The 103,267-nt window shown below is 44.1% G+C and overlaps 5 protein-coding genes across 6 annotated transcripts; 2 read left to right on the forward strand and 3 right to left on the reverse strand.

Annotated features, from left to right (window-relative positions):
* Window positions 1-32,584: 32,584 nt before the first annotated feature.
* On the reverse strand, window positions 32,585-60,241 carry zzef1 (zinc finger, ZZ-type with EF hand domain 1). Its single transcript, XM_070843207.1, has 54 exons — window positions 59,818-60,241; window positions 58,960-59,104; window positions 58,634-58,828; window positions 58,336-58,519; window positions 58,019-58,218; window positions 57,165-57,375; window positions 56,930-57,046; window positions 55,697-55,875; window positions 55,353-55,451; window positions 55,154-55,245; window positions 54,919-55,064; window positions 54,633-54,738; window positions 54,157-54,375; window positions 53,521-53,612; window positions 53,191-53,393; window positions 52,901-53,034; window positions 52,753-52,823; window positions 52,546-52,660; window positions 52,244-52,409; window positions 51,912-52,033; window positions 51,701-51,823; window positions 50,916-51,085; window positions 50,740-50,821; window positions 50,439-50,640; window positions 50,171-50,304; window positions 49,824-50,064; window positions 49,623-49,702; window positions 49,440-49,530; window positions 48,854-49,343; window positions 48,604-48,768; window positions 48,374-48,493; window positions 48,078-48,239; window positions 47,808-47,940; window positions 47,521-47,659; window positions 47,245-47,410; window positions 46,878-47,140; window positions 46,372-46,544; window positions 45,874-46,069; window positions 45,592-45,761; window positions 44,706-44,986; window positions 44,101-44,275; window positions 43,887-44,019; window positions 43,568-43,794; window positions 43,143-43,451; window positions 42,962-43,062; window positions 42,706-42,841; window positions 42,199-42,558; window positions 41,927-42,070; window positions 41,460-41,628; window positions 41,223-41,321; window positions 40,902-41,067; window positions 39,667-39,817; window positions 37,445-37,516; window positions 32,585-35,040 (listed from the first exon to the last, which is right to left on the reverse strand). The coding sequence occupies exons 1-54, from the start codon at window positions 60,220-60,222 to the stop codon at window positions 34,960-34,962; spliced, it is 9,105 nt and encodes a 3,034-aa protein (XP_070699308.1). The 5' UTR covers window positions 60,223-60,241; the 3' UTR covers window positions 32,585-34,959.
* Window positions 60,242-60,434: 193 nt separating this feature from the next.
* Window positions 60,435-62,273, forward strand: cyb5d2 (cytochrome b5 domain containing 2). The gene is made up of 4 exons (XM_070843206.1): window positions 60,435-60,780; window positions 60,985-61,125; window positions 61,629-61,815; window positions 61,921-62,273. The coding sequence occupies exons 1-4, from the start codon at window positions 60,522-60,524 to the stop codon at window positions 62,093-62,095; spliced, it is 762 nt and encodes a 253-aa protein (XP_070699307.1). The 5' UTR covers window positions 60,435-60,521; the 3' UTR covers window positions 62,096-62,273.
* ankfy1 (ankyrin repeat and FYVE domain containing 1) lies at window positions 62,248-75,320 on the reverse strand. Its single transcript, XM_070843198.1, has 25 exons — window positions 75,284-75,320; window positions 73,222-73,429; window positions 72,968-73,086; window positions 72,410-72,545; window positions 72,124-72,247; window positions 71,401-71,550; window positions 71,108-71,273; window positions 70,680-70,884; window positions 70,517-70,585; window positions 70,081-70,283; window positions 69,889-69,986; window positions 69,280-69,481; window positions 69,019-69,117; window positions 68,747-68,900; window positions 68,103-68,271; window positions 66,962-67,080; window positions 66,589-66,745; window positions 66,273-66,473; window positions 65,988-66,164; window positions 65,729-65,876; window positions 65,301-65,391; window positions 64,544-64,668; window positions 64,290-64,436; window positions 64,083-64,173; window positions 62,248-63,975 (listed from the first exon to the last, which is right to left on the reverse strand). Exons 1-25 carry the CDS (start codon window positions 75,291-75,293, stop codon window positions 63,843-63,845), a joined length of 3,501 nt encoding a protein of 1,166 aa, XP_070699299.1. The 5' UTR covers window positions 75,294-75,320; the 3' UTR covers window positions 62,248-63,842.
* Window positions 75,321-76,562: 1,242 nt separating this feature from the next.
* Window positions 76,563-83,079, reverse strand: ube2g1a (ubiquitin-conjugating enzyme E2G 1a (UBC7 homolog, yeast)). Its single transcript, XM_070843308.1, has 6 exons — window positions 82,885-83,079; window positions 80,618-80,720; window positions 80,372-80,469; window positions 78,879-79,057; window positions 78,574-78,693; window positions 76,563-77,834 (listed from the first exon to the last, which is right to left on the reverse strand). Exons 1-5 carry the CDS (start codon window positions 82,928-82,930, stop codon window positions 78,607-78,609), a joined length of 513 nt encoding a protein of 170 aa, XP_070699409.1. The 5' UTR covers window positions 82,931-83,079; the 3' UTR covers window positions 76,563-77,834; window positions 78,574-78,606.
* A 2,956-nt stretch (window positions 83,080-86,035) lies between these two features.
* On the forward strand, window positions 86,036-93,903 carry spns3 (SPNS lysolipid transporter 3, sphingosine-1-phosphate (putative)). Of its 2 annotated transcripts, none has more exons than XM_070843894.1 (13): window positions 86,036-86,191; window positions 86,984-87,230; window positions 87,317-87,382; window positions 87,615-87,751; window positions 89,131-89,282; window positions 89,629-89,695; window positions 89,792-89,934; window positions 90,345-90,497; window positions 90,587-90,776; window positions 91,456-91,521; window positions 91,613-91,711; window positions 92,553-92,724; window positions 93,357-93,903. In XM_070843894.1, exons 2-13 carry the CDS (start codon window positions 87,005-87,007, stop codon window positions 93,422-93,424), a joined length of 1,539 nt encoding a protein of 512 aa, XP_070699995.1. In that variant the 5' UTR covers window positions 86,036-86,191; window positions 86,984-87,004; the 3' UTR covers window positions 93,425-93,903. The 2 variants fall into 2 exon arrangements, with proteins under 2 accessions (XP_070699995.1, XP_070699994.1); XM_070843893.1 differs by having other exon boundaries at window positions 86,037-86,187.
* Window positions 93,904-103,267: the final 9,364 nt, after the last annotated feature.

Genomic DNA, 103,267 nt, shown 5'->3' on the forward strand with positions numbered 1-103,267 from the left:
TGTTCTCTCAAGGAGACTTGGCATGAACATCCTTCTGCCCCAGTATTGAGAAACAGCCTCTGAGTCCTCAGGACCAAGGTTACCACTGCTTCAAAGGGTGTTTGTTGACTCAGGTTCTGAAGCCAGGAGGCCCAATTAGAGGACGGTTTGCTTTAAGTGAAAATGGAATAAAACATGACTGTGCACCCAAAATTATAAATACATCAAGGCTAAAATAACTGTTAACTATGGCAATTACAGGTGTATTTGCAGTTCCTGAAGTGTAAACACTTATTGATAAGGAACATGCAATGGTTCTGAACCTTGATTCATATAAAAGTGACCATCATAACAATATCAAAATACTCCGTTACAATTCTAAAAGTTTACTTGTAGTGAGTACAACAGCAAAATGTACTTAACACATCAACATTAAATGCACTTATTGTGCAGAAAAATGGCCCCCGGTGACTGATAAATCTTTACATCACCTCACTTGATCATTCATGTTAATATATCAATGCAAAGGTATCTGCTTCAGGTGGAACTACTTTTAACTACTTCATATGAAGTAAAGTGGTTTGATCCATGGGGGGGTTCATCCATATCTCACATGATAAATCTGAGGGGTGATGAGATGATTAAAGGAAACAAGAAAAAGTTGTGGCACATCAGTTTATGGCCATTCTTTGCATTTTGTGAAACACTGGATAAATTGACTTCTGTATGCATCAGTTATTTAAGAGAAGAGACATTTAGAGGCCAAATGTCTCTGTAGACATCACAAACACGACGAAGGGCCCCAACTAAATTTTAAGTGGCTCTGAGTTGTGTCTTTAGGAAGTTATAAGTACCTCAGAATTGTGTGTAAGTCTAGTGCTGGAGTAAATGAATTACTTTCCACCACTGGAAACATGTTATTTTAAAAAGGGAAAAGTGTTCCGTCATACATGCAGGGCTGCAGGCACTCAAGTGGATGGTTAGAAAGAGCACATTTTGGCAAGCATGCCGACACATCGGTGTATTTTAGTAACCCACTTGCCCATGTTTATTAAAGGCCTTTTTTATTTTTTACCATCTGCTTGAGTGCCTGGAATGTGCTCCTTTTCAAAACAACTTCTTTTCCTCTCCAGGAGCACCGTGAGCTCTCCTGAGATCATTCTTTTTCTTAAGAGATGTGTGGAATTAGATTTTTGATTTAAACAGAGTCATCACAGAGAGACAACTTTCAAAATGACTCCAGCAGCAACATAATGCCCAAGGCAATTAGTTCCTGCTGCATCCACGAGACCAACATTAGAAATACGTACATGAAATTACAGCGGCAACACAACATCGACTCTCAGTGTACACAAAAGCATTTCTTTTTCCCACATCATTTACTAAGACACCACTAAGACTTGAACATCCTGGAAAACTGTCACTTCCTGCTAAACACAGTGATGGTGATCTCATGTGGCAAGTACAGTAGGTGTAACCTGAACTTGCACACATGTATGAACAATCCCGCCCTCCTGTGCCCATCAGCCAATCAAACCGCTTTTCTCCCTCTATTTAACACCCTATTGGTTTGAACCTTTGAACGATACCTCGTTTTGTTTTGTCCTGCCTGGCTGCTCGTGGGACGCCTACTTCACTTTGTGGTTACATGATGGCTCCCAAAGTCTAGCATGCCTCAGTCTATTAGAAACCTGCACTGTTTATTAAAGGAAAAAACACTGTTTAAACGCTTTAAAGCAAATGAATGTGGAGCCCCTTGTAGAGTTGGCCTTTAGGGGGGGAAATCAACAGTTTATTTTTGTAGTGGTACAAGTTTAATGAATTTACTCATTCATCATTGACTTGGGAAGAATCAGTCAACTAAATGCAAGTAGGGAAACCAGTGCTCCAGATTTCCCTTCCAGTACTTTATCCTGAGTGTAAGGTTACTGCAGCACAATCTCCCCACAGTATGCAGACACTGAAATGGGTCTACTGTTGGAGATCACAGGCGCTGGACTGGGACCTCGTTGGGCACAAAGTATAAAAGGAACAAGGTGCTCCAATTCTGTCCCCGCTCACAGCTGGCCTCTTCTCTCACTGCAAAAAAAAAAGAAGTATTTATATCCGGAGCTTACGTAACTTCCAGAACTGCCGTCTGGAGGATGGTAGCTGGCTGCATGAAGTTCTTGGATGCTAAGTGCCTACAAGTGCCCCCTCACTTGCTTTGGAGGTTCTGTCTTTGCCTCAGCATCAAAAAAACACACCTCACTACAGCGATCCACAGATCCCCAGCAGACACCGGGGCTACAACCATAGGCTCCACTCATTCTGCCCACTCACACACTCAGTCAGTGAGATTTTCCTTAGTCATCATCAGTATCGACTTATGGTTTGAATGTGTGCATGTGTGTGTATCCAAAGCCTTTAAAGCCTTTGCGTCAGTCCACAAGGTGACATACGTTTCCAGAGAACCCCTTCAATGCCAAAGCTCTCATGAAGAGGAAATCCCCTCCCCGGACCCCCTCTACGGCTCACTCTCTCTCTCCATTTGGTGGCACACACTGGGGGACTGTGCTAGTCTCAGCGCCAGTCACACAACATTTTCCACACAGCACCGTCAGCCCTCCAATAGCATTTGCCTTCCCCTTTTGCTCGCAGCATTCATTTGCATGAGGGAAATGAGCCGTGGCCTCCCAAGCATTAAAAAAAAAAGATATTTCCCTCCACTTGGCACGTGATGCATCACAAACCCGCTGTACCTGCATCTGCACAGCACTCTGTGTGCACCACGCCTGAATTCAGGCTTTAACATTGGATATGAAAACAAGATTGTTTTGAATCTAACAGAACAGCCACCCTTGATGTTTTTCCTTAGAGCTTGGTGCATTCAAAACCTCTCTGCTGTCTGGGGACAAACAGCTGCTGCTGCTATTGACTTTGAATCAAGGAGATGAGTCAAAAAAACCGTCTGGAGCAGCTGTACCTGACAAGCAGCCCAAGTGGCAAGTCAACCCCGCCCTGCCGCCTCTCCATTAATAAACCTCTCCCCTCTTTTGCCCCTTTCTCCTTCCCCTCTTCCCTGTTCGAGAGCTCTGCACATCTGTAAGAAAGTCATCATTTCACAGTCTGGCGCAGCAGGATGCCACGCAGCCTGTCATCTGCAGGAAGAGAAGGGAAATGCTTTATGTCAGACGGGAACTGCCTAATACCAACTCTGTATTTCAAGTACAGTCCCTGAATGATGTTTGATACATCCAGGAATGGGTACATTTTAAGTAGCCAAAAGAATTAGCAATATATCTGAATAATTTTCCCATTCAAGATGGAAGGAAAGATGGATAAGATTAATCTTTTTTCATTCTGAGTACTACGTGCCCTTGCAGGAGGTTGGACAGCCTTGCCAGTGCAGTGGAGACTGGAACAGCAAGGCTGAGGAGTGATGGAAGTAATGATTTTTCTTACCTGGTTAGAACCACAGTTTGTTTCATAGCAAACTCCACTAATTTTACACATCCATTGTGAATAAATCCACCACCCAGGTTGCATTTTAAAAGTGAGCCAGTTAAATGTTTGACGAGTGGTTGCCACTGTGGCTACAAGGGCAATAAGGAGATGATAGTAAATGCTAATTATAATTCTAAACATGAGGTGCTCGGCCATGTTTTACTTCAGGGAGGGGGACTATGCAGTCTGAGCTCCAGGCAAGCGCTGAACGTTTCAGTGATATTATCTTTTCAAATAAATGATTTTGCTGCCAGGTGTGCCAGGTTAGGTGATTTCAGGCTCCGCCCAGCCAGGGACCTGCAAAAGAAAAGCAAGAGAGAGAGAGAGAGAGAGACGACCAAGGCTCTGGGGCCGTAACCATCCTTTACACTGACTGTACTTAACAATTGTGATTCAAAGTGTGTGTTAACACCTGTGATTTTAATAGAACTACTAAGTGAACCTTTGATTAGCCTGTCTGTCAGTCTTGCTCCCTCCATCGTTGCTTGAATAAACCATTTGAATTAATCAGACCTATTCTACTAGTCGTGATCCATGTTGATGTTTGTGTGATGTGATTAAACCTCACAACCTCTGACAGCCCACTTTCTACACTTGTCACTATTCATTTTCCATTCTCCCCAAAGCCAACACTTTCATTCTGAATAGGCCAACACAGCCAACACACACACACACACACACACACACACACACACACACACACACACACACACACACACACACACACACACACACACACACACACACACACACACACACACACACACACACACATTGTCATCGTCGCTACATCCAAGCACACTGTTTGCTACTCAATCATTTTTGGCAGGATGAGTCACCGAGCACTGCCGGGGCTCTCTCTGCCAATCAGTCCATCTGTAATGGAATCAAACGCTGCGTATGAAGCAGTTACCAGAGTCACTGATGATATGTGTTTAATAGGCAGCCCAGTGCAGACCTGTGTCCTCCCCCCCGCCTCCCATCACACACACACACACACAGACAGATGAGATCCTGGAAGGAAAGGACAAGATGGAGACTATGCTCATGACTGATCATCAGTATCAATAGAACAGATCACTTGTTAGTCCCTAAGTCATTAATAAACATATTCAGGTTATCATCTTCTCACTGGAGCGTTGTGCTCATTCTCTTTTTCTTTTATGTCACTGCACATTGAATATTTCTCAGTTTTGATTGTTGGTCAGACAAAATAAAGACTTACTGAAAGTGACTAGAATCTAGATTTGGTGACTTGACAATATGGTTAACAATACTTTTAAAAATACGACTACATCAGTTGGCTGCAGGCTTCTGAATCAACCTAACTGCACCATGAACCAGCTCATAACTGGCTCTAAAGTGACTCGGCCTTTGCTGCTAAATATGGCCACTCCAATCTGTATGAGATATGTTATATTACACATCAATATATACACATAATATAGTAAGCTACTAGTTTGACACTCAAGTCTTAATATTCTTTCATATTTCATACAGAAAGTCTGTTTTGTCTGCGTCTATTTGAAAAATGAACACAATGACATGTTATTCTGAAACAAGTTTTCCATTTTTTCGGTACAAATAGATTCAGATTGCATCAAATTGAATTGTACTGTTCTGTATTAAAGTACTGTGTTGTCCCTGAATCGTATCATAGCCCGTGACATAAGGGAGAGATGCACACCCCTTGTACACAAACACAGGTGAATAGTTCCTACGAAACAAACAAGGAATGAGTCAGAAGTTACCTGGTAATGAATGAATTGTTAATAAATAGTTGGGACATACTATTTTAATAAATCAATAGACACTAATTAGTTGTAAATATCTGTGAATCGAGTCATATGAGTCATACCTACTGCTGGTCTAACGGCTCTGCTAACTTTTGACAGGCTACGATAGAAAAATTCCACCAAAAACATGAGCACATTCCTCTTTTTTGCCCAATAAAACATGCTTTGCTTTTGTAGTAATAGTAAATATGTTTGAATGCTTTAGCAGCATTTTAGTTATTAGTTCTAAAGCAGTGGGACATGCATCACTATTCCTGCATCTGTGCCTCAGAGCTCAGCCCACAATCAAATCAGTGGTCTCTAAATCAGCCAGCGCCAAGTTAAATCACTGCCCTGAAAGACTTGTATGGTTAGGTACATGCATCTGAATAAAGAGAGAGAAGGAGAACAGGGTTACATATTAGAGCTCCACACCTCTTTGCCAGTGCAGTTCTAGTGGTCCTGCTAACTGACTGCTTTGTCTTTGGTTTTTCTTCTCTGAAATCTACATTTTCTCCAGACACCCCAGAGATGTTTTTCTTAAAATCCTCTCACCTCAGTCGAAGCCCTGACTGAGTGCTGAGACACTGCAGGAATGATTACCTGGGATCCAACAGTTCAGTCAATAACCATGACCCTGAGCAGCGCTTGCTCTTAGTTAGAAGCCAAAAACCCCAAGAATCTAATTTTCCTATGTCGCCAAGACGTACAGCTTAGAACTGATCCCTGTAATGATAAATGGGGAAATGAGTTTGTGAATAAAAAGTACACTGACATTGAAATTACAGTGTAATCTGAAACAGGCAGACATACTGTATCACTGCAAACTCTCTTAGTCACCTTTTCAGTCATTGTGTGGGTTCACAAATACAGAAGGCTGAACTGTCCTCGGGCAAAGGAAAGACGAGGCTGAATAATAAATGTCAGCGCTGCTCCCCTGTCCAAGTGATGGATGGAATTTTGCATCAGGGATTTGTTCTTCTAGCTTCTTGGAGGCTCCAGCCTGCTAATGCTATTAATAGCAGCGATGATCAACCTCTGAAGGCTCCTTCTATCTCCTCCTGTGCTCCTCCGCGCCGGTTTGACAGGTCATCTACACCAATTAACTCCAGCATAAAGTGTTGTCAACAAGTGCAGAGGTTTCACAACTTTGGGCTTTGACATGACATTACATCTGCCGGTATGGATATCCAGGCAGCGCAGCAACAAACATGTGGGTCTGTGGAGATTGAGAGCATGGAGATTTCCACCACTGATTTTGGTTAAATAAAGACAGAGATTGTACAACAAATTAAAGAGGTGGCGGTGTGAAGAATGACCCCCCCCTTCATGCAATAATAATTTCTTTCTCCAAAGTCACTTCTAGTCTCCAGTCGTCCCCTGCCTCCTCTAATCACTTCTCCTCACTGATCATCACCAAGGACAGACTGGGCCATTAAAGAGGATCAAGTGCTGGGTCGTGCACCCCCCCAAGGGCTTTTATGTAAATTACCAACGAACACGCTACTCCATATCACAACAGACAGAGCACAACAACAACGGAGGCTGTCACTTCCTGTCAGACAGCTCCAATTACCAATTGGTGACCTGGGAAATAGATGGCGTGGTGGAGAGAGGAGGCAGACAGGGAGCACTGGGAGCTGCTGACAGTGTTTTCACCTCAGATCCTTCGAAGGTGGGTAAACAGAGGCCAGTTCTGTCCCCACATGTGACACCCTGCACCTGGCTTACCTTTGAGTGAAAAACAAGACCATTTCTTAAACAATGGCTGAAAACTGAACCAAAACAGTAAAGTTGGGGGCAGAAAACCAAAATAATTCTCATTACACAAGTCACATTACACGTAGAAATAACTGGGTGTTGTGTGACGGGTGTTGCAGGTGTCCCTTTTTTATGATCAAAATATAATTTATAGGCACTTTAATTACAGAAAAAGTATTCATTTTACTGTCAACGGCTGAGTTTCCATTAGCCCCAGAAAGTGCATTCACATAACCTGGTGAATGAATAAACGTCTACAAAATCATCATACAAGTGCTAAAGCTGACAGCAGTGCAAGATCCAAGTAGCACACTTCACTCCTGTAAGCCTGAACCCAGGGCCTTTTAACACGTCTCCTGACACTTGCTGTTCAAGCTTCCTAACAAGGAAGATCTGGCATCCCAGGGGAGATTTTACTGAGTGTGTGTGTGTGTGTGTGTGTGTGTGTGTGTGTCTGAATGAGGACGGCTGTGTCCAGTGGCGACACTCCCTCTTCCCTCTCTTCCCTCCCTGCAAGCGTCTTTAATGAGGGACAGATGGCTGCTCTCTGACAGCCTTCCCTTCATCAGTCTACAGTGTAACTATGCAAAGCAGAGCAGTGGCGGCTTAATGATGAAAGCTCTGGGTGCAAAGTGCACGGCCTCCATATAGAGACCTCCCTCCCCAGTAAAAGTACAGGGGTGTTGTGTAGCTTGTACTCAGAGATGCGTCTGGTTTTTGGGACTCATGCAGCACGACAAACACTGTCAGATGGAACAGATGGGCGAGGATTGTAATTCTTCAGTTTGAATATCAACACTTCCCCTTTTAGAATAAATGTGCGGCCTTATTCAAACGAGCTGACGGAGACACACTTCCTCTCTTTGAGTCCTGCCTCCCTGTCAACAGAGTGGGACTGAAAGAGCAGTGCCAGCGTGGGACAGGTTTCACTCCAGTCGAACACCAGCAACACCAGATGTCAGGGTCGTTCCCCAGGGTCTGATTACATTCACTGTGACACTGTAAGAACAACTTTCTCCTGTCAGTGTACTCCACTGACCTCCATGGAACAACAGACACAGAGGGTATGCTGTGCACCCATAGAGGAGGGAAAGTGAGCACCTGATTGTTTCAGAAGCTAATGATGGTCACTACTAACCTGTGTTTACACTGAACAGTTATCAGTTTGTTAAGGAGTGTATTGTGAGAGGACTGTGTATGGTTCAAAACTAAGAAGAACAAATAAATGATGTGCTACCTATAAGGGATCATGGGATCATGTACACAACACTGACATCACCCATGTCGACAAGGCGACCGTGTTAGCAACATGCAACGAACTCAGAGCAACATTAGAACTCACTTGATGTCATATTTCTGGCCTCCTCATGAATGGAAATATAATATTCACTCCCCTTTTAGCTCTGCTTTTGGTCTCCACCAACTCCTGGGGGACTTTGTACAGCTGAGGGGAACTGCAGAGTCAGGTGATACCATCACTACAAGCTTCACCTGTCACATTACACCGTGTTCAGGAGCAGAACAAATAAGGGAGGTCCACATGGTAACAATTTAGGCAAACAAGTCATTTACTAAGGAAGAGTCAACATAAGCAACACAAGTGAGGAGTTAGCAGTCAGTAGAGGACTGTTAGTCAGTAGAGGACTGTTAGTCAGTGGAGGACTGTCAGTCAGTAGAGGACTGTTAGTCAGTGGAGGACTGTCAGTCAGTAGAGGACTGTTAGTCAGTAGAGGACTGTTAGTCAGTCAGTAGAGGACTGTTAGTCAGTAGAGGACTGTTAGTCAGTCAGTAGAGGACTGTTAGTCAGTAGAGGACTGTTAGTCAGTCAGTAGAGGACTGTTAGTCAGTAGAGGACTGTGTCAGTAGAGGACTGTTAGTCAGTAGAGGACTGTGTCAGTAGAGGTCTGTTAGTCAGTAGAGGACTGTTAGTCAGTCAGTAGAGGACTGTTAGTCAGTAGAGGACTGTTAGTCAGTCAGTAGAGGACTGTTAGTCAGTAGAGGACTGTTAGTCAGTCAGTAGAGGACTGTTAGTCAGTAGAGGACTGTTAGTCAGTAGAGGACTGTTAGTCAGTCAGTAGAGGACTGTTAGTCAGTGGAGGACTGTTAGTCAGTCAGTAGAGGACTGTTAGTCAGTCAGTAGAGGACTGTTAGTCAGTCAGTAGAGGACTGTTAGTCAGTAGAGGACTGTTAGTCAGTCAGTAGAGGACTGTTAGTCAGTAGAGGACTGTCAGTCAGTCAGTAGAGGACTGTTAGTCAGTCAGTAGAGGACTGTTAGTCAGTCAGTAGAGGACTGTTAGTCAGTAGAGGACTGTTAGTCAGTAGAGGACTGTTAGTCAGTCAGTAGAGGACTGTTAGTCAGTGGAGGACTGTTAGTCAGTCAGTAGAGGACTGTTAGTCAGTAGAGGACTGTTAGTCAGTGGAGGACTGTCAGTCAGTAGAGGACTGTTAGTCAGTAGAGGACTGTTAGTCAGTCAGTAGAGGACTGTTAGTCAGTGGAGGACTGTTAGTCAGTCAGTAGAGGACTGTTAGTCAGTGGAGGACTGTCAGTCAGTAGAGGACTGTTAGTCAGTAGAGGACTGTTAGTCAGTCAGTAGAGGACTGTTAGTCAGTAGAGGACTGTTAGTCAGTAGAGGACTGTTAGTCAGTAGAGGACTGTGTCAGTAGAGGTCTGTTAGTCAGTCAGTAGAGGACTGTTAGTCAGTAGAGGACTGTTAGTCAGTCAGTAGAGGACTGTTAGTCAGTAGAGGACTGTTAGTCAGTAGAGGACTGTTAGTCAGTAGAGGACTGTGTCAGTAGAGGTCTGTTAGTCAGTAGAGGACTGTTAGTCAGTCAGTAGAGGACTGTTAGTCAGTAGAGGACTGTTAGTCAGTCAGTAGAGGACTGTTAGTCAGTAGAGGACTGTTAGTCAGTCAGTAGAGGACTGTTAGTCAGTAGAGGACTGTTAGTCAGTAGAGGACTGTTAGTCAGTCAGTAGAGGACTGTTAGTCAGTAGAGGACTGTTAGTCAGTCAGTAGAGGACTGTTAGTCAGTAGAGGACTGTTAGTCAGTAGAGGACTGTTAGTCAGTCAGTAGAGGACTGTTAGTCAGTGGAGGACTGTTAGTCAGTCAGTAGAGGACTGTTAGTCAGTCAGTAGAGGACTGTTAGTCAGTAGAGGACTGTTAGTCAGTCAGTAGAGGACTGTTAGTCAGTAGAGGACTGTCAGTCAGTCAGTAGAGGACTGTTAGTCAGTCAGTAGAGGACTGTTAGTCAGTCAGTAGAGGACTGTTAGTCAGTAGAGGACTGTTAGTCAGTAGAGGACTGTTAGTCAGTCAGTAGAGGACTGTTAGTCAGTGGAGGACTGTTAGTCAGTCAGTAGAGGACTGTTAGTCAGTAGAGGACTGTTAGTCAGTGGAGGACTGTCAGTCAGTAGAGGACTGTTAGTCAGTAGAGGACTGTTAGTCAGTCAGTAGAGGACTGTTAGTCAGTAGAGGACTGTTAGTCAGTAGAGGACTGTTAGTCAGTAGAGGACTGTGTCAGTAGAGGTCTGTTAGTCAGTCAGTAGAGGACTGTTAGTCAGTAGAGGACTGTTAGTCAGTGGAGGACTGTCAGTCAGTAGAGGACTGTTAGTCAGTAGAGGACTGTTAGTCAGTCAGTAGAGGACTGTTAGTCAGTAGAGGACTGTTAGTCAGTAGAGGACTGTTAGTCAGTCAGTAGAGGACTGTTAGTCAGTGGAGGACTGTTAGTCAGTCAGTAGAGGACTGTTAGTCAGTAGAGGACTGTTAGTCAGTGGAGGACTGTCAGTCAGTAGAGGACTGTTAGTCAGTAGAGGACTGTTAGTCAGTCAGTAGAGGACTGTTAGTCAGTAGAGGACTGTTAGTCAGTAGAGGACTGTGTCAGTAGAGGTCTGTTAGTCAGTCAGTAGAGGACTGTTAGTCAGTAGAGGACTGTTAGTCAGTGGAGGACTGTCAGTCAGTAGAGGACTGTTAGTCAGTAGAGGACTGTTAGTCAGTCAGTAGAGGACTGTTAGTCAGTAGAGGACTGTTAGTCAGTAGAGGACTGTGTCAGTAGAGGTCTGTTAGTCAGTAGAGGACTGTTAGTCAGTCAGTAGAGGACTGTTAGTCAGTAGAGGACTGTTAGTCAGTAGAGGACTGTGTCAGTAGAGGTCTGTTAGTCAGTCAGTAGAGGACTGTTAGTCAGTAGAGGACTGTTAGTCAGTGGAGGACTGTCAGTCAGTAGAGGACTGTTAGTCAGTAGAGGACTGTTAGTCAGTCAGTAGAGGACTGTTAGTCAGTAGAGGACTGTTAGTCAGTAGAGGACTGTTAGTCAGTAGAGGACTGTGTCAGTAGAGGTCTGTTAGTCAGTAGAGGACTGTTAGTCAGTCAGTAGAGGACTGTTAGTCAGTAGAGGACTGTTAGTCAGTAGAGGACTGTTAGTCAGTAGAGGTCTGTTAGTCAGTAGAGGACTGTTAGTCAGTCAGTAGAGGACTGTGTCAGTAGAGGACTGTTAGTCAGTAGAGGACTGTTAGTCAGTCAGTAGAGGACTGTTAGTCAGTAGAGGACTGTTAGTCAGTAGAGGACTGTTAGTCAGTCAGTAGAGGACTGTTAGTCAGTAGAGGACTGTTAGTCAGTAGAGGACTGTTAGTCAGTCAGTAGAGGACTGTTAGTCAGTAGAGGACTGTTAGTCAGTAGAGGACTGTTAGTCAGTCAGTAGAGGACTGTTAGTCAGTCAGTAGAGGACTGTTAGTCAGTAGAGGACTGTCAGTCAGTCAGTAGAGGACTGTTAGTCAGTCAGTAGAGGACTGTTAGTCAGTCAGTAGAGGACTGTTAGTCAGTGGAGGACTGTTAGTCAGTCAGTAGAGGACTGTTAGTCAGTAGAGGACTGTTAGTCAGTAGAGGACTGTTAGTCAGTCAGTAGAGGACTGTTAGTCAGTCAGTAGAGGACTGTTAGTCAGTAGAGGACTGTCAGTCAGTCAGTAGAGGACTGTTAGTCAGTCAGTAGAGGACTGTTAGTCAGTCAGTAGAGGACTGTTAGTCAGTAGAGGACTGTCAGTCAGTCAGTAGAGGACTGTTAGTCAGTAGAGGACTGTTAGTCAGTCAGTAGAGGACTGTTAGTCAGTAGAGGACTGTTAGTCAGTCAGTAGAGGACTGTTAGTCAGTGGAGGACTGTTAGTCAGTCAGTAGAGGACTGTTAGTCAGTAGAGGACTGTTAGTCAGTAGAGGACTGTTAGTCAGTCAGTAGAGGACTGTTAGTCAGTAGAGGACTGTTAGTCAGTAGAGGACTGTTAGTCAGTCAGTAGAGGACTGTTAGTCAGTAGAGGACTGTTAGTCAGTAGAGGACTGTTAGTCAGTCAGTAGAGGACTGTTAGTCAGTAGAGGACTGTTAGTCAGTCAGTAGAGGACTGTTAGTCAGTAGAGGACTGTTAGTCAGTAGAGGACTGTTAGTCAGTAGAGGACTGTTAGTCAGTCAGTAGAGGACTGTTAGTCAGTAGAGGACTGTTAGTCAGTAGAGGACTGTTAGTCAGTAGAGGACTGTTAGTCAGTCAGTAGAGGACTGTTAGTCAGTAGAGGACTGTTAGTCAGTCAGTAGAGGACTGTTAGTCAGTAGAGGTCTGTTAGTCAGTAGAGGACTGTTAGTCAGTAGAGGTCTGTTAGTCAGTCAGTAGAGGACTGTTAGTCAGTAGAGGACTGTTAGTCAGTAGAGGACTGTTAGTCAGTCAGTAGAGGACTGTTAGTCAGTAGAGGACTGTTAGTCAGTAGAGGTCTGTTAGTCAGTAGAGGACTGTTAGTCAGTAGAGGACTGTTAGTCAGTAGAGGTCTGTTAGTCAGTAGAGGTCTGTTAGTCAGTAGAGGACTGTTAGTCAGTCAGTAGAGGACTGTTAGTCAGTAGAGGACTGTTAGTCAGTAGAGGACTGTTAGTCAGTCAGTAGAGGACTGTTAGTCAGTAGAGGACTGTTAGTCAGTAGAGGACTGTTAGTCAGTCAGTAGAGGACTGTTAGTCAGTAGAGGACTGTTAGTCAGTAGAGGACTGTTAGTCAGTCAGTAGAGGACTGTTAGTCAGTGGAGGACTGTTAGTCAGTCAGTAGAGGACTGTTAGTCAGTCAGTAGAGGACTGTTAGTCAGTCAGTAGAGGACTGTTAGTCAGTAGAGGACTGTTAGTCAGTCAGTAGAGGACTGTTAGTCAGTAGAGGACTGTCAGTCAGTCAGTAGAGGACTGTTAGTCAGTCAGTAGAGGACTGTTAGTCAGTCAGTAGAGGACTGTTAGTCAGTAGAGGACTGTTAGTCAGTAGAGGACTGTTAGTCAGTCAGTAGAGGACTGTTAGTCAGTGGAGGACTGTTAGTCAGTCAGTAGAGGACTGTTAGTCAGTAGAGGACTGTTAGTCAGTGGAGGACTGTCAGTCAGTAGAGGACTGTTAGTCAGTAGAGGACTGTTAGTCAGTCAGTAGAGGACTGTTAGTCAGTGGAGGACTGTTAGTCAGTCAGTAGAGGACTGTTAGTCAGTGGAGGACTGTCAGTCAGTAGAGGACTGTTAGTCAGTAGAGGACTGTTAGTCAGTCAGTAGAGGACTGTTAGTCAGTAGAGGACTGTTAGTCAGTAGAGGACTGTTAGTCAGTAGAGGACTGTGTCAGTAGAGGTCTGTTAGTCAGTCAGTAGAGGACTGTTAGTCAGTAGAGGACTGTTAGTCAGTAGAGGACTGTTAGTCAGTCAGTAGAGGACTGTTAGTCAGTAGAGGACTGTTAGTCAGTAGAGGACTGTTAGTCAGTAGAGGACTGTGTCAGTAGAGGTCTGTTAGTCAGTAGAGGACTGTTAGTCAGTCAGTAGAGGACTGTTAGTCAGTAGAGGACTGTTAGTCAGTCAGTAGAGGACTGTTAGTCAGTAGAGGACTGTTAGTCAGTCAGTAGAGGACTGTTAGTCAGTAGAGGACTGTTAGTCAGTAGAGGACTGTTAGTCAGTCAGTAGAGGACTGTTAGTCAGTAGAGGACTGTTAGTCAGTCAGTAGAGGACTGTTAGTCAGTAGAGGACTGTTAGTCAGTAGAGGACTGTTAGTCAGTCAGTAGAGGACTGTTAGTCAGTGGAGGACTGTTAGTCAGTCAGTAGAGGACTGTTAGTCAGTCAGTAGAGGACTGTTAGTCAGTAGAGGACTGTTAGTCAGTCAGTAGAGGACTGTTAGTCAGTAGAGGACTGTCAGTCAGTCAGTAGAGGACTGTTAGTCAGTCAGTAGAGGACTGTTAGTCAGTCAGTAGAGGACTGTTAGTCAGTAGAGGACTGTTAGTCAGTCAGTAGAGGACTGTTAGTCAGTGGAGGACTGTTAGTCAGTCAGTAGAGGACTGTTAGTCAGTAGAGGACTGTTAGTCAGTGGAGGACTGTCAGTCAGTAGAGGACTGTTAGTCAGTAGAGGACTGTTAGTCAGTCAGTAGAGGACTGTTAGTCAGTAGAGGACTGTTAGTCAGTAGAGGACTGTGTCAGTAGAGGTCTGTTAGTCAGTCAGTAGAGGACTGTTAGTCAGTAGAGGACTGTTAGTCAGTGGAGGACTGTCAGTCAGTAGAGGACTGTTAGTCAGTAGAGGACTGTTAGTCAGTCAGTAGAGGACTGTTAGTCAGTAGAGGACTGTTAGTCAGTAGAGGACTGTTAGTCAGTCAGTAGAGGACTGTTAGTCAGTGGAGGACTGTTAGTCAGTCAGTAGAGGACTGTTAGTCAGTAGAGGACTGTTAGTCAGTGGAGGACTGTCAGTCAGTAGAGGACTGTTAGTCAGTAGAGGACTGTTAGTCAGTCAGTAGAGGACTGTTAGTCAGTAGAGGACTGTTAGTCAGTAGAGGACTGTGTCAGTAGAGGTCTGTTAGTCAGTAGAGGACTGTTAGTCAGTCAGTAGAGGACTGTTAGTCAGTAGAGGACTGTTAGTCAGTAGAGGACTGTGTCAGTAGAGGTCTGTTAGTCAGTCAGTAGAGGACTGTTAGTCAGTAGAGGACTGTTAGTCAGTGGAGGACTGTCAGTCAGTAGAGGACTGTTAGTCAGTAGAGGACTGTTAGTCAGTCAGTAGAGGACTGTTAGTCAGTAGAGGACTGTTAGTCAGTAGAGGACTGTTAGTCAGTAGAGGACTGTGTCAGTAGAGGTCTGTTAGTCAGTAGAGGACTGTTAGTCAGTCAGTAGAGGACTGTTAGTCAGTAGAGGACTGTTAGTCAGTAGAGGACTGTTAGTCAGTAGAGGTCTGTTAGTCAGTAGAGGACTGTTAGTCAGTCAGTAGAGGACTGTGTCAGTAGAGGACTGTTAGTCAGTAGAGGACTGTTAGTCAGTCAGTAGAGGACTGTTAGTCAGTAGAGGACTGTTAGTCAGTAGAGGACTGTTAGTCAGTCAGTAGAGGACTGTTAGTCAGTAGAGGACTGTTAGTCAGTAGAGGACTGTGTCAGTAGAGGACTGTTAGTCAGTAGAGGACTGTTAGTCAGTCAGTAGAGGACTGTTAGTCAGTAGAGGACTGTTAGTCAGTAGAGGACTGTTAGTCAGTCAGTAGAGGACTGTTAGTCAGTAGAGGACTGTTAGTCAGTAGAGGACTGTTAGTCAGTCAGTAGAGGACTGTTAGTCAGTGGAGGACTGTTAGTCAGTCAGTAGAGGACTGTTAGTCAGTAGAGGACTGTTAGTCAGTCAGTAGAGGACTGTTAGTCAGTCAGTAGAGGACTGTTAGTCAGTAGAGGACTGTCAGTCAGTCAGTAGAGGACTGTTAGTCAGTCAGTAGAGGACTGTTAGTCAGTCAGTAGAGGACTGTTAGTCAGTAGAGGACTGTCAGTCAGTCAGTAGAGGACTGTTAGTCAGTAGAGGACTGTTAGTCAGTCAGTAGAGGACTGTTAGTCAGTAGAGGACTGTTAGTCAGTCAGTAGAGGACTGTTAGTCAGTGGAGGACTGTTAGTCAGTCAGTAGAGGACTGTTAGTCAGTAGAGGACTGTTAGTCAGTAGAGGACTGTTAGTCAGTCAGTAGAGGACTGTTAGTCAGTAGAGGACTGTTAGTCAGTAGAGGACTGTTAGTCAGTCAGTAGAGGACTGTTAGTCAGTAGAGGACTGTTAGTCAGTAGAGGACTGTTAGTCAGTCAGTAGAGGACTGTTAGTCAGTAGAGGACTGTTAGTCAGTCAGTAGAGGACTGTTAGTCAGTAGAGGACTGTTAGTCAGTAGAGGACTGTTAGTCAGTCAGTAGAGGACTGTTAGTCAGTAGAGGACTGTTAGTCAGTAGAGGACTGTTAGTCAGTAGAGGACTGTTAGTCAGTCAGTAGAGGACTGTTAGTCAGTAGAGGACTGTTAGTCAGTAGAGGACTGTTAGTCAGTCAGTAGAGGACTGTTAGTCAGTAGAGGACTGTTAGTCAGTCAGTAGAGGACTGTTAGTCAGTAGAGGTCTGTTAGTCAGTAGAGGACTGTTAGTCAGTAGAGGTCTGTTAGTCAGTCAGTAGAGGACTGTTAGTCAGTAGAGGACTGTTAGTCAGTAGAGGACTGTTAGTCAGTCAGTAGAGGACTGTTAGTCAGTAGAGGACTGTTAGTCAGTAGAGGTCTGTTAGTCAGTAGAGGACTGTTAGTCAGTAGAGGACTGTTAGTCAGTAGAGGTCTGTTAGTCAGTAGAGGTCTGTTAGTCAGTAGAGGACTGTTAGTCAGTCAGTAGAGGACTGTTAGTCAGTAGAGGACTGTTAGTCAGTAGAGGACTGTTAGTCAGTCAGTAGAGGACTGTTAGTCAGTAGAGGACTGTTAGTCAGTCAGTAGAGGACTGTTAGTCAGTAGAGGACTGTTAGTCAGTAGAGGACTGTTAGTCAGTCAGTAGAGGACTGTTAGTCAGTAGAGGACTGTTAGTCAGTAGAGGACTGTTAGTCAGTAGAGGACTGTGTCAGTAGAGGACTGTGTCAGTAGAGGACTGTGTCAGTAGAGGACTGTGTCAGTAGAGGACTGTTAGTCAGTAGAGGACTGTTAGTCAGTCAGTAGAGGACTGTTAGTCAGTCAGTAGAGGACTGTTAGTCAGTCAGTAGAGGACTGTGTCAGTAGAGGACTGTTGGCAGTCAGTAGAGGACTGTTAGTCAGTCAGTAGAGGACTGTTAGTCAGTAGAGGACTGTTAGTCAGTCAGTAGAGGACTGTGTCAGTAGAGGACTGTTGGCAGTCAGTAGAGGACTGTTAGTCAGTAGAGGACTGTTAGTCAGTCAGTAGAGGACTGTGTCAGTAGAGGACTGTGGCTGCTAACTCAGACTACCTGCAGCATGAACGGAGGTTAAGTTAAACATAATCAAACCAATTAGAGCCAGGTTAGTCATGTGAAAGGCAGCAGCCTTCCAGCAGGGACAGAGAGCCACGTTGGAAGCACCCAGCTTATACAGACCCTCAGCTGGTGTGGCCATTCCCTCAGTGAGGTGGGAGGGTTCGGACGATCAGGGGGGACCGACAGAGGGAAGACACAGGCCCCAGACTGTCACACTAGACATATAATCCATTTTTACTTGAAAAACATGGATTAAGAGCACTTTAGATACAGTCAAAGACTCATTCTACTGGAAATGGCTGAGTTAACAAACACAACAGCTATAGCACCACAGGTTGACTATAAGGTGAATGGAAAATAATACAAACTTGACATAGAGCAAACAATTGGGAATGCTCTCCGAGCCGACATCCGAGGCTACTGACTGAAAAATAAAGACGCTGTACAGCAGACGTACTTTCAGGGGCTGCAGTTGTGAGTGTTGACCACACTTGTGAGGTTTGTGTGCTGCCGCTCGTGGCTGTAGAGGTTTACAGTAGAGGAATCCAGGACTGTGAGGCAAAAGGGCCTGTCAGAAACACACCGTGGACAGTGCACACCAGTCTACCATGAGTGGGCACAATTTGTGTAATACTGAAGTGGACTGAGGGGTTCATCAAATAAAAATCAGTCCGAGAAATACGGGAACAGAGAAGGTCCAAGAGATGTGCTTTACAGGATGAAATACAGAAATGTAGTCCTTCAGTCGTCCTGCTAACAGGGAAAATAAGAGAGTTAGTGAGATAATAAGCTGCAGTATAACCATCAGTCCTACACACTTTCATCTGTAAGGCTGATAATGCTGATAATTATCTTTCTCTAAAGCTGCGATTTAGGCAAACAGTAGCAGGTATAAAATGGGGCCAGTGTAAATGTGACGTACCTTTAATGCACATTGAACAACCACGTAAACAAAAATAAGCCTCCCGTCATGGATTCAGGACAAACATGCAAATCCAGCAGGCTGCAGGCTGCAGGCAGCTCTCATGCTCAGCACGCTGTGACAAACAAGGAGCAAGTGAGACGAGGTGTTCAGTCAGTCTTAACAAAGCATTAATATGGAGGTGATTTCTGCCACAAAGTGAAGGCAGAATAAATGTCAGACTCAGACGTGTATACCAGAGAGCCATTCTAATGAAATGTGATGCAGCTGAACCTTAAGAGACAATATAACTTATGAATGAATACAAACGAACAGACTAAAAGGCTGTGAAGTGAAGAAAAATAGAGTCTCTATTTTGTGTTTCTCAATGTGTCATATATTATCTAAAGGACTCCGGTTTCCACCAGACTGTGGGTGGAAAATGGTTTATCTGCTTGTCATTGATACAACCACTTACAGAAATCCACTGAGCTTCATGACTGACAGAGAGGAAACCTCGCTGGTTTGGGCGAGTGAGGGCCAGCAGTATGTAATGTATGCTGAAACTGATAAGATGTGTCCGACGCATTTCAGGAGATTTTTAGTGACTAAAACTAATAACTAACATAAATAAATGCTGTGCCTCTGCACATGTTTTTCTTTCCTATGAAGCTGCTCCTCTCATCATTTCTTCTCTAAACCTGCAGGCTACTCCATCCACAACGTAGCTCCTACTGTCCAAGTTCTTCTGTGGAAAGAAAGTTTTCATCACTTTGTCATGTCCTCATGCTGCTGCACACTGATGTAGTACACTCTGGAGCTGCTCCATCCAAAGTGACAAGGACATTAACTTCATAAACACTTTGCCAGAAAAATTCAGCTGTGAATCAAAACTTCTTTATTTTATGGTGCTGCGATCCTTTCCAAACCAGAAAATACAGCCTTTTACACAGAAAATAATTTCAAGTGCTTTTACAGTCCTCTTCTTCACCGGTTCTTTATGGTGCTGTGCAGCCAAGTGAAATCTCAGTGCTCAGTGGTGGAAGGAAACTCCCTCTCTTGCCTTGTTTTGGCTTTAGGGACAGCAGTGCATGCTCAGTCATGACTGTGACTTTGTACCTGCTCTGCTCCTTGATCGCGCTTGTCTGGTCATGCTCGGCTCGTCATCGCAGGGATGTTTCCCAGCGTCAGAGGCCTCGCAGCACGGGCTGAATTTTACCAGAGAGAGAGGAAGGCGGGACAGATTATGCAGCCTTGTAATGCTTTAATGAGCTGTCACGCCATCGGGCTCGGACAGATGATTAACCTTGATCATGTCTCGATATCACTGTGGAGGCTCTTCTGCTCGTCTCCTGGCTGCAGGTATGAGATGGAGGAGAGGAAAAAGAGGAAGAGAGGAGGAGTGATTGTGATGGAGGTCAGAGATTAGGCGAGCGGATGTTGATTCCTCGGGGAGTGCTGGTCCTCTGGGAAGTCTCATTCTTTTTATAGCCTCAGTGGTCAGGCTGGAGGAGCTGCTGAGATCCCATACAATCCACCTGACACCTCATTTCTTTGTCATTTCATTTCACTCTCTATCCACCTTTCTCCCTCTAACAGAAAGCCAACCTAATTCTAATGTTTGTTCTTACAGTGCTGAGCTCTCCCCATCACAGTGGACAGGAGGGTGCTTCAAATAAACACTACACATGTACGGACTCTCGCTCTCCGTTAGAGGAGAATCACCGTTCATTTACTGCTATCAGACATAAATGGCATTCATGACACATCTCTTCAAAATTTATGCAGCGAAGAATATATGCAGCCACCAGTTATGTAAATAAATTCACAAAGGGAATGTGAACAAAAGCAGCTCCACGAACAGTGAGAGGCTGCATCTTGTCTGTGGGTGGGACAAGATGAGCAGACAGTCCAGCTTTAACAAGCTGTGAGCTGAGCTGGAGCGTCAAAGCTTCGGACAGCAACACGAGCACAGCTCACCTCCTGCTTCTCTGCTTCACACACACACACACACACACACACACACACACACACACACACACACACATCTGTAAACACAGTAGTTTTCCATCATATCCAATGACATCCTCCAGACTGCTTGTCTGTGTGTCTCCTCTGGTTAAGCTTCTCCTTATTAGTGCTGGCAAGTAACTAAGTACATTTACTCAAGTACAGTACTGAAGAACAATGTTGTTGTTTCTATACAGTTAGTTATTCTTTGTGAAGTCGGGTGTAATTTAATGAAATGATTTAAGAATATGCAGCATGTATGCATAATTCAAACTGATATATCGTCACAGGAGACACTTTCAGACACTTCTAGTAGTGTAAGTTGTGCGAATGTGCACTTAGGAGGAAGCTACACCATCAAATCCTTCCAGAATCCTCCAGCATATGTAAAACGTGTGACATGAAGGGTCTGGAGACGTGGGGGCTGCTGCATAATGAATACTTTTACTTCTGATACATGAAGCTCCGTATTCTTACTTTGCAATGTCACTACTTCTGAAGACTGAATACTTCTTCCACAAGTTCTCCTCATCGAAGCCTAAGTGTCTGTGTTCACTGTGGTCCGCATCAGAGCAATCTAGCTGGCCCACCGGAACTCATCATCTCATCATCTCATCATAAAGTAGTTGGATGATGTTGACCAAAGGGGCTGAGCAGCACAATTTGTAAAAGAGTCACTAAACAGGTCCTGTTTTCTGTGTTTACAGAGCTGAACGACAAAGGTCAGGACCAGCCTCCTTTCAAACAGCTGCGTCTTGTTCTTGTCAGACTACAGACTTGGTGAATACTGTCTCTACAAACATGCTTTCATTCTGTACATATAAAAGTAATTTTCGCTTTTGCTTTTGACTGATAGTTTGTGTTCCATATGGTTTTATGTACAAACACCTGTTGAACTCAGATTTAACGTGAGCACAGAAAAACTTCCCCCTTCAGCAGACGAATGTGTAAACAGGCTTCTAGTGTCAAACTCTGCACAGAGAAGACCAAACATCTCAGCGAAGTAACAATAAGCAAAACCCATTTGTCAGTGGAAGGAGGCTTTAAGTAGCACAGCACATTTGGTGTCATCTTTGCCAGCAGAACTGAAGTTCTTGAGAGTCTGATACTGACGAGATAAAGCTACTTGAGAGTTTGCACACACACACACACACTCAGACAAAAGATCTCCTGTAGGAACAAGGCATGCCCTGTGTTTTTATTGATATCCACTGGAACAATCTGAATAGACAGACAGAGGAAAAAATAGACAAACTTTTTTCTTAACGTGGTGCATCCTCACTTCAGTCAGTGATCCACCAAGGCACCCAGGAGTTTCACAGTTGTTTCTGTATTATTATTATTATCATTCTGTGTCATGTATGGTTTTAAGCAAAATGTTTTGCCTGCAGGAGGAGGAGGAAGTGTGCAAAACACAGGAACCAAAGAAAGGTTGAATTCAGCCAATGTGAGAAAAGTGGCAGCTGAAACATCATGGAAAGGCTGTATGATGCAATGCCAATACTTTTCTAATAACTAAACCATGTCCAGCAGCACAATGACCATGGCACAAGCAGACAGTCAGATGGTGTATAGATGCATCAACAGCACACTGAACTCTTTTCTAATGATCAGAGGAGCCTTGAATGAGAAACAACACTTAAAACAGAGCTGCAGAGAGATGATTTCAGAAATAGTTATTGTTATGAGATCAGTGTGATATTTATCATCACCAACAGGACTGATGCAGAAGAACATTGTTTCAGACCCTACTGCAAAATTTCAACCCAAAACATGTTCAGTAACTAGAGACTCTCTTTATTTCTAAGACAATACAGTAATGTTAGCTTGTGCTGGCTGACAGGAACCAACATGCACCACGACACGACACCAACTCCACAAGCCAAAATACTGTAGATTTAGCATGAAATGAAATCAGATATGAGACAGATCAGAACACAGTGCTGCAGTGCACGGACGAATCTTTCTCTAATTGTCCAGAGGAAATGCGTTGGACACTGTTCTTCAGCTAGCTGGTAAAATCAGCTCCATAAAAAAAATCAGTGCAGCAGACGCAGTGTGGAGAACGGTCGGTCTGGCAATGTGAGGCCAGCACGTCGCTGATGACAGCGGTAACAAGCAGAACACCAGCCGGTTTATTCCTCCAGATGGGAAGCAGTGCAGGAAGCAGTGGTGTGTCTGATTAGAGGAGAAATTACTCATCAGTGGACCTGACAGTCATCTGGTGCCGCAGGCAGGTTCATCATCTCCGCTCTAAACATGTTACAAAGATAAACATCTTTAGTGTGAATGAGTTTGCACCCCTCCTTAGGTTTTAAATTCCATGGTGGCAATGTTTTAACTCTATTTATGCTTGTTTACACTGGTGCTGTCAGCTCGGTGTAGGTCTGATAGTTAACACTAGCACTAAAAGACACTGGAACATATTTAGGAAAATGTTGTGTACCAAAGAACTTCTTGTTGCTTCAACCAATCCAGCATTTCCCTTTTTGACATATTATACATAAAACATCTCCCTTTTCCCACGCTGCCTGTTCCTGCCCCTCTGTTTTACAGCTCTGTGCATGTGTGGTACCGCAGACTAGAAAAGTCCTCCAACACCTTTACTAATCTGCAAGGAAGCTATTTGTGTAAGTGACTTTCACACATTTGTGGACCTACACACCACATGGACAGTTAAAGATTAATGAAAACCTATTTTCTCAATCGCCTTCGTACTCTGAGTGATGCGGTCCTGCATGGACACAATGATCTGTCAGACTTTAAACACTTTTGATCTGTTTCCTCTGTCCTGACCTCCTCCTCTGCTCCTCTTACCACTTCTCCTGTGATGTCCTGACATTTTTCTGTGCACCAATCAGGACTGAGCGATATTTGAACCAAACTCTGATGGTAGTTGTTGGCTCATTACTTCTGCTAAGTGTTTAACTTACTGAATGAAACCTGAGAATGTTTGTTGGAAACTCTTTTTGTAATGAAAACGAACTGTAGCAGAGAAATATTGTAAAGAAGCCACCGTTCACTGCTGCTGCATGCTGAGCTGCTGTTACTATCCATCTATACTGCTTCTGTTATGGGCCTTGTGGAAGCTGTGTGCCAAGAAACGAGGTCAACTTCCTTGACCACACACACACACACACACACACACACACACACTTTGCTAAAGATGAAACCACTCGTCCTTAGATAACTAGATATCTTCCTTGGTGAACTTCCATGGCTGTTTGTCCTTCATGATGCTGCAGCTGTGGTGCTAATCCCAGTACTGTGAGAAAGTTGTTCTCACTGCTGCTCTTGCAGTAGTTCGACATCCGTCACCTACTGAAACACACAAAGAGTCCGGAGACTGAGAGAGCAGCTAGCTCCATGAAGACTCAAGCTGACAGAACATGTGACGAACGGACCTCGCTGTCACGTTTCTGCAGACACATCAGCCAATACACACCGACATACTCTTGTCCGCCCACATGTTTACAGCACTGATGACACACACTAAGCCACTGACCTTGCGCATACAAACACAAATGGACTTAAATGCAAAACAGATGTCCGTCCTGTCTTTGTCTTTTGTTTGAAATATCTCCAATCTCTTCTCTATCAGTCACAATGCTTAACACAAACCGCCACACACTCTGAAGGAAGCGGCTGTCCAGCTCCAGATTGCACCAGATTCGAAGTTGGGGGAGAAAAGGGCTGAGGTGTTAAAAGTTAGTAGGAGGTCTGATCACCTCTATGAGAGCTGTGCTGTGAAGCATCGAAGCCCCGGAGAATTGCTGCTGCCCACGTTACAGTCTTTAAATAAAACACTGCCCTGATTATACCGCTCTCTTCCCGGCACAGAGCTCAGTTTCAGACACACGCAGCAGAAGGCAGCTTGCCTACATGGCCTAGATGCAAAGCCCAGCTCAGTACAGTATGGCGCAGTACGACACGACACTAGACGGGATGACAAGCCCACCAAAACTCAGTGTTCAGAGTGTGAGTCTTGTGTTGATGCTCCCTGTGAAAAGATGTCAGTGCGGTGAGATGATCACTTCGCCTCCATCATCTCCTGCCAATCAAACGTTTTCAAATGTTTTTGAATGATGTGAATAATCAGTAAGTAAAGCAGGGTTAAAGTTAGGCAAACCCAACTAAATCACTGGTAGAGTTTTTGGATTTCACTCTCCACTGGTTTCACACTTGAAGTTGAGCCTACTCATCACGAGCAGCACTACTCAGCCTGCATTATGCCTTCTGCTATGACAAGTCTGAAATACCCCCTTATGATGTAATCTTGGTTTTTTAAGAGTTTTTCAACAGAAAGCCTGTGTTTTAAACTGGGAGTGTGGAGTTTGAGACACTCTTGTCTGTACTTGTGTTCTTGTTCACTTGTGAAACATCGTCAGGTAATTCAAAATCAGCATCTAGCCGGGCTCGGTCCAGACGACTGGAGGTGTTTTTGCTCCGACTGTTTCACTGTGAGGACACACTTTGAGCTGACTCAGACAAGGATAGACAAGCATTCAGCACGCACTGATATCAAACTGACAAAAGAGGAATCCTTTTGATTTCAAGTTTGTGGTTGATTCATTCAAGTTTGTATTTAATAGTTTTATGTAATCACTGGAGTCCAGCTGAGCGCGTGGTGTCAGTGAGAACGCTGCTGTCCCAGTTGCAAACTGAGTGTACTGCATCCTCCCGTCCTCTGGTGTTTGGACCACAGAGCAGGCACCAACTTCCAAGGATGAGATAAGAAAGGCTTTCATCGGGCAGGGAAGTCTAAGAAGAAGACGATGGGGTTTTCTTATGGATCTTGTACAATCAGGTGTTTTTGGAGCTTGTACCTTTTTGGGAACGTCTTTAGCCCCCACCAGGGTCAAGGCTGTTAAGACATCTCGGCCCCTGCTGCATCAGTGTGTAGTATAGACTGCTGAAGTAGACTACACCTTTAAAACATTTGAACACGTGTGTATTGAAACAAAACACCAAGGGAAGGTAGAACATTCCTATTACATGCTGTGGGCCCTGTGACAGGCTGCTGTCTGAGCACCGGAGGTGAAGGCTGGCCAAACGGAGGTATGCACAGTATTTGCCTAACAAATGATAGCAAGCAGGAATGGACACTGGATGCAAACGAGGCTGAGATAGTAGGGACGGGCTGGTTTCTGTGTGTCACACACACACTAACAGTGTGTGTGTGCATTCTGGCTGTTAAGACTAAGACTAAGGGGGTGGGGGGGGGGCAGGCATTATCTCTTAGAATAAGTAAAGGATGGGTTAGGGAAAGAGTCTAAGCAGTGATTCAGATGATAAAACAAATCCTAAGTCTAATTATTTTTTTTGGAAGATTAGAATGACACCTATGGGTGACAGTCTTTGGATTTGGACTTTTCTGATACACTTCCAGAAATATGTGTCTAAGCTCATTGTTCCTCCCATGTAGTCCTGTTGTGCTCATCTTCAGCCTGCACTGAAGAGTCTCACACAGAGACGGATTAGGATGGAGACTAATTTAGACGGTAATGAGTAAGTGCAATGGTTTCACTATAGCCCTCAGACGAAGCACAGCTATTGACATGAAGCTGTTTCAGGTGCAAGGCCACCTCCACAATCAGGCCTAAATTTTCCATACTAGTACTCACTGCAAACTGGCTGGAGCCCATTCGATCCAGTAGTGACACGGTGTGTCTAGTGGGAATAGATAACTTGAAAGGAGTTTTGAAGGAAGCTCAGGATAAAGATGATTACTTATTCCAGGACTCCATAATGCACACGTAATGGAACATTTTTCGGTGTATGTGCACACTGTCACACAGGTGGCTGAGACACCCGACTCTTAAATTCAGTGATAAGTCAGCTGCCTCTGACAGAAAGCTGCTAGTTACTGTGTGACTACATTTACTCCATTACTCTCTCTCTCTCTTTCTTTGCACTCTCAGCATCAAACTGTGACAATGTGGAGAAGGGAAATCCCAAAGAAATCATTGTCCAGCGTTACTTTTCCTGTACGTTTTCTAATGATTAGTTTCTAATGACTGAGCACTCATTACTGCTGATGAGAATAGTATTTTAGTATTTTAGCCTTTTTCCTTTGGTCATCTGAACACACCATGGTTTTTGAATGAACACAAACACTCACCTGACCTCGTACACACATGTTTACTTAGCTAGCTTTTTGTGACAATTACATTGACTTACATAACCACTACTTGCCTCACCCTCACCCTCACCCTCACCCTCACCCTCACCCTCACCACTAACCACTAACCACTGAAATATCAGCATTTTCCTAATTGGAGACACAGCTTTTGTCCCCAACTGGACAAGCCGTCCCCAAGTAGCTGGTCTCTGAAATGTGTCCCTGAATGCAGCCTTCGTCAGACACAAAAACACGCATGCATGCAGGCTCTGCTGCTCCAAGTCCAAGTAATAATGGAAATGGCCATTAACTATTAACCAGCTCTTATTCATTTATGCTGAGGCTTCTTTGTCTGTCAAGGTCATTTGGTGGGAAGGGATACCAAGCCAGCAGGGCTCTATAAAAATGAGGGAATTAAAATATCATCTTTCGTGACCATGACTCCACTGCACTGTCCACATTCAGCCTGAATGAGTTCTAGTACACTGAACACTTAAGAAGATCACATTGTGCTGTGGGGCTCTAATGACAGAGTTACAAGTAGACCGCTGCAGCACATTGCTGTGCATCAAAGTGTGACCTGAATCCGGGGCAAGTGGATGTGGAACAAGTCAGGCACGAGCTGCAGCACGCTGAACATTTTGTCAGGTTTCATGGGTGTACATCAGATATAGTATGTATGAGGGGGGTGTGGACACGTTTTGTAGGCTCCGTGTGCACGTCTGACCTTTCCCTTTCAACCAAGAGCAGCTGAGCTAGAATAAGTGGATGTGGGCAGTGAGCGACACACTTCTCATTCTGGCATGAGCTCCGACTTGAGCACGACTTGAGCACGTGAGCTGTATTTTTTTTCTATAAAGCCACTCTGATGAGACCAAGGCAAGGTCAGCGATGATGTACAAAGCTTATTAAGTTGATAATGGCTTGTACTATAACTACTGCGCAATCACTCAAGTCCTTGTTGTCACACGGCTTTTGGTGTACGTTGGATTTCTGCCGCTGCCGCTGCTGCCACCACGACAGGCAAGAAAACAGGAATTAGGCAGCTGAGTGTTAAAATGTTGTCGTGTCTTCTGTGTGTGCATGTGTGTGGGTTTAAATCCCAGTGGTGTAACAGCTACGACCCTGCAGAGCAGAGGCTGGGGCTCTCTGCTGCATAATGTCTTCTCTGTTTCTTATTACCCACCATCCCTTCATCTCCCTGTCTCACTGTCTTATCTATCGTCTCAATAAACCCCAGTGTGTGTGTTATGGGGTGAGGAGTATCCTGCCAATCCCCTGAGCTCAGTTTAACAAGCTTCTCTCTCTCTCTAACAGAACACCCAACATTTTCCCAGAAGCATCTGCTTTGGGTTCATGAAGGTGCACAGTGTGCATGTGAGCAGCTTCTGTGTGCACAGTACACAGTAGTGGAGGAGGTATTCCCTTACCTAAGCAGGAATGCAGAATGTAGATGAAGGTACTTCATGACAAGTAAAAGGAAGCACCAAAAGTTAAAGCTAATGACCCCGTCCATAGTGTCATAGATCATAGGATCATTATTACTTTCTAGTTGATTCATTTGTCTTGATCATAAAAAGATAAAAAAGATAAGCTGATTTGACAAAATCCTTGAAATAAGTTTGTTTTGCTCCGAAAACATTAATAAAACTTTAAGGACTCAATTCTAGTCCAACATGACCTGGAAAGAGGTGAGAGAGAGAATAATGAATTATATGTATGTTTGAAAGGTAATTTCCAAAATGTGCAAAGTAACTAGTAACTCCAACTGTCAGGTGATGTCAGTAAAAGTATACAGTAGCATCAAATAGATGAGTGAAGTACCTCATAAAGTAGAGCACTAGAGTAAATATAAATAGTTACTGTATAGAGAGGTAGATTTGATCAAATAAGATCCTTTGGCCTGCTGTGAATAAGTGGAGACGCATGTAGAAGCGTTGTGCAGTGAGAAGAGTTACAGGATCGCTGAGCTGAATGTGTCTCTACTGTAGAAACCCTGGTGAGCATAAACACAGAAAGAGAGAGATGAGGGAGAGACGCTGCCGTCCTCCAGGCGTGCAGGTGGGCAGGTTCACCTGGCGTGGGCAGGCCGCTCTGCTGCATGGAAACACACAGCAGGGCCTAACGGAGGGTTTGCCAGCTTTCAGACGCCTCTCAGCACCTGACAGCCTCCTGCAAGGAATGGCATCACAACAAGCAGGCGTCCGATGTGACAGCAGCAGAGAGACAGGCAGGGAGAGACTACACAGCTGAGGGCACTGCATCCCAAGGTTATTTCTCATTTGATCTCTGCTGCGCTTCTCACAAGCATTGAGATTTTTCCCCCAGAAAGGAGGAAGCATAATACACAAACTCTCGAGCTCTGACTGACATTTGTTTGGGAAACAAAAGGCGAAGCCAGTGACGGCCCACTTGAGGTTTAAGAGTCACCGATTTCTTCTGGAGCTCTTCTGTTTCTTCTGTTTATGCTGCAGCTCAAGACAGAGTCAACACAGTGACCTGTAGGATGACGCTGGTTTTATAACATCTGACGTGGCTGTTCAAATGTGAATGAAAAGTAACACTGACCTCTGGCAGAGTTAAAGGAATAGTTCAACATTTTGGGGAATACATTAATTCGCTCTGTGCATTAAATGTGACGCTTCAACCAGCAGATGGTTAGCTTAGCATAGCATGGAGAAACAACTAGATGACCAACATCCCTCAAGATCATTATTTAGCACCTCAGACATTGTTTGGTCCACACACACAGTGAAGTGGTTGTATGGTGGGCACTTAGCAGAACTATGGTGCTTATGACACATGCATGGTCTGGCTGGACTGAGCATGTGTTATAAGAATCTCTCTACTTATAGTCCCACACATTACCCCCCATACAGAATTAGTTGGTTTTACACTTTTAAACAAAGATATAATGTGTTAATCAGTGAGCGTTGGTGGATTCTTTTTTTTAATCTAAACTTAATCTAGTCAGGCGAGCTATTTCCCTGCTTCCAGTCTCTGCTTAAAAGCAAGTAAGTAGGAGGAGAAATGATTTCAGCAGCTTTCAGGAGAGAGGATGAGTACAAGGCTCTTGGAACACAGGGGACAACAAACAAGCAGCAGCATGCATTTTAAGAAATGAACCCACAGCTTGTGTTTGTGTGTACATATTTGAACTTTTCACTCACACTGGCTGCTCTGCAGAGACAGTCAGCTTCCTCCCCCAGGAGCCAAGTGCCAGAGGGATTCGAGGTCATTTGCGTAATTCGTTAAAGGCCTCGTCATGTTTACCGCTGATATCCTGTCCCATAAGACGGAGCTTACTAAGAGCGGGTGTCCTGGTCCACACACACCGGCTGCTTTTAGGTGTTCCTTTGTTATTCTGCCCATGATCATGTTCTGTGCACTACTTGCACATGTTTGGTTACAACATATGGAGAATAGCATTCTGGGGATGTACATGGTCCATCCTGGTTAAAAGACCACGAAGGCCACATAAACAACAATGATGTGACGACAGTGATGCCTTCGCTTAGCAAAGAAAAACTGAATGGACGTCATAGTGACAACAGATTTCCTGTAATTCGGTTGAGACGGAGCACCGAAGCTGTGCTCACGCTCATCAGCTGTTTCATCCATACATCACAATCACTGCTTTCACTGCTGTGTGCTGATTAGTAGCATCCAGTCATCACAACACTTCTCACCATTCTTGAGTTTTGATAGTGAGTGTTTTGGCAGCAGTTCCCTTACAGGTGGCAGGTTTTTAGTTTGGCTGCTTCAGTTAAGGTTTATTGTCCATGAATGTTCATTAAGGAAGGCTTCAATCTCAAAAAGAGCAAATCTAACTATAACTATTTGCTGTAAATGATCAGTTCCATAATGTGGAGCTGTGTAAAGTGTTTCAGACTGAGCTGTGGTGCCTGCCAGCTGACTCACATGGATGGATAAACATGAAGCCAACTAAACTCTATTTTGGTGCTGTTATATACAAAAATTGTTCAAAAAAATATCACAAGGAATCAAAGTCGGGGTTTGGTGACGAAGGCAACCATCCAAGATCTCCACTGCCCTTTGTCTTCCAGACCGGCCCTGACCCAGGGTCAGTCTGTCCTGCGGCTGATTTGGCTGTTATTGCTCAGTCAGGAATAAACATGCAGGCTGAGGGCACGACAGGACAGGGCAGTCCATCTCCTCTCATTTCCGTCACATTAGAGCCACGGTCTCCTTTTAGTCATACACAGCCCCCGTCCTAATGATCCACATTAGTTAACAGGCTTGGCACCGCGGCTGTCGTGTCGGAACCCCCAGCTATCCATTATAGCCCACCCTCTCCTGGAGCCACAGGTGGCCGTTCCAATAAGAGCCGCCTCTAACCCAGATAGGGGACAGGCGAGAAATGAGATCAGAAACAGCAAGCTTCTCTCTCCCAGTGCAATCAGACAATAGCAGTGTGGAGCTGCTAAATATGGGTGCAGGCCTTCAGTGGGTCTTATTCTCACTGGATTCTTTTAAACTACCCAATTATCCCTGAGCCTCACGAGAGGTGACCCACACTGCCCACCCCCTCCACCCCCCGTCCCAGGAGAGTGAGAGGAAGTAGGTCTCATTATGACAAGGTGGGGAGGGGGGGGTGTTTCCTCCAGGTCCAGGCAGCAGGTCCACACGGAGTCAAAGGTGCATGAAGAATCAGTGAGAAAAGACGAGAGGGGAGGCACAGCACAAAGAAGAACAGGACCAGTAAACACAAAGACTCCGAGTAAACCTGGTGTCAGTAGAAATATTAAAGGGGTAATTCACTCATTTCACCATAACAGAATCAAGCCTTCAGGATTCTTTCTTTATTTCCTGTGGACTATAAATAAAAGTTTGGTCCAATCTCAGTAAATACTGGACCCCTACAGTTAGAAACTGATGGAGGTGTGTTTATAACAGACATATATTATGAAAGTCCTTTACAACACAAAGATAATGTAACTAATTCATTAATCCTATTAACAGGGACGAATACTTTTTATAACAGTATCATATATTTGTAGAGATCTGCTTTCACTTTAACATTAAAGGGGTTTTTCCTGTTGATTAGTGTGAAAAGAAAGGCTCAGTGTTAAAATAATAAAACCTCAAACTTTTTAAAGGCACTATACATTATACCGCTCCATAAAAATGTCAGTAGGCGTGAACACTAAAAAAAAAAAAGATTATTAAATGAAAAACAAAGTCAGAAAGAGAGAACAGACGCCCGCCACAGTGGAGCGAAGCTTTGAGGGCGGCAGCATCATGACAGACAATCTGCAACCAAAACAAGTGACCACACATGAGGAGGAATTTGAACGAGTGCCTCTGAGATGACGCACATGACACACTTAGCATATGTCTGGTGACAGAGAAGATCCCTCGATGGGAGGAAGGAGGGAAGATCACAGCAGGAGACAGAGACGATTCAAATGGGCAACCTGCCCCTCAGCTGACCTTAATAATTGGACTCATACTGTAGTTTCCTAATTTATCTGAATGATCAAACAGGAAAAGGATGTGAGACGAGGGGGGCAGTGTACGTTCAGGGAAACGTTACTGCTAAAGGCAAAACATCACCAATCTGATTCATTCGATGCTCGTGGTGGTTTGTGATTCATAAGTGTAAACAGCTGAAGGAGACAGTCATGAAAAACAAATGAGGTCTGAGACATAATGTTACTGTTGTGTTCAGTGCAGCTGGGCTCATGAAGCAGGCTCTTTGTGCAGCCAGTCTTTTTGGTTTGAAACTTAACTTAAGCCATGGGAGTTCTCACCCCATCCTAATACTGCAGAGATCTATATATAGAGGGAGGGGGGGGGGGAGAGAGAAAGAGAGCTGACTCACTCCGGTGTGGAGGCTTTGGAGGCACAGGGGGCACTGAATCATCTGGAGCCTTATTGAATATTTCCTCCATTTGATGTCATTATCGCCCCAGTCATCATCACTGCCATCATCGGCGCTGTGCACGAGTCTCGAGATTACAGGCAGGGGAGAGACAGGCGAGGCAGGGAGGCAGACCAGGAGCTGGGGGGCCTTTGAGGTAAAACCCAGCATGCAAGAGGAGACAGAATAAACAGAAGACATACCAACGTTCTGCTCGGACAAACAGCAGAGGAACTGTAGTTTCCAGAGAGGAGCTCTTCGGTCGAGTATGTGGGATGTCTGTGATGAAGTGGAAGAGATGTACTTGTTTTCTTCAAAGTAAAAGGACTATTGACGGTGTATGAGCAGTATCTGCTGCGTGTGTGGGCTCTGATCAATGCCGACTGAGTGATCGATACATTATTTGTTGCGTCACAGGAACTCTGCGTTGAGCCCATACATAACAGACGACAGCAGAAGTCGTATTTATGTCATTTCTATTTTTATTAGAAATGGAACACATCTCAAACCAAGCATTATATATTTTTTTAACCTTCCATGTGCCATGCATACAAAATCAGAATCAACGTGTCCACCTGTTAGTGCCCATAAACTTTATATTTGTAAGGGGTTGATATCAAAGTCTTTTTCCTGTGCAATTAATATTCACAGATATGTACATTCAAATTAGTCTGCCTCAAATATCAAGCATCCTCGCAAAAAGAAACCAACGTTTAAAGTAAAAAGTTACAAAAAACTTCAAATTAAACAATATATTTCTCTTTTAAAATATAATTAATAACTATTCAGCTAACATGAGTTAAATTATGATTGCTTCATTTTTAACCATAGGCACGTCGTAGATAGGTGAGGCGTCGTAGAAGCCAAACGGAAGCCGTGAATCTCTTCCTGTCTCCTCACTGCAGCTCAGGTTTGTGTAAACAAAACCACCGAGCTGTCCTATGGTCCTGGTCAGGACCACTTCAAAGAAAACTATAGTAATAAAATAAGGAAAGTAAAATGAAATAAAACAAAAAACAGAACGATGTCTGAAGGTTTCCTCCGCTCCAGCTTCTCACAGGGTTGCCATCTGATATGTGATAAACAGAAGGAGCTCGACCAGGAGCTCTTTCAGAGATGTTTCATGGCTCACAATGATTGGTTTCTTTGGTATAAACCACCATGACTTCATACAACTAAAAGATTATCTTCATCTGAAATGAACACATGAATGATTGGAAACTAGAACCCATCCACTCACTCTTTGAAACTGATGTTTAGATTTTGTCAGCGTACAAAACTTGATGCCTTCTTTAACACCGACGTACGCAATTGTGGATCTCCGTGGATGTGGCTACAGGTGGATTAGTAAAATGTGGAGTTAGTGTGATGTGATGGAAAGTCACGTTAAACATTTAAGGAAGCGTCACACCAATTATCTGTGAAATTACAAAATATGAGGTAATCCAGTATTAAAAAATCCAACTTCCTGGTGAACAGGTGAAGTAATGGGTCACCTTTACGTTTGTCAGTGTGTCTGCGTCAATTCTTGACACTGATTTCTTAACTATTAAGTCTTTAGAAGAGATGTGAGGGAAACATGTGTGTATTAGTGGTATTCCTGCAGTCATTACACAACACAAGGTATGATGGTTGGATACACTACCATCAGGATTAAGCGTTTCTGTCACGGCTGTGAAAAGGAAATCAGCACGCTAAAGTTTAGAACTTTAGAAAGAAGAAAAGAAATTGGATAAAATAATGATGGTCAATAATAAATAAATCAGCAGATAAAACTGAAGGCCTTTGAGAGATTATGGGTTTCTTCATGACATTTTTTGCTGTATTCATTTTCATGAACATCATTTGACATCATCACGGTCTTTCAATCATTCACTAGTAATGGAGTGAAATCACTTCGACATGTCGATAGACTGGAGGAATGCATTGCAATAGTATTTCATCACAGTTTTCCCTCAGCTGTAATGTTAATTCTCATCCTATGCAAAGACTATGGCTATTGTGAGGATCATCTCAGTCCCGTTCAGCCTGATCAAACCGTCCTCCGTTCTAAAGTGGGTCACACGGTGCGTTACACGTGTCACCATGACAAGCTGCAGATCAGATATAAGTTAGGGTATCAGTGACATACAGTCTGACCCTACCTTCAACAAGAGCCCTAAAATACCTCGTCTACTTCTGCTGTCTGAGAGGGAAAGAAGAAGGGAAGGAAGGAAGGAGAGAAGGAGGGAAGGAAGGAAGGAAAGAGAGTAGGAAGGAAGGAGTTAGTAGGTCAGTACTTTCTCCCCATGGTGACTAATGAGACTCCACTGTCCTGACAGTATTTTTAGGATGCTCTATATGTCTACTGAGACATGCAAGTCGCCAAGGTGACCTGTTTTCAGCATGATCAACTATGTAACCCAGAGTGGCTGCTGTTTAGGAGGAAGAAAGGCAGGACAAAAAGGAATATACTTCCCCTTGAAAGTCATGAATTTGGCACACTTCATGTCCTTTAGCACGGCATCTTCAAGTAAAAACGTAATAAAAAACTAAACAAAAAACAGACCCCGCAACTGTTCCTGTTCCAGTGAATGCACATGCTGATATACTGGATTCACCTAAGGCAAAAAGGATAGTGAGTAAGTGTGGAAAGTGCTCTTTGAGTACCCCTCCACAGCTCAGGTCCACAGTACTGCAGAGAGTTATCGGAGTGGGGAGGGGGGTCCTGTTAGAGGGAAAGCACTGGATGGTCGGGGGTGGGGTTTCGTCCCTCACCTCTCTGCACCACCACGTTCAGAGTGAACCGGCTGAGTCAGGATGTGTCCCCTTCAGGTCGTTCTCCTCTGTCCTCCCTGTGGATCTCTCACGGGGACATGTTGAGGAGCTTGGTAGATTTATTGGGGTAATTGATGGCCAGGCTGATGGCAGCGATGTTCTTCAGAGCCTATGCAATAAAAAAAGTGGGTGAAAGAAATGCAGACAAAAAGGTGCAGGCAGAGAACATCAGGCAGGGTGAACTTCAAAAACCAGATGTGAGAAAACCTCATTGTTCCCCCGCGCTGTGCACCGCATGTCCAGTGATGACAAGCAGTGTTTTGAATTGACGGTACGGCACCTTAGGTAATAACCATGGTGCTGAACAGATTGAACCGCCCTCGATGCTTTCGTTCCCTCCACTGACATTTGTTCACTGCTACCTGCAGGCTGATGATACCAGTAAGTCTGCTGCTGTCGGTCCACAGCATGACAGCTCCTGACCAGACGGTCACTCAGGCTGGTTTTCCAGAGGACGAGTTCCTTTTGTTGTCTCGGGTTTTGTGACATTTAATAAGTACCACTATAAGGTCAAAAACTATTGGCCAGTTTACAATTGAATTTTCTGTGGAGTTCCCAAGATTCCTAGCATCGTTTTCAGGGAGGTTTTCTTGCTGAACGTATATTATCCAATAAAACCACAGCATTAAAGTTTTAATTACACTTTTGGACAAAGACTTTCATAATGCCCTTCTAACATAGTAAACCACATCCTGACGGCACAATATGACGGCATGTCAGTCAGACAGTCAGTCAGTCAGACAGTCAGACAGTAAGACAGTCAGACAGTCAGACAGTAAGACAGTCAGACAGTCAGACAGTAAGACAGTTAGTAAATAGCAAGAAATCTGAACACAATGAAATTAAATGTGAACATTTTCAGAAGTACTTTTCTGCACTAACACAAAGGGGAACATTTGGAGTGGTCGTTATTTATACGTTATTATGCTGTGATTTTACTGGTCCGGTTCACTGGAGAGCAAACCGGGCTGCATGTGGCCCCTGAACTAAAATGAGTTTGACACCCCTGATATAGAGCTGGGGGCGCCCCAGAAGCTCACCTGGTAGTGTGAGTACCACCTACCAAGTTTGAGTAGCTGCTCGGGTTAAAATCCAGCCTGGGCTGTTTGCTGCATGTTGTCCCCTCCCTCCTCTGTCTCTCTACTATCCTATCTAATCAAAATGAAGCTGAAATGCCAAAAGATAATCTTTAGAAAAAGAAAAAAACTCTGTAGAGCTGAGGGGAACTACAGAGTATGGTGACTTTGTCGTTCTCTGGGATTTCATCCCTTAAAGTGACCCCTTCCACAACACACACAGTCTTTTGATCCATTGTTAATATAAAAATATTGATTCAGTGCAGCTGTAACTTGATGAACACTACATGATAGACATGGTAACTCAGGTACAGCAGCTGTCTCATAGTCTCAGTGGTACCTCAGGTATTTTATTTCTCATAAAATCTTCACACTGAAGAGACCAAATTTATTTCTTTTTGGGCTGGAAGGTGGATGATTGCACTTCTCTCTACATTTGCGCGCTCTTGGCGGTTCAATGTGTGATTTTTACCACTCCTTAAAAAGTATCCTTCACCTAGTGATTCCCTCTAAGCTGAGCAGTCCAGTACAGCCCCCAGTACTCCCCAACACACAGCACTACTTGGTGTCTGAGGTGGCTCAAACACAGGTATCTTACACTGTTATCAGCGTGAGAGTCAGGAAGCAGCTGAGTGATCATAGTACCATCCTCTGGACGCTGTCAAACTTGTGTTGTGGTATATATTGAAAGATAGCAGGCCAGTAGAGGAGATAAGGCCTTTAAGAGAACCTAAAGAAAATGTAGTAAGTGGAAGTCAAATGGTTCTGTGTTCTACGGCTTTAGAGCTTTTTTCCAGCCCTTTCAAAGTAAACCTCTGCCAATTTACTCTTTGACTTAAGATCAGCGTTATCATAACAGTTATGACTACTGCCAGGTCAGCTATGGTTTTGTTTTCAATCTGACAAGTGTTAGGTAACTGCTCGACAGAACCACCTACAATGTTTTCTCCACCATCCTCTGCTCCTCTTAACTGCCCTCATGCTCCTCTGCTGCAGTACGGAGTCCACAGTACCGAGAACACTGTGGCTCGCTCTGCCACAAATGCTAATGACCTGTAATTACCAAATACATTAGTCCTGAGTGAGGCCCACACACATTCAAAACAAGAGATGGGGGTGCCGGGGGAACTGCTGCGTCTCAACAGCTTGGTGATTCACCAGCAACAGAGACTCCAGCCGCGAGCTGACTCACAGCGGCTGAGGACTGTTCAATCGACGAGGCCGAGTGCTTGAGAGAGACAGTTGTGTAATATTACAACACTCGAGGGTACGGGGACAACTTCTTTGAGCTGCTATCGTCCACATCGGGAAGCCATGGACGAATGAAAACATCAAAGGTGCCTGGCTGAAGGCAGGGCTTTATATTTTAGAGAGGTAGAAATGTAAAAAGTCATGGTCAGTTATTCTGCAAAATCAACACAGGAGTTTCAGTCTTACCATTGCAGTGTGATTGAGGAGCTGCTCGTCAGTGGTCATGGCTAACAAATACTCCTGGAGGATTCCCTGTGCCTGCAAAACATATCAAAGGTAACAATGGTGTCCTCTGCCATGTTTCCAAATGCAGCTTGCAAAGACACATAGATAACCTCCCGGGCCAGATGAGTGTCATGAAGAGAAGGTTACATAAGGGATGAAATCAGTATCAAGTGAGGCCTGGTTCCCTGACCACTCTTCATCTCCATCTCAGCATCAAATTGAACTGTGGAATGTTGGAATTGTCATTCAAAATTATAAACAAGGTAAAGAGCGCTTCCACTAAAGGCCTACGGGAGAGACATACCTCTGGTTACATAAGCACAAGGAGTCAGGGAACACAGATAAGACTACACAGCAACTAAATGGGCTGAGACCGGCCAAATGGAGTTTTTACAGTGCTGGAGACACAGTCCAGAGCCACGGTGCATCATCCATCTTACAGCACCCCGAATGTTTATGCTGGGAAACATCCTAAGACCATTTGTACAGTTAGTAGAGCATGACATACCGCTTTGATTCCTAAATATAACTTTCACTTCCTGGGGTGGAGAGTTCATTGAATCTCGGCGGACCTGGCCATGAACTCCATGTGCACACAAAGAACGATGACTGCTGCTGGAATGTGACCGGCACCGGCCACTAAACCTTTAAAATAAGCCGGTTCTGGGCTCAGACCTAATAAGGCCACAGAGGACTCCATGATGTGTCCACACGCTCATCAGCTTCCCATGATTTTACAGCAGAGTCAACATGGAGCTGTTGACGCCGGCTGTATGTCATCACTGCAGTTAAGCTCATATGTCAACATGACATAAGGGCCACCAACCTTAGCACGCACTAATCCTTACTTTTTAGGAGGGTGGTGGCAGATGGTGTGCTGTGTTGGAGGTAGAGCACTGACCCCTACAGCTGATCATGGTTTTCCAATACTCATGTCCATTTCAGGACGGACGTTAAATAGGGACTTTTCACCTCTACATTAGCCTCAGAGCAGTCCTGCCTCATTACAAAGTCATCTGGGAACAAACACAGATGCAGAGAAGTCCTGGAACAGTGTAGCAGTGGCATATCCCAATTTAGATGGTGCCCAGCTGAGCTGTTGCTTCTGCAAACCTGTGTAGACTCACATTCACTGGCTTTATTTGAGTTCAACTAGGGGCCACTTATTGAAATTTCTTATATGACGAAGCACATCCTGAGGCAGCTGCCACAAGAGGTAGCAGGTGTTGGTAGATCACGGTCTGTGAGGATGCACTGCCGATTGGAGGCGCTACGACTTGCCACACACCAACATGTGTTTTTAATTGGGAACACTAGTGTCTGTGAAGGGCATCCCAGGCAAAACTGCTGAGTACTGCTACTGCCCCCTGGTGTCTGTCCAGACGTACGGCTCCACCTCAGCATCCCATTCTCCCTCATGAAACGGCATTCAGGTGGCACGGATGGGAGTAAAGAGTCCACCCCGAACCACAAGTAAACTGATGTAGTTTTACTGTCAGACCAGCAGCTTCAGCGCTAACCGAGCGGACCTGACGGGAACAGAGACTGTCTGGTTCAGTCACACCTACAGATGGGAAACCCCTGGCTGATGGCGTGCTCATAACCCTTTAGACTTCTCTTAATCAATAATTCAAGACAATTGAGAGAGAGAGAGAGAGAGAGAGGAGAGAGAGAGAGAGAGAGAGAGACAGAGAGAGAGAGAGAGTTTGTGCGCATCACAAAATGGATAGCATCTCTTCCTCTCCCAGGCAGTCAGCAGGGAGCCAGTGTGGCACTGAGCTGTCTGGCAGATGGCAGGGCCGGGCTTTGGCCCCGAGCCCAGCGGAGAACAGGTGGGTGGAGGAAAAACATGCATCTCACAAAGAGACAGATACAGACAGAGAGAAAGGACGACGACTGAGGTAAATAATAAAATGTTGAGTTAATTATCCGCAACATATTCAAATGGCCTCACACGGAGTATGCTGTCAAAACAAAAGAAAAAGGCAGTCTAAGAAATGGTGGAATTTATTCCACATTTGACCTACAAAGTCAATAATACTGTCATCCCTGCAAAAACAACTAACACCACTAAACAAATACCTAAAATGTCATTCAGTCACACCTCCAGCTTAAACAACAACTGAGAAAAAATAGTATATGTGGCCTGCATGTATGTGTGTGTGTGTGTGTGTGTTACTCACAATGGCACGGGCCTCTGCAATGAAGAAGAGTTCAGTGAGGGCCCTGTGAAGAGGCAGCAGCACAGTGATACTGGTGGGATCCTGGCTCAGGCTGTTTTCCATAGACATAAAGAGCTGCCACAGAGGTCGCAGCAGTGTCAGCTCACAGGCTCTGGAGTGCAAACAAATCCATATTTAGATGAACAAACACGCACACACACACAGGCAGAACAGGACAATAAAGAGTTACATTGAGAGCAAGACAAAGCTGCGGCTGAAAAAGAGCCCATGAGTCCAAACTCATACATTTACCATGACTTAATAGTGCACATCGTAAACTCCAACAGCTACACACGGATCAAAACTAGATCCACAACTCCACAACAGTTGGAGGGCTTCTACATATTGGATAGGCATTCAGCTCTTCCAGTTAAATCATCCATAAAAAAAAACATTAAGAAGTGCGTTAGAAAATATCTGATTCTTTGATAAAAACTCAAAGGTAACGGTTGTGATAAAACTTTGAGGCAGACGTTAACTACAACTCCCAAGGTGCATTTTGGCAACACTCCAATCACTAAACTTAAAATTTAAGTGTGAATGCAAACTAAATTCATGCTCATACAGATTGTGAGGTGAGCACAGAGAAGCTGGCCCCCTTCAGATGAAAAGGAAAACAGCCCCCTGATATCTCTAAAACTCTGCACATGCATGACTCTGCACACTGAAATATACATGTGAAATAACTATAAGAAAAGCCAATTTCTGAGTGGAGGGGCACTTAAAAGCTCAGTTTATAGGCGCCTTAACACCTAGAATTGAGCTTTCACAACGTGTTTACTGTCTGTGTGAGGATCACCTTTTCATAAATTGTGTGTGTGATGTTGTCATTGTGACCAAGCAGTGAGAGAGTCAGTCAGCACATATGCAAATTCCTAAACACATCCTTTATGTAATATCCGTGGTGACATGAGAGATTTATGAAGGCTTTTATGCAAACCCTGTGTGGAGGCGCCATCCTGCACCTCTAGGGAAAACACACAGCTGATGTAAAAATGTGCACTGGGGTCTACTGGCATTACTTAGGTCCAGCTGGGCGAGAGCGTGAGAATGTTTCTGCATGTTTCTTTGGGTGTCTGAACAGGACAATATAAGAAAGTAGTGGTAAAAGGAATTCCCTGAGAGAAAAAGCTTGAGAAGCATTGAAGAGAATTAGAAGAAAAGGGACAGAAATGTGGGCAAGGCTGGACGCTTACGTCTGAGACTGGCACTGCAGGAGTCGGAGCAACAAGTGAATGGCTTTGAGTCGCTGGTTCCCAGTCTGGCGACAGGCCACGCCCACCTGCCACTCCCAGATGTCGGCCAGTGGCAGGTGACCGAGCACTTGTTCATCTGCTAACATTTGCTTCAGTATCTCAAAACCTGATTAGAAACAAACAAAAGTGAAGAGAGGGCGACAATGTGAGGATTCATTTTGAGGCAAAGCTGCATTTAACTAAGTAGTTCACACAGTTGCTCTGAACCAAACGGAGCAGGTTTGAACAAATGGAAAAGAGTGTGTGTCTGTTCTAATGTACCTGTCTGAAAACGTCCTCTGTGGCCTCCTGTAACGGTGAACTTGTAGCCCCACTCTGTGTTGCTCATGTCTGACATAAATCTGTAGTACAGCGTATCACCTGATAGAAAAACCCACACCCAGGACACGTCTTGATTAACAGGATTTAAACAAGCTATCTGAAATGCACACAAACTGTGGCATGCAGCAGAAAAGGATTAAATCTTTTTTTTCTAAAAAAAAAAATAATAATCCTCACCGGGAATCTCAAAATCAGACCACTTCTGAGGGGAGCCGCTGAAGTTGTGGACATCCTGGAGGAAATCACTGCTGCTGGACATGATGAGCTCATCACAGCCTTCCTCTGTGTAGCAGCGGGAGTCAAATTTTACTGACAGGTAGATGGCCCCCGGGATGTGCACCTTGTCCTTAAGAGAGAAAAGATGGACACAACAGAGTCATCAGCTGAACTGAAAAAAGGCTAAATGCTTAGGAAAGAATGACAAGTTATACAAGCACGCTCCTTTTCAAGTAAGGATCCGTGCTAATAGGAAACTCTGCTGTGAAATCTTTAGCTAGACAACAGTCATTTTGTGACCAACGCTGAAACTGAGAAGACGGAATGACAAGTGAGGAGATACTCAACGATAACATTAAGCCGGAACGTTTTAAGAAGTTGAATAAGTATTTGGTGATAAAAAAGAAACAAAAAGGCAGTTTACTCACCTCAAAGTTGGTGTTGTTGTCATATGGGTGTTTAGACTCTCTGACCTGTACGGCCATACCTGGCTCCTCCATGAACTGGCAAGCAGTGAGGGACAAACTGCACAGCATACTCTGGCTGCAACCCTTCAGCACCCTCTGGAGAATCTGATCATTGATAGATAATCACATTAATCCACAAAACACCCAGAATTTATCACAAGTGGAAATCACAATTTGCACGCACAAGACAAACAAACACAACACAACATCCACATTCCCTCTCCTCTGCCCACCTTCTCCCAGAGCGGCTTCTCCTCCAGTTGCATCAACATGTCCAGGATGTAGGCCATGTGCGAGGCGCCGTTCAATTCCAGCGCCTCCTCGCTCAGCGCTGCCTCTGCAGGCCAGTCGGCCAGCAGCGAGGCCAGCACGTGGCGGGCGTACAGCGTGGCGATGGCCTGGTTGACCTTCACCAGGTATTGACGAACAGCCCGATTGCTGCGCACATCCAATTCCTTGTGCAAGAGAGCTGAACTTTTGGTGCGTCTCTGTTTGGCGTAACTGAGCTGTAAGTCGCTCTCTGAATTTGTGATGAGCTTCTGGGCCACTACGTTGATCTCCTCTGTGGCCTTTTCACAGTGACTGGGTTTAGACTGTGGGTGGAGGGCAATGATGGTGATATATCAGAATACAAACATCTATCTCTCCTCCTCATAGGTACCTGCCAAACAGCCATTTCTGACAACCTCCGTGTTGCTGGGAATTATTACTAGAATATGCTATTTCAGGGTACAACTCACCACACATGACACCACAATCATGTCAGTGTCCACGGCCTTTGTGTTCCTCTCCTCAGAGCGAGGCCGCCTGGTAGGCTGCCACTTCTGAGCCAGCGTACGGATTGTCTCGTCAGTTTTTATCTCTTCTCCATCAAATCTGCAAACAACACGAAGGCACCACATAACAGAGGGGCAGTAAAATGTGACCTTTACCACAGTGGATCATATAAATTAAGTCAATTAACAAGAAATTCTCTGTGCAGAAGTTGACACTGACCTCTTCTGCACCTCCAGGAAGAAGGAGTCAGTTCTCTTCATCTGCAGCTCATACATGGCCCTCAGGATGGGCAGAGGGGCGTTTAAGGCATCATGGGTGATCTGCAGTGAACAGAGGGACTTTAGATTAAAAGATCATATTAGATTTTTCTGTGTGCATTACAATCAGTATCCCTCATCACCTGGAAGCAAATCTTTGTCTCCTCATCGAGACCCTCCAATGGGTCGGGCTTGTTGACGTCAGTCTCGTCAGCGCAGCAGCTGGAGTGGTCAGAGTCGTGCTCCTTGTCCTGATCTCTTTGGTCTCGCTCTGGGTCCTGGGCCATAGAATGGATCTCCCTCTTGGAGGAGTAGAGCATGATGGACAGGATTTCTAGATCTCGCAGCAGCCACAGCTTGCTGAAGCCTGTCCCTTTGCTGCACTTCCTCACCAGCAGCTGGGTCAGTCCTGACTGCTGGATGTCCTGCTGGGCTTGGTCTACTCCATGTTTCTAGAGAGGAGGACGAAATAGAACCAGTACGTTTATATCATCTAAGCCAGTTGTTCCTAGCCTAGTTCCAGATATCGCTAAACACATTTTGTAGATTCCTAGGTCAGGGCAGGTACCTTCAGAGTATTGTAGAGGCCTTTAAGGGCCAAGGAGAGAACCCAAGATGCCTCCACAGCGTCCGGAGAGCCAGTGTCCTGGCTGGTTTGCAGCAGGTGGCTGATGATAGAGGTGAAATTGCTCAGGTAGCGGCTGAGCAGTGTCTTTGAGGAGCCTTGGCCCTCTGACTGCCCTGGGAGACCGGCTGTAGTGGAATCCTGAGACTGGATGAGCTGGTAATCTTTCACTAGAAATAGCATAAAGTGAGCAAAGGGTTAAGTCTGTGTTTATTTCTAAACACAGGTGAGGCTGTTAGTGGTGCACTACCACTGCACCAACCTGTTTTTCTCTTGCGCGTCTTAACATCCACCACCGCAGCATGGTTCTTTTCTGTGAAGTGTTTGAGCAAGATCATGTTGTGATGTTCATTGGCGTTGTCGATAAACACCGTCTGGGTGCCCACACACAGCACCTGACAGAGACGCAGAGGAGTCACAACTGAGCTTAGACAGTCAGGGAACAACCCCGGTACGGTCATATGTATTCTACTTACCTCAGGGAAGCCCACCAGCACCAACAGGGTGAAGAGATTGGTGCGTTTGAGAGTTTGTGGCAGCTGCTGAATACAATGATCAGTGAATGCAGCGATGACTGCGCTCCACTCAGGACACGCATTCAGACTGTGTAGAATATCTGCCACTGTGCACGCCCAATCCAGACCAATACGGCTGCATAACACAGGAGAAGAGAAACAGTTGTGCAATAACTGTGTTATTAAGACCTCTTGTACCTCCGCCAGTTAATATGTAACCGGTTGTATGTAATGGTGGAAACTCAACAAACACTGGATACAAAAGAGGAAATCAATTCACACAGTTATAACTTGATCAAAGGGCATATTTGTATTACAGTTTAGGATTATTAAGGATAATAAGCACTATTAAAGATGGGAATCCAGTGCTCATATTGCTGACTCTTATTGTGTGACTGTGTAAAGAGAAAAAAAACAACAACACACAGTTGTACTGATAATGCTGATAATGATAAAACTGAATATAATTGGATCCATAAAGTGTCCTAATATATGCTGCTGTGTCATTAAGCTTTTGGATCTATAAACTACAATTAGTAGGTATCACTAGGCTTTCCTTCTGTTACCTGTCTAAACAGACAGCCCCGAGGCTGAAAAGTAGCTGGGTAGTCTTCCAGCCGTGCGTGTCTGAGCTGGTTGCCTCTCCTTGTGTTAGCAACTCATATTTGTCAGCCAGGGCCTCCGTGACGGCAGTGTCGGCCTCCATTGGAGGGATTCGGAGCAGCAGCTGACCCAGTAGTCCCAGGGTGAGGTGGAAGGTCTCGTTGAGAGAGCCGGCATTGGAAATGACTGCCCTGAAAAGCTGAGGCAGGATGGAGCTCAGACTGGGCAGAGACAGGGTGCTGCCCTGAGGACACAAGAAAAGCCATGTCAGTGTAGCCTGTAGACAAATGAGCAACAGGAGTACATGTTGGGTACAAAATGCTTCTGTGTTTTAATTTGACTGACCCTTTGATTTGATTTAGGACTGATGCCTCTGTCATACCTGTACATTAAATATGACACTACAGCCTTGCCTGCATGGCAGTGCATTTAAAGTTCATTAACACACCATGTCTTGTTTGTTTAATCTGTATAAGAACCAATGTTGTTTCATTCATATGTTTGGGACTATTTCTTGGCAGGGAGCAGTGACTGTTTAGAGTCTCTGGTGACTTCAGATTAAACAAGATATAATGTATTAATAAGCCCTTTAGAGGTGATGGGAGGTGGATTCTGTTTCCTTTCAACAGAATCACACCGGCTCTTCCCTAGTTTTAATGCTAAGCTGACGGCTTTACTGCTGGCTGTAGCTTCATGTTTGATGCACAAACATGAGAATGGCATCGATCTCGTCTATGAAAGGAAGTGAACGATCTTATTCCCCGAAATGTCAAACACTCACATCTAATTAGATTAGATTAGATTAGATTAGACGCTCAACCCTAAGAACTGGTCTTTGGTTTCACATACTGGTTTGGCTGGTGGCAGCATGGCCGCTAGTAGTCCCAGAATCCTCTCTCTGGAGCACTCTGAAAACACATGCTCCTGAAGGGGGACTTGGGTAAGCCTCTCATCTGTCTCCTTGACAACTTCAGACGATGGAGACATGATGGATGGACCGTCCGTTGATGGACCAGACTCTGAAGCCGATGATGGTAAGAAACACAGGTTGATCCAGACAGCAAAGGAATAATCACTAATAAGCAAACTCAGAGCTGTAATTAGCCTGGTGGAAGTGATCTCAGTACTCACGTCGGACCACAGGAGAGAGGGGGTCCTCGCTGGACACAGAAGGTGTCTGGCTGAGGCTGGGGGAGTCCAGGGTGTCTTGGGTTACCAGCTTCCTTTTCTCTCCCTCTCCAGTGCTTGGGAGTGACAACACCTCTGAGGGAGCAGGGGGAGGAGAGCCCACCTCCTTTACCTTTCTCTCCTTACCTGGCGGTTTACTCTGGTGGTGAGAGGGTAACAATGATTCAGCGGGCCGACAGCCCAACAGCGCTGTATCACCTACATTAGAGACTCCTTTATATCGCTACCTGATTTTGTACATCAGCTACAATATTTTTACATTTACACATTACGTTTTTCTGTGAATCTAATAATGTGACCTGCTGATCCATACTTATCTACCTGCTCTTGCACTTAATATTCCTAGATGTGTATGGTACAGATTACCCACTGTAATGACCCACTCCCCCAAAACAGATTATTCAATCTCCTTCATGTTATATCATGACTTGTGTTCCTCACCTTTTCCTTGGGAGAGGACGGGGAGCAGATTGCTGCAGTGCTGCCAGGGAGAGAGGAGGTGTCGGTGGCTGCACTGAGCTCCTGAGAGGACTCTGGAGAGACTGGACACAGCTCACTGTCAGAAGCCGATTCATTGGAAGACAGCAGAGCGAGCAAGGCTGAGGAGCGAAGACCTACACGGAGGATGGCAATGAAAGGTTCGCCATAACAGGACAAAAACATGGAAATACAGATTAGAAGAGTCAGATATACCACGAGGCACATGGATAGACAAGTAAACAACTCTGTCATTTATATAATAAGATGTATTGTTGAAGTTCATCAAAAATTGTGGAAAAAAATCTACAAATTAGCTTGTTTGTTTCCTTGCCAAGAGTTAAATGAGACGATCAATACCACTCTCCCCTCTTATTCGTTTAATATGAAGCTAGGGGTAGAGGACGATCACCTTAGCTTAGCATAAAAACTATGAGTAGGGTGAAATGGAAAATTCCGGTTTGACTGACCTTTGCCAGTCTGCCCCTTGAGTAAGCAATCAGTGATGAGATGGGAGCAGCATGTCTGCAGGGCTGAAGCCTGGCTCAAGGTGTTGCTGTCCAAAGACTCCCCCTCCATCTGCTTCTCACTGCTCAGTTCTGACGTGTAGAGGGCCAGAGCAGCAAACAGTAGCCAGGAGTAGTTGTGGATGTAGGGCTGGATCAAGCGGTGACGGTCACTGATCCGTATGGTCACCATGGGGTAAACTGTGATCCGATGGGTGGGCAGGTGGCTGGAGATTGGGAGGTTAAGAAATTATTATGGCGGTGAACCACTAAAAAGCAAGTTTTAACCTTTTTAAAAGCATGTGATTCCACTTGTGTTGAAATGTGTCACCTGTCGGGATACTTCTTTGCATGGTAACAGCCAAAGCACAGGTCAAAGTCTTCACAGACATTACAGTTGATCCTGCTACCCACAATGAGCCCCTGGCAATGGTCACAGGCGTATTCCATGTTCACCATCTCATGGTCATCCTCATGGCCCTCAGGCTTGGCACCACCTGGTTAAAACACACGTATTCCCATTTAGGCCTGCTTTGACAAGAGAAGATAATAGGACACTCTCACTGTTTGACTGCATGCGTTAGTGGAGTCGAGTGTTTGAGCTCACTGAGGAAGCAGGTTTTGCAGAGGTCCATGTCCATGCACTGCAGACACCTGTAGCGGTGCCAAGGTGCCATCCTCTCACAGCCGTCACAGGAAATCACAACATTGAGCAGGTCACAATAGCGCGCAATGAACATGTGCATCTGTGGAGAGGACGAGGGGAATTATTTAAAGTACATAGTAGTATTATTATTATCATCAAGCATTCCTGCCTGTGCTCATTTCCCCAGACAGCTAAGACGTGAATTGCTAGTGATCGTACTTTTATGTCTTTTATGCGCTGTGATGTACCTTTCTCTTGTCCTCCATGGAGTCCTCTTCATCAATTTTGTCATACCACTTCTCAAACATCCCGTCCATACACTCATCCATCCACTCCTGGTTCTTTTTGTAGTCTGCAATTTCATCTTCCTCCGTCCATTGGCTTAAGATTAATTTAAAACAAAGAATATATATATATATAGCTTTTCATTGGATATTTGAAACTGACCTCAGCAATTGTTATGAAAAGGAAAAACCTTTCATTTACTGCCTTATTTTCTTAGATGGGTCTGATATTACCTGATGGCAATGTCATGGACGCTGATGTTCTCCTGGGACATGCTGAGCAGGAGGTCAGGAAGCTTAATATTCAGGAAGAGGGGAAGGTCATGTACCTCCCAGCTCATGTCTAGAAGGTGCAACAGGCAGGTCTGAACACACGACAGGGCTGGTAGCAGTGCTCTGGAGAGAAGTGATGAGGGTCAGATTACACCACTGCACACACACTTGGAACTCTACTAATCACTGCTGCAAGCACGCTTTCATTTCAGTGAACGTAGTTATGTGTGAACTTGGTTACAAGGATAAGAGCTCACTTCTCATTAAGGCTGCTGAAACCTTGTACTGCCTCCACCAGCCTGAGCACCAACTGATGGTAGGAACGCCTGACCTCCTCTCCAAGCTTCTGCCCACTGTCTGACAGCTGGGCAAAATAACTGAAAAAGACAAAGCAAACAAAAATCTTGTGTGCGATACAACTGAACAGTTGTTAAGTATTAACATATGCTATTTACTGCGGCTCCACCTGAGCTGAAAACCAATGTACCTCGTGAAATCTTTCTGGCACGCCAGCAGCTCCTGCAGGAACAGGATGCAGGGGGCTTGGAAGAGGTGTGGCTTTCCCAGGGAATGTAAACACTGCTGAACCATCTCCAGGACCTTGCACACACTCAGAGCCTGGGCTTTGCTCAGGGAAAGGGTCTGCAGAATGCTACAAGAGGAACAATTGGATGACTTAATCCTGTGTGACACAATTACACAAGTTAATCCAAAACAGAAGACTGGAGATCAGTCACCTTGCTGTTGTGAGAGCCTGGTCCCTTATAAAGTTCAGGATGTGTTTGAGGATTGGGTAGCGATCCTTGACAGAGGGGGTCATGCGGGGCTCTTCTATCGATCGACAGGACAGGAGGCGTAGGCGTGCCCGACTGAATGGGGCTTTGCGGGGGAAGCCGGAGGGTGAGGCTGGTTCACCTGCCTGAGAGGAGAGGCTCTCTGTGGAGCCTCTGTTTCCTTGTCTGCTGTGCCCACACGATGTGGATGTGTTTTGGGCTTGAGCAGCGGAGGGATGGCTCTGTCCTGGCTTGGCCTCACCACCCTCCTCAGATCCTGCAGTTTGACATCCCAGAGTGGAACTGGCCTGGAAGTCCCCTTCTGAGATGGAACTTGAGCGGAGGAGTGGAGTATGGCTGCCCTCTGCAGCTTTGGAAGAGTCATTGTCCTGGCATGGTACCCCACAGTGGGTAAACCTGAAGAGCAAGAGGCTCTTCTCAATGCACATCTCAGCTAGAGAGACAGAAAATAACAGGAATAAGCTAAATAATATTGAAGAGACAGTCGATGAAAAGAAGGGATGGCCTTTGCATTAGCTGGAGTTCTCACCTAGTGTGTCCATGGTAACCTCATCATGATCCGCTTCCTTCTCATCAGGAACATTCAGTTTGCCAACTAGGTATCTCTGCTTCATCTCCAACTGAGATGACACCATCAGCACAATAGTTCAGTGATCACATATAAACTCAGCAGACAATCAACAAAAACATGAATCCTGTCGGTAGCACTCACCATCCATGTTCTGATGCTGTCTGCCAACGCATGCACCTGCGCAAATTCTTCACTTAGACAGGACTTGCAGTCCTGATTAACTACTCGTACAAAGGCAAAACAAAACACAGAAATCAGCTAAGTGGGTCAGCCACCGGTCAATCATGATTAAACACAGCAAGAGACAGAATTAATAGCTTTAGTTCTATGAGAAGGCCTTACCATAGGTCTTAAGGGCATGGCTAAGTGCTGGTGTGTGGTACACCATGGCTGCCCAAATGGCATTCACAGCTTGGTCTGTCTTTGGCCCAGCCGCAATCTCGTTCCTCACGGACTGTTTTCTGCAGGAGTGCATGAGCGTCTTCATCAGCTCTGTTCTACTGTCCATCGGTTCTTGGGAAGGATTCCAGCGGGCAAAGTCCTCCAGGAAGCTCATTAAGTCATCGAGAGCCCATGTATTTGTCTACCACACAGAAACACAAACGATAGTATTAGAACGGCACTTAGCTACTGAGGTTAATGAAATAATATCAATGTGAGAATGGACTTTAAAGTAGATTCGACCATACCTGGTCTGTGGGTGTTTTAGTCCGCTTCGTCTCCCTTGTTTCACACAAGCCGTGTCGCAGAATGGGCTTCCATAAGGGCGAAGACTGAACATGGGACATTTTCCCTGGTGGAAGCTCCTTAACAGTGCGAATCTCTGGAATAGACAGCAAAATATCAGCATTTTATCTATCATCCAGTGTCTGAAAAATGTTAGGGTATTCTGAGGCAGTCTGACACACTTTAAAGTACAGACCTTCCTCTGATGAAGGCTTTGGAAAACAGTCTCACCATGAGGAGATTTTAGGGCGAGGGTTCTGGAAGCAAGGCGGCCCATCAGGCGAGCCACCAGCAGCTGCAGGTCTGACATCCAAGAAATGGTGATATCTGGGAGGCCCATGGCCGTCACAGTGAATTTGTAACCCCACTCGTTATTACTACTATCAGAGTGGAAGAGGAACTGAAGTTGAGGGCCGGCGTCAAATGTCACCTTCTGCAGGAGCAAAGAGAAGCAACAGACATCTGTGAATGTATGAAGCAACAACATTGCTTCATTTTGAGACAGCCGAACGGGTTCCCATATCCTTCCTACCTTTGGCCACTTCTCCGTTCCAACCTTCATGTCATAGCGGACCTTCCCACCTCTAGAATCTGTGAATTCCAGGTAGTCGTATCTGTGATCAGCAGGAGTGTAGAGGACATGTTAGAAAATAATCTCACTAGAGATGGAGAGAAAAAGAAATCCTGTGAATATTTTACATTGGTCACCTCTTCTCTGTCTCGCAGCGTTCATCAAACTCCACCTCAAAGGAGGTAGCACCAGGGCAGGCAAAGATGCTGGTCTCATGTCGGCTATTCTCATAGTTGTGAGGGGACTCCATGTTCCAGGTCCTCAGCACCACTGGCTGCTGGGGCTGGTGCCAGCTCTCCTGATCCACCTGATGTCATGTCATGGCAGGCAATCAATGTTTGTTATAGCCAATGGTGGATTTCACTTTTAAAGTACAAATGAGCCTTATTTATATTTTACTTGAATATTTCCATTCTATGCTGCTGTTCACTTCTGCTAGACTACTTTTTACTGCGCTGCATTGATCTGACAGCTAAAGTAACTGGGTCGCTTTGCAGATTAAGATTTTATATGAAACACATGATGAATTTATAAAATATAATACACTATTCATATAAAAATAGTATAAATAAATTAGCTCAGTAAAATGCTACGTACACTATAATGCACCACTACTAATAATCCAATAATATAAGACAATATATATTAAAATAACACTCACTGTACATTCTAATGATAATTGAAAATAATATTTTTAGTGACATTTTCAATGCAGTACTTTTACTTGTGATGGAGTATTATAGCTACTTTTACTCAGGTAAAGTACCTACCACTACTTGTTACACTTGTGTTGCTGTACTTCACCACCCTCCTTGCCCCAAATACTGGTCTGCATTTTCATTTCTCTGTTCATACTCATACAGTGAGGTAAGAGGCTGCACACATCCTGGTACCATGAGAATTAAGGTCAGAGTGGACTGACCTTAGAAAAGATGTCTCCAGTATCACTGGACAGGCTTTTGAGTAGCTCGACCAGAGAGGAGAAGCTCTTCAGCAGCACACTGTGAGGGATGTCCAAAGAGCACAGCTCCAGAAGTAAAATCATCTGTCGGGACCACAGCAAATATTACAGTCATTCATTCAGCACAGCCAACTCTATGACAATTCAAACTCATGGGGTAAGAGTGCAATACCAGTTGTCTGAAGACTGTGGCTAGGATGGAGCTGCCCAGTTTGTCAGTGATTTCAGCACCGGTGTACCTCTCCAGCAGTGAACCAAGGGTAGCTTTGACACTTCCCAGGAACTGATCCACATCTATTGAGATAAATCATTTAGTCATTCCGAAAGCATGTCCTTGTGTCCGCTCAACAATTAATTCTACTCAGTGAGTTAGTTTTCCCACTGAACTTGTTGTTCTTTGGACTACCATATCAGCAGGTTAGACTGTGTGCTCTTATAAACACACAGTCTAACCCTGTAAAACAGTTATTGTGTCAGCATTGCCACGTTGTCACTGTATCTCACATTTTAACAGGATGTCTCTGGCCAGCTCCATAGCGATAGCGGTGGAGGCTCCCCCTTTGAGCTGGAGGTAGCACCAGGAGAGCAGACTACCCTGCAGGGCCCAGAACAACGACAGCAACACTGTCCTGCTGGCTCCACCACTCTCATCCACCATCAGCACCTCACACTGAGAGATGAGAGACAGTTGAATGGAGACGACCATCAGAGGAGTAGATAGGAACGTGTTATTTCACAGCAAGAGATAAATGGTGAATAACATAATGAAACATTATGAGTCGTTATGCGTGTGACAGAAGCCTCACCTCTCGTGTCGCCACCAGCAGCAGCGTCTCCATGACTGACAGTATGGGGCTGATGTCAAAGTCTGAGGGAGCTCCTTTAGGTGGGAGCAGGAGAAGGCCACTAGGATCCTGGTCACTGCACAGAGAAAACACAGCTGCTGCAGATTTACGGTCATCTGGAGGTATTTGGGAATATGTGTTCTTATATTTGCAGTACAGTATGCGTACCTGAAGTAATTACAAAGCGATTCAAATGTCACCTTCACTGACTCTGGCTGATCCTCTTCAGTAATATTTTTCTGCAAAGAGGCACATTGTTTGTTTTTTAATTATCTTTCTTATCTATTTATTTACTCATCAATTTCAGTAACCTCACCATCATGTGGAAGAGTTTGTCTCGCCGGACGTGTTTATCAGGGAAGAAAACAGCTGCTCCATTAAGAATGGCCTTGACTGCTTCCTTGTGCAAAGCTTTTTCTACTAATGTCTCACCCTCCACACCATCCACAACTGAAACACAAACATCAGAAAACATTATTGCTACGTAGATTACCACAGACCGTCAGAGATCAATCACTACAGGCTACTACTGTCCAAGAAATCTCGAAGGACAACGTTAATCATTGACCAAAGTACTTTTTATGACAATGAAAGCGCAGTTCTTACTGTGGCAGAGGTGAGTATAGAGTTCCCTCACAGCCTTCACAGAGTCAGACACAGGCTCTGCGCTGCTGGATGTGGATGGACAAGCCGCTGCTGTGGCTCCTTCATCTGGCCCCCCGGGCTCCAGTGGGTTGGGCAGCATGGGAAAACAGTTCTGCATCAATTGGAGCACCAGTACTCTGCTCTTCAACACCTCCTCTCCCTCACTAAGACAAAGACACATGCTGGGTTACAGGTGGAATATCTCTGGAAATGTCCCATCAATGAGCCCGATCAATCTGTACTGATACTTCTGGATACAAAAATCAGCAGTGACACTGTGCCATTACTCACATCTCCCTGAGTTTACTGTAGAAGTCCCAGAATATGCTCAGGCTGAGACCAGTGAAGTCCAGAAGATACTTCTGCTTGAAGTGAGAGGCATCCTGCAGAAATGGAGAGAACCCATTCACCCTCAAAAGTTCAGCAATACATGTTGCAAAACCTGCTAATGGACACAAGAGGGCAGACTAACAGGCCCGGCGGAAATGTGACAGGATGTGGTAAAAGTGAAAGAAAGGGAGTAAAGAAAAAACCCACATCGAAAGAAAACGGTTAGATGTAGTATTTTGGTCTTGAATTTCGTTGCGCTTCTTTGCACAATGACAATAAAAGAATTCTGATTCTGATTCTGATTCTGATTCTTCTGATTCTTACGAATACAAGACCACAGTAGAGTCTCTTCAGAGGTTGTTTCTACTTGCTCTCTGTCTCTCTTGCAGGTATTGTTTAGTGTGATATCACTTTAAACTGTAAGAAGGAACAAAAATCAGCCTCTGGTCTTTATGCAGCTCCATAAAACACACACATACAATATATAATGCAGAGTTTTGAGAAGCTTGCAATGTTCTGGTTATGGTATTTGAAGGTAGATGTATTAATGTATACTAACATTATTGTTATGAATGATGTAATGTGATTAATGCTGACCATGTCTCGTGTAAGCTGTTGTATGAAGAATAGTGTCTTGTTAAGCAGACAAAGGCCAGTGACAGCATCGCGGTCAAAGCTTTCTCCCTCTGGACTGAGGTCGTCTAGGTCTCCGAGCCTCTCTGCCCCGGGGCACAGATAGCCACTGAAGCTGAGAGACTGCACTCCGAGGCGCTCAGCAGAGTCCTGTCTGGTGCAGAGGAATTTTACCATCAGGAACTGGGAAGACAAGAGAGGAATCAGATGTGTGGTGACACGATGACAGCAAATTGAAAATACAAGCTGTTGCTTAACATACTTTTTGGTAAGTAGCAGTACTATCTTTATTGTATTTTGGAAGCCTTGAATACTAAATAACACAAATACACAACACATTGTTTAGATATAACAATGAGGGGCTAACTAATGGGGTTCAAATGCATGGAGAGAACAGAAGACAGACACGTGTCTCCGTGTTTACTGGACGCACTATGTACCTTTGCAACGCGACACTGCTGCAGCTTGATCTCCACATCGTTCCAGTCATCCTCAAGCTCAAACCAGCCAATCGGCTCGTCCTCCGACTGCGCTGGAATCCTCATGCTGCAGGTCAGGTGACAGCATGGTGAGTCATCCAGACACATAAATCACTAAAGCAGACTGCTGAGGAGTTTAATAACTTGTTTTAACAAACAAACTAATTAAGGGCTCATCATTGCTAACCACAAAAGCACACTAAACTAAAACAGCAGGAGTTTCACACAACCATAAAGGGATCCTTACTTGTCTTGTATAAAGTCTTTGTAGTCCTTGTAGGCCCATGTGTCATACTTTTTGAACCTCTTAAAATGTTTCTCAGCATCAAAAGGGTCTTCCTCCTTGTAAGCAAACACCAAGCCACATTTTGCTCCAATGGCTCCTTTTCGCACCTTAAACGCACAAACCAGAGAGTCAGACTTGTGTACAGTTGGCTTCATCAAACTTCTGAATCAAAGGGTGAAACGAAACAGAGCCTCACTTTGATCTTCATCTGAGTGACCTGGAAGTTGCTCTGGTCCTCCGTCGACAGGATCACACTTGCTTTTTTCCTGCCACTTTCTGTGAGAAAACCTTCGGAGCAACAAAAACATTCACTTATACCTGACGGCATGTTGATGCTTCAGCTGAGTGCAACTTATTGTTATTTTCTGATTGAGTAAGGATGGTCTGAGTTGTACCGTCTCCAGTGGAGGATTCTGTGAGCATATTCTCTGGTCCTGATTTCTCCTCCTTACTCTTCACATCACAGGCCTGTAGGTGCAGCTGAAGGGGCTTTCCTTTAACGATGAATAAATCATTGTAAATTACATCTCATCATTTTCCATACAGGTTAGAATTTCATTCCTATACTGCGAGGAAATGACCACCACACCGAGCTGCGGCACTGTAACAGAATTAGCCGTTGTCCACTGCATAGTCCACTAATGCATCTCCTCCTTGTTGTCTAAGCACTTTCTCTCTGAGGCCTATGGTTTCAAATGTCCTCGTGAGAATGAGAGTAAAAGAGGGCTGGTCACGTTACCGTTGCGATTAAGTAGTCGCAGCCTAACGGAGGCCATAGACACGATGAGGGAGGAGGCCTTGTACTCGGACTCTAAATGATCGCTGATGGAGGACAGGGCCTGAAGCACTTTTGCCACGCTGCCTCTGGCCAGAGCGAAGGCGAGCAGGGTCAGTTCTGCATCAGGACTCACACAGCAGCTGTACAGGACCAAAGAAATTACAGGAACAAAGAAAGCAAAAGTTACTAGTGAGGCACTTTTAGTCATATCAAATGATCATCTGTGTCTGTTTCAGAGTCTCCAAAAGTATTTTGGCCAAATAAATATATTTTCATTAATGATCATAACTTAAAGGATAAGGACCGGTTCACATTTTTTCTAGTCAATCATACAACACTCACATGCCCATGTATACATTGAAAAGCATTATTATTCACTGGAATGTATTTCTGCATGAAACAAGAACTCTGGATTTTTTTTCCCATCGCTTAAATTGAAATTGCTTTAAGAAGAGACGTCTTTGCAGACGTCAATATGGAGAGAAGGACGAGTTCCAGCGACCAATGGCCCCTTCAACCTACATATAGGCATGAAAAATGTGAACTTCTCCTGCCAACCAGCCATGAAGCATGATTAAAGTCTGAGAATTACTCTGGGATTTAACAGTTACTCAGAAACCATAGAGATGACATTAATATGGTAAATGTGAACAGTAAAAAGTTTTGAGTTTTCAATCTGGCTTTCAAAGTTTTTAATCCTGCTTTATACCAGCTTAGTTTTCTCTCCTCTATCAATTCTCTATAGAATTAAAAGGTAAAACAGAAAGGGAAAGACGGGCTACATAAACACAACTACTAGATTTGGACCAGACAAGATGTTTTTTTTCACTACAACATTTTTTGTTTGGAATTTAACAAACTGAAATTTAAAGTCTCAAAATCACAATGCTTCTTGTGTGTTGGGTTTAAGGAATCATGTGACTACTATAGTAAAGACTGATAATGTATCTGTAACGATGTTGAATCTATGTGTGAACAAATACAGTCTACAGTGCTGCTTGTTGCTGCTGCTGTTGATAAAAGATCTAAACCACCATGAGGGATTCACAGTACATCGAATGGAAACAGTGTGTCATGGCCCTGCTAAATCAATACTTTGATTTTAGCCTGTTTTCATTGCAATGATGTCAGCGTTATGAGCTCAGTGTGGCAGTGATGGGTGGGTGTGCTGATGTAATCCCAGCAGGTCATTACTCTGCTATCCTGAGGAGAAATCCATCCACCTCCTCCAGGATGTTCAGAGAGAAGAACTTGGGGAACTCTGTGGAAGACGGTGTTAGGGACAACGGTGGCATGTGTTGCAAGGCTTTTCTGGGAGAAAAACAACACAAAGAAAAACCCTCAGAAGCGCTGGAGAAATAAATAAGATGAGAACGGAAACATTGTGTTTACATACACGTGCAAAAGAATGAGTAGTGGTGTGTCTTACTGTGTGCTCTGGAGGACCGTCTGAGCCAGTGCAGGGTTAGTCTCCATGGATGCGGTGACCAAGGAGGTGAGGAGAGACAGGTACCAGATGGCCGAAGCATCCGAAACAGACACCTCTTTACTCTTGGTAATCTGATAACCTAGCGTCTTCAAGCCGTGAATCCGTGTGTCGCATCCGTCGCTCAGGCACCGCTTAATGTTGATCTGAATGTCTGGGATTGGTGAAGAGAGAATGCAGTTAGCAGACTGATGGAATACATCGTGCAAAAATGCCATAAATCGGTTGCTTCATCCTCTGACAATGAAATAAAGGAGATGCTCATTAAGGGAGATTTAAAGAAAACAAATCACTTCCACTGCGGTAACCATGAGAGGTTATAGCCATGCAAAGCCAGCCAGTGAATTTCAATTTGCCCACTGTGAATTAGCAAATCATTCACAGCCAGCCGCAAAGCAAATTATTTACAAAACAGAGGGCGGTGACTGAATGAGCCTGTAGCTAGAAGTGCCAATCACACGTACTTTCAAAACGCATTGCTGAATTTTCGTTCGTCATTATCGTTTGAACCTCTGCTAATATTTGACTGTTATTTTGCGAACAGCTGCTTGTTGTGGATTCAATACTAAACTCATGGAGGCATGCGTGTGGATTCAAAGGTGAGGCACCTAACCACTCAACTACCTATGAGCCCAGCAGTGCTCTTCTGAAGCGGACACCATGCACCGTCTTCGCCGGAGGGTCACAAATCAGAGGGACAGTTTTTCAACCAGCATCGGTGAAGGAACACACTGAACACGCCTGAGATAAATAAACACTCAGCAGCTAAGCAGACAGACGGACAGGTGGTGACTTACAGGGATGTGTGATGTTGGCATTCTCCAAGAGAGCTACGTAGCCGGTGACATTGCTGGGGATGCGGATATCTCTGATCTCCTGCAGAGAACGCCGGTTCTTTCCAACAGCAACTGAAACCAGCTGAGGCATGTAGCTGTGGTCATTAGAAGCCACAGCAATGGCCAGGCGTCTCAAAACCACGTCTGGTTTCATTTTTAATCTGAAAAGAGATACATTACATACACATGGACCAAAAACGTTATAACTCAAGGATGAGACACACATGGCAAACAGCTGCAAAGCCTCGAGTCACATTTTACAGAGCAGATGTCCTTGCCTTATCCAGTGTGAGCGTGCGCTGCCATCCGACTGCCAGAACGATGCCGTTTCCCCATTTGTCATCTTGCAAATGTCTCCAACATTGGACGAAGCTTCTATTGTGCTGTAGCACTGTGTGACCACCTTCACCTTGTCCACCTCCGGATCACGGTCCAGCTCTGCCCTGTACTGGATGTCTAAATCTGAAAGAAACAAGTACAGATGAGGACGACAGTGGGAGTCAGATGCAATCCTTAGTATGTCTTCAGTGTTAGCATTGGCTGGCCAATTTGTTCGTCTGAAGCTTTGGTGTTCACCTTTCTCCTTCTGCAAGAGGAATTCCAAGTAGTCCTGGACCACACTGGATCTCATAGTGCAGATACTGTTGTAGCCCTCTAAAATAGGGAAAGGGATGGCACTGCTGGGAATACGATTCCTGTGTAAGAATTTAAGGATTTTAGAGGCGTGCGCCCCTAACCGATCTTTGGTCTTGGAGAAAATGTCAACAAAACCTGCGAGAAGCAAACAAGATAAAGGGGTGGAAAGATATTTAGGGTGGACTTCTCTACAACCTGTTGATGATACATATTCAAATATTGGCCTCTGGCCTCGTTCACCCTGCTAAACAAATTCCATCTCTCACCTGGAGTTAGGGAGCACGCCTGTAGCTGTCTTATCACATGACTCAGCTCTCCCTTCAGATTAGCTCCATTGGAGTTCTTCAGGGCAATCAGCATGCTCTCTACATCCACCACCCCATCCCCCTCGGCATCAAACTGTCCAAAGGCCTGAGACGGGGACACAGACAGTACACAGTGGGACATTTTACATGCTGACACAATCACAATCACTCCTGTACTCGTATTGATAGAACTTAAAACACAAATGGTGGGTGCCCGTCGTGCGTAGGGCACAGAAAGAGCTCCACCTCTGCTGCTTATTGTGAAGTTATGTGCACTCCATGTTTGATTTACAATCTGTCTTTTGGCACAAAAGAGGCAGGTAGTAGCGCCACATCTCACAGGGTCTGGATTCCTAAATGAACCCGTGCAGCATGTAGTGTTTAAAGTGTAGCAGTAGCATTCCTTGTCTAGCCACACAAAGCCAGATGCAGACTAAAGTGCACATTCGTTAGTTCACCCATTCATCTGCAACCTTTGGTCAAACAACAGATGCCAGCCATCAGACTACAAAGCAGCATGTTCTGCTGCAAGAGGCCAAAGCTGAAAATCCAGTGACAATAAACGGGAACATCATGACAGCTCGTCTGACTCATTGCACACCCTTAAGACTGCTAAACAGATCAGAGGATGACATGTCTTCCGCTCTCATGACATTACAAAGCGATCACATTCACTTCTCGTCCATCAGATATGGGCATGGCCATGGCTGGAAACCATTCCGCCCCCATAACGTTACCTGGGACAGGAACAGGAATGGACTGCCCCGTTCACGACACGTTACTAGAAAGAGGCACCTTTGCCCTCCTGTGGTTCTATACCTCTTCACACTCGTCTCTCGGGGCATCTCTGCTCTCCAACATCTCACAGAATTGCTCCACGTTGACGGACTCCTCTCCTCGGTTCAACCTGTCCTCCAGCCACCGCACCAGGACCCCCTCATTCCCGGCCAGGACCGACTCCTGAATGGCGACCCCAGAGTCGCTAATGCGAGCGGCCGCTTCTCTCAGCTTCACTTGCTCTAAGAGGACCCCGGGGCTGGGTGGTCCCCCGGTGGGCACGGGCAGGTTATTCGATCCCCTTCCGCTTCTCCCAGAACCGGAGCCTCCGACGCCGACGCCAGTGGCCGCAGAGGCCGGGCTATCTTCCGCGAAGCCGGGGCTCTCCGTTTCTATGTCCTCCTCGTCGCCGCTGCCTCCTCCGCAGCCGCTCTCTGCGTTCCCCATGTTTGGTTCACCGACCTAGGACTCCCCCGTAAATCTCTGCGGCCCTCTGGGTGGCAGTTTCGCAGCGGCAGCACCGGTCTGTACACAGACCTCTCTAACCTACAGCTAGACTTCTGCCGTCCACTACTACCGCATTGACGTACGCTGCGTCAGCTCGCCCGAAGAACGTCTGGTGCGTCACCAATCTGCGCATGCGCAGTGGCGGTCTCGTTCACGGAAGCACCTGCGCTGTTGACACTGTTTTTCCAATTAGAGGAAAGATGCCGTGATGTAAATGGATCTCGTGCCAAAGCAGCCGAATGGACAGCATGCTCGGCTGTGTGTTTGTCGCGTTTGTTTCACTGGCAGTTTTGTTTCTTTCCAGCGAGTGGTCCGTTAGGTTTGGGCTTGAATCAGGCCAGGGGCCCCCTGTGCGGCTCCTGAGCAGGCAGGAGTTATCACAGTACGACGGGGAGGAAGGCAGCAGGGGCCTTTACCTGGCTGTGCTGGGGCAGGTGTTTGATGTCCGCAGGGGGCACAGGCACTATGGACCAGGTGGTGCTTATCACTTTATGGCAGGTGTGTTGTGCTGTTAACTCCCGAGGTGTCAAATACAAGCCAGACTGATGTTTGATGTGAAATCAAATATGGGGCAAACATTGATACTGATTAACACCCCAGACCCTCTGCACACCTAACCCAGGAGCAGTGATTCCAGTCTAATTATTGCACACAGAGTGTCCCACACACTGCACTTTATGCATTATGTGTGTGCGTTTTCAGGCAAGGATGCCTCCCTGGCCTTCATCACTGGGGACTTCAGTGACAGTGGCCTCACAGATGATGTGTCCAGCCTGTCCCCACTGCAGGTGATGGCTCTTTACGACTGGCTGGCCTTCTATCAGAGGGACTACCAAACTGTGGGTATGTAATGCTTTCATTTGGATGTTTGGTAAGCCACATGCATTTCTCCCTTAACAAAGTGAGTCAGCCTTCCAAGCGTCTTGCAAGATCAGGCTCAGTTCAGCTCTATTAGAATCATTTGTTGGCATCAGAACAACTCCTTCTGTCATTTTTTTCTAATTGAGGGTGTTGCATCAAATTAAATCATTCTTTGGATTCCTCAACAGAACTACTTTAGGGGCCGTAACATCAGAAATACAGACTATTGGTCATACTGATCCAGTATGACCAATGATTGGACAACTCCAGAATATGTTTCTGAGTCCACACAAATGAAAACATCCCACAGAACTTCCATTCAGGAGCTACACCCTGTGCAGCATTGAAGTGTAATAGCTCATGACTGATGTGTGATAGTGTGATATTACTGACTTTAGACGTTTCCCCTCTCCTCATCAACTGACACTCATCATCAGCATCATAGCCGTCAGACAAACAGCAGCCTCTCCTATGTTGAATTTTAGGTTTGGTAACAGGCCGGTTCTATAGCGAGAGTGGGCAGCCCACAGAGGCCCTGGTGCAGGTAGAGGCTTCACTAGCGGAGGGCCAGCGGATGAAGGCCCAGTCCGAGGCAGAGATGGTACGCTTTCCAGCCTGCAACTCAGAGTGGAGCACTGCCAGGGGAGGAAGAGTCTGGTGCTCCACTAAGAGGTATGGAAATACTTCTGGACTAATCAGATATTAACAAACTTACAGGGCATATGATACACTGCTGTGAGCTACTGCTTGCTGACGACAGACATTTTTCCCTTCCAGCGGTGGAGTGGAAAGACGCTGGACAGGCGTCCCACGGAAGCTCTTCTCTCCAGGCTCCAGCGGGGTCCGTTGTGTCTGTGTTGAAGACCCATCTGCAGCAGAGGAAGACCCCAACCTGCAGGAATATAACGGCTGCCCTCCACGTGCTGACTCGTGCTCTGTTGAAGAGTACTAGTCTCTGGGGGCCGGCCCAGACAAAGGACCTATTCATGATCTGCTTTTTAGCAGCACAAAACTCAGGAAAACAGAGACCTTTTGCCAAATTTGACAAGAAGTCACAGCGATGAGCTTCACAATAAAGAGAATGAATGAAGAGAAGTCAAAGCCTTGGTTTTTGATGACCTTTATGTAAAGTTGTCCTCCCTTTCTCTAAAAGGATACACCAGGAAGAGACAGGCTAGATATCTGAGCATACAGATACAATATAATGTGCATAAAAGATTAAACAATGTGCATAAAAGATTAACAGAGGCAAGATTTAGGTTTGTCACAATGACAAGCACAAACTGCATTAAAGTACAAAACAGTTGTAGTGGTCAAAAATATCACACATTTATCTGTACAATTTAACATTAAAGAGGCCCCACTACTTGGCCATCCCTCCACTCCACATTCTCCCCCATGATCGGAAATGCCATGTGATCTTGATAAAGTGCACCTGTTAGGCTTAGAAATCAAGAAGCGCTGAATGTGATGGGTCAAAACGACAACTTGACTTGAGGCAACATTGTGGGGATTATGAGGACCTCATGGCAGATCAAAAATGGAATGTAATCATTTGGTGACTGATTTTGACGTGATCGATGATTATGACAATGACATGTAAAGGCTACAAATTAAATGACATGCATAGGCAGAACAGGCATTTGTGTAACTGAGGAAGAGGATTGTTGAGAGAATTTTGTTTTCAGGGCCACATTTATATTCCTCTTGTGTTAAAATTGGTTTTCTCAGGTCACATTTTCACCAACTTGCCATGTTAAAAAGTAAGCGTTCCATTTAATTTGGCTGATGCCTACCATAGACTGTATCGTGCCTACACATGATAGACTATGCACCAATCATTGAGAAAAACAATCACATTTCATGAGGAATTACATCTTCGTCCAGTTGTGCCATCTTTTACCTCCAACAGTAAAGTAATACAATGTCAGCGTTAGAAGTCTGAATCTATCTCTTAATTAGATCTCTTGTGGAAATGAAGCAAATTTTAAAAAATAAGCAGAGTTGCTTTCCCTTTAAATCCTCCTGGTCTGTCCCACTTTATCCACTCAAAACAGAACTGGAGTGACAGAAGACTGAAAGACGAAAGATTTCAGAGAACGTGTTGATAATTCAGTCTAGATCTAGTGATCTAGGGGCATGTTTACAGTTTTACTGGCAGCCTCAGGTCTCATACGAATGTAAGTGTTCATTTTGTAGCATTGAATGTTTGTCTTTGGGCAGCTCACATAGCATGAAGGCTGTAGACGGTGAAATATCCGAACGGGAAAAATCCCTCAGCGGGTGTTTTGATCGTTCAAATGTTCATCATTGAATTGAAATGTTTACATACAGCAGCTACCTGCTTGTGATGGTAAGAGCTAATCAGTACAAGCATTATTGAGCTTGGGGAATTGATTAACAAACTCAGTCCAGCCATTACCAAACTGCAGAGCTGCTTATACCAACTGTAAAATACTTGATCGATACAGAAACAAAAAGACAATGTTTCACTTTCTATTTGAAATGTCCCTCTAGAACATTAATATAGTTTTTCATAGACTGGAACAGGATAAAGTTGATGGTCCGTAAATGTCAGAGAATCTCTGGTTAGTATGTCGTGCTACTGATGTCCTTTCTCCTGGTGTGCCTGAATGACTGTGCCAAGTTGGGCCTGACAGGGTCACTGTCAGGGGGTGGAGGATATTCAGGCCTCTGCATTACGATACCCCACCCAGAGTTAGTACATCAAAGCAGATGTCACACACCCTCACCGGCTTGTTCAAGTCAAACTTGATGATGGGTATCTCCTTTATAGAGCACTTGTGGCACAGCAGGCGCCCACAGTGGCGGCTAGAGAGGGAGACAAAGGGTTAATCGTACAGTTTGACACTAAATGACTACATATGTGAAATTCATGAAAATATTTATTGTAGGTGTATAAAACCCATATTACTAACCAGTGATGTTTCCGTGTTGTAACACCAAACTTGGCGACACATTCATAGCAGTTGGACCCATCACACCAAGGGGGCTCTTTGGACAGCATATCTATACAAATGAAAAAAAACTCCAATTAACCCGGAGATCACCACTGGGGTCATGCTGCTTAATGTGGGGCTGCCCTTTTAAAATATGGTGATCATATATGAAGCCTGAAAAGTTACCTAGAAGACGGAAGAGCAACTGTTTGGTTGCAACTTGGTAGTTGAAAATGTTGATGCCCTGATTATTATTGATGCCCAGTCGAGCTCCAGCCCTCACAATAGCACGGCACAAGTTTGCATTTCCTTTCATGTATGCCAGGAGCAGCACTGAAATAAAATACAGATCACAGTCATTCTACGACAAGTGCACCACAGGTATTAGTATGCTATTTGTATACTGTTAAAAACAACAACACTTAAGTGAGCTGTGGTACCTGTGTTCCCTTCATTATCTGGTTTGTCCAGAGGATATTCAGGCATACACTCCAGGAACAACTCAAAAATGGCAGCGGCGTTCTCTTTCCCATAATGGCCCAGTACATGCATTGGTGACTGACCCCTGAGCAGACAACAAGATGAAAAGGAGATGGGTAAGTACATGGTGAACACTCAATATTTCTGTTTTTATCGTGTCAATGTTGGTGCTGCAATACAGTGGTCCCTCGTTTACTGCGGGGGTTACGTTCTAAAAGTAACCCGTGATAGGCGAAATCCGCGAAGTAGTCAGCTTTACTTTTTACAATTACTAAATATATTTTAAGGCTGTAAAACCCCTCACCATACAGTTTATACACTTTTCTCAGACAGGCATTAACATTTTCTCACATTTATCTCTTGTTTGACTTGTTTGTTTGTCTTGCAAACAGGCAGCACTTAAAAGTCACACTGCTAGCGATTGAACATTTATGTCAATTTGGCAAGCCGAACACATTCTGTACTGTACAGAGACACGGCACGGAGGAGATTGATTGACATTGGTCTACAGTCCCTTAGCCAATCAGGACGCAGAACACAATGCGCGTTCATACACTGTAAAAAAAAAAAAAGCATGCACTAAAATTGCACTAAAAAAATCCGCGAAACAGCGAGGCCGCGAAAGGTGAACCGCGTTATAGCGAGGGACTACTGTACTCTAAAAGTTTGACATTAGTCATCTCAAGGAAACATCTGACTGAAGAAGAAACTGAGTACCTGAGATTGAAGGCCTCAGCATCAATGTTGGACTCTGTGAGAAGGGTTCTTACATTGTTAAGGCGGCCCTGCATCACAGCCAGATGCAAAGCTGAGGAGGCAACAAGAAGGCCAGACAAAAGAACAAAAGATTATTCACAAGGATTATGGTATGCTGGGGTGGTGGGAGAATAATGAATAATCAGCTACACAACAGAGAATAGAGTAACTCCAACTGGATTTTTCAAAGCCGAAAGCATTGGGTCCTTTGAAATAAACCAACCCTTTATCTTGAGGAACATTTGAGTGAAATAATCTGGATATAAATGCATCTCAATAATTACCACTGTTGGCATGAAATAAAATGCAACATCCAGAGAAAGGAGCTGTGCATATTACAATGTTTTTTCAAAGAAACAAAAGCAGAATAAATAAAGAATATTAGGTACCATTATTGCCATTCTCATCCTCAGCAGCAAAGTCTACACCATTCTCCAGCAACACAGAACAAATAGTGGCCAGGTCCTGCTGGGCAGCCAAATGCAGTGCCGTCTGCCTGTGTTTGGTCAGCTCATTGACTTTGGCTCCGGCAAGCAGCTGGAAGCAGACAGATGCAAATGAATACAGAAACATCAACAGTCTTTCGATAGCACTTAAATTGGCACGAAAATAAAATGCAGGAGACCAAGAAAAATCTGTGGTTCGTACCAGGTTGCGGACAATGATCTCAGATCCAGCCTGGACAGCCAGGTGGAGAGGGGTGAGTTTGGCTGCATCCTGAACCCTGGAGTTGACGTTAGCTTGAACACTGATGAGGAACAGGACACTTTCGATGTCTGAATTCTGCACAGCCACGTGGAGAAAGTTGCGTCCTTTGTTGTCCACCTGCACAGAGACAGAAGTTTGACGTCAGGAGAGATTAATTCTGTCACTGCTTCTATTTTTTTTATTGATGCTCAGTGAGACAAACTAGTGCACTAATGTCAGCGCTACCTGTTCAGCAGCACCTGGCTCTCTCTTGAGGATAGCCTCTGCTGCCTTATTGTTCTTGTGCGTCATGGCACAGGCAAAGGGGGTCATTCCTTGACGATCGCGAATGTTGAGACGAATGTCTGGGTGGGAAATGAGGAGCTGTATGATGACGTTGTGCTGGCTGCTAATGGCAGCATGGATGGGAGCTCTGCCCTCGGCATCCTGACAGGAGACAGACAGAAATAAGCACTTCCCTAATCTCCCATTAGCTTTATGCTGCAGGAAAAATATAAGTAGTTTCAGACAAAAATGGTCCCACCAATGTGACAAGACTGACCTGTGCATTGACATTAGCTCCAAACTCTAGAAGGCACTGTACCACGTCCTCCAAACCCCAGCTGCTGGCCAGGTGGAGGGGCGTTTGTCCATCCCGGGCTTCTTCGTCTCCTTCTCCGTTAGCACCTGGCTGCCTGGGGCTGTTGACATCGCACCCACTAAACACACATCAGGCAGACTGTAAGTTAAGACATCTAACTACACCCATCTGTCATTTGGACACCAATAACACTGACAAACCTTTCACTTTTTAAAAAAAAATAAAAATCACATTGTCTTAATATGTCTTGTTCATATGTAAAAGTTTAGGCAAATCTATGCCTCCCTGGCTGGGATTTTTTTCCCAAACCCTAATGGTAAGGAGAGTGGCAGACCTGCGGATGAGGAAGCAAGCAGAGACTTCATTATTCTCGTCAACAGCTCTGTGCAGGAGGCTCTGCTGGCAGCCAGAGGGCCCTGTGCTCCAACAGGTCGCATCACAGCCATGGCGGACCTATTTGGGACAAAGTGAAAATATGGAAAATCTTATAGTTTCACAGTCAGATGTGATGAAATAGTATTATGTATGTTTAGGCTATAAAGGGAACCACCAGTTTTCGAATGAAGTCACTGGTCTTTGTTTTCAGATGGTGTGTAAACCTGACAGGCCATTAAATTAGTCCTGTTGTATGAACCTCCAAGACTAAAAACAATGATCCCCTGGGCAGACGAGACACTGCTGACTGCCTCCTGGGGGCCTAATAAACTTAGTTCCTTCTAAAGTGCAGCATAATCTTTCAGATTATGACGTGCTGAAGAAAGGTTAACATGAATGGTTGTCCAGCTGTCCTGACTGCAGTGTTGCTACACTCTCATTACGTTCCACTCCAGAGTGGCTGAGTCACGTTTGACACCAGGTGGTAAAATCTGGTCTTAGGCCTGATATCAAACTGGCTTCAAAATGTTGACATCAGCTGAAACTGAAGCCCATGACAAGGCTTTAATGCAGACTACAGGCACGACTACAGAGTTCTACAAGGTTTGTGCAGCTGTTTTGCAACAAGACATCAGTGAGTGAAAGTAATTTGGTTTTGTTTTTTTGTCTTTTTGGAACCTTCACTTCAGATGTTTTGAATAATTTTGACATGAAACTGGGCAAGGTGCTAGATGTTCATCACTACTGTTTCAATGAATACAAAGCTATACAAGTACATAAAGTATTCCTACAAGTCACATTCCTTTCTTCTGGAAGTATAATTGTTCATTATAATATAATCCATGGCAAAGTACTCGATCAGTATGAAAGCACATAGAAGTGCAGATGATTCATATAAACCACAGAGACAGCCTGAGAGATAAGATAGGGGATGTCTGTTGCCACGACAACCACATGCATCTATGCCTGAAACATCATCTAATTAAGGTTACATTTCATCTTGAATATTGTTTTGTTACAGTTAGCAACCGGCGATATACAAACAAGGAACTAAGAGGGTACCATCATCTCTAGCTTGGCTGCGTATGCATTTGTCTCACCAGCGTGGATGCAATATCTTCCAGGCCATTCTCCAGTGCCAGCCACAGTGGAGGATCCCCTTTGTCGTTCACCACAGACATATCAGCTCCTCTTGTGCAAATGGCATCCACCACCAGTGGCAGCTGGTTACTGATGGCCAACTGTAGTGCCGTTTGTCCCTCCTGAGTCCTGGTAGTAGAGGAAGTATATAGACATAAGATAAAGAAGATCATTTAGAAACTCTCCCCCCAACATTTTCTGAACTGAATACTGGGAGACTGAACTGAACTTTTCTGTACTAATGGTCAAGTAATGCGCCCTTTCCTGCCACATAATATCATGTATATTAATTCCATCTATGGTTGTGATATGTTAACCCTGCAAATTACTTCTGAAGGATCACTGAATCTGGTTTAAATAACAAAACAATAATAGATGATGAGGACACCCTGGTGACCGCGGGGTGAAGAGGTGAACTATAAACTGCAATGACCAGTTTGTGTCTGGCTGGATACCTTAAGCACATATGATTCCCATATTTCTCCTCTCCCCAAATACTCTGTCACCTCACTAGTGTCGGTTAATGAATGAAGGCATAAAATTCTCAAAACAATAGAAAAGAAAGCACTGCAAGTCCACAATAGCAATGTAATCCAGGCGTTACCTAACATTGATGTCTGCCTGATGCTCAAGAAGGAAGAGGGCGCTCTTGCTGTCCTGTCTTTGGATGGCCATGTGAAGCAGAGTTTGTCCATTGGACATAGTGTCATTGATAGAAGCCCCTGAGCCCAGCAGCTGAGCTGCTATGGTGTGCATACCTGACAGGGTCAGACACATCACATACACAAGTCAACATGCAGCGCTGTGGCATGGTTATTTGGATAATGTACAATCAGCTATATAACAACTTCCCCATGGAGGTATAGTGCTGAATACCTGTCCAGAGGGCCAAGCCCAGCACTGTCTGGTCCATGGAGTCTTTGAGACTGAAGTCTGGAATGATCTGGAAGTTGTTGCTGGCATGAAGAGCATTGGCTGCAACAGAGCAATCAGAGGAGGAATAAGTGGTGTATAATAAGTGGTGTATATTAGTGATAACATGGCGTGAGGTAAAGTAGAAATCAGCTAACACACTTGACATGCTTGCACTTTAGTTACAGGCATTCAAATGTGTCAAACTCCAAAACATATGCTGACCTTTTTGCTCGAGGATGACAGAGACCACATCTGGGTGATTGTGAGCTATGGCCATGTGGAGGGGGGTCTGCATAGCCACACCAAGGGTGTCGTCAGGTAGGGCCTTCTGAGTCTGCAGGTTAGGGTTGGCCCCTTGCTGGAGCAGCTCTGCTGTCAGGCTCGCCAGGCCGCTTCGACACGCAGTATGAAGTGGGCTCTCACCCTGAAAGGGATTAGTAATATCTTTATTAATAACACAGAAGAATTTCATGTGCATCTTATGATTTAATGATAAGTCATGAAGTTACTTTGTCAGGTCAGATATAAAAAGGAATGAGTCAATGGCTGTTCACTGGATGTTACACAGCATGTAACAGGCGCACTGGTGCTACGTCTGTGAAGCTTTATGTAAAATGGGGGAATTAGAACAAAGCTGCATTCATTTCTTCACCTATCTAGAAAAAGTTATATCTAAGATGGAAAGGAAAAGTTTGGGACATTTGAAAAAATCCATGGATTAGCCTTGGGACAATGTAATAAAGGTCTTGTCACCACAATAAGTGAAGAACTGTTAAAAAGGACATACTGACTGTGTAACCGTTTAGCTGTTGGCCTGATGTTCATACGCACCCATTTGTTGACATGGTTGACCTTTGCTCCGTGAGTGGCTAGGAAAAGAGCAGCTGCCTCGTTGCCTACCCGAGCCGCTCTCTGCATGAGACAGTTTTCTATAAGGGGTTAAACACAGGGAGATGAAGATGAGAATGTGCTTAAAGGCACAGGTATCCTTCCATTCAAGAAATAACTGTGGTACGGCAGCACCTGTGGTAGTGTCAGGAGCATCAGGATTGCTTCCTCTGTGGATAAGCTGAGCTGCAAAGCTGTTTTCATCAAAAGAAGTGCCATTCACTACTGGAGCATCATCCTCAAACGGGTTTACTGAGGGGTCTGAAGACACGGTGATATACTGCAGGGCCAGCCACAGCGCTGTGCTGCCCTCGTGGTCCTTGAGTTCCAGGTCAAGTCTAAAAAGACGGACAGATGACATTAGATATTACACAGAACTGTCTTTGGTGTTAATGACAGAAAAAAGAAGAACAAAGGAATCATATTTTATACATTTTAATCAAATAGCTAGCTGTGCTGATTGGTGATCTGACGGGTTCACATAACTGAACACCAACCATTAGTTGTGTAATGTGTTTCCATGTCAGAAGCAAACTCAATAAATTGTATTTGAAGGCAGAATATCACTCACTGTTTGCACTGTAGTAGCTGGTTGAACACTGGCTCGTTCCCTGATGCCACAGCTTCGTGCAGCGGAGTTCTAAAAACGACAACAGACAAAGTCCAAACACCATCATAGTTTGCACACCTTTAAACTAAAATGAAGTTGATAAACCAAGAGCCCCGCGCCCTACCTGCCCTTGCTGTTCTGCATGTTGGGGTTGGCTCCCGTCTTGAGCAGAGCCTCTGCGATCCGTGCCATGCCGCTCATCACTTCTGTAGAGTGTTTCTTGGGGCTGAAAGAACAGACCAGGTGAAGTGGGGTTTCAACCGCCCCCACTGTGGCTGCATTCACCTGAGCCGAGTGGCGAATTAGGAAGACGGAGGCAAATTCATCGCCTGGAAGTCGAGGAAGAATAAATTACTGCTTTCATGTATTAACTTTAAAATCTAGTGCTCACACAGTAACCAAATGTGTAAAAAGAAAACCTTGAAATGGGGAGAGTGACGTTTCACATAAAGTGGTGAATAAAAACGAACAGCTGAGCTAAAGGTTTATTTACTTGTACAAGAAACACACATGGATGGAACAAAAACTGTAGTAAAAATGAGTCCCCCACACCTCTTTGGATGGCCTTATGCAGGAGGCTCCAGCCACTCTGATCCACCATGTCCACATCGGCTTTGTTGTTAACCAGAGTGGTGGCGATGCTTTCCAATTTACGAGACAGCGCCAGGTCAAGTGCCAGGTCACCATTGTTGTCCAGTTCATTCAGCTTACCGGGTAGCTGAAAACAGGACACGTGTTCATCGCATAATGGTAAAACCTTTATTCTACCATGCCGGTTCCACTGTAGCCAACAAAACAACACTAGTTACTGCACAGTTAATGAAGGATATGTGTGAGGAGCTGACCTGTGAGTCCATCTCGATGAGATAGAGAAAGACCACATCTTCTCGCTCAACTTTGATGGCTTTGTGGAGAGGAAACTCTGTTTTAGACTTGATCATCTTGTACAGAAGTTGGGCACTCATGGTGCTGAAATCCTCTTTCCTCAGATCGTCCTAATAAATGACAATCAATGAAACACAACAAATATCAGAATTGCCCCATGATTTCCATGAGTCATGGACCACAAGAGTCACACATTTTCTAAAGATAGAAACCTTAAAGTTAAGTTCTTAAGGCTCTTAAGATGGAGAATTCATCAGAACATGAGACAATGAAACCCCAGTCTTCCTTGTTTCTGTGTCAGAAGATGGTGACAGCTAGCAGCCATTTTCTACACTAAAGTCATAAAGATAACCTTGACAATTACTGAGCTGTGGCCTCTCTGGATTTACTGTATCGTAAATGAAGAGATGATACACACTAGTGACACAATATAAACTCTGTCTCTCTCTGAAGAGATGAACCCAGAGAGAAAGCACAGCAGGTTAAAGTGGTCGGAGAATTCAGAGCATTCATACTTCTAAGAGAAGGCAGAATTTGATGAAGTAGTATGCAGATGATCAGCTAATCCGAACTGCATCTTTTTCAGTGCCAACAGTGACTGAGTGAAAGATCATCCATCCCACACATGTGTGCTGTCTCATGCCCCCGCCTGCCGTGCATGAACATTCACTGAGGGCACTCACCCAGTGACTGGCTATGATCTCCCCACAGTAGTTCATCAGGGTGGTGGCATTTAGCTCCTCTGCTGTTTGGTAGAAGCGAATGCAGTTCCTGACGTTCACAGAGGACATCACGCCCTTTTCACACCTGTCCCAGTAGAGAAACAGGCCATTAAGTCACGTATGTTCTCTATCAACTATCATACATATAAAAATATAGATATTTATATTATAGTTATGCTACCACTGTCAACACTTAGTGTAATTGTAGCCAGCAAAGCCAAAGTCAGGGTATTTGACTTGTGCTGACCTCTCTCTGAGCAGCTGAAGCTGGAAGCGGTTGGCCAGCTTCATCAGGTCAATAAGAAAGGCATCGTCCTCACTGAGCTCCAGCTCATCGGTGTATGCCCAGCGCAACATCGCCATGGCAACCTCAGGTTTGCAATCTGAAATGTATTAAGTAATAAAGTCAGAAATTCAGACAGAGAGCTCAACAACTAATGTGCTTGCCGATTGCTAGATTGTATAATCAGTGGAAGTGTTGATATTTTCAGGACTAAACACATCACTTGGGACAAATGATAGAAATATGAAAGAAACATATTTAAAAAAAAAAAAACTGGTATGCCCTCTATCATTTGCCTAAAACTGTGAAAGTAACATTTTACATACATTCAAACTTTACTGGGGGCCACCAGCTATCCAGAGCAAAACTGTGTCCAACTCTGGACTTTGACAGTCCTTCCCATCTACTCCAAAATAAATATTCAGCCATCATCTATTAACCCACAAGTAAACTGACTGACAGAGGGCTGAGTAGATAATAATTGGATTTTCATTCTCAGTGATGTCACACAGGGGTACTCACCAGACAGGTCCAGTTCAGAGGTGCAGGCCAGGTTGGCCAGACTCCAGGCATCACTGCGAGCAGCCAACACAAACTTATGAGCACTGAGCTTCTCCCCTGCAACTTTCACTTTTAGATCACTGCAAAACCAAGACAGTCAACTGTGAGAGACCGAACATACATGTCACAAGTGTCCTGGGTTTTTAATAACACTAAAATCATCTGCAACTGCCACAGTGTAGCAGCGTTTGCAGGCAGGATCACACAACCCTCACCTGTACTGTTCCTGCTGGTAGAGATCGGCCACGATGTCCAGTAGACGGCTAATGAAGGTGTCTGCTGCCGCGGGGCTGGGAGAACCCTGGCCGGACGACTGAGCAGCGAGAACGGCACAGCGTCTCTCCGTGTCGGCCAGCTTCTGCTGCATCTTCACATACTCCTGCCTGAGCAGGGCCAGGTGCTTCTGCAGCTTGGCCACCTCCTCTGTCCCGCGTCAAGGTACAGAAGACAAAAACAAAACAAGATGCAGAAGTAGGTTAGAAACACAGGCTAGACCCTCTGAAGCACCTCTCCCTTAGAGTGAGGGCTGCTCCACAGTGCAGTGGTTCTGATGTTTATTTTCCAAAGATATGTACAGTTTAAAATGTATCCTATAGCAGTGTCCATACTACAGGGAAGAAGAATGCCATGAAGGTAGTGACCTGGATTTGCACGCACAGTACTAAGGGCTTGCTAAATGTAACTTGAGTCACCATTACTCTTCATTACACTGGCCCATTTCTCATTACTGTAATGTCCTTTACTGTGAGGAGAAAAAAAAAGTTTTTCAGCAGTCCTCGTACAACGTATACACACGTTCGAATCTTTAAAATAGACTACAGCAAAATGTAACGAGGGTATTTGTGTTTGGACAGATCTTCCCCTATAAGTGTAATACACTTTCTACAGATCTGCATGTTACAACACTAATTCATGCCTCGGCCAAGATTCCACAGTTTCGCTGAGGCCCATTTCCTTCCTTTAAACCAGTAAAGTTTTAGTGAGGAAAGAATGCTGAGGCGGCACGTTACTTTGTCCTCCCTCATAAACCGTTACTGGCACAGCTACTGGTCATGAGGAACAGAAGAGGGTGTTTCTGAAAACCACCTGATCAGCAACTTCGGACCAAATGACCAGCCGCTTTGGACACATTCTTATAATATACTAAAATCCACCAGGGCTGTGCAGGAATCACTAATGCTTTAGCCAAGTCAATATCTACCTGATGCTTTAGAATATTCAGCTCAAGATAAACTGTATATACAACAGACAGCATCAAAAACATTTAAAAAAAACAATGCACCACAAACAAAACCTGCTTGACATTTACTTTGACATGATCTCAGCTGCTTCACACTCCACAGATCAATAAAGAAAGGCACTAACTAATAATACGGTTAATACAAAGCAAAGTTACTATCAAACCACACCACTCACAACACAACAGTAGCATTGCAGAGGGAAACTGATCAGAAACAGAGGGACAAATATACTAAAAGTACCTGTTCCATGTAACTTGAGGCTCAGTGATCATCTCACTGAGCATGTTAAATAACTAAATGTGCTTTCTGCTCAGTAACAATCCCTAAACCACAGACTGGAGCTTCAGTTCTCCAGATTCAGGCTGGTAAGTGGATTTCCCTTAAGCAGGAACACCCAGCAGACATGGCCTCATGTCTGGGCCAAATCAAGGTGTTGCCCTTGGCACGGGTCCCTCTCCCAGGTGCCGCGGATGACAGCTGACAGGGAGTGACACCTACCCGGTCCTGTGAAGCCTCCTGTCCCGTATGCACCCTCCATGTAACAGCACTGATGTGTAGCAGCGTGTCTGCATGACAGTCACTAACTCTGACTGACATTAGAGCAAACGACAGACCATGAAGACACTGATGAAGACACTGATGAAGACACCGTGACGTTGGCGGCTAGCTAAACACTAAAACCAGCACTGCATGCTAATCCTGTAAGTCAACATAGGGGTTTTTCTCACATTGCAAAGCTGCAATCTGCCCGAACACATTTTTCCCTGCAGCCCAGCCCACCTACAACCTCTCCTGCCCGGTTCGGCTGACTCGTAACGTTAGCAGTAAAACCCAGCTAGCAGCATCACCGGGAGCTAACGGCGGAGCTGCTGAGCGCGCGGTGACGAGCCGAGGGTCGCGCTGCTCTCTGGGCTCAGACACACACAGTCACGGCTTCACTGCGCCGCACAGACACCGGGTGATCCGGCCCGGCAGTTCGGCGAGCCTGCGAGGACAACAGGGAGTGTAGCAGACAGAGAAAAAGCCAATCTCATACCTTCCGCCATGTTGCTCAGCGTTAGCTCCGTGGCCCGATGGCCTCTATCGCGATATGACGGAGAGCGGTGGTAGTAGGCAGCGGTGCTGCGTTCAGGTGCTCCTCAAAACACGTCAGTTGGTAGTTTGTCACATAGACCACACCGTTGAGCCATGATTGCCCTCCTTTTGCGAATTTTAATATTGCTACGATGCTGGTTTTAATCTTATACACGAGGTTTAACCCACGGATTAATTTCAGCATTTAAGATTATTTACTATACTAAAGGGTAAAAGATGTTAACTTGGTGAATTTTCCCTGCAGCTCTATGTCTCTCTCTCTCTCTCTCCCTCTGAAGCCCACCATGGCAGCTCAGCAAGTCTTTTTTTTTTAAACTGTACTGATCTGGAGAATATGGAGGACTTCCTGTGTCCTCTGAATCAAAGCGGTGTGTTCGATGCAACTGGTGAGAAGGTTGTTCAATTTATGTTGCCTTCAGGTGCCTCTGTTAAACTCCAACATCCAAGATAAAAAGTGGTGCATTAGTGCTTCAGTGGATTCAAGCTAAGTCAAGTATCCATAACGCTTCAATTACAATAAATGTAAAGATTGACTCATTTATTGCGAGAAGCGTGTCTTATTAATCTGAAACTCCTTTTAAGATATGCAGTAGTTCATCAGGGGCCACACAGGCTGTTCTCTGGCAACACGGAGGGGGTATTCTACATTTTGTGTCAGAGGCTCAACCAAGATAAGAGCTGATAAAGTTAGTCACCTGCTCACTGAATTTTTTTTTTAAACAAACTTTTATGGATAAGGTAGACAAAATATGGTACAAGCTGTACTAATGTCTAGATTACACACTTGCCACATAATTCTGTTTTCTGTCCGTAGCTATGATAATTCACATATTTGGCTGAGTGGTCTGTCATCAGTGACAGTGGATTCATTCAGTCACTCTGACCCTAAAACAAGTAAAAATGTGTGAATGTGACAGTTGATTGGCAAAGTTTAACAATCTAATATGGCACAATGCCCTAATTTGTGATAAACCGTTCACATAAAGAACATTATACCAAGATAAATGATCTGAAGAGTGGTTATGCTGAGAAAACACGTAATGGCATTTCACCTTAAACCCATTACATGTTTTTTGTAATAACATGTAGTTTGTGCGATGAGAAGACTTTGTGTACATAAAAAGGTTTCTGCTGCCTTTGTCATGAGCAGTATGTAATTCATGTTGTATCCAAAACACGGCTGAATTAAATACACAGGTAAATATTGAAAAAAAGTCATATTTTAGAAGAGCTCACTACAGGTGACAGGTTTCATAACATGAAAAATATACATCAGTATTTTGTCTTTGTACATTAGGCAAAACTGCAATAGTTCAGTGAGCAGAATAATCATGAGATTGTGGATCAGGGGAAAGAGCAACAAAACAAAATGGGCACACATACTGTATACACAAACACTCAAACATTCGCAAACAAAATCCCAGAAACATTCAGCAAAAAAACAACCAAAAAAATAAAAATACAATAAAGCATGCATAACAGTTCCTACTGAAGACAACACAGACGAGGAAAAGAGAGGCTGCTAAAATAACAGAATGTTGGAGAAGAGGACCTCAAACTGTATCAGGATATCAAAAATTAACATGTGTACATTTCATACTAGGGTAGTTATTGCTACACCAAATTGTTACAAATACCCTAATTATACAGATTCCCTGTGTACTGGCTATTAAATAAATTCACACATAGGCGGTACACAATTTCTCCATCTTTTTTCAACATTTTTTAACACTTGTTCAATGCAGGGTGAAGTGGCCAAGCATTTTATTAGGAGGCACTTTTGAAAAAAGATAAACAAAATTGAGCATGCACAAAAATTAAGGGGTATGTTGCCTTTTTTTAAGTCAACTGAGCAGGATGGTAAGACTTCAAATTGAAAAGAAAAACAAAATCCACTCAGGTCCACATACAATGTTGAGTTGGAGAACAAGAACAGCTGTGTATTCTAATATGGCGGTATTCCTTGAAAAACCCATCATCGGTCATGTCATGCGTGTCTCGCTCGAGTCAGTCAAGCTCTTCACAGGAGACATTAATCCAACAGCATCACACTTCTCTATTTACGACCTCCCATTAAAACAACCTAAAGAAAACTAATGCATGCTGGAGTGGAGAAAGGGAAAATGGACAAAAATAAATCTATGTGAACCAGCGCTATTCATTTGGTCTAAGTGTCTTGATGGATGGAAAGGGAGCTTATATATTATCCGGTTTAGTCTGTGCTATATACACGTCTTTACAATATCTTCCTGAATGTTGAAGCAGTTCATAGACTTGAAAAATGTTTTATCATCTTCTGGGGTTTTTTTGTGGTTTTGTTTTTTTTGAGTTGGCACTTGCTCGGCGGTTTGCTGTCAGCCTTGGTAGTCACTGTTATGTTCTATTGCAGCCTACAGTAGCCAGTCTGTTCCTGCCAAAATAAAGGAGGACAAGCCTGGCGACAGGGTGGAAGAGTGCAGGAAACAGTGCCATGTTGATTTTCAATTGGAGACCTGTGGGAAAGCACACGACAAACAACAGAAACAATTCGTTAGGAAGTCATGAACTGGCACAAACAAAGGAAGAAAATGATGTGCTGCATGTTGGAACACATGGATGTGCGTGTTTTATTTGTCATATAGTCAACATGTGCAGTAAGACACTTTCAGTAAATGCAAAGTGTAAAGGTTATACTCCTTGTTACTTTTACACACCCTCAGATGCCCCTCAGAGTAAAATGACTGCTTCAACAGATACAAACCCTTTCATCTGAGTGGCCAGTTATACTGTGACAAAATCCATTTGTTATCATGAAGCTGCTAAATAATCATTTTCAAACAGTGTACCAGAGGGGTTAATTGAAGTTAGCAGTAATCATAATGTTTGTAATGATGCTATAGAGGCAGATGGGTTAGATCTACATTTAAGGCACAGGTCATAATTCTTTATGTTGGAACAATGTGAACATCAACGTGTACATACACTCAGTTACCAGGTGTGTTTAACACCTCTCTGTATGATGCCATACAATTTAAAAGCACCACAGCCTGCAGCCTCCAAAAGGATTTTACATTATAACCTTCTTGACGCCAGGTACCATTTGAGGATTGTTGTATTAGACTGCATCAGTTTTAACCGTGTCTACAAGATGTTTTTGGTTAAATGTTCCGTGTACAACAGGCAGACATTTCTGAACAGATGAAGCTAGTTTGTGGTGAGTGAACCAGAGAGGTTAAAATCATGAGTACTTGCCCTGAAAACACGAAGCTAGATCCTTGCTAAATATCACTCAAACGCAGTCTCTTGGCTTTTTCGTACACAACGGGCAACTTTCCTTTTGAATGCGCCGTGTCTGTCCTCCCTCCACTCTTTCTGCAAAGGGGAAAAAGGAAAAGACTTATATTCTATAATTATGACAATAAGAGTATTTGAAGTTTCTGGTTTAAAAGGGAGAAACATTTAGACAAGAGATGACCATTAGATGTGGTTTAAAACAGAAAAGTTCATCCATTTTATTCAAATACCATTTCTAGTCACTTTTTAAGAGGTCAACTTACTGCTGCATCCACATTGGCTGGTGAGTCACCATTTGGGTCTGCCAGCATAGAGATAACGCTAATCATGATGGTTTCCACTGTGTGGATGGGCAGCCAGCGCTCCTCTGGTTTCTCGTAGCCGTACTTGTCCTCCCCGGGCTCGTGCAAAATAGAAATACATACATCTCCATTCTTGTCAACTGGAGGAAAAAAAAGAAAACGTGTCGAATTCAATTTATGAAGCAGAACATGATCCTCCCCCACATCCTGTGGTGTAATGGAGTTAGTGTTTGCATTTAATACTCATGTACATATGTAATGTAGCCAATCTGCTACCAGACTGAAACTGATGATACTGTTTATGGACAGTGCCTATGAAAAATACCTGCCTCCACTTTCATTCAATATCTATCAGAGGCACTTTTACAGTTACAGGCTTGAGTCTAAAATATGTGGATAAAGTCTCATCATCTTTGCACAGTCCGGTTCCTTGCTATTCTTCTAAGACACTCGCAGTTTTATTAAATAGTGTGGCAGTAGTGTGGAGCGTCCCTCTACATATAGTACAGTTCACTGTTGTCACGGACATCTGGAGTTTGACATGGCTACTCCAGGACATTATCACTCTTGTTTTAAACCCATTCCTGCCAAACTTATCCTTGCTAATTCCATAAAACTAAGAAAATATGTTCTATTTACTTGTTTTTCTACTTTTAATACTAGTAGAAAATTATAGTTTTAATCCAACATGTGCAAACACTTGAAAGTGAAAACGGTAAAAGGCATTTGATTGTTAATGTACTGTAACACATTACCTTTAACTCATTCACATGTTCTAAGGAGTAGTGCTTTAAAAGGCAGCTGAAGATTATGAACTAAAGCACCGAATGGGCATTGAGAGAGACTGAACTCCTGTTTAATGAACTGCATGTAATTATTCCTTGGCATCAACGCACATCACAAAAGGTCCAATCCTCAATATTTCTAAAAATAGAAACTTTAGAAATGCTCAAAAACTTTTCCATGACTGTTCAAGGGCCTGCAGTAGAATTTCCATGTAATGTGTAAGAAATTATTACTACACTGGACAAATAGGACTTTGTATTGGACTTTATCTTATTGGATTTTAGTGCTTTAGAGTCATTAAGTCAAATTAAATGGAGGATAGTGGGGGAGGAATCATGAATTAAATCATGAATAACTTCACGGCAGTGTACAGATGAAGTGTGATAGTAAACAAAATGTTGTCATGCATCCACACTGGAGAGCTGCGTTACCTCAGCAGCTACAGAAAATAAATCATTATGTTACATTACATGAAGGTGAAGCTAAGGGAGGATTATGGTGACAATTCATTTCATTACACACAACAGAAGTCCATGAGCTGTCCAAAACCTTCATGGGTTTTACCAATTCCATGGCTTCTCCAGGCATGGGAAATGAGATTTAGAGATTCTATGACTTTTCCAGGTTTTCTATGCCAGTGTCATTCAGTGTGCTACAACTGTACCTACCATTAGGGTGCCAAATATCTGTGATAAATTTCATTTTAGGTGGCCTGAGAGGGTAGTCTTTGGGAAATGTCAGATGAGCTTTAAACACACCACCTTCACTGTGAACAAAAAGGAGAAAAATCACCATCATAAGTAAATGCTGTACCAGTTTTAAAACATACAATCAACAGAGGCAATAAGGGTTGTTCAGAGCTCCACATTACAACACATCTCTCCTATTAAATCCCAGGTACGAGACAGACTTACTACAGCGTGTCTGGAGGCCCAATGATAAGGACTTCCCATCTGTAGAGATCATTATCCTCGATCAGGCCTGCTGAGAATCCTTCCACTGGGTTTTTGTTCAGCTCTACATAAAAAACAAATGGCAAAGTCAAATCACCGCTAGCTCACGTCATAGTACTGACAGTATGTTAAGCAGACTTATGCTGTGCTTCTCTTAAGACTGCTGAGAGGACAACACCGCCCTTGTCTTATGAGGCCTTGCTTGGGGGTTTAGTGAGAAGCAGCATGTTGCTGAAAGCACACACCTCCCCGATGGTTCAGGGCCAACTCTTCCTTACTCACCAGATCACACTGTAATTATCCAGATATACTGCACTGTGAAACTCCAAACTTGATTTCATTTTGCAATTAATTACATTAATTACAGAATAATTACACATTCAAATACCTTAGCCACTAATATATGTGTTGTTAGAAAACAGATTCTGACCAGAAATCAGAAATCCTGTAGGAGATCAAGGGTGCTATTAGGCGACATACTGAGGTACAAACATGACAGTCCCATTTATTTGTTACCTGGACATCTCTATTACTACTATGAATTCAGTTTAATCTGACACAATGGGCCAAGGATGAAAAGATTCCAATATTGTGCACTTCTAAACTATGAAGAAGAAAGAAAAATTCCTAGATTCAAGAGATCTATCCATCCAGCCATTCAGTCTAAACCGCTTATCCGTAAGGGTTGTGGGGGGAGCCAATCCCAGCTGACACTGGGTGAGAGGCAGGGTACACCCTGGACTGGTAGCCAGCCATTCACAGGGCCAACACATTTAACCTGTGTGTCTTTGGACTGTGAGAGAACGTGCAAACTCCACACAGAAGTGTTCGAGGCTCAAACCACAAACCTGCTGTTGTAAATTTCCCCCTATGGGGGATCAATAAAGTCTACCTAATACTTTCTTGGTGTGAGGCATCAGTACTCCTAAGCACCGCACCACTGTGCTGCCCTCAAGAGATCTAGAAGAACATAATCTTACCAAAACACAGACCCATATAGATCCTCATCACACCCCCCCCACACAGATGTTATGCCATTAAAAAACACTTCTGTCACCACTCTGACATATTTGACCCAATCTGCATGATATGTCGTATATTTGGATATTACCCAACAAGGTTCTTCATGTTGTGTTTTTCTGCAGGAAATACCTTGAGACGCCTTTGATCATTCTTTAACTCAGAATGATCAACTCCAAACGATCCTGATTTAAAGGAGTTTTGCCAACAGCTGACAGTACAGCAGCAATTTCTCTCAGTGGCCATGAGGACAATTCAATTAGGAAAAAATGGCATAATAACTTTAACAGGCACAATATGGAGGTTTTCAACAGCATCTACACCTTTCTGGCATTAGGCTGGTTACCTCATTCAATCACGCCCTGTTACAAACCGGTCAGGTCCACGTCAATCACCCATCACCATGGAGACATCTACAGAGGACTTTGACACATCTTGACCAAAAGCTGAACTGTAGCTTAACCCTGGCGGTACAAACCCAGACCTGATGTGCCCCTTCTGGCTAATGTCAGGACAACTTAGCAGCAGACTCTGATAAAACAGCGAACAGATAATGCGAGATTAAAGGTTAGTTAGCTTGCTAGCTTGACGCGTTGAAGATGACAACAGCTAACTTTAGCCTACAGATGTAGCGAGTTGGCTAAATATGTTAACAATCCAATACGGGGAGCCAGGGGAAATGGGTCAAGTGGTGCTGCGCTGCTTCAGTTTATTCATAAATGTTGTAACTGGCATCGTGCTAATGAGATACCGCCAACTCGTCAGCACCATGTTCCTTCAGAAAGCCAAACACCGCCTGTTAAGCCGGGTGAAATACATGTAAACACATCGGGTGAGTCGGGCCAGCTAGAGGCTAATGTTCGGCTAGCTGCTTTGAGCTAGCCCGACAGTGGGAAGTCGTTGGGACTTCTGACAGCGGCTTTCAGCTCAAATCGGTATGCAGCGTCGACACAAACACCTAAATAAGGCTGGTCCCCCCCGGCGCACTGAGGACGGTCATTTGTCACGGGAGTTACGTGTCTGTCGACCTGCACTGTTGTCGTCTCCACGCTGTTTATTCGTCAGGGGACCTTCGTGTTGGTGCGGAAGGTTCAAGAAAACAGTTTGCGCTAGCGCCACCGTTTGAATCACAGCTAACGTCGGCGTTCGCGTAGCTGCCATCGTTAGCTAGGCACCGCCAGCAGCTAGCACCACCACGCTTTACTGACCTGCGAGCTGTCTCCTGAGTAACAGCGCTGACTGGGGCTCTGTCATAGTGTAGCGGATGTAATGCGGCTATGTTCAATGGTACTATTTTGAGGTAACAGCGTTAACTTAACGTTCACCACACAGCACTCCGTCCCCTCTATTTTCCGTTTAGCATTCTCGTCATTATTCTTCTTCGCCGTCTTCTCCTGCTGCTACAACCGCCGCTGCTTCTTCTTCGTTGGATTTTTACAGCAGCCGGTGTTGTGAATAATGCATTACTACCACCTTCTGGATATTTTCTCTATGGCAGTTTTCTTTTTTAGGTTTGCTGCAGCAGTCCTGGCCCTTCACTCAGAATAAATAAAGATAAAGTCAAATAAAATCCTTTTCCTTCGACCTCTTCAGTCCACCACAGTTTTATCCCTGTGAGCGATTACTGGCATCATTCACCAAAACTGGTCAGATGTTCTCCTGTAATGTGCGCCGAACTGTTGAAATGACAATTTCCCATTCTTATTCTGGTGGTTATTACTTTCATGAGTTGAATCTAACTGATGCCACCATTTGTTTATTTTCTCATACAGAGCTTTTTAAGATGACAGAGGGCCAAGGATAAACCATGGGCTCTCGAACATTTCATAAACCTCTAAAAAGATTTCCTAACGTCAGATCATAAATGTGGGAATGTTGCTACTGGCCATAAGGAAAATTACCCAAAGACTAGATGACCGTTTGTGCCGGGGCGCCCTTTCTATGGGAGAGATTTGTCATTGTCATTTTAGCTCTGAATATAGGCCAGAATATATTGTGAGCACACTGAGTACAGCTCAGTGTTTTTTTCCAAATAGGAATAGGTCATGTAATATTTAAACAATTCAATACACTTTACTGTATTTTACTGTTTCTTGTGGCACATTATGGTATGTTCCTTTAGGCCTATATGTGTTACAATAAGAAACTGGTGAGACTACACACTGGAACTCTTTCAGGGGGGAAATTTGGATCCTGTAGATCCTTTTAGATCCCTTTTCAGCCGAACATGAAAGAATAAAGAGGATTGGACTGTTGATGATGATCTGATGGCCATGCACACTTTTGAAATCAGTCATACTTGTGTTGTCTTCTCTGGAGGTTGAACAAATCTCAAATGTATGATTCTGAGAGACTGTGGAGGATCAGGGTTGTGTCTCTCTTGGACAAAGGACAAAGTGTGAGTACAATACTTGCTTGCTTTATTCACTGGACTGCACCTTTAATCTCCCCATCAAATCACTTAGTATAAGCCTCAGCCTGTAGTCATACTGAAACACTGAAGCCAGCTCCATCAAACTGGCTGATGCTGGATGCTGGTGCTGACTGCAATGCTCCTGGTAGACACTAGATGACAGTGACAGCTCTCAACAAAATGATAATAAAACGTACTTCACAATAACAAGACCTTTACCGTGGTTGTGCTTATCATCACCCAGTACTACACCTCTACAGCTCCTACTAACAATAATACCAATAATGTGGAAAAATAATCACAATATTTACTTACTACTACTGAGAACATGCAGTTTGGAGAAGCCTAAAACAGGATAAATCAAACAACATAGAGTAATTTGTTTTTTTAGGCGCACACATTTTTCTCTCTATCTCCTTCAATGTGATTTTAACAGCTATATTCTCATTTAACACTCACATCCGTGATGCATCTAAAGGTTAGAATGATCTCAGCACATGGCGTAGCTTGTTTTAACACTGAAGGAGGAAGTGAACTGGCTGACTGAAGGAGTCTGCTTCAGTTGAACTCCTGGAAGTAGCTGACAGTCGATCCTGTGACTGTGCTGTGGGGTCAGGTCTTGGACCAGATAGATTTATTTTTATATTTTTTTACAAACGGTGGCCTACTATAACAGCTGCATGTCCAAAGTTAAATGGTAATACTATTATCATATCACTAAACCAAGATTTCTTTTAGGTTTTATGGCAGTTAGCCTGGTGTTCAGAGACCCTCAAAGAGACACATGTGGTCTTTTAGTGATTCTCCAAACCTGCTGATGAAAACATCAATGTTTTTGGGTAAGATCTTCAGACAGAGGCTTCTGTTTCACAATGTGCTGTTAAAGATTGGAAGCTTTACTATCTCACAGGTAAGCTGCTATTCTAAAGATCACGCTGGAGAGCTGAAATAAGAGAAGGAAATGTTGACAAGAGTGACTTTCAAAGTCGCTTCAGTCTTCAAAGTCTTTTGACAAAAGTGTCTGCATGAATAGTAAAAGTGGAATGTTTATTTTCTATGTAGGTTTATGGAGTACAAAAGTAGAGTAAAGTACAAAATAGAAATGAACTGCAGGGAGAGTGTTTTTGTGCATTAAAACTTGTTGGTGAAAATGTTTCATAGAGCAGATTAACGCCATTCACTCTAATTATATCCACGGGTGACAAGGCGCTATCTTTTTATGGTCACAGCCTCACTTAACATCATCATATGCAGCATACCACCAATTAAACAGCTGTTTTGATGAGGTCCCAGTTAAAACTGCCCATCGTCCCTGCTATCCAAAGATATTTTAGGGCACACATTTCTCTCACTTGTAAAGAAGAAATCAAAAGTTATTTTGGGCAATGATCAGTGCTGCCTTACAATTATTTGTTACCTGTTTAGACAAAAAGATTGGACTCACTGACACTAAAATTAGGCCAATATCTCTCTTTCAGAATGCAAATACACAAACAATTTCCGCTTCAATGACAGAACCGCAAACCACCTATCACATCTATAGCTTACCGCCGGACACCCACATGCATCCTGTCAACCCTTTTGTCCTTCTGCTGTGTGAGCCGTCTGCTAAAAGTTCTTACTGAAACAGGCCAGTAATGATTGTGTTTTATTTCCTGCTTTATATAAAAAAGAATGAAAAGTCAAATGGAAGAAAAGAGAAAAATGAAAACAATATCTATTATTATTATTATTATTATTAATAATAATAATAATAATAATAATAATAATAACAATACATTTTATGCACCGATTCCTCTCACGGTAGTCAAAGACACTTTACATAAGTAAGTTAGATCCTAAACAGCAGCACACTAAAACATATATTTGACATGCATATTTGGCTTGTTTACAGCAGCGAGGATCTGTGTGAAAGCATCTGACCTGCCCAGAGGGGGCTGGTCCCTTCACTAACTTAATATCTCTTGAGGCATGTCAGAGCCGATGCCTCTATTCACTTCTTCAAGCCTCAGAGACACACTGGGAGCCACAGCGTCCGCTGACAACTGCAAATATGGAATGAACTGAGAGGATTACAAAAGCAAGACATAACCAACAAGTACGTGAGTCTTTTTTGATTGTAAATTGAATAGACGGACGACTGTTTATGCCTGTATGATATCAATACATCAGCAGCTGTATCAGTGTGAGTGGGTTTGATAAGAAGATCCTGGTTTTAGGTTCTGTCAAGCCAAGGCTTTGTTACTGCACTGACTGAGTGACTGGCAGAGCGCATCGCACAAAAGCCAGACACCACATTTCAAATGATCTATTAAACTGTCTTTTCCTTGTATTTAGTACAGGGAGCTGAAGTCCTTTCATGCTCTACCTAAACCCTTCCATCTTTGGGTTGTTGGGATGTTGTAAGAACTTTTGACATAATTTGTTTGCAACAATTTGTTCTTACTCAGTTGTGTAATTGCCTTTTGTGTCATAAGGACTCTTTCTAAAGTGTTCCCACATGCCACATTAACTCATTTCCCACAAACCTGATTACACATGGGGCACAGGACTTCAAAAGTAACACAAGAAAGTAATGCACGAAATGTCGTGCACTTTTCACCACGTGCCATTAGGTTGTACAGTGCGACAGTCACCTATTGTTCTGTGATGTAATCAGACTTTATTTCAAAGGTGAAAGCAAGAGGAGCTGTAATTTGGATCCACTTGTAGAAATGTATTTCCCCCACTCTGTATACAGTATAAGCCTGTCCTGTCACTGAGCTTTATTGAGTTGAGCCTAATTAGACTTGTTGCCAAACTACTGTGCACACACTGCAACATTATCATCTGTGGTGAGACAGCAGAGGATGAATGATTTCTCTAAAACCAGGACATACATTCTCCATTTCCAGGTGAACACAAAGCTGCTCACTATGGATCCAAAGGGATCAGTGACATCCCCCCGGGACAGACCAGTACCGCGATGGAGTCTGGGATCCAGTTCTGGTCTGCATTATGGCTCTTTTGTAAACAGCCTTTCATCACTCACACCACAGGCGGTGGATGAACCAGCCATATCACCCAGACGGGCCTACTTAGCTGTAGCTGTGCTTTGCTACATCAACCTGCTCAACTACATGGAACGGTACACAATAGCAGGTTAGATGAACTCTTGTGTACACATGACAAGAAACGCCATTTACTGCCTCTAATTATGTGAACGTATTGTTTTTATCATCATATAGGGGTACTTCCTAAGATCCAGCTATTCTTTGACATAAGTGACAGCACAGCCGCACTTCTACAAACAGGTATGATGACACACAATCACATGTCACTTGAAGGTTCCCTTTTTACCATGCATTACTTAAGATGACATTATGCAACTTGTGCTGCAAGTGAACTGTTGAAACAGGGTTATTCAATTAGACACACATACATAGGTACATAGTGTTTCAGTCAGAGATCTGAGTGGGGTCTCAACAAGTCAAGTTACTTTGTCACTTTATAAAGATGGAATTCATCCTATTAATGTTCTCACAGTCTTCATCTGCAGTTTCTTACTTCTGGCCCCTCTCTTTGGGTATCTTGGTGACCGCTACAACCGGAAATACATCATGGTTGGTGGTCTGAGTATGTGGCTGGTGACTGCAGCCGGCAGCTCTTTTGTCACTAAGTCGGTAAGTAAGAAATAGATGTGTTAACATGTGCAAGCACACACACGGAACAAGAAATGAGAGGCAACACCTTACCACTTCCTACTGTATGCACTTGGTTTTCTTCCCCTATCATTTGACCTCTTCATTTATTCACTCCTCAAAAGTAAATTAGATTAAAGTATTAGATGTAACATTTGTGATTCTAGATGCTCATCCTTAAGGTGAAGGGCAGATTTTCACTATTATGCACTAATTATACAGCACCTTTCATGATTAACATGCAGCTCAATGTGCTTTACAAGAAATTATGAAACCAGTTACTCAGGTATTAAAACCAGAGGACACGAGAAGCAAAATCTACCAAGAAATAAGAAAAATAAAACAATGACATAGATAATAGAAACAATAGATTATTGTTGATTAAAAGCAACATCACAAGAGTAATTCCTGAAGTGCCTCAACACAAGTTGCTTGTCTGGTTTGTTGTGGGGGTTTGCTCCAAATAATAACAGAGGGCTGCTTCACCACACTTTTTCTACTTCACTTTTGGTACATTTAACAAGCCACCACTACACAACCTAAGGAAACACACGCAGATGAGCAGTCAGGAAGGTACGACGGTGCTAAACCAAACCAGCCACTGACAAAACTCCAAAAACACCCATAAGCTTCACAGGGAGACACAAATGACTTGGTTTCAAGTTAAATTCTTTCCAAAGAAGCAACTTACTGAATGTCAACCACCACCGGCAAGTTTTTCGATGCATATTATTATATCATTTGGTCGGTGGATTGTACTTTGTAGATTTTCCAACACTCAGTGCTGTAACACTACATTCACCCATTCACACATCATTCATACACTGATGACGTGCAAGGTGTTAACCATTCACATGCTGAAGCACAACCTCAGGAGCATTTGTGGGTTCACTGTATCGGCCAAATACTTGTGGACATGTGCACTGGAAGAGGCATCAATCGAACCTCCGGTTTACAAGCCGCTGTTACACTGAGCCACAGCCACCACAACAGTGACATGGTTATGCATACAATGATATGCTGAGGGGAACAGCTTGTGTTTTTCCCCAAAATTCCCGCCCATGCTCAAGGCTACAAACATACAAAACGTATATAGATAGAAGCTTAAGCAAATTCTACACGAGTCAACAAACTGTCAAAAGTTTTTGTCAATTTGTTCAGAGCTCAACAGAAACCTGAACATGACTTATAGTAGAGAGATCCCACTGTATCCTGCAGTTTCTTCTGGAAATAAATGTGTTGTTGATGAACTCTACTGCCCGCGGCTGTAAGAACAGCCAGTGTTAGACTGGTAGAGGATCCTTGTATTGTGGACTGCAGCTTGTTGAACTAGTTCTATGCTGTTTTCTTGACCTTTGCAGCACTTTTGGCTTCTGATGCTGTTGCGAGCTCTTGTCGGGGTAGGAGAGGCCAGCTACTCCACCATCGCTCCCACCATCATTGGTGACCTCTTTACTGGGGCTCAGCGGAGTGCCATGATCTGTGTCTTCTACATCTTCATCCCTGTCGGAAGGTTAGACTCAGTCTAGGTCCACAACTGTGGGCTTTTTTATATTTACATATATATGTATATATAAAGTGTGTCACATTCTGGAGATTACAAGTTCAATGCAGCACTTAAACTCGAAAGTCATGTGACTACACCTTTACCACATATAGAAAAAAGAATCATGACAACATCAAGTCTCACTGCCAATTTAATCACAATATGCCGAAATATGAAATGGGCTGAAAAATGGCAGACACCAGTACAAAGTGTTTTTTCTTTTTCACGCTCCTTTAAACAGTTCAAAGAGGTTTTATTTTTCTTTGAACACTGCAGAATAATCATATGGTTTTACCATCGTGTGTGTTTCCAGTGGTCTTGGGTACATAACGGGGGCAGGGATTGCCACTCTCACAGGGGACTGGCACTGGGCTCTCAGGGTGAGAACATCATCATCAGTACATAGAAAAGTCAGCTGAGTACTGGCAGAGTGATAGATGAGTGATAGATGTCTTACTATTTTCCTCTGTTATCAGTTCACTCCCATCCTGGGTGCAGTGGGACTCGTCTTGCTGCTGTTCTTCTGCCCTAACCCACCCAGGGGTGCGGCTGAGACCCACGGAGAGGGAGTTACTGGGCAGAGCACTTACTTGGAGGACCTCAAGTATCTTCTGAAAAAGTATGGCATGGAAACTAATACTGGTTTGATACAATAGCCTGGCCAACTGACTGAGAGTATAAAAAGTCAGGTTCATTAACTAAAACAAACATTTTTGATATGGATCCCTTAAATGTGATATTAAAGAACTGTGACTAGTATATCTACTGAATAGGACATTTAAAAAATAAAAATATCAGAAAATATCAGTACTCTGGGGGACACTATGTAATAATGTAATAAGTTTCTCTATGAAATCAAATGTGTTTTTGGTATTTCTGTATTGCAATAAGCTAATATCAATACATAAATTGGCCTTGCAGATTTATTGGCCAGGCTCTAAATATGATGGAAATGCTTTGCAGTAAATTTACAGTTTGTTTTTTTGATTGATATTTACTCATTTTCCCATTTTATCACTCTGACCCTAGTAAAAGCTACGTGTGGTCCTCACTGGGAGTGACGGCTACGGCCTTCCTCACCGGAGCCCTGGCTTTCTGGGCGCCCACTTTTCTGTCCAGAGCTCGGGTCACTCAGGGACTGGTCCAGCCGTGTGAAAAAGAGCCCTGCGACCGCACAGACAGGTGCAGCATGACCTCTGACCTTCGTGTACTTCATATCCTTTGCAGTCGCATCAGAGATTTAACAATGCTGTCTGCCTCCGCCCGTGCAGTTATGTCTTCGGAGCTGTGACAGTGGTGACGGGCATTCTGGGAGGGTGTCTTGGCACAGTCCTATCGAGGCGGTTAAGGGACAAGGTGCCCAATGTGGACCCACTCATCTGTGCAGTAGGCCTGCTGGGATCAGGCCCCTCCCTCTTCATCGCCATCTTTGTGGCATCAGCAAGCATTCACGCCACTTACGTAAGAGACAAACGTCTGTCTGCTGGTGTCCTCCAGCTAGATGGTCTTTTTCATGAATGGCTCTCAGGATGGCAGTGTTGGTCTGTCTTTAGTCTACGCTCAATTATCAGAATCAGAAGTATGTGAACACATACAAGGAATTTGACTTTGGTTTTCCACTGCTCTCGTGTACTTACACATAATCAGACAAAAGGGAGACAAGAGCAACAAACAAAATAAACACACATTTAACTTAAGCAAAAAAATCAACATTTTTGGTTTATGTACAATATAATTATGTGAATATATGTCTAAGTGTAACCTCCTTCCAGTTTAGTACTGAATGTACCACAGTTTCCAAGGTGGTGGAGGAAGGACAACACATGAAAGAGCTGCCTGTACCTGTAGACCTTTGAAATGTCTTGAAGTTGTAAGGACAATAGGGCATCAACTGAAAGAAGTAGACCTCTTTCAGTTTGTCAGAAAGTAAAATCCACTGAACTTTAATTTTCTTTTCTAGTCCACAGTTTACGTGGACAACATGATGAAGTGTTGTAACAAGCTTGTAAACGATATGTAATCGTGTCAAAAGGTGTGACACGGGAGGCATCGTAAAATTCAAGCTGTGAACTCATGAAGTGATTATTGAATAATTGAATAATTAGTTCATTTGATCAGTTGCTTGAATGTCTCATTTCAGGTGTTCATTTTCTTAGGTGAAATGTTGATAGCGCTGAACTGGGCTGTCATGGCTGACATACTGCTGGTGAGTATGAGTGTGAGTGGGAGTGGGAGTGAAAACACGAAACAATCTGCTGAAACTTGAAGCAGATGACTTGTGTTACTTTTTCCCTCAGTATGTTGTTATACCAACCAGAAGGTCCACAGCTGAGGCTCTCCAGATTACAGCCTGCCATCTCCTGGGTGATGCTTGGAGCCCTTACCTTGTAGGAGCGGTGAGAAACCACTGTTTCCGTGTTCCATTGAGGATTATTGCTGTCATCCCACTGTAGCAGGAGCAGAGGCCGGGGTTTGTTGTCACACTTTCCAATCTCATGTGAACTGATCATCATCATCATCATCACAGTTTATGATAATCATTCCTGCATTAGAGGGAAGCTGAAGGTCGTGTTAACTGATTTTAACAGCAAGTCATTAACAATCAAAGAGATCTCATTGTGACAACTCAGAATCAGAATCAGAATCAAAAAGTTTTATTGTCATTGCATCGGTAGTGCAACGAAATTTGTTGTGCTAAAAAACCTACAATACCCCATGTGACATACACACACATTGTTTAAACCATGAATGTGAATCATGATCATTTTAATGCAAAGTAATATGAAGGAGTTTACAATGTTGAAAAATTCTAGCTTTTATTGACGCCATGGTCTCAATATAACTCTTTAGAAATGAAACATTTAATGGACATCACAGGTGAGACAACCAGCCCCACCTGACCTCCTCCTATGCTGCTACCATCTGTATTTAACTGTATTCAACTGAAAGGTAGACTATAACTAAAGCCACTACCCTCCTCTTTTTAGTAAATGTTTGATAATGACATCACCTTCAAACTTTTATTACAAAAAACAACAGCAACATGACGATTACTCTGAGCCATGAAAAACATCCTCACCTCGGTGTTTCGTGGGTTTTAAACTAAATGACCACATAGAAATGAGCATAAAGCCAAAATGATTGACATCAGCATGAGGAAACAGCGCCCTCTAGTCTGGCTGTAACCAGGCCTCTGACAACCAACCTGTGACACGACTAACTCCCTTCTCCCTTTAGATTTCTGATGCTTTACGCCGATCTAAACCTGCCAGTCCTGGCTGGAGCTTCCACAGTCTGAAGTACAGCCTCCTGGTCTGCCCTTTTGTGGGGATCCTGGGTGGACTGTTCTTCCTCATGACTGCCCTCTACATCATCGAAGACAAGAAGGCAGCTCAGCAGTTGGTCGAAGGTACAGCAAACGGCTGGTTACTGTCCTTTTCCTCTCTTGTGAACAACTAAACAGTGACAGAGGTCCCATGCTAAAAACCAACGTGCCCTCACATTGTGTTCTTATATATTTTAGTGCAGATGTGTGGCTGAGGCGCTCTGGCACATGATTCGGTCCTGACCATTGTGTTTGTTGGCTAATGTCACACACATGCTTGAGCGCCCAGCCCTGAACAATAGTCCGTCTATTCGACTCAACTCAAGATAGCAGCCGTCCTTCTGCAGTGAAGAACAAATTCTCCTTATCTGCGCGCATGTCCCAATAACACATTGGCAGTCTAGTTTTTCTGGCATCTCAGAGACAGGCCAAACGAGATAAAGACAACATTGTGCCTCTAGTTTTGCTCTGAGTTGGCCTCATTCTCTCCATTCTGTTGAACTGTGAACTGGTTTGTGAGGCAGCTGCACCAACAGGGCATCTTAAGATAAGAGCTGGTTCCCTCCTAACAGGGTGTGACTGAACCTGCACCAACTAGTGTGTGTATACTTACACCTGGTCACTACCAGGTGTGTCCATGTCATGCTGATCAATGCTCTCTAAACATGTTTTAAACGTGTGTGTGTGTGTGTGTGTGTGTGTGTGTGTGTTATCAGAAGAACTCCCGTCACAGCAGGCTCCGGCACCTGAGCCCTCCGTGGAACTGAGCAACCGGGAGAAATGAGTGAAGCTGGACGAAAGCGAACAAGCAATTAATTTATCTGTGAATATTTAAAGTTAAGCCGCTGGTGTGGACAACGGGATGTTGGAGTGGAAATAAAGATTCCCTTTGAAACACACACTGATGACAGATGCTGAGAGAACGCATCAATTCAAACGGTCACACCATCAAAAGCCTTTTTTTAATGCTCAGGCTTAATTTGGATTGTCTACCGATGAAGTCTGGTCACTTTTGTTTATACAGTATAAAATATCTGTATAACATAGAGGATGTCTCTGGCATTAGACTCACATAAGGAAAAACCACCTTAAATGGGAAATGAAGGAAACACACCCTAACTTATTTGGCGACCTGTTACAGTATTACTACAATGCTAGGCTACCTCCCATTCAGGGGCATTGTGCACTGTGGGCGAAAAGTAAACACTTCTGTTTTCTGAATGGAAATGTGAAGCGTTTGAATAAAGTTCAAGTGAAAATGTTGCCATGCATTCCCTTCCTTTCATCTATCTATCTATCTATCTATCTATCTATCTATCTATCTATCTATCTATCTATCTATCTATCTATCTATCTATCTATCTATCTATCTATCTATCCATCCATCCATCCATCCATCCATCCATGATAGCCCAGCCCTAAGAGAGATGCTTTGCTGACACCAGGATTTCAGAATGGCCGGATCAGTTGATCAGCCACTTGTTTTTCTTTCTTAATGATTCTCCTGAATTTAGCTGACAGCTGTCTGCACCACTGAGGCCAGTTTGGGCTGCAGACCCCCGTCTTTCTCCAGCTCCATCTAGTTTGTAAACGCTAAGCAGAAAAAGCTCAATTTGCCTAAGTATCCATACGGAGGATCACCAGATTAACCTCTACATTTATGAGTGTCCCTGCCAGCATGCAGCTGCTGCCTCCTAATGAGGACCAGAGGGGCCTCAGGCCGGACCACAACATATGCATATAATGGAGTTAAGGATGGAAGATTTCTATATTCTACTTTTGTGTTTACTGTCACAGTTGCTGGAAATCCATCCCATAATTCTTCTTTCACCACCCATTTTAGTGGATTTACCCTGGAGGTGTCTCAAAACTCTGGCTGAATGTTGTCCATGTACAGTAAGAAGATGTCACGAGTGTTTCTATTCACCAAAAAGAAATAAATGAATGGATAACTTAGATTTTCACTTTTGTCCACTAGATGGCGCAGCTGCATAAAGGTGAGGTAATGCTGCCATGAGGATCCTGGTCTTCTTCCTTTAATGAGGCATAATGGGTTTGCCAGATGTTCACTGAGACCTCCAGTATAACTGCCCTAAAATGTTCATGTTTGCAGCCACCAAGGCAGAATATACATGATATGCAGATTTCCTGTGATGGGTCTTTAACCCTTTCTTTCCTCTGTGTCTTGGGCAGCACCATTACGTGTAATGATCTTACCGTAATGATGTGATTTAAATAATGAGCATTCCACTTAGAAAACAAATTGCAAGACAGTTTTATTGGCAGCCTGGCAAACAGTTATCAGAACAGAGCAGGAACACAGTTTCGTGACTGATATTTTGATTTTGACTTTGATTTTGGACAAACAATAAGGAAAACACAATAAAACAAACAAAAGGGGAAGAATAAGGGAAAAAATATGTAATCATGCAGATATACTGTACATATAAGCATATTGATGCATATTTATATAACACATACCCACACGTGTACAATTACATACGTACATATTCCCAAATGTTTTATTCCATAGATAATTACTGACTTTTTTTCCCATATCTTGTATTTCTATTATCTATGTTGCTGATGTGTGGACACCCATCTCAGACCTCCACACCATAATGTAATGTAATGTTAGCACTACAATGTAAACCTACATACAGTAAATAAACATATGTGGGTCGGGTGGCTGAAAACAACCCTACTGTAGCAATGAGAGTGTAAGGGCGTGGTCATAATATATATATATATATATACACACTGGCACAATAAAGACCTAAAGAATATAGTCTGTCATAGTTTACTCAGTAAGGAATTCAGTTTTACAGGTGTTGCTTCTTGCAGTGGGAGCCTTCCATTTTCCCTCCCAGTGTGATCAGTTTTCTTATCGTTTGGTCGGCGTGAGGGTGATCAGAATGTAACACAAGCACAACGAGACTGAAATCCAGCCATTCTGGACCTCTGCACAAGCACAAATCATGAATCACTCATAAAGCACGTTTCTCACGTTAGAGGAGCTCCCCATAAATAAAACTGACATGGATGCCTCCTGCCGTTGTGTGTAATGTGTTACCGTGTTAAACCAACCATGAGTGTCTACCTTTGACACTTGCGCTCCATTTGAGTGTTTACTTTTGAAAGTCCAAGCTGTGGGTGTAAGTCTGTGACCTCGGCTGAGTTCATGAAACATGATAGGTGCTAACATTCATCGTCTTAAGCAGGCTGCTTATGCTCGCACATACCGGACAAATAGGACATATTTACATATGCTGCTGTGACAGCTTGTCAGTCATTTTCTGAGCTGCTGCTGCTGCAGAGGTATCTAACGTCCCCTGGCAAATCCTAGCAGCTGCATGCCATTGCGTGTCCTCATTGTTTTGTACTGGGGTAAACCACGCAGGGAGGTCAGAGGTCATCGCCCTCGTCGCTCTCATGGACAAGGTCATACAATAATTGGGCTGAATTGTCAGTATGTTGTTGGTTCCTCTCAATAACTGCCGATCCAAAGGACAACTTGGCTGGAGTGAAACTGTTTACCAGAATTAATTTGCTGATTTATGACATTTCTGACCAAATATTTCCCAAGAAAGTGTTGAAACCTCTGACTGGATGTGACATTCACAGATGGATGAAAGCTGAAGTTCAAGGACGCCATGCTATTGTTAAAGGTTTCGTTGCTTTATTGTGGAATTCACTGGTATTTCCTTTTGTTTTTGAACATCTCAGCCTTAAGCTTGAAATTTTCCAGAAGTTATGTGATTACTCAGTATGCTGGGGGAATAGATTGGGCAGCAGGACATGTATGTGGAACAACAAGCGAGCACACACGCACACTGAAAGGTATGTGGAAAACATTTTAGAGGTAACAGTTCAACCTGCAATTAAAACACAATGGGTATTGTGCAGCATGTTTCTGAGCACTTTATCTGCATACCTCTCCGTTTCCCCTGCCGACCCTGGCTGTACAGGAAACTGTCACAATGGCTAATAAATTGTCCGGGCCGATCAATGAGGAGGAGCCAGGAGCCAGGGGCAGAGCGGATGCAGTCCGTGTTTACTCAGGGATGGGGAGCATTTTACTCATGATGTTTCAGATGCAGGCATGCGAAAACAACATGCTGATACGTACAATGTGGGAGCAGTCAGCGTTCAATCAGAGTGCTGTCATGATATCAATAATAACCAGAAAATGGCTCGTGTTCATCACATGTATTTACCGCATCAGAGGAGGCAGCTTATCTGCCCCGTGCTTGTGTTATTCTCACCCTCTCACAGATCAGCTGCAGGACAATGATAAGAGGAGTCAAACCACATATGTGGATGTGAAGTTGCACTCTTCTTCTTATCGCCAGCAAACTGCTGCAGTGACATGACATCATAGAGAGGAAGAGTCCTCTCCGCCCTCTGTACTGGTCTGTATTTGGACAGTTACATCATATGGCCCTTCCTGTCCGTACACCTCAGCTTATAGGGACAAAGATACATTTCCTATTTTACTGTTAAGTGTCAGGAGGAAAAAAGAGGAGCAGTGCAAAACAGAAAAAAGGTGAAATGAAATGTGTTGATTAGTCTGACAGAGGTGATAATTCACTCAGGCATACACACAGGCATGATTTTTTGAATTGTTGGCATTAAGTAACTCAGAGATTTAAAGTAAATAAGGCAGTTGCAGTCAAAGAATGAGAAAGGGGAAAAAATGAGGAGGAACAGCAACAATGTGGGGGAAAAACATTATTTTCAGCTTGATTTGAAAAATGTTTGTGACATTTTTAGGTGACATATCAACCATGTGTGTGTGTGTGTGTGTGATTAAGTTATCGATGCAAGGCTGCATAGCAGATCAATCAAGTCGTTTCTCACTGTCATGCAAATGACTCTGTCTGGAGCAGGGAGCACAAATGCGGACTACAATGGAAATGCAGCCAAACCTGAGGTTCACCCTATAATGGCATATGCACATTCTGGTCCCATGTATTTAGCATTCCTGTTTCAGAGGCTTGCTGGCCACTGAGCTGGAGGGAGCTGATTCACAGACACAGTTATGGCAATGGGGTAATTACAAAGGCCCATGTAGTCTATAAATATGAGCTGAAGCGCCACACAGAGATGGTCTCACTGCAAACCTCAGCTACACTGCAGCTCAAATATCTCTAATCAAGCAGAGATTGATGTATGTTTTTGCATAAAGAATGCAGTTGGAGGAAAAATACTCCAACAAAGGAGATCTGGGACAGGTTTTACCTCCCAGACATATCAACTGAGACTGATGACCCATGACCAAGGAGTCCAGCTTGGATGGAGCTGTCAAATAAATAATTAAATGAGCAATTCAAAAAAAAAGACGCTCTCTCTGGCCCTGAAAACTATATTTAGTCACTGCTGTCTCTCTGCCTCCTGCTGCTGCACTGGACAGTATAGCCCCCAGATCTGACTTCCAAGGAGTGGAGACATCAGCCCAGATCTATTCAAATCCTCAGCTGCTCTGCTGCCAGACACTCTGTTGCTTGAGTTTGCATGGCAGGAGGGGGTGGGGGTGCGGTAGCGGCAGCGGGCTACTGTCAGGCACAGACAGTCCAGGGGTCAGGAGATCACAGCGGATGAGAAAAGGTCAGAATGGCAGAGCCCACACCTCAAGACTGACCAAAGCCTAGACGGCTCCGGCTCCAAAAACAAATACATGAGAGGAGAGCGGAAGTGGGGTGGTCCAGTGCCACCAGACATCAGTGAGGGTGGCGTGGTCTCACTGTTAGAGGTCACAGTTTCTAAAATGCGTAGATGAAAAGAGATTAGTGTCAAGGCAGCCCGTCTGGCTGAATGCTGCTACAGAGAAGAAGAATAGGAATTTGTTCCCTTTTTGCCCCTGAAAATATTACAGCAATATCAGCCCTGAGTCTGTTGACGCTGGCTTACATTATTCCTATCAGTTTGACCTCAGTGGCGTCAGATCTTCCCCAGTCCCTTCTGCCCACTGGGCTGTGTGAAATGAGCTCAGTTAGATGCTTCACTGCCCGACCATGGAGTCAACCATTTCTACCAATTGTATAAACTGACAACATGGGTCAAATGGAAATAGAACAAGTTAATTTCTCTTCCAATAACAGAGAAATTGCTAAATGTCATAATATTCAATCAGTTGAACTGTCACTGGATCATCAGACGTGGCAGCTTTACCTGATGAATGTGACCAAAGCTGTGATTAGGACACACACTCAGCCTTCCTTCTTATTGGGGAGTAATACTATGGAAGTGAGACTCATGGCTCTGAGATGCAAATGGGACAGGGATTAGATGTCAAATGTGCACTTAAACATCTCAAACCCACAGAAAAGAATGTTTGGACAACACAAATGTACAACTGGTTGTTTTTTCCTCATCTGAACCAAACATCATGGAGGCCTGGTCAGTCTCTGCTTCCTCTAACGTACATGGTGTACTCTGGGAAACTGGGCCACTTGTTTCTTGGAACAGGAAGGGGAAATGTGCTTATTTAACTGGATGTAAACGTGTCTGACCGAGGCAACAATGGCAGATTCACAAGTTGCTGTGTGATCGCTGTGGTTGAAAAATCCCTTGATTGCTTTAATTGCTTAACATTTCGTTTATTCATTTCAATTTCAATTTGCTTAATTTCCAAAGCCACAGCTCACAGAGGAAAAAGCCAGAAGATGGAAAATGAAATAGACATTTACAGACACTAAAAACAACAACAATCAGATGAAAACATCACTACTATCAATTACACAGTCTGAATATGAGCAGATAGACTGAATGTATGCAGCTTTTGGAGGAAGTGATTATACAACACTGCTTAATCAAACCTGCATATTTGTTAGTTTTAAAAAAAATCAGGTAATCAAGCTATACCAGGTAAGATTTTTTTCTTGTATATAGTATATAGTATATAGTATATACTGTGCTGAGTGTACTGTGGGTTCTTGTGAACTTCATTAGCATAAAGAGGTGGAGAAGCATGTACCAGACAGACACACAGCTGATAGACACACGTGTCAGTGGGACATTTAAACTTTACAGGCAGCCACATGTTAGAATCCAGAAAGAGTTGGCCTTATCGTCCTGCAGCCGCTGGGCCCGGCGATTAGCAGGTTATCTCCCATCCTGCACTGGAGGCTCAGCCCTGAGCTGAGGCAGGAAGGAAGGCCGGGGCAGTGACTCAGTGGCTCCAGGCCACAGCGCAGACTAACGCCAGAGATAGGTCCAGGTCCACCGAGCCATTCTGCACGATGGAAAAACACACAGGATCCCACAGACATGACCAGCATATCAAACATATCCCAAAGAAAGAGGAGGGGAGGTGGGGAGGTGGGGGCTCCAGAGAGGGAGACAGGAACAACTGTTCACTGGGGCTCCCTCAGTCCCTCCTAAGCCCTCTGCGTGAGACCACTGGCTGGTTTGGCCCGCTTCTCTTTTCCTGCATCCTCTTATCCTGGATGTCAGTCTGCAGCATTACAAAAGCAATTCTTGTCAGTATCACTTGATCGTCCTCTGGTGAGCCTGCCAGGCTGCGCTGCTTGCATCATTCTTTCCAGATTCAAACAGCGGGGATTTTCAGACATCAAAGTTATTGGGAAGTAAGTGGATGATTGCTTTGAAAGTAGTTCTGCAAAACAAATGCCACGAGGAGCTTTACATTTTACTGGTCGAGCTCTCTCGTTTCAAGCTGAATAAAACAATACAGGTCAATCAGTGCGTGCGATCGGCGGCGTTCAGACCTCAACTCTGATACCATTTCACTGCCAAACGCCTGCAGAGCAGAGTCAGGCAAGCGCCCAGCCTCCCCCCACACTGATGCCAGGATGCAGCCTCCCTCATCCTCTACATATCTCCCTCTCTCCCACATTTACTTCAGCCCTTCACTTGTCTAAATACTGAGCAAAAAGCTTGATCTTGTTTCACTGTCAAGCTGTTAGGATTTGGCTCTTGGCTTTTACTTTTCCTATAATAAAAGTATTTGCCTGTTACATAGTCACTTGTAGGCCACCCAGTGCATTGGGAAGCATGTCTTCACAATGTTCCCTGCACTCCTCTTTCTGCCATATATACTGTAGTTGATCATGATGGGGACAGTTTGGGATTCTTGTCTTGGCAAAGTCAAAATAGCTCTGTGTGCACAATGGAGTAGGCTAACAATTAGCTGGAGATGTTTTGGCTGCTTTCTAACAGAACACAGATGGCACAGAAACACTCATCTGCATGCAGGATTGGACCGTTCCCAGCCATTCAGATACAGCTCATTTTCCTTCATAGGCACACAGTCATCTTTCTACTCTGGTGCCACAACTTGTTTCAGAGGCCCATCTCATCAACAGTCTTCTCATTGAGGTGTGAATGCAGTGTTGTCAGGCATTGTCACCTTCTTCACTGTAAATGAGTAAAAAAAAAAACCCTGTAACATCTACAAAGGAAGAAACTTTGAGCGGATATTTCCTGCCATAGATGGTAATGAAGTTGTGGACAGTGGTGACTGTCAGATGAGTATAAAAACCACCGATACTGAGCCAGTTTCATTGCGTTTGTCTTTTCATAACCTGACCAGAGGATTCCTCTCCCTGTGTTTATTCTGTAACCACCAGGAAAGCTGCAGACAAACACGTCCATCCAGCATTACAGCTTCATGCTCCTCTGGCCACTGTGCCTGATGAAGATATTTGTAAGAAAAAACATGGTTTTCAAGTAAATGAGACTCATAAATATCCAACTTCATTACTCTCAGATAACAAATTTACTCTGTTATATTTAATCTTTTCATTTTTCAGCCAAGTTTTTTTAACAATAATTTGGTGGAGCTTCCCAGACACGCTGACATCTAATGGGTCTGCTATTCTGGTGAATGATAAATAACTTATTTAAATTTCCACACTGCAGTTACAATAGTCAACCTTTTCGGTGTCGTCCAGGGACTGTTGGAACCAACACTGTGTAAACATCTCCAAAGTGTGAACAGTGCAGTGAAGCCCAGCACACAGCCAGGAGAGTGAGGCCGATGAGCAGCTCGGCCTCAGACAGGTGGTGTGACATGCAGCAAAGCGTCTGCTCTGAGATGCAGTGACAGGTCGACTATCATCACCGTGTTTTTAAATGTGTTTAAAAGATGATAAAACATGAGCGTGGGTTATATAAGAGGATAAGAGACAGGCCAGTCATGTGAGTCACTGTGAAATGCTTCCTCAGCATTTCATGACACTCAGACTATCTTGGTTGTAAACAAAACTTTGAGACGACGTGTTGGTTGATCCGCTGATATCTGCCCCCACATGTTTCTTCTTTCTGCTTGTGTGTGTGTAATTCCCATGAATACAGTGAACAATGACAGCTCACACCTAAAAGCGGTCGTATGCAGTAGTCGTTATTTTATGTTTACGGTTTATTGTGAACTGGGATCCCCATCAGTGGTTGCCTTGGCAACAGCTACTCTTCCTGTGGCCCGTACTCAGCTCAGGGATCCAGTAAATACATTACATAGTGCCAGTGCATCCGATGATAACATCACATGACAGCTCATATAGTCGTCATGTTTCATTTGATCTACTTTCTCTTCTACTCTAAAATGAATGATCAAACATGTGTATGTGTGAGTGTAGTATAAAGGTGCTGCTTGCAGTGTAAACTGACTGCGAATGCACCTTGATGGATGCCTCAGGTCACTTAGATGTCAGTGGCTCTTCTGTCAGCGCTCATTGTTTGTGTTGGGAAAGCCCAGTAACTTCAGCTTTGCTGAAGTGAAATCTTGTGTTTTATTCCCACACACCTTGACAACAGTTCCTGTACACCAAACCAGACCAATTTATTCATGAGAGCGAGCTGACCGTTTCCTCTTTTAAGGTTTTAATTAACATCTTCCAGAGTTTACTGTGCAAAGACCATCGTGAGGCTTCTTCTGAACACACTAGTTCTGAGTGTTTAACACATCTTTGGTTAGCTAGTTGTGTTATTTATTGAGTCATGCACACAGTGTGGGCACCTGTGTCTCGGGCAGTGAGGCAGCCTGGTCTCATCTGCAAATGGGTCAATATGCAGCAGTGAGCCTCCTTAGCGGTGCGAAGGAGAGAGACCACATCTCCCCTACATGCTGCCCTGTGAAGGACAGACCTGACAGTATGATTCTTCCGGCCACAGGTTAAAGCTCCTCGCCCTTACTGCACCCCCAGACCCCTCAGACCTGCTGACCCTCCCAGTTATAGTCCAGAGGTGCTCGGGCCTGTTCTCTGCTGTTGGCCCTAAACTGTGGAACAGTTTGCCACTCACTCTTCGATCTCCCCCCTCCTCTGATATCTTTAAACCTCATCTAAAGACCCATCTCTTCCTGCAGGTATTGATTTACTCAGATCCTCTTAATGTCTGTGTTTTTATTTGACTGCAATCATCAGTCAAATAATCTCATCTCTCTATAAAGCACATTGTTTTTAAATGTGTCCTATAAATAACTGGATTTGACTTCATCTCTCCCGAAAAAGTGCAAAGTCCCAAGCATGGTGTCTTTGATCAGAGTCTGTCAGTGAGGCAAAGCTAGACCTGGGTCTAACTTTAACACTTCAGATGACACAATATATTTGACTAAATATAACTACAGATAAAGACAGAGCTCTATTTGGGACCCTTTACTAAAAAT

Source organism: Pempheris klunzingeri, chromosome 14 (assembly GCF_042242105.1).
Source record: "Pempheris klunzingeri isolate RE-2024b chromosome 14, fPemKlu1.hap1, whole genome shotgun sequence".
In the NCBI taxonomy this organism is placed as follows: Eukaryota; Metazoa; Chordata; class Actinopteri; order Acropomatiformes; family Pempheridae; genus Pempheris; species Pempheris klunzingeri.

What these genes read in the sequence shown, in the direction of transcription:
- zzef1 (XM_070843207.1), bottom strand. Translation starts at nt 60,222, where the DNA reads ATGGGGAACGCAGAGAGCGGCTGCGGAGGAGGCAGCGGCGACGAGGAG. An exon ending in AAAGACTTTATACAAGACAA is followed by an intron (nt 54,739 to 54,918) that starts GTAAGGATCCCT and finishes CCTGACCTGCAG; the next exon opens with CATGAGGATTCCAGCGCAGT. An exon ending in CTATACTCACCTCTGCCACA is followed by an intron (nt 53,035 to 53,190) that starts GTAAGAACTGCG and finishes TTTGTGTTTCAG; the next exon opens with TTGTGGATGGTGTGGAGGGT.
- cyb5d2 (XM_070843206.1), top strand. Translation starts at nt 60,522, where the DNA reads ATGGACAGCATGCTCGGCTGTGTGTTTGTCGCGTTTGTTTCACTGGCA. An exon ending in TGCTTATCACTTTATGGCAG is followed by an intron (nt 60,781 to 60,984) that starts GTGTGTTGTGCT and finishes GTGCGTTTTCAG; the next exon opens with GCAAGGATGCCTCCCTGGCC. An exon ending in GAGGGACTACCAAACTGTGG is followed by an intron (nt 61,126 to 61,628) that starts GTATGTAATGCT and finishes GTTGAATTTTAG; the next exon opens with GTTTGGTAACAGGCCGGTTC.
- ankfy1 (XM_070843198.1), bottom strand. An exon ending in TCATCGAGATGGACTCACAG is followed by an intron (nt 71,274 to 71,400) that starts GTCAGCTCCTCA and finishes TCCTGTTTTCAG; the next exon opens with CTACCCGGTAAGCTGAATGA. An exon ending in ATGCAGAACAGCAAGGGCAG is followed by an intron (nt 70,586 to 70,679) that starts GTAGGGCGCGGG and finishes TGTCGTTTTTAG; the next exon opens with AACTCCGCTGCACGAAGCTG.
- ube2g1a (XM_070843308.1), bottom strand. Translation starts at nt 82,930, where the DNA reads ATGACAGAGCCCCAGTCAGCGCTGTTACTCAGGAGACAGCTCGCAG. An exon ending in ACTCAGGAGACAGCTCGCAG is followed by an intron (nt 80,721 to 82,884) that starts GTCAGTAAAGCG and finishes TTTTTTATGTAG; the next exon opens with AGCTGAACAAAAACCCAGTG. An exon ending in AGATATTTGGCACCCTAATG is followed by an intron (nt 79,058 to 80,371) that starts GTAGGTACAGTT and finishes TTTTTCCTCCAG; the next exon opens with TTGACAAGAATGGAGATGTA.
- spns3 (XM_070843894.1), top strand. Translation starts at nt 87,005, where the DNA reads ATGGATCCAAAGGGATCAGTGACATCCCCCCGGGACAGACCAGTACCG. An exon ending in ACTGGCACTGGGCTCTCAGG is followed by an intron (nt 89,696 to 89,791) that starts GTGAGAACATCA and finishes CTCTGTTATCAG; the next exon opens with TTCACTCCCATCCTGGGTGC. An exon ending in GCCCTTACCTTGTAGGAGCG is followed by an intron (nt 91,712 to 92,552) that starts GTGAGAAACCAC and finishes TTCTCCCTTTAG; the next exon opens with ATTTCTGATGCTTTACGCCG.